Genomic DNA, 140903 nt, shown 5'->3' on the forward strand with positions numbered 1-140903 from the left:
GGTTAGGTGATTTTTTGAAATAATGAGGGCACTTCGGGCTCTTATTTGAAATTTTTTCTAAAACATTTATGGGCATATAAATAGAATATCACCAATAACAAAATTATATTTTATGGACTCGTTTATTCTAAACAGCAAAAGCTATTAAAATTGAGAAAATATTTTCCAATTTATTGGTGTCTCCACAAAATAAATGGAACCTCTTTCAATGCACCGCGAGAGAGGATCTCCTTTTATGTAGTTTGCCAATTGGAGAGAATTCCTCTTCGATCTTGCCATTCCATGAAATTCGCAAGGACGATGATGCTGTACAGTCCATAGTTAGCCAAATCGTAGATTCTTCTTGTTTAGTAGAATAAGATAAGATACAACCAGATCAAAAAAAAAAAAAAAAAAAACTGCCTAACATACAATTACTTTATCGATGATATCATGATTATCGATGATCGAGGTATATAATTGTTGACATATGATAGTGATTGATTAACGTCTTAATGGATTTGGCTAAGCGCTGGGCGCGGGGAAAAAAGACGAAAAGAAGTAAAGTGAAGATATGGACTAAAGATAAATATGACGATCAACGGTTGAGCATGAGCATTGCGGCATTCAATGAGTTATAGTCATTAACACAATTCTATGCATTTTCTCAATCTATCGATGATTTCAAATTTCCAATACTCGCAATTCTTTTACATTTTTTTTTTCTGGTCGAACCATTTCTTTTACTTCAAATTTAGTTGTTCTTGATCACATCCAAGCGAATCGATTCCCGTCCGAATCGCCGCCGAACCCTTCGAACAAAAAAAAAAAAAATCATATAACAACCTTTGTCAAAAGGTATTTCATTTATCAAGACCGATCCCAATTTCTAGCGAAACACACGGTAACGACGACATCGAAATTCATTAACTCTCGGATGCTATGTATTTAACAAAAAAACAAAAACGCGATTTAAATGGATAATCGTTAAAGTTGAGCAATAAAAGAAAGTCAGAACTAAAAACCAAAATCATGAAGAGTTGCTCACATGGATTTGAAATTAAATATTAGCGCGCGAGTAATTAGACCAGTATAGCCGCCAATGCCAAGGCTGACAGCGACAGCAGGGACGCACGAGTTTGGTGCTTCCCAGTTCCCGCGTCAAATGCCTTTCCTGTTCTTTCACATTGACCCCCACGTCCGAACAATTCTCTCAATTTCACCCCCCTACCCCCCCAAGAAAAAGGTCTTTTAATCCTCTTTTTTTTTTTATAACAATTACTTACCCGCATTTCAATTATTATTTTTTTGTTTCAAATTTCTTGCAAGATTCCCATTCAGCCCTATCCACCTTATTTGATCACCCGATTCCAGTGTGTCCCTTTTTTGATCTTCTCCGATCTTAAAAGCGTGTAGCATTTTCAAAAGACTCTCGATTTGATTATCATTTAACGTGGAGTATCTCGAAGGTTTCGGAATATATAAACATCGGCATGTCAACTCATGCTTTTGAGAATTTAATGCATTTTTTTCCTTTTTTGTACTCGATATTTTATGGGAAATTAACAAGAAAGTCGTAAACTTATTGCAATTGCCTCAATTAAGTCAATTTGGCTAATTTTAGCCGAAAATTGCTCACGTGATGCGGCTGGCGTTGAAGTGGATAATTTTTAATAATTTAAATTTTTATTTATTTCTTTTCCTCCAACGATCGCCGAGGAAGAAGGAAGAGAAGGAAAATAAAAATAAAAATATCGAAAAAAAAAACATTGAGATATTATTAAAAAGGATTTCCTGTGTGAATGCTTTTCCACGGCATACCGACAAAGTGACCACGTACACCGATCGTAGTAGGTTTTCCGCCGATTTACCCGCTGTTGGATTTGAGCTAATAATGTAAACGGTGATTAAATCACCGTTAAGCGATCTCCTAATCGTTGAGAAACAGTCTTAATGAAATAATTAGACATGCTTCTTCCAACTTCCAAGTGATGGATGGGGGGGCATATGTGCTGATTCTCTTCTATCTTTTAACGACCGCTCTATCCTTCGCCTTTTGGTCAAAAGACATGCTTTTTATTATTTATGATAAAATCGTGACCGAGCCTTAAAAACAAAGTAGATCCCATAAAGCTTGCGGAGGGCGGGCCACTTTATACTTATTATTATTATTATTATCATTTTTAAATTGTGACAAATCGATGACATATCGACACGCAGTGTCAACCCGTTTATTAATAGAAACTACAATGAATTTTTCGCCCGTGACAACACTCACTTAAATGTAATAAAAGGACAGAAGAGTACGAAGATGTCGCTAACACGTGGAAGGGGCCCGCCCTCGCTTTGGGATTAAAAAGGCAAGGATCAAATTAGGGGGAATTAATAAGTTTCTGCTTAGTGCATTATGCCTAATATCCCGTTGACACGGTGGACAGGAACAAAATAGTTTATTTCGTTGAAATATCCATAATTTTAAAGTAATTCTAATTCTGATCGTTTATAATCACCCCCCTCATAAGAAAAGTTTTCCAATCACCCCCCTCCCTCAACAATTTCTTAGCCACATTTTTTATTTTTTCTTGCAAGGTTCCCATTCAGCTCTTCTATCCACGTCTTGTTGGAGCGCCCGATTCCAGTTTGCCCCTTTTTTGACCTTCTCATATTCAAACGTGTAGCATTTTTAAAAGTCTCTCAATTTGATTATCCTTCAATGCGGAGCATCTCGAAATTTATGGAACATGTATATATATATATATATATATATATATATATATACATACATTGGTCTTTAAATAATACCTGAAGTAATCTTGTTTTAAATAAGAAATTGAAGTGGTCATGATTGTTTCAAATAAGGGCATGTCCTCATTTGGCCGGCCAAATATCGTGATCGATCAAGGGATTTTTCGTCCAAAGACAATTTTAACCTAAAATTTAGTTAAATTATGTTAAAATTTAAAAAAAAATTGAAAAAGGAACAAAAGAAAAAGAAGAACGGTGTGGGGCGGCAACCATAGAGGAAGAGGCTTCCCCCCCCCAAACCTCCCATTTTAAATTAACTTTAAAAATAGAAAAAGGAAAAAATAATGAAAAATAAAAAAATAAAAAGAAGAAAATGCCATTGGCCAACTCGTGATGTCAGACCCTTTTTTTGAAATTAGCATAGACACTTCGGATCTTTATTTGGGATAATGAGAGTAATTCATGTTTTTATTTGAAATAAAATCCATTGTAAGCCCTTATTTGAGAAAATAATGGCGATTCGGACCCTTATTTGGAATTTTCTCAACTTTTTTTTTTTTTAATGTTTTCTCTTCATAGCTTTCGAAAATTTAATACATTCTTCTTTTTGTATTGTATGGATTTTCGAGAGAGAGAGAGAGAGAGGAGCCGTGGGGGTTCACGTGGATCGCCCAGAAGATCTCGGACCTATGAATGGGTATTCCCGAAACTCACAAAAAAGAATAAAAAAAAAAAGAGAAAGGAAGTGAGACAAATAGTTTACAATTCGAACTTTTATGGCGGAGTAAATACTTTTGCAGATAAGGCACACCCTATGAAGACCCTTCCCCTAAATTGGCTAACTTCACCCGGGCCTTTATGGAATATATGTCTTGTTCTATTAGTACTTGTTATTATGAATGAATGAAAGAACCGTTTCAACAAAAATAATAAAATAAAATAATTTTGCAGATGTTCAATGGCGGATCAAAAATTTGGTTGGAAGGCAGGGCCGTAATTTTCAAAATAACAACCGAGGCAGCTTGTGAACCTAGGCCGACCGGTGATCCTAGGGTGGTCGGTGGAGGAAGTCTTTTCATGCAACTTTTGAAATGAGTTATAACCAACGTAACAAATCAATGAAAAAAATAAATGATTTCGAAATTAAGCGACTTGTCGCGTGCCTAGGATACATAATAGGGTTTTTTCATTGTTGCAATTGCAAGTGGTCCCGTGCTTACGTACGAGAGTCCATTGTATGTTCGAAATTGATAATACGCATGCTAAGGACGGACTACGAATCTCCAGCATTAAATTGTTAAATCTCCCCAGAGGAAGGCGATTTATCTCTTTGACCCACCATTGATGAGGACACTGATCTCGTTTTCAGAATCCCAAGTCGAGTTTCACGCGGGCAAAGAGGCCGCTATTCTCGTGCCATAGGCCAACCGTCCCATAAAAACTCTCCCGCGAATTTCCAAATCTGCCCCCCCCGCCCGTTGAAATGACTGGAATACCCTCCACCGTCATGAAAAAGGAATAATTACGCGTCCCGCTTCCCATCCCCGTCGAGCCGAAAATACGCGAGGCATCGCAAGCGGCGAGAGAGCGAGAAACCTATATATACTCCCTCCCCGCTAGTTCGGCCCTCTCTTCCTCCGACACTATCCATCTCGATCTTACTCATGGATCCACCGTCTCGCTCCTCCGTGGTCATCGTCGGCGCTGGCGTCTCCGGTACGTGCCAAAACGCGTGTCCGCGCCGCGGCCCGCGGCGTGCCCGCACTTCGGTCTTTTGCTCGTTCTGATAATGTTTCGTACATGCGCGTCGTGCGGCCTTTCTTCAGGTATTTCTGCGGCCAAGATTCTGGCGGAGAACGGCGTGGAGAACATCGTCATACTGGAGGCGACGGACCGAATCGGAGGCAGGATCCGTAAGGAAGTTTTCGGAGGCGTGTCGGTGGAGCTCGGCGCCGGCTGGATCGTCGGCGTCGGCGGCGAGGTGCCGAATCCTGTTTGGGAGCTTGCCGCCAAATCTTCGCTTCGGACGTGCTTCTCCGATTACAGTAATGCTCGCTATAACATCTACGATCGCAGGTCTGATATTCTCTCTCTTCCTTTAGCTTCCTTTTTCTTTTTCTTTTGGAGTTTTTTCTCTTGTCGCGTTAAATTCACATTTGAGCCGGTGTATGAATTGCAAATTAACTGGAAGGACTTGTTGGAGATTTCCACCATTTTGGTTTGGCGATGAATTTTAGTGGCTTGCCGCTTGTCGCGTTGCCCTTTTCGTTTCGATTTTAAGCTCATCTTTGTTCGGCATCTGTGGCGTTCGAGCGTGAATCTTGCAAAAGCGAAGTAAATGAGACACGGACGATTAGTTCTGCAATTCGTGTTCACCGCCCCGCAAATTGGCGCGGTTCTAGTAGAGTTCGGCTTTGATGCTGACGGAGTTTTGTTTGTTTCAGTGGGAAGATATTCCCGAGTGGACTTGCCGCTGACTCGTACAAAAAGGCAGTGGACTCGGCTATTGAGAAGTTGAGAAACCAGCAGGAAACGGATCGTGGTGGCGACTTCTGCAGAGATACAGAACCTCCTTCGTAATTCCCTCTCCTGCGCAATTTTATGCCTTCAGATTTTGTCTCTTTTTTTTTCTTTTTGGGTCGAGACAGATTTTGTTTTTCACTGTGCGTGATTTGCTGTCTCTTATTTTTTTTTTTTTGTGTGCATGTTTAGGACGCCGAAGACGCCTATTGATCTCGCCATCGACTTCATTCTTCACGACTTCGAGATGCCAGGTCAGTCGCCTTATGAGTCGAGTTGAAACTTCTCATTTGGCAGCAAAGCGGCTCTTTTCTATAGGAGTGAAACTTGAAAGTGGAAGAACGTGTTCTTTGTCATCTTCTTCTTCTTCTTCTTCTTCATCTGCTTCTGTATTTTTGTTTCATATATAGTTTGGTTTCTTCCCGAAAGAAGCTAAAAGCCTAAAACCTCTCCAATCTCACTGAGTCAACTGCGTCAGTTGGGATTTGTGAGGTCGTCCTTGGTGAAAGTTTGTCTCGTCTGCCCTTCTTTCGTTTCGGTCGATGTCTCACCTGCTTTCTGACACACCCAATTCTTTAGTTAATTTGCCCTCTATACATGCCGATGAGTTATTTCCTTTCGTTTTTCTTCGGCAGAGGTCCAGCCTATATCGACTTTTCTTGATTATGGGGAACGAGAGTTTTTAGTGGCGGACGAGAGGGGATATGAGGATTTGCTATACAAAATGGCGCAAGATTTTCTTTTTACGTCAGAGGGCAAGATTTTGGACAGTCGTCTTCAACTCAATAAGGTAAACAAGTCTCTCTTTCATCCTTTTGTTTTATCTTTGTTGTTTATTTATGAGATGATGTGTGCTTTTTTGTCTTTCTAACCATCTAATCACCAGACGAAAACAAAATGACGGAGAATAGTTCATGGTATTAATAAAAAGGTGCACAAAGTATGCGGAAAAATCCGAAGTTCTGTTTTGTATGGATGCACTGCTTTCTCACTTTGGCGTTAGTGATTGATTGGCCCATCCTTGGAGTTTGTCGATAACGACGTTCCATGAAAGCTGTTATGGCCCTTTTTTTTTTATTGTTGCCATGTTACATTCGTTGGGGATACTATAGTCCCAGTTCTACCTCATTTGGGCGTGGGACATGTTTTTTTTTTCCCCCTCCTACTGGGATCTATTTAATATCGACATTGCTTTTGAGTCACTGCGATATTAGTGCTTGCACATGAAGTAGCAAGCCGAGTGCATGAATGGAATTCATATGGTCTAACAGATTGTATGCACCGAGCCTCAACGTGCCAAGTGTAAATAATAATTTTCCCATCCAAGTGGTTCTAGTATGAGAAGCAAAGCAACCTTTTTACGTCTACGCCATGTTATCAACATTTCATTTTGAAAAAGAAGACTGTATGCCACTCACTAAGCAACAGTTTGGGCCACCTGGCCACTGTCTATTAGCAATTTAGCATATACAGTGAACTTGATGACCTCATGTAGAAGTAAATAGGTGGAGAGGAGGTCAAATCTGCTCAAATAGAAGAACATGAACCCATGAAGTGTTGTCATTTTCTCCATTTAATGTGGTGTTTCCTTGCCTATTCAAATTTCAAATGCAAGAAGGATAAAGAAAATTGACGACTAGTGCCCAGTAGGTGAAATTTAATGGGACCTATTTCAACTCCGTATCTGCTCAATTAAAATATTTCTATAATGTCAGATTGTGAGTGAACGAACTCCAATAGGGTAACGAGTCTTCGTTTGATCACTGCACAGTTCTCATTCAAATATGTCGATAAACTTTTTCCATCTTTATTGGATGCCTATGCCATGCATCTGATTCTTGGGGCCTTCAATTTGATTTTTAACCTTTGCCTGTTCCATCTGTGCATGGATTTGGGTCAGGTTGTCCGGGAAATACAAAACTCGAGAAGTGGAGTCACTCTTACTACGGAAGACGGTTGTGTCTACGATGCCAATTACGCAATTTTGTCCGTTAGCATTGGAGTTCTCCAGAGCGACCTCATCTCGTTCAGGCCATCAATGCCCGTAATACATCTTCCTTCATTCTTCTTTTTCTGGCTCTCTTCCCTTTCTATTTCCGTAATTGAAAATTCCATAGAGTGCAATAAAATCACATCAATAATATGAAAAACTAGTACAATCGGAAATATTGTGCCTTACACTTAATATGTGATAGTTCCTAACTAGATTCTAATAACTATTGTGGAACACTTTCTGCGCGAAATGCTGCTTTTGATTGATTGAATGAATCCGTAAACACACTGAAAGAGATCTCTTGGTTAATATGTTGTCCTTGATTTCCCTTGCATTTACCGGAATATCTCAACCATTTAATATGTCCAATTGCTTAATATTTGGGACTCCCTATGATGAGTGCCCCTATAAGCGAGTTTTCTGGGTTGCGTTCTTGATATTCAAGCTATGGCCCACATATTTATTTCAATCATCAAGTTGGATGTGTCAGTATTGAAAGCCTCGGAAGCTATTTTACATATTAAATTGACCTCACTCGTAGTCGTTGTCCCCGGTAGTAAGACGCGGATTTTCGAGGTGGCCTTTACTTTGAACAAGGCAAATGCCACGGCTGCATGACCACAGGTTACTGCTACCAACCATGGTTTCCAAATGGTTGCTGTGCTTTGGTGGCTGTGGACTTTCCTCTTTCGCACACCTCGATTGTGGAGGTGTCGAAATTCCCGGAATCCTTTGACCCAAAAAAAGTAAAAAAAATTCCCGGAATCCATTTGCATGTGGTGACAGCTGGTTGCAATATCCGCCAATTGGAAGATTCGGTATTTAAATAGATATTGTAGAATTCTCTGTTTCTTAGAGGTTTTTTCTTTTTGGTCTGGAAACTATAGTATCCGTGAACTAACTCCAAGAGTTTAAGTACAAACAATTTGAATTAGAGCATAATAAGGCCTAAAGGTTTCCCGGGGATTAGAGGTTAGAAGGCTAGCAATATCAACCAGATAGTAACCGGAACCCACTGCACAACTGTCATCGATTCCACTAGAATCGTTTCCTCGTGGAGGAATTCAGGACCTATGAATCCTTGGATGTTATCCAGTGCCAAAACACTTGATGTTCTTTGGAATAAAACATAAGAATTACAACTACCAATATCCATTTGAAAAATTACATCTTAAATAACGTCTAGAGGATTTTTTCTTTTTTGGTCGGAAAATAACGTCTAGAGGATTAAACAACAATTATGATTATGGATCTTTATTGGTGGTCCTCAAAAGAAGCTGAGTGGTGTTTGATCTATTGTCCATTTTACTCGGTTCGATGAATTAGCCCTAATTTGTGAAATAATGCCCAACAGAGATGGAAGATGGAGGCGATAGAGAAGCTTGACGTGATGGTTTACACGAAAATCTTCCTAAAGTTTCCGTATAAGTTCTGGCCTTGCGGACCCGAGAGAGAGTTCTTCATATATGCACACGAACGGAGAGGTTATTACACATTTTGGCAGGTTTGTTAACAAAACTTTTGTAGCCAGCTAATGGTTTTTCTTTCTTTTCCTTCCAGTTTTGTTGGCACTAAAAGTTCTCCCTCATGGGGAATTGAGTGCTTATTGACGTCATCCTCTTGGGGTTTTAGAAAGTGCGACAAAACTGTGTGCCCACTATTATGAAGTTAACATGTTTGCTCTTATTAACAAGTAGCATACACGGCTACTTCTCAAGCATCAATAAGGTGAATTTTTTTAAAAATAAACCCTCTTTTAATGGCAAGGAGTCAGTTATGCTATTTTCTAATTGTCGTTCTGCTGGAGCTCATGCCACTGCATTTTTTTTCGGTCGAACCATGCCACTGTATTTTTTTTTTTTTGGTTGAAAAACCATGCCACTGTATTCACAAGCTGCGCTTTTTTGCATAAGAAAGAGCGATATTATTGTCTACAGTAATATTTGATGGTTGTGATCTCTTTGTCAAATTACGTTCCTACCAGTGCGCAGACCGCACTCTTTTCAAGGTCATACCATCTTATTGTCTAATTTACGGTTGGGTGGAAAAATATGCTGTCTTTTTATTTATTGGGACTCGTTGGGTAAAAGCCGAAACTACTTCATTTTGATAATACTGAATACATGTGCATTTGCTTTTTTGCTATTCGTGTAGTTAGTTTTCTGTATTAAGACTCATGATTTCATATCCAGCCTTTATGTTTTTTAAATATTAAAAGTGGCTTATATATTTGATACAAATTTATTTCTCTTAAAATGTGTAGTGGATTCCGTCATATGCGTTGCATTATATCTATTAATCATTACACCTTGCTGTGATGCCGATTCCTTTTATATAATATAGCAGCCATCTACAATCATTAAATAATCAAGAGCCTATTATAAGTTGCGTATAGTCGTTGGCTGGAGGGGGGATGTGCATGATGTTTTTGTCAATTTCTGAAAGCTGGCAGTATTAGCTGCACTCTGGGCTTAAGTTACAATTGCTGCCAATTTGTTTAATTGTGAGTTATTTATACTAAGTACGGCAATCAGTTTTCAACTCATAAGAATGTAATTAACACTCGAAAATGTTTTCTGCCACACGGGGCCTATGATGGAAGATTTGGGATCTCACTGTCGTTATTACGTTTCGATTCTTTACTTTGCTTTGATGTGGAATCTCGAGCAATAATGTAATTGGCCGTATATTAGGGAAACTCATCTGATAAAGATGATTATTTTTGTTTATCTCTTGGCATGTCATCAGCACATGGAGAATGCATACCCTGGTTCCAATATTCTGGTTGTAACATTGACAAATGGGGAGTCAAAGCGTGTGGAGAATCAATCTGATGAAGAAACACTGAAAGAGTCTATGGAGGTGCTCAGGGACATGTTTGGGCCCAATATACCTAATGCCACTGATATACTCGTGCCCCGCTGGTGGAATAACAGGTTCCAGCGGGGCAGCTACAGCAACTACCCCGCCATCGTTAATCATCAGGTCGTTCAAAGCATTAAGGTAGGTGCTTATCTTACTATCGTCTATGATGGATCCCGGATGTTCCTGTTTTCATGTTTATATTTCGATTAGTATAATTCTTACTGCTGGATAGCCAAGCTTAGACAAGTTTTTAATTATGGCTTGACAAAAGATGTAGGTCTTTCTGAATCAATCCCCGTAGGGGTTAATTTCTATGTGAAATCTCTAGCAGCTTAAGATTCTTTTTACCTTTACGACGTCCTAAGTGAAGCAACTAGAACAAGCTTTATTTTTTCTGGTGTTGTTCCAAGGTAACTAGAGATTTGGTAGCGCTAACACTTCTTCCTGAATTAGCTTTTAGTTGTACCTGTAATTGAAACACGTTTCTGTATGTTCTCAGGCACCAGTAGGACGCATCTTTTTCACTGGTGAGCACACAAGTGAGAGATTCAACGGTTATGTACATGGTGGATACCTTGCAGGTAATATATGAACTTCATTCTGGAATTGAGTGGATATCCTGACAGAGACAATTAAGACGTGGCTTATGACGCGTTGTCTCTGATGATGAAACAGGCATAGACACGAGTAAAGCTTTGTTGGAGGAGATGAGGAAGGAGAAGGAAAGGAATAGCCAGAATCAGTCGTTTTTGTTAGAGCCCTTGTTAGCATTGACTTTAGCACAGACGGATTCATCAGTCTCTGGAAGCGTACAACATAAATCTGATATCCCTAAACATTTGCATCTCAGTGGCAAGCTTAGCATTCCAAGACCCATCTTATGACTCTATGGGCCCGCTGAGACTAGCACTGTTATTGGCGGTGGCAGTATCTCCTCAATCGACAATCATGAGGATGCGATCGATGGCAGAGAAGGCCAAGGAGGTATTGACAGCGATGGAAGCACCCCACCCCCCCAAATAGCATAGAAGTAGCTGCCAGAAGATGCACAAGATAGAGCGAATTTTATACATATAATCAAATGGAATTGGTTTGAGGGGGTATACAAGAGAATTGTTTTTGGGTTTTTTGGGGGGGGAGTCGGTGGTGTCATTGGGTGAAAAATGTCAAGTAACAAGATAGGTAAATGGTTCATTTTATCAACAGTGGCCATATCATTAGTCTATTGATGTTCAACAATGAGGAAGGCCGATGCCTTAACATGACTATATAACAACCTCTTAATTTTGCGCTATCAATCGATTCTCAGTAGTTTCCAAAGTCGCTCACAACTGTTGGTAATCTTGTAAGGCAGCTACTGACGGCTTCAACATGCTAGCAGAAAAGGACGGCTTTGACAGCTTCTTGATCAGATGCCTCCCGTGTCTGCAGAGAAACTACCCACCACTAATGACCAAAATCTCCTTCAACTCAAAAGACCAAGGGACAGTACCTGGTACTGGACATACTAAGTGTCCCACAAATAGCACAAAGCGGCGGGGGATGGCTTTGGACATTCACCTGAAATGTAGTGTTGTGATTGCAAGGTTTTCAAGTTGCAGTAACGACTGATGAATGCAACATCATTGCCTTTTAGAGCAAAACCGTCCACTTGTACTTGTTATGACCAAACAATATAAGAACAGACAATAGACCGGGACATCATATGAGCATATCAATCACCGAATCACACTCTCCGTTGCTAAAAGGACAAATGTCTTTTATTAGAATTCAGAAAATCAAGTCAACTGTACAAGACAAGGATTTCTGCTCATGCCTCTCTTCTTCCTTCCCCTGATGCGCACTACCGGAAAGCTTCTCCGCAGGCTGACGCAGCAAGTTACAGTGAAATGGTAAATCAGACGAGCAATAATAGGAAGAGGAGAGGATAGGCTGGACCCTGGATTGCTAACCGAAATAGTTCTTGAATAAGGTTTTGGCAATTTCAAGGGCATCTCCTTTTGCCTTCACAGCGTAAATTTGTGTTTCTGATTGCCATTTGTTTGAGTATGATATCCACTCTTTTCTCCACTCCTCTAACTCGAATTTCTCATTCTCTCTCAAGCTTTTGTTTAAATAGGAAAAGAAGCATGATGCCCGTGGCAGGTAATAGTCTTCCAGGAGGCCACTCCAGAACTTGTTAGCTGATCAAAGACAGGAGACGCTCTTATCAAGTAACAAAGGCACACAAATCCAAAAGTTTGTATAAACACAAGCATGCAAGCATATGGGAACAAGCATACAGATATACAGACAGGAGCAGGTACAGGACATACCATAATCATGGAGCTTGCTCTGAACTGTTTGAGTGTTATCATACCACATAGTGACTTGGGTCCTTGCATTCCATTCGTACTGAGATGAGAAATCAAAGATACAGTTAGACACCCATCTCCCCTGTCAGGTGAAAATGCTTGTTCTGAAAATTACCATGCCCTTTATGGGTGTTAATTGAAAGAAGCTTTTTGCTGAGAGATCTAAAAGAGAGAAGAGTGGGCAAATGACAACTCAGTTTTTGATCGAAGGGAACTTCGGAAGTGTGTACATTATCCACGTCAATACAGATCCACACTGTGCATAATCGCTTCAATCATATTGGACGGCTCAGCCACTGACGACAATTATCAAGACTAACCTGCCTCATCTCACTTGGAGTCGCTGCTAATGCTTTGGCACTTTCAAGCCATGTCCCAAGAAGAAAATTATCATCGCAAGCAAGCAGCAAATCAATATCCTTTATAAGTTGGAGAAATTTTTTGCTGTGAACATGTAGAGCTTTAACATCCTCCTGCTGAAAAGCAGTCACAGCATCCACGTATACCTTATTTGCTAGCTTTGACAGTACTTGCCGTGTTAAGTCGACCAAGTCATACCTGTTAACATAGTACACGCCATGAGAAAATCATTCTCACCTAGTTTATGGAAGAAGAATGACCTACAATTGTTTCAGCAATATGATTAATTGAATCATAACGAGCATTAGATCATTAAGTGCTAATATTTTTACCACAATGGATACGAAGAAATGTAGACACATTTGATTAGAAGACTCTCATAGTGGACTTGCCCGTCAATCATATGATTCCCATTCTAATAACTGAGAATAAGATATATGAACTTTCTAAATTAGCATGAACCGGCCAAAAGCAAAGATTAAATCCAGTTGGCTTTGCCTTTCTTTTTTAAGCTCATACACATGTACTTGCGAATTTAGTTCATCAAATTAATTCTACCTAGCAAAAAGGCATTGTGATTTCCTGGGTACTTCTGCTGGGTCATCCCCTTGTTTTATGTAGAAAGGTGAGAAAATTTTAAAAAGCAAAGCTTAACAAGGTCAGAGATTCTACCTAAATGGTAGACTTTCCTTGAGATGATTCCCAGATTCAAGGAAAAGCTCCAAAGCATCAACCACGTAATGAGTAGAATACCACAAATGTGCCTGAGGAAAGGTCGAGCCTGTCACTTGAAATAAAAATCTTCTACTAGGACGCAGATTAAAGGGCAATAGCACTTTCTCTTGTTTTCCAGAGCTAGATGCCGCGATTGTTGATGGATCCCAGTCTGGAAACTTGACTATGAAATCTGTATTATGGTCCTGAAGGAAAGAAACAATATATATATTTTGCCAGAAATGATCTTAGAGACAAAATTGCTCATTAATCTGGGAAAAATGATGCTAGGCTGTACAGAAAACCATGTCAAAATCATAAGTAGGAAACATTGGAAACCCTAGCTGCAGATAAAAGCTGGCATCAGAAGATGCTAGTGCAACCCAGTTCCGTTTTCCAAGTGACCAATCTTACTTATCTCTGAGTAGCCAGTCAAAGAGCATGTCATGCATTGTAAGGAACATTTGGAAAAGCACAAGTTTTTCTTTATAGCTAGCACACATCAGATACGTCATATCTTTGACGTTGAGATATATTGTCAACTGTATTTCTTGACAATCCTCTTCTAAGAAGTAAAACAGAATAATATGCGGCCTGAGCTAGCAAGCACCGACACTCTCCGGGTGCCTACATGTCTTGTCGGACACTCTCCGACACTTTCCAAAATTCTCTGGTCACTCTCGGACATGCGACTGACACGTGGTCAGCGCTTCAGACGCGCCAGTGACACGCTAGTCCACCATCCCGACGCGCCATTTTGACACGCATGGGTCAATATTAAGTATTTTCTAAAAATTAGAGGTCAAAATGTAAATCTATCAAGAATATATATACTTAAATCATACACCCACACCCAGCCACGCCAAAACTAATATACCTGGCCAGCCCAAAAAAGTCTAATCGTGAATCCCTAATAAAAGAAGAAGAAGAAGAACTCCCCGCTGATATTGTTATTTATCCATGATAATTTATCATGCACATATAAAAATGTATATTTCATATACCACGTGTCCCAACGTGTTGGATTTATCTATTTTTTGAGAAGTGACGCGTCGGCATGTCTCTTCGCGTCGTGTCGCGTGTCGGTGGTACTTAGACCTGAGTGATGAAGCATTTCAAAAGCAAAATCTGGAAAACTGAATAAGACATATACTTTACATGATGATTGATGGAAGTTTTATGATACATACAGCAATTCCATCTGTACAATTGTAGATAGTGTGATAAAGTATTTCCCAAGCTGCCTCAACTTGACGGACTGTCTTACCATAGCGTCTCCGAGAGTAAGCCTTCAACCACTCCTGAAAAAGAAATGACGTCAGAGGGGGCACATAGCCAAGCTATCCAAAATTAGTAGGCTTCCCAGGCCTGCACTTGGCCCACATAGCCCTGCATTACCCTAGATCTTCTAGCAGCCATGTCAGCATGCAAAGCATAAGTTGGAGGAAACTAAAAAAACAAGGCTTTTGCATAAGACTTCCTTTCTCAAGGTTATAAGTTCAGCAAATAAAGAAATCATTATAGAAAGATGTAGACACGTTCCTTCTTTCAAGAAAAAGACAATATGTCATTCTACTTCAGAAAACAACCAAGAAGCTAAAGATAGAAAGGCACATTTACCGCTGCAAGAACTTTTTCACTCCGAAATGCCATTTCCGACATCAACTCATAAACAACGGGATTTTGTTCAATGCCCTCCATACACATGCCAACACCTACCTGCAATGTCTTGATGATAAGTGAGTCTGATTTAGGAAGAACGAAATTGTCACACACACACATATATATTCAAGCATCTATGCATATATATGAAAGTTGAACACTACATAGGAGGCAAAAACTTGTACGACATACCATAGTTGAATTATCACTGATGCGAGCATCAACTGGGCCAGATGATATGGCATCCAAAACGCCATACATTTCAATATTTCCGCCAAAATTATGCAAAAGACACCTGATACACATTAATGGTTGAGGATCTAAATTGATGAATTGTTGCTAAATTTAGGGAGAAGGAAAAAGTTATGAACAAGTAGTCAGTTTCCTATCCAGTCTTGAATGCTCAGAAGTTTACCAGACATATGGAGTGCTTAAATAGGAGAGCTAATTACCAGACATAAGGAGTACCATAGAACTGAGCAGAAGTTTCCCATATTGGTTTGACATCAGCAAACAGGTCAAGAACTATCATTTTACCAATTGGAACAGAATGCAGAAGTGCCTGCACATATCACAAATTTCATTGTTATCATATTAGTCACTACCTGTGTGCCCAGCAAAAGCACAGTGAGACTGACAGAACTCAAGCACCAAAAGTCAACTGATATTCAGGTTTGATTTTGATTTATCCACTGCTGAACCAAACCCAACTTACAACGCTAAATGTTGATCAATAGGACATCGCATACTTTGAAGAATCCCGGCTGCTACTGTATTTCTCAGGACTTGGTCTTTTATTTACATGTCATCTAGATATAGGTAAACTGTGTATTTCATGGTAGCGTAGACTCTAGGTGCTTGAAGACTTTTAAATTTACCATATCCCTCATACAATCAAGGAAGAAGCAATACTCGCTCAAATAATCATTTAGAAAGGTACATTCACAAGATCATTATTGTACGAAGGGCATTTCTTGTAGACTAAGTACCCAGATAAACTAATTCCCAAAAATTTCACTATGTATGAAAAAAGGGGAGATGTTATGAGACGACCTAAACTCTTTGGCTTCATTTAGTCACAGATCTATGAAGTAATTAGTCAGTCATCAAAATTTTTTCTTCAACAGCCATTTCTGTTAACAACCAAGCAAAGCGAAAAGGACTGACTTTATGTTCTCACACCCATTGTCTTGACAAAGAAAGCCAACACAAACAGAACGCAACTCCGTAAATGTTATAGGGCACTCCATCAGCAATTATTTTTTTGTTTTACTGATTATCATTAGGCAACCCAGACATAACAAATAAGATTCAACCATAGTCATATACCAAGGAAGAACATTAAAATAAAGTACATTAGCACTATCAATCATAATAGAGCACAAGGTCAATGCTCATATGCTTACAGTTGTTCTATTTGTACCAATAAGACTAATCTAGTCATGCAGTCAGAAAGTACAGGAAACACATAATGTACTTCAAGGACGTACTTTCATCTGAGGTGGTTTCCAAAAGGCAGAGTCTGAATAAAAGAGCCAACCCTGCACACATATTATAATTTCAGTATATTACCGCATGACCATTAGAAACTCAGAGAAGTTTGTTTGCATATAGTAAAATTAGACCTAAAGAAGAACTTGTAAAAGAATCGAAACTTGCAAGAAAAAGACATGAAATCAGAGGTCTTGGGAAGGAGCTGAAGATTTGTAACTAGAGTTTTAAAGTTCATTTGACTCAAGTGAATGCCTTTTCAATATTGGAGTTTATCTCTATTTGTTTCATGGTGCCACAAGAAATAATCATGAGTTTTAACAAAAACTTATGTACATCTTAAGAAGTCCTGCTAGAACCATCAGTCAAACCAATAATAGCTTAGCCATGTTAACATCACTTTCAAGGGACAATGCAATCGGATGTCTAAATACCGAAGGATGGATCAGGTGAGAGATTGAGGACCATACTTGCATTAACCACACTGCATCTTTGTCACCTTGTGACATAGCTCTATAGACTGCAGCACCAAGCATTGAGATGTATGCTGGATCATTTGAAGGCGGGGAGTTCTCATTAAATGTATCACTACATAGAGAATAATGTGTTACCAGACATTCCAGAAAACAGAATATTGTCGATAGAAACTACAGGGTGTCCACAGACTGCATGTTTCCAAAGCATTATATATCTGAGGTTCTAATAAACAATCATCCCCAGAATGCACCTAGCAGACAGCATATCACGGCATTAACAAGTCAATCTAAAGCCTGTCATCATAGTTAGTGCTACAAGCCTACGATACTATTCATCCTCAGCATTACTTAAGTATCTAGACTCATCTAAACAAGGCACCACAGGGAAAAAAAAGAAAGAATAGTTCCACTATTATGTACCTACTCAACTAGAAATGGGAACAAATATATGTTGGAGCATACAGATACTTCATGTTTTAAATGTTAAATAAAAGCCAAAGGTGAGACATTACCAGTTATATATGTCTGTCACATCCCCATACTCTGTGGTGAAAAATAATAGAAGTCAGAACACCACATGCATTTCTGGTGAGAAATTAAGAATGCAGACTACTCTGGATACAGTTTTCCATGAACAACACAATGATCCAGCATGCCAGTGAAATTGTTGAAAAGATATCAGATTTGTCAAGTGGTTCCCCTCTTTAAAGCAAAACTCCACAGTTGACACAACATAATTTAACTAAAAAGCCCAAGATACAGAGAAAGAGGTCCTCTTTTAAGTATGCATCACCTAGACACAGAAGAGAAACTGCAAAACTAGTTTCTTTTAAAGAAAAGTTAACAGACAAAATATAATTAATGATAAAATGAGGCACACTTAATTTTATCAAACAACGTATTTCCCCAACACATTAATCTAGCATGAGAAACGATATGAAATGCTCAAATCAAGATTAGAGTAGTCATGTCAGCTGACAATAAACTAAAAAGAGTTCATATAGCCCTGGCTGAAAACTTTTAGCGTTTGCCTTGAAGAATCTGAAAGTGTAAGAAAATAAACATAACAGGTGATGTTCCCCGTGTCTCTATTTCACACCCTATACTAAGGGATGTGCTTTATGGCTTACTACGTAATCCCACAGCCTCCATGTATAATTCTATGCAATCAGAGGCACAAAGTAGCCATTACTCACAAAATGTTTCCAATTTGTCACCATGACATGATCATCGGATTCCAGGATGAGAAGTGAACAAATAAAAATTGCACGAAGCTGATACTGCAAACAAAATCTGGATATTTTGAACCGCACCTTTGATTTGTTTGCTGACAAAAGCCTCCCCAATTTCAACAAATAAAGGATCAGAAGGATCAAGAAGGTAGGTACAACACCACTTTGGATTACCATCAACAGTATTCCTGAATAAGCAAAAGGCCTCTTAACACGTGTAAACGCAAGTGCAGGTTTCTTATTTCTTCAAGAGAGTTTAAATTGAAACAAAAAATAATCAGAAATGCCAAATGTAGCGTCTTCATAAAAACTATATCTAAATGAAGAACTTACCCAACCCAAGTTGGAAGCCAAAAGGGATGCATGGGAGGACAATATTAGAGTGAAAAGGTCATCAAACTCAGCACTTGAGAAATTACAAACAGAAAAAGAGACATACCAGTCCCCAAGTCTAGTTATATTAGCTAAAGGATGTATCTTCTTCAATGCTTCTGGAACAGTCCCAGAGAAGGATGGAAGAACTGAAAGCACAACAATACATATCACGATTCTCGTGACCAGCATCATCAGACAGATAGACAATGCCCTTTGCAGGCAATTTTCTGTCTTTTTCTGATACAACTCTATCATAGATAATCCCACTGAAAGATCCCCGAATTATCAAGAATCCTACGCAGAAAAGAGTTCTTCCATACCTGGAACCATGCCTAGCTCTGACATCCGAGACAATATCTGTTTCTGCAAGTTTAGCTGATGATCCAACCAGTTTTGTGATAATGGGCCACCCCACCTAAGATGAAATAACTATGACACCTTAGAAGCCAATTGCTTGTGATGACGAAAACAAAGCCTTGAAAGTTAGAAAAAAACTGCATTACATTGCACATCCAGGCGCAGCAATGAGTTAGCTAGCAGAATCATATTATTAAACGTAGTCTGAAGAACCATTTAATATAAAATACTCCTAAATTTGTTCAACTAGTTCCCCTATCCTTTTCCTGTTGTCAACTTATCATCACCCAAGAAAGAGAGAAGAAGGAGAAATCACAACTCCTCTACCTACCCATGCAAATTTCCCATGCGAGCCCATGCAAGAAACGCAGGCCCACCAAAGAAATCGTTTAGTTCATCCTTGCTGATATTGAAATCCTACAATAAAGAGGACAAATCAGCAAGATAAGCCTATCATAGTCAGGCATGACTGTAACTGGACAAAAGCTGAAGCAAACAACTGCTAGACCTCAGATCGCAATTCTAAACACGGAAAGTTGATTAATTGAAGATACAGACAATAGCACCAGCTCAGTTACATATTCATAAGTCAACAACTGAAATATGTATTCGAAAAGTGGGTATAAACAGGCATCGCTAAATTTCAAATATGTACTCCACAAGCAATAGCAACAGACAAACAAATTACATCAATTTGCTGTAAAGAAACAGTAGAAACATTTCAAGACCATCTCATGGCAACTTCTATTATTATTTTCCTTTTCGATGATGGATGTCAGATAGGTAATGGAAATGGCCATCAGATCACGCGGTCATGTGTTAGTAAATTCAACAGTTTATTTATCAATCATTATGAGTCCTCACGGTGAAATCAACAGTAAGAACTGCTTTGACTTTTGTCACCAATTTCATACAGGATCATCTGAAATGTTACCATGAAAACTTTTTGCCAAATGGCTTCTTGTCCAGTAAAGGCCAATGGTAGGTTAACTCCTTGCAAAGCCATCCAGTCTATCTCTTTTTCCCATCGACTCCAATTCCACCAGACATACGAATCTACATTGAATAATGTGACATCAAGTCATTAGCTACTTGAAGCACAAAAACTGTCACAAAGATTTCTGCTTCACTTGTTTCAGGTATAACGAACTAGATACTTGACTTGCTATTAGTAAAACCATCAAAGCCTTGATGTTTAATGGTGAAGAAAACTTACAACTTGATGTAACGACATTTTGGTAATAGTTCCATGGGACGGGTCGCTGAATCATCACACCCTTGCCTTTCAACCTAGGCAGGGATCCTGCCCTAGGAACAGAAGCTACCTGTATGCCACCAGTCTTGTCCCACGAAACATGCGCATCACACCAATACTTCAAGTACCAATGCAAGCCAGATGCTAATTCAACTGCTGTGGTACCTTTAATCCTGTGGTGAAATAGACAAATAGAGGGCTTCAACAATGCACAACTCACAAACTACCAAGAAGGTACGCTGCTCCACTTGACAAGAACAATAACGACATACATTATCTCAGGCCCATCATTCTCCCCGTAATTTTCAATCAAGAAGCAGTTCTTTCCGCCACAAACATCCTGATAGGCAAAGCTGAAAGAAAGTGAGCACAAACCACTGACAATTACATTCATATGTCCACCATGTATCAGAAAGACATTGAGCAAATAAGTTCGCAAATGGACAGTTTCTTAACCTGATCATATGCTATATCCTTCAGGTGAGCACAAAGCATGCATCTTCACTGTTCAATTAAGTGTTACTGCTAGTAGATAGCTTATGAAAACAACTACTCAAACCACTCTTTTTGGCTACAGAAGCTAGAGATATATCCTTAAACTGAAAAATCTAAGACAGTTCAATGCCAACATCGTAAGTAAGTAAATTTTACGGAGACCATCAATGCACTACAATGAATTGTACTCTGAGGTATACATGGAAATTTGGACGCCATCATTGAAGGGAACATATTCATTTCATCAACACCTAAAAGAACGTCCTGTTGTCAAGACACAATAAACTGGGTCCCCCTAACTCACTATTGCCTTAAAGCTTTAATTTTCGCTAAATTGGAAATGAGAAAGTGCAGTGATATGATAAGGGTCACCAAAAGACTGAACTTTTTCACATTTCCTCAGTTCATTAGCTGTGGGTTGACAGTGACTCGAGAGAGCACAGGCTCAGCTTGAGGACTTGAGGCAATAAAATGGATAAGCATCATATGTAAAGCAAAGGGAGACTACAGGCTCAGCTTGAGGACTTGCGATAAAATGGATAAGCATCGTATGTAATGCAAAAGGAGACCTTGGGTACGATCTTGAATAGGAAGCTGTGTGAATGGAAAGGAAGCAATCTGTTAAGAACGCCTTCAGCCGCCGTTTCTTGAACCGATGAAGATGCCCTTTTGGACTCCAGTCGGGTGAGCAGAGAGTCAATGACATCTGGCGACGATGCTGATGAAGTTATTGTTATCACACTGAGGAGCAATATCAGCGCTGAAATCTTCATGTTAGTTTAAAGAACAGAAAAACAAATGGGGTTTGTCAAGTGTTTCTTCTGTAGAGAGGAGAAGAATTGTTCCGACGAAAAAGAGAGGACAGAGAATCATCGGATCATCACCATCCGGGTCGTCCACCGAGAAGGGAGTTGACTGGTGCTGCTTGGTTGTCTGGTCCTACTTCTTATTATTGTTATTATTATTATTTTTTGTTTTACAAGTTTTATATTTGCCAGTTGGGTTACTTCATCAGACACCGTCCCCACTCCCCACCATAGCACGGTGAACCAACACGTACCGCATCAGGTAGTTATCTAAAGCCCGCCTAAAACCCTAGAACCTCCCCAACTTCACTTCCTTCTTCACTGTCACAGACCCTGCGTTACTGTCTATTTATCTACGCACTCCCGGTATCATCAATCGGTTAAAGCTTCGATTTTTATCGGAGATTAGAAGAGAGAAGATTCAGATTTGTTGTTGTTGTGGGAAAGATGGAGGTGGAAGCAGAGAAGAGAGATGTTAACAGCGTGATGAGCCAGTTGGTGGATCCAGAAGGAGCAACATTAGGTCCTCCCATGTACCTTCCTCAGGATGTTGGCCCTCAACAACTTCAACAGATGGTCAATAAGCTCCTCAATAACGTAAGATTTGAATTTGATCTTCAAGTTTGCTTGTGTCGATGTACTGTTTAAGTCAATGCGAATGTGTACGTGAGCGCAGACCTAGAATTTCATGCGGGACTGGACCTGTTTCTAACTGAAGTTTGTTTTCACGGTCTCATGCGGTTCTTGGTGAGAAGTGGACAACTTTCCTTCAATTTACTTTGTTTGCTCCTTATGTGAACATGTTTTTAACTGAAAACGTGTCTTTTTCGCTCGTGTGAAGCGAAACACTGAGATCCCAATTTACAGATTGTTGTTTTATTTCCAGGCCTCTAGTTTTCAGTTCTTAACTTATTTTGAAGAATTTTATGTTGATTGATTTGCATATTAACGTTTTTGTTCACTAAATTTCATTGATGGCAGAGATTTTCATTTTCTTCCTCTTCCTCTAATGGATTTCATATTTTGGATATATATCAGGAGGAGAAATTGCCGTATACGTTTTACATATCGGACCAGGAGCTCGTTGTGCCTCTTGAATCTTACTTACAGAAGAACAAAGGTCAGTAAAGAAGCCAAGGCATCATTCTTTTAGGAGATTCCTCAGGTCTCTAACTGCATATCGGTTATTCATTGTCAATTTGGGTTCATATTGCAGTTTCTGTGGAGAAGGTCTTGTCCATTGTCTATCAGCCACAAGCCATTTTCCGAATTCGTCCTGTAAATCGTTGTTCAGCAACAATTGCTGGTATGAGGTTCAGCTTTCTTATCCATCGGAATTCTTAGTTCTGGTTGCTGTCGGACACTATCCATCTTTCCAGGATACCTGATTCAGTTAGACTGACATTAGAGATAACATACTATTTGGTATCAAGGAGAGCAATGTTGTTCCAAGGATATTGATCATGGAGAATACAGTTTCGATCCTTATGGAGTGCTGGAGGACCTTTGTTTGACATGCTCAAATTAATTTGCTCTTATTAAGCAACACATATTTTATGCCTTGTAGCCTGATGTGCATAGATAAAATGCCCTTTAAAGGCTCATTTCTCTGTCATTGCAGGTCATTCAGAAGCTGTTCTTTCTGTGGCCTTTAGTCCTGACGGTAAACAACTGGCTAGTGGTTCAGGAGATACGTCAGTCCGATTGTGGGACCTAAATACCCAGACTCCAATGTTTACTTGCCAAGGTTGACTCTCTGAATCTCTTATTGCCTTATGTCCTCCAATCTTCTAATGTTATGCCTCCTTCCCCATCGTGGCGGCATCTGAATACACACATGCCTCCTTGTTCTATAGTTGCTGTCTATTTCCTTTGCTGGAGGACAGTAGGAGTTTGTTATATTTCTTTATTTTTCATATTGGGAATTGGGGAAGGTGCGACGGGTTGGATTTTCCTAGAGGCATAAGCTGCACTTTGCACCATTGAAATGGATTGTGGGTGGAAAAAATGCTAGCAAGCGGTTTGTTGGCAATGTATGATTACTTGGTTGCCCTTTTGTCTTTCAATTAATGAAAATTTCTTCTTACTCAGGGCACAAGAACTGGGTCCTCAGTATTGCATGGTCACCTGATGGTAAGCATCTTGTAAGTGGAAGCAAGGCAGGGGAACTCCAATGTTGGGATCCATTGACAGGGCAGCCATCAGGCAATCCGCTTGTTGTATGATCCTTATTGCATTGTAATCTAGATAGTATCCTATTCAGTTGATTGTATTTTGCTGCATTGACCGATTTTGTGTAACTTGGAGCTAAATTTGTTTTATGGAAAGTTATTATATACTTTTGTACTTTTGGTGCTACACTTCAATGTTTAAGAATCCTTCCTGCAAGGATTCCGTGGAACTCCAACTCCTATCAATGTTTCTTTATTTATAACTCTTCATATTGACTAGGAAATGATGGATAAAAGTACAAATTTGTTGCTTCTAGTTTTATATTTCTTGTGGCAAAATAAGTGGGAGCAGTGTTGGCCTAAGTGTGGGTGATTACTTCGTAAGTTTAGCGTAGTAAGAACAATTTATTGTGCAGTTTCACGCCTGTGGGAAGAGATAAACGGTGTAACATCTTTGCTGAGAAAAACTTTCTAGCATCCTTTGCTTGTCCTTAGTTGTTGTTTGCTGTACTTTTGGGCAAGTTGCGTTTTTGTCATTGCAAATTTGTGAGGTGTTGAAGTGTCTTGACTTGTTATCGTGGCTTATGCATAAGCAAGAATAACCTCTGTACCACTAAGACATCAAAACTGCTTTTTGTCAGGGCCATAAGAAATGGATCACAGGTATATCTTGGGAACCGGTGCATCTGAGTTCACCGTGCCGTCGCTTTGTGAGTTCTAGTAAAGATGGTGATGCACGTGTATGGGACATAACGCTAAGAAGATGTGTTATATGTCTGAGCGGTCACACTCTAGCTGTTACATGTGTAAAGTGGGGAGGAGATGGTGTCATATACACTGGGTATGCAACTTCTTTAATTTAGCAATTGTGGGTGAAACTGCCTTTTGCTTGGTAATGGTATCAATCTTTGTCATGAACTCTATCTCTCTCCCACTTCTCAATAGCTATTCCACTGACAAGTTGGACACAAGAGAGGCTACTTCACTCTGACATAAGTGTTTAATCACTTTGTGATGTATTAATGTCCATATGCTAGTGCCATGATACATGAACAACAAAGAACAATGTCAAGAAGTTTTTTTTTTATAAAAACTAAATCATACTTCTAATGGGCCTAAGATTACGTGGTGACTTGTAATTCTGCTTTCAAGCAACTAAGTATCCTTGGATTTTGCAGAAGTGCTGCTGCTACTGTTACTTGTTACCTGATAAAGTAATTACCTTTAATTCCTTGCAGCTCCCAAGACTGTACAATCAAAGTCTGGGAAACTTCCCAGGGGAAGCTGATTAGGGAATTGAAGGTAATGCCTTTTATAAAGTTTATAACACGGATTGCTGTGTCATTGCATGCCTGTTTTCTTCTCCATGAGGGCTTCAGTTTTATTTGCGTCTTTGAGGTAGCAGCATTCACTTCATCTCTTTGGTGCCAGGAGGGAGTTTGGCACCTAGTGACCTACCCAATACTTATTGGGCATATTTTCTAGCCCAGCTATTTGGTGATACAGGTCCTTGAACATTTTCATTTTTTACTTCTGAGTAGATAACAACGTTAATGCTATTGTTTGGAAGGGAAATACCACCACCTTTTTCTATGTGATTGAGATATGAACTGCATATTAGGTTAGAGTTTAGTTTCCGTGACTCAGGGGTTTTGTCTTTTCTTGGTTTCTACTGCAAAAAGCTGTTATTGGAAGTCTTCATTCTCTTTCTAAGTTGCTGCTAGATCCTTTTCTTCTTTTCTTCATGATCATCTACATCTATGTAAATTTTTTGTTGTAGGGTCATGGACACTGGGTTAACTCCCTTGCTCTGAGCACAGAGTATGTTCTTCGGACTGGAGCTTTTGATCACACTGGAAAACAGTATTCATCTTCTGAAGAAATGAAGCAAGTGGGTAACTGTTATTATGTTGAATCAGCTTCATATCACGAAGCAATAGGCGCGCAGTTATTACTTTCTGTACATTTATTATCTTATACAACCAAGTAATGGATTAAGCAGTCCTCTGTCTATTTTTGCCGGGTGTTTTTTCTCTGTGCATGTTCTCTCCCCCTGTGGTGATTCTGTCCCCTCGGGTCTATGGACATTTGTAGTTCCACTTTCTGGTAATTGTTATATGAACTTCTGTATTTTGTTGATAAACACAGGTTGCTTTAGAAAGGTACAAAAAAATGAAAGCCAATGCCCCTGAAAGATTGGTCTCTGGATCTGATGATTTTACCATGTTTTTATGGGAACCGTCTGTCAGCAAGCACCCAAAAACACGAATGACCGGTCATCAACAGGTAAGACTGTGCAAATTTAACTCTTTCCCTTGCATGCGTGCGTGTGAGGGAGGGAGGGAGTTCTGGCTGCTTTTTTCTGGTAAAACCAGACATCTTTTCCCTTGTGTACTTAGAAGACAGACAGTTTTCCACTATAAACTAATAATTGCCAAAACGATGTTACATAAGGAATATTCCACATTGTGGTACTGGTGGCACTGGTTCAATGGATTAAATATCCTCAACTTGAGGCTAGTTCATTAGATCCTCATTGAACTGTCTTGTGTAATTTGACTTATTAAATGCTGGAAATTATGCTTTTTGTTTGCAGCTTGTGAATCATGTCTATTTTTCACCTGATGGGCAATGGGTGGCTAGTGCTTCGTTTGATAAATCTGTGAAGTTGTGGAATGGTATTACTGGGAAGTTTGTTGCTGCATTCAGGGGACATGTCGGGCCTGTTTATCAGATAAGGTTTGAGATATTTTCAAACTTAGCTTGTCTTATTTATGCAAGAACGATCTCTAATCAAGTTTTCATAATATACAGTTGGTCCGCAGACAGTAGACTTCTTTTAAGTGGGAGCAAAGACTCTACTCTGAAGGTTAGTTGCACAAAGTATATAGCTTATGAAGGTTTTCCATAAAGTAGTCAGAAATAAATTTAATATCCAAATAAACTTGTGTCGTGCTGGCAAAAGAGACCATATGTGGTCACCTAGTATTGCATCTGGAGATGAAAATGATATTTATGTGGATCATATGTAATAATGGTGGAAGTTGGTTAATTTATGATGCATGCAATTAGGATTTTTATCCCCCGGTTTTTGCTAAATTCTGGTGCAACTTGTTTTTATTGGGAGATTTCCGCTCAAATAATTTATCACTCTCATCTTGCTCAACTTTCGGAACATATTAGGTTTGCTGCTTTTGCTAGATATGGTGATGATGATATGGTAAACCAGAGTAAGTACCTTTATTAGATTAGATTGTTTTGCACGGATCTGTATTTTTATAATGTATGGAAGTTTTAGTGTTGTACTCTTGCCTGTCGTTTTGATTCTGATTGAACTATTTGTAATTGACAATAGCATGTGGAGTTTACTTTTTTCAAAGGTTGTAAGTTTTATGAATTTTGGCCTGGTTTGAATGCTTGAATGTTCCATTGTGTTTGGCTTACTTTTAGATCTGGGATATTCGCACGAAGAAGTTGAAACAAGACCTTCCAGGTCATGCCGATGAGGTTTGTTCACTTAACATTGTCATCATGCAATTTTTAAGTAGCAACCGTGGACCGCTGCTTTGCTTATTTTTGGCATCTGTTCTCATGAGAAGGTTTTTGCGGTCGATTGGAGTCCAGATGGTGAGAAAGTAGCTTCTGGTGGTAAAGATAAGGTGTTGAAGCTATGGATGGGGTAATATGCATGGGAGTTATACAAAGGCGTATCAGACCATTACATATGCAGATGAAACAATTCACATGTTTTCATCTGAAGTGAAGAATTAATTGTATGATAACACTTTCATGGCCAAGAACAGTGCACAATCAAGTATCAGGTAATGCAAAGTTGGATGTAATACAGTTGTTGAAACTCTCTTGCGTCGACCATGGCAGTTGCAGCCAGGAGGCATCATCTTCTTATGATCCAGCTTATATTCTCAAGGTTGAAAAGCAATTCAATGCAGTGTTAATTGAGAGAATCATGAGTTATCACTATTGGCCAATCAGTCTTTTGATATCTATGTCCAAGTTATAACGAGCCCTTCAATGTTCCTATTTGCCTTATGCATGGTGGCAGTCAAGTATGTTGGCCAGAAAGGAGCTTTCTTTGGATTGATCGCTAGCTCGTGCCATTAACACATCATCTGACAAGTTTTCAACAGTGCTTGCAAAGGTTTCAAGATTGTTTGCGATGTTCTGATACTATCATTTCAATGTCGGAACACTCAATTATACCGATATTGTTATTGAATATTTAATCAAGAAAGAAGAAAATTAATTAGCTTAAAAGAATCTAAATTTGCTAGAACAAGAAATGGAAATTAGAAATTTATTCTATCCTCTGGTCATTTGCCCGCTTCTGGACATATAGCTTCACCCTAACTCGAGAACTTATACTGCTGAAGACATTGGCAAGTTGAGCTAGACAATAAAAATCTTTGGATAGACAATCAGCGTTGCATCATCTGTCGAGTTTCTAAATGGAAAGCTCTGTTCATCAAGTGAGCGAGACACCATACACGGCCTTATGGTAACTAGAATAGCTCAAACAGAGAGGCTCTGCCTTCGCCTGTAAGGTTCCCAATGACGTCGCTTAGGCCGACCTCTAAAGAAAAAGCTCAAGCAGAGAGGAAACCTCTCTCTTTGAGGCTTTCAACAGTGTCTCTTAGGCTAACCTCCAGAGGTGTGAAATTCACACCCAACACCTTCTACTCTTTGCCTTGATATCCTATGAGCTGACACAGCAGGTTTGTCGTCCTCGCATCGTCGTTCAAAATGCATGATTCATGCAGCATCGGCTAATTTTCCACTATAAACCATCAATCGGCAAATGATATTGAATAATAATACTCCACATTGTAGTACTGCTGGCACTGGTTCAATAGATGAAACATCCTCTTAATATTTTTCTTGAGGCTAGTACATTTGATCCTCGTCAAACTGTCTTATGTGTTAATTTCCTGCTCAAATAATGGATCACTCTTATCTTGCTCAACTTTCGGACCATGTTAGGTTTGCTTCTTTTGCTATATATGGTGACGTGGATATGGTAAACCAGACTACCTACCTTCATTTGCATGTATCTGTATTTTATCTTGTATGGAAGTTTGAGTGTTTAACTCTTGCCTGTCGTTCTGATTCTGAATTGAACTATTTGCGAAATCAATAGCATGTGGAGCTTACCTTTTTCACTGGTGGTGAGTTTTATGAATTTTGGCCTGGTTTAAATGCTTGAATGTTCCATTATGCTTGGCTAACTTTTAGATTGGGGATATTCGCACCTTCCAGGTCATGCCGATGAGGTTTGTTTACTTTACATTGTTGTCATACAATTTTTAAAAAGCATGTCTACCGTGGACTGCTGTTTTGCTTATTTTTGGCATTTATTCTCATGAGAAGGTTTTTGCGGTCAATTGGAGTCCGGATGGTGAGAAAGTTGCTCGTGTCATTAACTCATATCGTCTCACAAGTTTTCTTCTACATTGCTTGCAAAGTTATCAAGATTATATGAGATGTTCTGATGAGTCGTTTTGGTAGGCAAATCACATTGCGAAAATAGATGTTAATCACTCCAAGGTTAGATGGGAAAAGCTGGTAAAATTATCTCTGAAAGTGGAAAAATCATACATTATTCAGACCAATTGTGTGATTTAGGAGCTAGAAGGCTCAGGACAGACCACAGGTCCAAAAGTCAATATCAACAAGCTTGTGTTGTGCTATTTTAAGCAACTGCCTAGACGGAGACGTATCCCTTCTCCTTTAGGCATTCGATGGTGTCTCTCAGACTCGCTGCCAGCGGAGTGAAGTTGACACCTAGAGCTTCTGCCTTCTTTCTTGATATCTCATACTTCGATGAAAAAGGCTTCTCATCTTCACATCTGCACCATTAATGAAACAACTCTAATCTCTTGGATGCACAGTAGTTCAACACTAGATGAGTTGAGAATTAAGGAAGAGTGATAACTTACTTCTCAGGGAGGTGCAATGCAGGGTAGAGATCGCGCAAAAACTTCAGAGCGTCGTGACGGTGTACAACTTCTCCTTCCACGCAATACCTTCTGCCAGCTGAAGGATTTTCAAAAGCAAGAATATGTGCAAGAGCAATATCTCTGACATCAATAAATCTGTAGGATAAGCCTCAATTACTCCCATGCAAACGTCAAGACAACTTTATACTGGGTGATTCTGCCAGTAGTTGAAAACTATGTCGCATGGGGAAATCTGCCGTAACTGCTTATAATAGCATGTCTGTGCAGCCAATTAAGCAGAACCTTCATATCTAGGCCAGATTCAGGACATAGAATTTATGGGCCTCAGGATCTCATGTTGCCGAATTCAGTTTACTAGCAAAGAAGGGCAGCTATACCATGGACTAATGCAGAACTACACTTTGAGACACATGCTATCATACGTAGATTTGAAAGCACACAACTTCACTGAGATCGTCTTCAATAGAACAGATGGTTCTATAGTTACTCCTTGAGATTGTTTTGTGTTGTAATGAGGAGGATGCACAAATGTTTGGCGAAGTCACTCCGAAATAAAATGGCGAAGCTCTAATAACAAATATGTTTTATTGCTAGATGATAGTGATACTATTAACGAAGTTCAGTATTGTCTCCACGGTGAGATTAACAGTGGGCTGCAAGAAAGGGCCGATCACAAATAGGTCAATTCCATTCTCTTTGGCGAATTCCCAAGCTGCCTTCTCTGCTAAGGTTTTTGAAAGCATATGCCAGAGCTGAAGATTAGATAAACCAAAGATAGACTGTTAGTATCTTCAGCCTCACTTAACACATGATAACCATTGACAGAACATGGATTCCATTCGATGTCACCCAAGGCTTTCGAAGATTACCAATTAAAAGAAACGACAGATAAGTAATTCTCCTCCAGGAATCGAAGTATATAGAAACTGTTATATTGTGCAAGCATATGCAGGATCTAACATGGTGCCAGACCAAATGAATAACACCAAACAACTGTCAAGTATAAGACTGGCGCTCCTTGGTTTGGGCATCCGTAAAAGTCTAGTGCAACCTATGTGATTTAAGAAAGAAATGTTCCCTGATGTCCCAACTCCACTCAGAATCAGCATTTTACCAGTTTCACCGTGTAACAGGAACTCTGAATGCAATCCAACAGCAAAATTTCAGAGGTGAAAGGAATGGGCAGCGATATTGTCAGGATTACACAAACCTTAGATTTCTCGCAAAATTCTGGATCTGAGTACCAAGTCTCATCAACGACAACGCCCGAAGTCAGAGGCTTTCCAATGGACGAAACTGCGGCCATGGAGGGCGTCACAACCACTCTCCTGATAGAAGAGGCTTTGGCGCATGATCAGAACATTAAGGGTGCCTTATAGGGCAGGATCAATTATTTCAGCCTGAGAGTTATGCAATGGAAGGAATCATTCAGAAAAATTCTCATAAAAAGCATCAGAAAAACGAATCTCGATTTGTTTGAGTGATACAATGACTGATGCGGATGAACAAAGGTGAGTTCCAATGGCTATGCTCAGTTCTATTTATAATACAAAGAGTCAGCAGCTCGTGCGACTCTTGAGCTCCTCTCGATTTGTCTCGTAATGCTTGTCTCGATGCACTTGGCTACCAGCGCATGAGTCTTGGCATTGGCGCTAGCTGTTAGGGTTCCCCATGCCGCTTGAATTTGAATGGAGTGGCGGCCAGTTCATGGGCGTTCTAGAAGGCTCGTGGACGGGTGACTCTTCGGCTGCCTACTCGCTCAGTTGGTCGCTCGCTGGGTTGTCCGTGGCATGATGCGCGGCTTGATTCTGCATGAGTCTTGCATCGTGCGGTGAGTCAAGTTGTATGAGTCGTGCATCATTCACGGGTTGATCCTGATTGATGTTTGCATCATGCAGGAACTGATGCGTGTATGATCCGTCTGATCCGTCTGCTTGACCACCTTGGCTGATGCTTGGTCGAGTGGGATTGATGTTGGGTGATTCACACGACCAACCATGAGTTGAATTGCGGGATTGATCATGGAATGATCGGCTAGTTGAATCACGGTCGATCCTTGAGTGAGGATTTTGCCGGACCGTGATACATGCGATGCTGCTGTTTCTGAACGATAATTCCAACTTGTTTGATTTTTCTTTGAAAAGTTTAGATTTTTACCGTTTCATTCAAAGGTTCATATGGCTTTCCAATATCCTGGGGCGTGCCCAAGTTCAAGAGGAACTCTTATTAACTCCTCATAAGCAGCTTTATTTCAAGCTTTAAGATGTTAATTTGGAACTTCCTTTTATATTACCATTCAACATAAAAAAGTATCGAGTAGTTGTACTTATCTAATTTTATATTCGAGATAAATCATACACGATCCCTTAATTTATGCTTCTTTTTATTTTCGTAATCAAGACCTCAAGCTTTTTCTCGGATATATCTAGAGGTGTCAAATGGGTGGGTTGGGTCGGGTTTAGATCGGGTCGAATATGGTCCGACCCATATTGACCCATTTAACCCGTTTTGATTTGTATTCATCCAATGCAAATTCAATGACCCATACCCGATCCGACCCGTACTTGACCTGTATTTTTTAAACATTCTATATTTAATCAAATCATACAATACTTGTTTTTTTTTTATAATTTTATAAAAAATGAGATTTAATCAAATCATACAATACAAATTTTAGGAATTTTTTCATTTTTTATTTCCTTTTTTATTTTTATTTTTCCTCCTTCCTCCTCTCTCCCGCAACTTCCCTCCTCCATCCGCGACTCTGCAACTCCGCTGCAACCTCCCTCCTTCTGTTGGTATTTAGGGTTTCAACGAAGGTGGGAAGGCCAACAAACAAGCGCATCCGGGTGAGCCCCAACTCGAGCGATCTAGGCAAGCTCGAGGTTGCCCAATCTCGACCGGAGATCTCGAGCCAAGATCCGGGTGAGTCCCGTGCTCACCCGAGGCCGGCGAGCTCGAGGATCCCCCTATCTCGACCGGTGAACTCGAGGCTAGATCCCGACGAGCCCCGAGCTCGCCTAGGCTAGGCGAGCTTGGGCTCGCTTGGATCGGCCGAGCCTCGAGGCTCGCCAGAGCTCGCCCGGTCTCGAGACTTACTAGATCTTGGTGAGCCGAGCTCGCCCTAGGCTAGTCGGCGGCCGTCCCCGACCGGTGTCGGCCAAGGCAGGAGAAAAAAGAAATAGAAAGAAAAGAAAGGAAAAAGAAAAGAAAAGAAAAAATTAATGTTATAATAAAATATTAAAAAAATTGAATTTCAAATAAAAAATTATTTATGACTCTATAGTTATCTTATCTAACTCATTTATGCCTAACCCATTTATGACCCATTTAAAACCCATTTAGAACCTATTAGATTTTTAAGTAACTCATTTATGACCCATTTAAGCATATAAGCTAACCCATTTTTGACCCACCATCATCAAATATGGGTTAAATATGGGTTCTAGACCCATTTTGCCACTTCTAGATATATCGAGCCCTTTAACTCACTTGATTTTTTCAATAAAATCCTCTCAATGTCAGCACACTCAATTATCCCGATATTGCTAAACAAGAGAAAGGGAATTAATTGGCTTAAAAGAATTTAAAACTGCTAGAAAAAGAACCGGAAATAGAATTTCCTCCCTTTCAACAAATGTTTTTAATTTGCATTCAATCACCAGACAATAAAACTCATAGGATAGACATTGAGCGTTGCATCATCTTTTAAGTTTTAGAGATGGAAATTTTATATATACACACACCAGTCTGATTCGGGTGGGCGATTTCTCGTCCGGAATGGGAAACCGGGCCGGTACTCACTGGTTCTAGTAAATTGGAACAGGAAACCACTGATTCTGGATCAGTCCGGTCTGGTTCCGGGCGGTGCAAGCGGTTCCCGGTTCCTGTGCATTCCCCTACTACGGATCTATCCGAACTACCAACGAATTGGACTGCACCACTGGGAATAGAAGCCCAAAGCAACAATTCTACTCTACATAGGCAGTCGGTTGGAATCCCTCTACAGCCATTATGTCGCATAGGGGTTACATGAGGATGCCGGCTTTTCGCCACCTGGCATTGTCGTATGTTCTAGCAGGCCCAATTTCGTGATAAATGACCAGTCAGATTCTTCGATGCACCCAACCAAGACATATCTTTGAGCCATAGTCGGTTCAGACAAGTAGGCCGCCTTTGAGTCAGGCATGACGCGAGTGATCAAATAGTTTGGTGAGGAGTAGGCGTTCAAGTTGAATAGTATCTGAAAGCAATCGTAGATAATTTGGTTTCTTATTCATATAGATTGCAATTGCTATATATCATCCAAAGGCCCAGTAGATGATTCAGCTCCAAGGATAGGAGAGAAGAGAGGGAAAATGAGCACAACAGAGAAGGAGGTTTGTGTAACCGGAGGGGCCGGTTACGTAGCATCCTGGCTCATCAAGTTGTTGCTTCAGAGTGGCTATAGAGTCAAAGCGACCTTGCGTGATACCAGTAAGTTCATCGTTTTATCTTCATGTTTCGTTCTTAGCAATTTCTTGTTTTTAGTTTAATCATTCTGCTGCAAACACCTCGTACCCGACTCCGTTTTCATCAGGGACTGTGCTTTTCTAATCATCTCTTACTCGCATATGCATGCATGTATTTGGAAGAGCATAAGTGCATGTGAACGCAAATACTTATTTGTCCAGGTGCTTTTGGAGCCGCTGGCAGTATATCTGAATCCATTTCTTCTTAATCCTGGTTTTTATAGAAAAGGATATGTTGCACCTCAAGTCAAGATCAAGTACATAGCATGTGTCATGATTCAATAATATGATGTCATCCTATATGAAGGGACTTAGGTTGTGATCTGTCAAATCTAACACTGCATTCTTGTACGTGCACTCAAGCAGATAATTCACGGAAGACGCAACATCTTCTGGCACTTGAAGGGGCAAAGGAGAGACTCCATTTGTTTAAGGCAGAATTGCTAGAAGAAGGATCCTTTGACTCGATAGTCGACGGGTGCGGAGCTGTTTTCCATACAGCATCACCTGTGGTTTTCTCAGCTTCCGATCCCCAGGTGCCTGCATATTTAAGTTCGTTTCACTTTGTACTAGTGTAGATTCATATGATAGATGGTCTGATATTGCTTGGGTGGTTCGGCAAAATCGTATCGATGATCGCCTTCACATTTCAGGCTGAAATAGTGGATCCACCAGTGAGAGGCACCTTAAACGTTCTGAAATCATGTGCGAAAGTCGCTTCTGTCAAGCGAGTGGTCGTGACCTCCTCCATGGCTTCAGTAGTGTGCAATGGAAAACCTCTGACCTCTGATGTGGTAGTTGATGAAACATGGTTCTCTGATCCGGCTTTCTGCGTGGAATCAAAGGTAAGATGCTTTTCTTGATATTGTTGGTCTCTTTTGCTCGGTCCGTTTTTCCTGAGCTCGTTCATCGCGTTGATGGGGCTCTGCTATTTTCAGCTTTGGTATGTGCTCTCCAAAACCATTGCGGAGAAGGCTGCTTGGCAATTTGCAAAAGAGAACAAGATTGACTTGGTTATGATGAACCCAGGACATGTGATCGGCCCTCTTTTGCAGCCTACCGTCAATCTCTCAGTGGAACTGATATTGAACTTTGTCAATGGTATTACATGATGGTCTCTAGATCACATGAGCTATTTTCCATGAGATGATTCATATTACATGTAGTCCATTTCCATGTGCAAAGAGAAACACAGTTGCACAAGGAAATTGATCTTCCTCTAAAAATGGTATCTGCAGTGGGAATAATCGAGGTGTGTATGATGTAGGAACTGAAGAATTCCCCAATGCGTCCTACGGATTTGTCGATGTCCGAGACGTTGCACAAGCACATATCCAAGCTCTTGAAAACCCTTCAGCTAGCGGCAGGTATTGCGTAGTTGCAGGAGTAATGCACCGTCACGACGCCTTGAACATCTTGCGCCATCTCTATCCGACATCGCACCTCCCAGAAAAGTAAGTTCCCACTTTTGTTCAACTCCATAGATTAAAAGCTAACTTTTTTCTCCAATGAGCAAGTCGAAAACCGGTCTTAATGTCGATCATGTGCATCAACGCTAGCTGATGCTGCACGAATCATGCATTTTGAACTCAGATGTGAAGACGACAAACCTGCTGCATCGGCTCATCGGATATCAAGGGAAAAAGTAGAAGGTTTGGGTGTGAATTTCACACCTCTGGAGGTTAGCCTAAGAGAGACTGTTGAGAGCCTCATGGAGAAAGGTTTCCTCTCTCTTTGAGCTTTTTCTTCGGAGGCCAGGCCGGCCTCAGCAACACCATTGGGAACCTTAGGGGTGGAGGCGGAGCCTCTCTGTTTGAGCTTTTCTGTCATACTTGAAAGGTTTTCGGTAATGTATTGCATTTTTCGTCTAGTTACCGGGGGAGGCATCTCCTTCACTTGTTGAAGGAGGCTTTCCATCTCTAAAATTTGAAAGATGATGCAACTCTCAATGTCTATCCATTGAGTTTTACAGTATGGTGATTGAATGCAAATAAAAACCACTTGTTGAAAGAGAGGAAATTCTATTTCCGATTCCTTTTCTGGCAGTTTTAAATTCTTTTAAGCTAATTAATTCCCTTTCTCTTGTTTTAATATTCAATAACAATATCGGGATTGGAAGGATTTTATTGGAAAAATCGAACAAGTTAAAGGGCTCGATATATCGGAGAGGAAAATCAAGCGAGTCAAAGGGCTTGATATATCCGAGAAAAAGTTTGAGGTCAATAATAACAATATTAGGATTGGAATGATTTTATTGAAAACATCAAGCGAGTTAAAGGGCTCGATATATCCGAGAGGAAAAATCAAGTGTGTCAAAGGGCTCGATATATCCTAGAAAAAGTTTGAGGTCCCGATTAGGAAAATAAAAAGAAGCATTGGATTATCCAAAAAAACAGTTCAGTAAATCGGTTCCCATTCAAACCGGTTCGAAAATCGGTTCTAAATTTTGGGAACAGATCGGAATCGGGCCGGTTCTCGATTACAAGTATCTAGGAACCGAATCGATTTTGGAACCGATTTTTAGCTACTGTTAAAAAAAAGAGTCTCATTTGCCTCACCTTCTTTGTTTTTGATGGATTATAATTTTTATTGCTCATATTAGGGATTGTTGCTTTTGGTGGATAGTGATTTTTATTATTCAACTTTTATTTTAAATCGTCTCATTGCTATTCATATTATTTTACTAAAAAAATGAAATAAAAAAAGAAAAATAGGTTCTTGGGCAGATCCTAGAGCCAGACGTAAAAAATAGGGTAGATTCCAGATTCTAAAAATTTAGAACCGCTTATAATAAGGTCGATTTGAGAATTTAAGTCCAAAACCTATCTGTCCGGCCATGCTCACCTCTTCTGCTTACGAGGAGTCCATAAGAGTTCCTCTTGAACTTAGGGGGCGCGCCCCAGGACAATGGAAAGCCACGTGAACCTTTGAATGAAATGGAAAAAACTAAACTTTTCAAAGAAAAATCAAACGAGTTGTAATTATCGTTCAGAAACAGCAGAGGCGCATGCGTAATGGCTTACGAGTTGCAAGAAGCCATCTTTCGTCAGCCAAAAAGCGACAAAAATGGGTTTAGATGGGTTTCAACGATTTCAACGATTGAGCTGAACAGCGAGCTCTTTATAACTCGATCTGCTCCGTCTCCGACTCTCCGGTATCTTTTGTTCACTCTCTCACTGAACCACAGAGACGAGACCCGTGCGTGCGTGCTCCACGATTCAGGTGCCAATAACGGAGGAGATGAGCAGAGCAGAGAAGGTAGTGGGCGTGATCGGAGGGTCGGGTTACATAGCTTCTTGGCTGGTCAAGCTCTTGCTCCACCGTGGCTACACTGTTCGCGCCACTGTCCGAGACCCAAGTATGAAAAGAAACTCCCTTTCTTTACTCTCTCTCTGTCTCTGTACTCTTCCAACCTTCTTGGGCATTGTCAAGCTGTCGGAAGACATGAAGTTGTGTCGGACACCCTTTATTAGTGTGAAACCATCAAGTTATTGCTTTTTTTGAGAGAGAGAAGAATTTTGGTAGCTTCATTAGTGTTGTGTTGTGGATTGCCACATATCTGCCCTATAAAGTTCAAAACTTTCGCATCCTGTTCGACTTCGCTTAAGATGTGGCACGCTCAAACCATCGTTTAGATTCCCGATTCTTGATTTACTTATTGGCGTATCAGTTTTGCACAAGTTCATCCAGGAACAACGCCACGCTTCTTGTTCCGCCTATGCCTTTCTGTCGGCGAGGGTGCTTGCAAGTTTTTGAATTTCAATCAGTTGAGTACATATTTCTCATTCTTGTGCCCATGCAACAGCCGACCCAAAGAAGACGGGGCACCTTCTGGCACTCGAGGGTGCTGAGGAGAGGCTGCATTTATTCAAAGCGGAATTGCTGGAAGAAGGATCCTTTGATTCCGTAGTCGATGGATGCGAATGTGTTTTTCACACTGCATCCCCTGTTTTGCTCTCAGCTGCCGACCCCCAGGTGCTTGAATCTTGCCATGTCAATAGTCTTTAACGATTTGTTATGTTCTTAGATTCCAACATTGTCCTTGTTTTCCTAAATTAGTAGATAGATCATGGACAAACGATTCCATTCCATGTGCAAGGGGATTTGCGTTTCTTCTGCCACGATGAGTTTAGATTCGTTTTTCTGATGCTTTTTATGAGAATTTTTCTGAATGATTTCTTCAACTGCATAACTCTCAGGCTGAAATAATTGATCCTGCCCTAAAAGGCACCCTTAATGTTCTACGATCATGCGCCAAGGCCTCTTCTATCAAGAGAGTGGTCGTGACGTCCTCTATGGCTGCAGTTTTGTTCAGTGGAAAGCCTCTGACTTCGGGTGTTGTCATTGATGAGACTTGGTACTCAGATCCTGAATTTTGTGAGAAATCTAAGGTTTGTGTAATCCTGACAATATCGCTGTCCATTCCTTTCGCCTCTGAAATTTTGCTGTTGGATTGCATTCAGAGTTCCTGTTACACGGTGAAACTGGTAAAATGCTGATTCTGAGAGGAGTTGGGACATCAGGGAACATTTCTTTCTTAAATCACATAGGTTGCACTAGACTTTTACGGATGCCCAAACCAAGGAGCGCCAGTCTTATACTTGACAGTTGTTTGGTGCCATTCATTTGGTCTGGCGCCATGTTAGATCCTGCATATGCTTGCACAATATAACAGTTTCTGTATACTTCGATTCCTGGAGGAGAATTACTTATCTTTCGTTTCTTTTAATTGGTAATCTTCGAAAGCCTTGGATGACATCAAATGAAATCTATGTCATTTCAATGGTTATCATGTGTTAAATCAGGCCGAAGATACTAACAGTCTATCTTTGGTTTATCTAATCTTCAGCTCTGGTATATGCTTTCAAAAACCTTAGCAGAGAAGGCAGCTTGGGAATTCGCCAAAGAGAATGGAATTGACCTGGTCACAATAAACCCAGGATATGTGATCGGCCCTTTCTTGCAGCCCACTGTTAATCTCACCGTGGAGACAATACTGAACTTCGTTAATGGTATCGTTATCATCTAGCAATAAAACATATTTGTTATTAGAGCTTTGCCATTCTATTTCAGAGTGACTTCGCCAAACATTTGTGCATCCTCCTCATTACAACACGAAACAATCTCAAGGAGTGACTATAGAACTATCTGTTCTATTGAAGACGATCTCAGTGAAGTTGTATGCTTTCAAATCTAACTTATGATAGCATGTGTCTCAACGTGTAGTTCTGCATTAGTCCATGGTATAGCTGCCCTTTTTTGCTAGTAAACTGAATTCGGCAACATGAGATCCTGAGGCCCATAAATTCTATGTCCTGAATCTGGTCTAGATATGAAGGTTCTGCTTAGTTGGCTGCACGGACATGCTATTATTATCAGTTATGGCAGATTTCCACATGTGACATAGTTTTCAACTACTGGCAGAATCATCCAGTATAAAGTTGTCTTGACGTTTGCATGGGAGTAATTGAGGCTTATCCTGCAGGAGCTCAAACATTTCCAAATACATGCTACAGATTTGTTGATGTCAGAGATATTGCGCTTGCACATATTCTTGCTTTTGAAAATCCTTCAGCTGGCGGAAGGTATTGTATGGTAGGAGAAGTCATACACTGTCACGACGCTCTGAAGATTTTGCGCGATCTCTACCCCACACTGCACCTCCCTGAGAAGTAAGTTATCACTCTTCCTTAATTCTCGGCTCATCTTGTGTTGAACTACTGTGCATCCAAGAGATTAGAGTTGTTTCATTAATGGTGCAGATGTGAAGATGAGAAGCCTTTCTCATCGAAGTATGAGATATCAAGAAATAAGGCAGAAGCTCTAGGTGTCAACTTCACTCCACTGGCGGTGAGTCTGAGAGACACCATTGAATGCCTGAAGGAGAAGGGATACATCTCCATCTAGGCAGTTGCTTAAAACAGCATAACACAAACTTGCTGATAATGACTTTTGGACCCGTGGTCTGTCCTGAGCCTTCTAGCTCCTAAATCACACAATTGGTCTGAATAATGTGTGATATTTCCACTTTCAGAGATAATTTTACCAGCTTTTCCCAGCTAACCTTGCAGTGATTAATGTCTATTTTCGTAATGTGATTTGCCTACCAAAACGACGCATCAGAATATCACATATAATCTTGAGAACTTTGGAAGCAATGTAGAAAACTTGTGAGAAGATATGAGTTAATGATGCGAGCTACTTTCTCACCATCCGGAGTCCAATCGACCGTAAAAGCCTTCCCATGAGAACAAATACCAAAAATAAGCAAAATGGCAGTCCACGGTAGACATGCTACTTAAAAATTGTATGACGACAATGTAAGGGAAACAAACCTCGTCGGCATGACCTGGAAGGTCTTGTTTCAACTTCTTCGTGCGAATATCCCCGGTCTAAAAGTAAGCCAAACATGATGGAACATTCAAGCATTCAAACCAGGCCAAAATTCATAAAACTCACAGCCAGCGAAAAAAGCACGCTATTGATATTTACAAATAGTTCAATTCAGCATCAGAACGTCAGGCAAGAGTACAACACTCAAACTTCCATACAAGATAAAATGCAGATCCATGCAAACATCTAATCTAATGAAGGTAGGTAGTCTGGCTTACCACATCCACGTCACCATATATAGCAAAAGAAGCAAACCTAACATGGTCCGAAAGTTGAGCAAGATAAGAGAGATCCATTATTTGAGCAGGAAATTAACACATAAGATAGTTTGACGTGGATCTAATGTACTAGCCTCAAGAAAAATATTGAGAGCATGTTTCATCTATTGAACCAGTGCCAGCAGTACCACAATGTGGAGTATCCTTATTCGACATCGTTTGGCAATTGATGGTTTATAGTGGAAAATTAGCCGATGCTGCACGAATCATGCATTTTGAACAAGCCTGTGAGGACGACAAACCTGCTGTGTCGGCTCATAGGATATCAAGGGAAAGAGAAGAAGGTTTGGGTGTGAATTTCATACCTCTGGATGTTAGCCTAGGAGACACTGTGGAAAGCCTCAAGGAGAAAGGTTTCCTCTCTTCTTGAGCTTTCTCTTTGTAGGTCGGCCTATGCGACGTCATTGGGAACCTCAAAGGACATACAAAGGACAAGTTGAAACGAACTAGAATTTGTAAGATACAACACTGAAAGATGTAGAAAAATGATGGACAACAGCAATATACAGACATCTTGGGGCCGCTGAGAAAATCACTGGTGATGCTTTATGGGAAACAGCCTCACACCCGTCAACTGCCGAGTCAAATTACCTTTCTTCCAGCAATTCTGCTTTCAATAAACGTACTGTCTCCTTAGAGGGTTAGAAGTTGTCGTGTCTTCTTTGAATCTCAGTTTGAATGCGCATGCAAGAAAAAATTAGATTTTGCTTATCAAAATTGCTATAACACTCAGTCACTAGACTGCAATTAACAAGTTACGATGCTGGGTATGTATTTGATTCGCTTGAGTGGTCACATATGATTGTACTGCAAGAGATCTAATTTTCAGGCAATTAATGTCATAGGCAACCTGAAGACCCAAATAATACATGCCCTGAGTTAATAATCCAAAAGGTAAGAGATGATTAGAAAAGAACAGATTCATGTTATGACAGATTTTGTTCCCTTTTTGTATCGTCTAAAATGTTTCAACTAAGAAATTGTAGACCGTACTAATACTAAAATGTACACACCAAGAATTCAAAAGGTTAAAGATTCTGAAGAATAGAGAATGAACATAACGTTGTATAAATTTCTTGGGATCACATAGAGTTGCTTTGACAAGCCAGGGTGCTGTGTAACCGGACCCTCCAGTTACGCATCCCACCTTCTTTGTTGTACTCATCTATCCTCTACTCTCCTCTTGTTGGCATTGAATCTTGAACAGGGTCTTTGGAGAGAGTATGCTGAGAGCAATTCATATTAAAGGCGAAAAAGATTCTCTTTACTTAGTTTAGAAAGTATTTAAGTTCTGCAAGTGTTTCAGATTCGTTTGTCTAACCATCTTGTATGAGGCCTTGAATTTCTCTCCTTTTATTTTTCCACGAAAGTTGGACGAGGAAACTTGGAGAGACCACCAACTCAGGTTCATGTCACGCTATGAATGGCTCAAGGCAAGTCAATTTCATGCGGAGGTTTTCTTCTCTCACCAAAGGAAAAGATGAGCTCTATAAGATTGCTTTTCAGGGGCCAAAAAAGACAAAAAAGAAAGCTAAGTCCTGCATCAAGTCAATAAATACTTCACAATCAGAGCAACTTTTTCATCTTGAATGGCAGTGATCAACAGATTTTCTCTGGTTTGCACTGGTCTTCTGTTTGCATTTGGTGAGAGTGAGGATCAGTCTGTATGTATTGGGCAAAGTTCTAGATGGAAAGTTCTGTTCAACTCAATTCAAGAAGTAGCAAGGTGATTATGGAAACTTCAGAAAAAAGAAAGAGACAGATGAGCTGCAATTCAGTATACTTAGTAGCCTTGTGCACTGGGACGCCCTTCATATTAAATTTATAATGTTAAACCAAATTTCCCGAATCCTGGTGTCGGTGCCTTTAATAAAATTAAATTCGATCACCGTGCATCATGGAAGAAACTAAAGTGAAGCTTTATAGTGACTGATAAAGGAGGAGCACCAACCAGAAATTAGTATGAAGAATAGTGGCCCTAGTACTAGTCATTCATCATTTGATCCGTTGTGGGAGTAGATTAATGAAAAGCCTTTCAAACAGAATAGAAGAATGATCCGCTGTTAACTTTCCCAGCCATTCTTTTGGCTTTTGTCCAACCATGAATTGTCCTTAGGATTCCCCTTCATCCATGTTAGAGGTTGCCTTTTCTGTCCCAGAACAAACTCAGGGCATAGCTTCACCTCAACTGACATACAAAACCTGAAGAAGTTGCACATGAAGCTAGAAATAGAAATCACTGGCAAACGCAGAGAATTGCTTCAACAAACAACGTTCATCATCAACTTTCAAGTTTAGAGTCTGCAAACTTACACTGAGCAAGTGATAATAAGACCTTATGCATGCTTCGATGGAGTCTCATACAAGGGAAGCATTAAATTTTATCCAGAAACTTATTAGGACTGTAAGTATAGGGTTTTCCTCGTCGCTTATCAGGAAGCTCCAACAGAGAGGAAACCTTTCTCCTTGAGGCTTTCCACAGTGTCTCTTAGACTGACCTCCAAAGGAATGAACTTCACACCCAGACCTTCAATCTTTTCCCTTGACACCCGAGGAGCTAACTCGAATGGTTCGTCATTTTCACATCTGTGTTGACAATGATTCATGCACCATTAATAATGTTGATGTGCATTGGATAGGACATCTCCTAGGGATGCTCATAAAATGTAACTCTCTGTTTAGAAATTGAAGAAATATGGGGGTTTACTTTTCAGGGAGGTGCAGTGTAGGATAAAAGTTGTGCAGGATCTTCAAAACGCCATGACAATGTATAGCTTCCCCTACCATGCAATATCTTCCTCTAGCTGAAGGATTTTCAAGAGCTAGAATATGTGCATGTGCCACATCTCTGACATCAACAAATTTGTAAGAGATGTTGGGAAATGTTTGAGCTCCTGCATTGTAGAAGCCTCAAATTATACTCTATGTCGCCACAACAGCAAAGTGCACTTTGGTAGGCAAATGAGTTTCCATGTTCAGTTGGGTCTCTATCTCGCAGAGAAAATTTGGTGACAAGCCCTTGTTCATTTGCAGACGATGAACGGTTGACATCAGACAACAGACGAGAACCATTGCAATGATAATAGTACGTGTTGAAAGGTTTTTCCATTAATGGAAAATGACATGGTAGACATGTCAAGCATTAATTTTTAAGTAATACCATTGATGACCTTCAGTATCATCTCCACAGAGAGATTGATGGTAGGCTGCAATAGAGGACCAATCACATGTCCAGGGTTTATCACGATCAGGTCCATCCTATTGTCTCTTGCAAAACCCCAAGCTGCGTGCTCAGCTAAGGTTTTAGATAGCACATACCAACGCTGAAAATAACTAAACCAAAGTTAGGCAGTGAAAGGGCTTGCACCACTGATGGATGCAATTTACATCAACATAACACTGACTTTGCTCTGCCATGCTTGACATGTCAAAGGCAATGGTTGAGAAGGACTAGAGAAATCATTCTTCAAAAGGTGTCTATCACATAAATCTAATGGGCATATATAGAGTTATGCAATGAGGTGAAGCACCCAACTTGTGTATCTTCATTGGTTAAATATGGGCAAAACAAACGAGCATGCTTGATGGACGAGGAATAAATCAGATAGGTGGATGTAAAACCATTAAGGCAAGGAAGACCGTGTGTCTTGACTGCTTGGCCACTAATATTAAGCCAGGACTGAACATGTTCAGCCTCAACTATTCGATTAAATTAACATGAATCATGCTCCACTACCAGTCAAAATCAAATCTATTGAGGATTTTTCATTGGAAAATAATACATCCAGTTGACAGGGCATCACAGAACAAGCAAAAGAGATCCGACTGTCAAAAGCCAGCTTACTTACAGACCTTTGATTCCTTACAGAATGCCGGATCGGAGAACCATGTCTCATCAACTACCACATCAGAGGTCAGAGGCTTCCCATTGCACACAACCGCAGCCATGGAGGATGTCAGAACCACTCTCTTGACAGAAGGGCACTTTGCACATGATCTGAGAACGTTTAGGGTACCTTTAACTGCAGGATTGACTATTTCAGCCTGCAATTTATAAGGAATGGAATATGATTAGTGTTGTCCAATCATTCAGGAAATGTTAGATCATCTGCCATCTGATAAATTGCATAAAAGGACTAGTGAAAAAGAACTAGAATTTGGAAACGTGGCACTTCACATTTTACAAACACACAAAATCATGATGGACAACTGCAATAAGCAGATACCTCAGGGTTGGAAGCTGTGAAAAAAACGGGTGATGCTGTATGAAAAACAGCTTCGCACCCGTCAACTATTGAGTCAAAAGACCCTTCTTCCTGCAATTCTCCTTTGAACATATATAGTCTCTCCTTAGCCCCTTCAAGTTCCAGAAGGTGCTGTGTCTTCTTTGGATCATCTGTTTTATGCATTCAAGAAAGGAGAACTTGATATGATAGATTCGAACTCTGGGAGCTTTCAGTCACATAACATGAAATGTTAGAAATAGATAAGAAGACCACAAATATATATTTACAATGTAAGCTACACATTGGATCTAACTATAGAGGTAGCATATGATTGTGTATTAAACCAAACCTGAATAGTAAGCCAATGGAATCGGATATTACAAGAGCTTCATATCTTGAGCTAATGGTCTCTGGATGCTATTGTATCACACGCGCACACACACACACACACACACACACACACAAGTTTACTGCAAAGGTAAGAGATTATGAGAGAATAGTTTTTCATCATTACTGAGTAACAGATTTTGGTAGCACTTGCGTATTATCTAGAATGTTTCAAGCGTCAGATAAGAAAGAGTAAAGCATTCTACTACTAGAATGGACAAACCAAAGACTACAAAATTCAATATTGTGAACAACGGAGCATGAACAAAGATACAAACTTACTGGGGTTGCGAACAGTTGCTTTGACCGTGTAGCCACTCTGAAGCAACAACTTGACAAGCCAGGAGGCTATGTAACCAGCCGCTCCGGTTACACACACTACCTTCTCTGCTGTACTCATCTCAGCCCCTCTCTTCTCCTTGGAACTGGGGATAAGAGGGATACTGAGTGCCATACATTCATAAGTGGGAATTCTCTTTTATTAGGTTCAGGAGATATTCAACATGTGCACTTTGTCAAGATCAGATCGTTTATTTGACCGGCTTGTGTGAGGCATGACTTTGACTCTTTGTATAAATTTGTTTCTAGAAAAGTTGAATGGGACGATGACGACCTGCTCTTCTTGACCATAAGTGATAGTTTACTAATTAGAAATGGATCGTCTGTCATGCATTACGCAAGGCAAGTCTCTTTCATGGAGTGGCTTTTCTCTCTGTAACAAGGGACAAGATGAAAGCTACCATTAGTTCACATCCAAACCCACGGAATTTTGCCTCGCGTACCTGTTCAATAAAACAAATCACTGACAAATTACCTCGCAGTTTGAACAAGAAGAAAACATCTCGATTTTGGACGTAAGATTCTCTTTGCACCAATCAACGTGATCTAATGATGTTCGTTCGCGGCTTGAAAGGAGTAACTGAAGGAAACCCACAAGTACTGCTCTGAGCAGTATCAACCAATACACATGAACACCTTTATTGCCCGGCTAATGCAAATCTGCATTTTCCCGATCATGACAGTTTCATCTTCTCTTTTGCAAAAGAAAATTTCCTGAAGATCTTGCTGAAATCATCAAAGCTCCCTTTCGCGATCTCGTGAAAATTTCCTGTAAATGCTTACAAGTTCGTGCTTGAGAATTCTGAATCTGTACGAGGATACAAAACTCACAGTGCCAATCCATCTCTTGCCCCTGAAATTCAACTTTATGCAGAATATTCTGATTTTGTGCTTGAGAATTCATGAGGCACGACTTTTCTGGCTATCCTAAAACGGTATGGTTTTTCTCTTCTCATCTGATCATTCCGCGTATGTACCGCGTCGTGAAGAAGGTACGTACGGTACTCTCGTCTCTCATTACGCGCACAAAAAGGCATCAACACAATCACGATTTCAAGGAAGAGAAACCTTGAATGAATGCAAGGAGACTCTCGAGAAGATGACATCGAAGGATGGGTCAATGTGCGAAATGAGGGTGTCCTGGTACTGGTAGGGCATGCTGATGATGAGGCTGTCCTAACAGAGTTGAAAGAAAGGCTCAAGAAAGGAGCCGAAAGGGAGGAGCAAAAGAAGGAAAAGGCTATAGCGCTTGTGCTTGTCATTGAGAGGCTACGAGCCTATGAAGAGCCCTGAGGAGATCTCCCTGCTCGCTGTGTTCTTGAGTGTATGCGGTGTCGCCGGTTGCTCAATTGGATTGACATTTAGCCCTGGGATAGCAGGCCAGAACATCTTCCTGTCCACTTGAATTGATTGCATCACTTGCACCTTCATGCGCGTAGAATATTGGTTATTAAACCCATTGTCTTTATCGCCATTTTGTCTTTTATCCCTTTCGACAAAGGAGGCTTGAGTTTCACTGCCATGCAAAGGGGAATTCCTTGGATTGCTGCTGGATTTCAAGCTACTCAATACAGATAACAGTCAAACATTTGTCTGACAATGACAATAGCTGCATCTGTAAGCTTCAGGCGGCATCGTAGATGTTATGGAGCAATTAGAAAACTTCAGATCGCCTGAAGGAAACTCTGTTATAAGAGTGTTGCGGCAGAAAGTGCCCATCTAATCGCCCTTAGCATAGTTTTTATCCGTTTAGTCGCCTGTTGTAGCATCAGTCCTTGAAGAAACCCTTCTCTTTCAAGCTCTCCACAGTGTCCTTAAAACTCACCTCCAAAGGAGTGAAGCTGATGCCCAGACTTCTTGCTTTCTCATTTGATACCTTATAGGTTGGCCCCGCAGGCTTTTCATCTTCACATCTGCTTTTAGCAAAGCCAAATGTGAGTCGTCTTGTTACAGTCTTTTGCACAAAATACAGAAAACACAAAACGGTTTTTGAGACTATCATTTGGCATTCTGTGCAAAGATCTCTACGCACTACTCCTCAAATTTTCATACTTGATGCTGCAAAAATTTGAGACAGTTGAAATTGAATTTGTCGACATCATTCAGATCATGAGGCGATGATGAGGAAGATGGCCAGGAATCATTTAGCAGACAAGTTTAGTTCACTATAAGAATGTTATAACTGGACATTTAATGAGCGTATCTTACTTCTCAAGAAGGTGTAGAGAAGGATAGAGCTCTTGCAAAATCTTCAAAGCGTCATGAGAATGCACGACTTTGTGAACAAGACAGTATCTGCCATTAGCGGAAGGAGACTCGATAGCTTGAATGTGTGCATGTGCAACGTCTCTTACATCAACAAATCTGTAGCTCGTGTCAGGAAGAGTTTTAGTTCCTGCGGCAAATACTCAGCATCAGATGGGAACAACTTCACTTGTATGTCTCCTAGTGTTAGAGAAATGGTTCCAATAAATTTGTGTATTTTATCGAATCAAATTCCATCACATACATCGCCGCTTGTATCAGTTTAACAAGTTCCATCACAGGTATTTTTTGTCCATTACAATATCAATCAACATATATTTCCTCTTGACATTTGCTTGTTGTGGACAAATTAATGAGGACAAATGTGTAACAAGTACCATTTATGGAAACAACATTTCTTGTAGGAATCCTAATCTCATCAGTATAAACAATGTGACAATTTGTTAGCTACTTTTACTTGTGAGTCTGTGACTACCATTTATGAGGTTGAGAAACAATTCCGCGCTGAGATTAAGTGACGACTGCAGTAGGGGACCGATGACGAACCCAGGATGCATTGTGACCAAATCGATCCCCTTCTCTCTTGCAAATCTCCATGCTGCCTCTTCTGCTAAGGTTTTTGAAACTGGATACCAAAGCTGAAACAGAAAGGCAAGAAGTGCGCAATGAAACCAATTTGAGTGGTTGATGCATGCTAGCTCCTCTATGATGGTTCAAAGTTACTAGGAAGAACTTGCAACAGATCGAAGGTATAGTACTGGGTAGAATTTCTTTTATGCAGTTCATCCAAGGATAAACAAAAATGAAGAATGTTCTGCATTTGTGACATTTTCTAGATTTATTTGATGATGCAAGAAAGGTGAAAAACAGCATGTTCTGATGATTCAGTTGAATTTAGAATATCATGTATGGTTTACCTTTGATTTCTCACAGAAGACTGGATCAGAAAACCAAGTCTCATCTACTGTCACATCGGAAGTCAAAGACTTTCCATTGAATGCAACTGAAACTATAGAAGATGTTATCACCACTCTCTTGATTGTAGGGACTTTGGCACAAGAAGAAAGAACATTAATTGTTCCCATCACTGCAGGATCTATCAACTCCATCTGAGACATGGAAAGACAAGTATGAACTACTGAACTTGCTGAAGTTGAGCATATATAGTGATGAGAAACTGCGATATGGATAAATGCATTGTGCTAAAGAGTTAGATCTGTTGCCCTGGCAGAAATCTTGAGTTGAAGCTTTCTTTTCTTTTTTGCCCTTGATTTCATGCTGATAGTTTGAAATTGGCTCCTACTTTGTCCTGTATACCTAGACTATTACTACTCTTGCATTTAATTGCTATGCACATAACAATATACAATCTACATAATCACTGCAAAGGCGACACAATTTTTAAGCCCGAATTTCTACTTTGTGTTTCCAAAGAAACAAAGGAAAAAAGAACATTTGAGAGACCATGACACAATCCTTTGAGAGAGCAAAAGAACCTTGGGGTCTTTGGGGGTGAGAAGCACAGGTGATGCAGTGTGGAAGACACCATCACATCCATCAACAACGGACTCGAAAGATCCTTCTTCCTGTAAGTCTGCCTTGTAAAGATGAAGTCTCTCCTTGGCTCCATCTAGAGCAAGCAGATGCCCGGTCTTCTTTGTATCACCTGGTACATGTAAATTATAACTTCTTGTAATGATTTGGAATGGTAAAGCCATTAAAACGATGTCACGTATGAATGTAATCAAGGGTCTTGAACCGACTCGGGTCACGAACAGTTGCTTTGACGGTGTAGCCACTTTGTAGCAGGAGTTTCACCAACCATGAGGCTATATATCCTGATGCTCCTGTCACACACACCACCTTCATCTCTCTTACTCTCTCTGAGCTATGGCACTGGTCTCTGCCCTCGCCAGAAAGCTTCACAGAATGGCACACTTAAGCAGACTTTCTTGGTAGCTGGACTGTGATGTAGATGCACCAGAAAAGCTAAGTAACTTATTGCTTCTTGTCTTTCCTAGATGACTAGCCTTGGCCAGACATGGAGCATGTTTTGCTCTTGGAGCATCTTTTGCTGAAGAAAGCCGCCCAAAGGTATTTTCTAATGTCTGGTTCTGGACATTAGTCGTCGGAACTATATGCGCACTTTCAAGCGGTTATACATCTGGGCTCCTCTGTCAAACCACAGGCCCAAGAAGGGCTACATAAATCAGACCCAAGAAGCAGATTTCTGGTGTTCCGTGTATGAAAATGGGGAGATTCCTCTGGAGCTTTGGTAAATTTCAAACCTGTCGGTAACAAAATTTTGATTGAAAACCTATTTAACCTATAACTTTTTAAGAAGTTGACAACAATTTTATTAAAGTACAACAGTAATTAGCCTTTAATAATTAACAATTTTTGGGAAAGTACGATCAATTATTTGACTGTTTTAAACTACAATCTATTATGTAAATTAGTTATATTATTTGCATGGCTTATTAACATATTAAAATTAAATAAAACTATATAAGTTTGCAAACTTTCAATTATCAACTTTTTTATTGTTCTAAGAACTCACCAATATTTTTTTATAAGAATTTACTGTCGAATTAAGATGACTCTGTGACCGCAAATTACCAATATTAATGCGAATGATTTACCGCATTTTCATGGATGAGGTTACCATCTACTTTTAGCCTCACTAACGCTTATTTAATTGAACTATCAACACTATCGATATTTATCTGTGGATATCTGCATAGATACCATCTCCTATAAAAAATCACCTAATTCCAACAATTTAACCACACTTATTTGGGAGATTATCAATGTTAAGTTCGGAACATTTATAACAAATTACGACCACGTATGGATTACTAATTATTTCACTAATTTACTAACATTATCCGTGAATTTAAGCTATCAAATTTTACATGAAAGCACTCACTTTATTTGAGTTCGTTACCAATTTTGACTGGATTATTTTGTAATTACCAACCGTTTAAATAATTTTTTGTAAGATATTAAGCTTTAAGTCTTATACGATAGTACCGACTCATGTTTGGTAAGTTTAACACGTCGGTAACATGCTTTTGTTTTAATTTGAATGCCATTATTAAGTATGGCACTTGCCTTGCTTAATCGTAGATGTGTAAAATGGGTGGGTCGGGGTCGGGTTTGGGTTATGTCAAATATGGTCCGACCCATATTGACCCGTCTAACCCATTTTAACCCATATTCAATGACCCATACCCCACCTAACCCGCAACCGACCCATACTACCAAATCTCACTAATATTCTAAGAAAATCTATATAACTCATTAAATCTATTTTAGATGAAAACTTCACATCAAATAAAAAAACAAATTAAACAATAAAAAATTAGTAAATAAAATAAAAAATGATATTACTGAGATACTTTCATGCAATAAAAAATCTAGTGAATTTTTTTCCTAATTTTTTAATTCTTTTAAATTTTTCGGATTTTTTCAATTTTTTTATGTTTTTTAATTTTTTAAAAAGTATTTTTTATTTTATTTTTCTCTAGTGACCGGTGGACAGTGGCAATCGACGGCGGTTGGTCGACGGAGGCAGATGGCTGCAATATCTAGGGACGGCGGTCGACCAACAATTTTTATATTTATTAATTATATTTTTCTTTTCTAATTTATTTCATTCACTTATAAAAAAAAAAATAATAACTATGTTGGGCCTTTGAGGCCCCGAGCCCATTTGCAACTTGTGGGAGCTGCCCTTATCAGTCAAAACTGGGTCTAATATGGGTCGAAAATGGGTTTAAGTGTGTGACCCATTTTTTAACCATGTGTTTCAACTTAAATATTTTTTACTTATTTTCATTCGATCCTTTAAAAACTTAGAACCTATATACAACTCATTGTATAGGATATGGGTAAATAATGGGTCATTGACCCATATTGACGGCTCTACTTGATAGCGACCACTCTCTAGCAATTTGATTTTGAAATGAGTTCAAGGGTCTGTTTGTTTCGAGAAAAATTCACAATTTGGTAAATAATTTCCTAAAATCGATTACTTATATCGCTTATTCACAAAAATATTTAGACATAAATTATTGTAGATGACGAATATATTTTTTATTGGCTAACTATTCCAAACGATAAGACCAACCATCGTTAAGAAACAAGAATTGTTAGAAATATGCTGAAAAGGATGAGAATTTCTAGGACGTGCAAGCAATATTCTTAACGATAATTCCACTTTCGGAGTACGAAATTCGATGTGATAAGCTCTGGTGGCTATGCTCCCAAGATACAACATACCTTTTTCTTTATTCCAAACGGAATAATAGAAGGAACATAAAAAAAACATTATATGTATAATCCTGTTAAGAAAGGAAATATAAGTGGAACAAGAGTGAAAAAAGAATTTCTCTTTTAATTCGTATATCTTCAAAGATTGTGATCTGAAGTTCAATTTTATACTCAAACAAAAAAGAGAATCGTTAAGAAACCGTTATAAATCAAATGGTAATTATTAAAATGATGACGTTATAAAGATGTGATAGAATAAAAGAGGATCTATGGAGATATAAATCAAAAGTTACAAAGCCGTAATAGATTAATAACGGACAAGAACCGTCACAAATCGATGACGGTAAAAAACCGTTACAAAAACAATAGCTTCTCATCATTTCTATGAAAGCAGATACTTTAGAATATTTCAAAACCATTGAAATATCCACACACACGAAAATAAAAAAATGAAAAAAACGTCGCCGTCGTCCAAAGACTAAGACTTGTTGAATGTTTTATTGTGCTTGAAAGATGATTGAGAGATAGAGAAAGATGGGAACAAAATGGGACAATGTCCCACTAATTTCTAAACCCCTTTCTTTTCTTTCCATCAACTTAAACCTTCAAAAGGTACATAGCAACTTGACAACCCTCTTCTTTCCAAGTCTCCAAGTCCTGTGTTCATGGTTGGCATCAAGGAAGGTACTGGGTGGGTTCAAGATGAAATTTTTTCTTACAGGAAGTGTGCTAGTCGAGAATTTTGTTTTTATTTTATTTTGTGAGTGAAAAAGGAGGAACTTTAAAATCCGACTTGATGTAGTGCTTGAAAAATGAGGTCAGCATATGCGATGGCACAATATCATAAGAGATCTGATCTTGATACAAGAATGGGATAATCGAAAAAGTGTAAAAAAAAAAAATACAAAACCTATTATATTGGTGCCAATTTAGCCCTAAACCTTTTACTTGTGTAAATTTATTCCTGAACATTTTAACCTAGAATCAATTTAGTCATTCCGACTAATTTTCGCCAGTTATTGCTGATGTGGACGCAAGCTGGCCCACGGGGCACGGCCATTACTAACGTGAATATCTTTTAATTATATTTTTCGATCCTTTTTATGTTTTATTTCTTCTTTTTTCTCCTCTTTCCGATTGTGCCCGGCATGGCCATGGCCACCAAGGGCGAATGCCGGGCGGGCCAAGCGTTGCTTAGGCTAAGGTGATGCCTAGCGAGGCCAGCCTTAGAGTAGGCAACAGGTGACGAGGTCGTCCTCCCCTTGGCAATGCTTGGCCTTGCCAGCGTTCGCCCTCGCAAGCCACCAGAGGAAAGAGGAGAAAAAGAAAGAAAAGAGAAAGCAAGAAAAATAAAAAAATTTGAAAATTAGTAAAATAATGTAAAAAAAAAAATCCACATCAACGATATCCGGCTAAAATTAGGCGGAAGGACTGAATTGGCTCTAGGTCAAAATGTTTAGGATTGAATTTGCATAATTAAAATATTTACAACTAAATTGGTACCAATGTAATAGGTTTAGGACTTTTCCGACACTTTTCCCTTGGGATGACCAGATCATGTGAATCCATAAAAGCCTGACTTTGACTCTAAAACCTCACAATGGATAAAATATAATACATGGCGTTTGTTTTCAACTCATTGAACTTTTTTAAATTCCATGCCTGAGTACTGTACTCGCAAAGAAGTTATTAAGCCAAAGCTCTTTGACTTATTCTCAGGACATTTCATGTTTATCCCACTGATTCTTTTACTCCAAACAATTTATATATAATCTAGTCCCAGTTTATTAGTACTTGTACTGAACACCTACAGTTTTACATCTTATGATCCAGATGGAAAGAGATTCATCACTTTGGATTTTGCTATTCTCTATCTCCATTTTAGCATGGCTATCGCCTTGTGATGGCAATACCCCTCCTGGGAATTGCTCAGAGTCTGATAGAAAAGCTCTAAGTGACTTCAAAGATGGCCTTCAAGATCCTGAGAATCACCTCTCTTCATGGCAAGGAAGCAATTGTTGCCGGTGGCGAGGAATAGGCTGCGATGAGAGGACCGGAGGAGTAATAAGCATTGATCTTCAGGGCTCATATGGACCAAACTCTGGTACGCACGGTTATTGGAACCTAAGCGGAGAAATTAGACCTTCATTAGCGCAACTCAAGTCTTTGAGATACTTGGACTTGAGCTCAAATAAATTTGATGGTATTCCACTTCCTGAATTTGTTGGTTCTTTGGGGAACCTGCGGTACCTAAACCTGTCAAATGCCGGGTTTAGTGGTGCAATTCCTCCAGATCTAGGAAATTTGTCGAACTTGCAGTATCTTGACCTTTCTTCTCACTTTTCTGGTTTAAGTGCTAATGATCTTGGGTGGATAACTGCGCTTGGTTCTCTGAAATATCTTGCGCTTGATGGAGTGGACCTCTCAATGGTCAGTTCAAAGTGGATCAGCATGCTAAACGGGTTTCCGTCGTTGTCCGGGTTGCATCTGTCCAATTGTGGCCTATCTGGTTCGATATCATCACCTGGTTTGGTGAACTTTACTTCACTTGCTGTTATAGACCTCAGCTTCAACAGTTTCAATTCAGAGTTCCCTCGATGGCTTGTGAATATAAGCACCCTTGTTAGTGTTGACATGAGTTATAGCAGTCTATATGGAAGGGTCCTTCCTGGTCTAGGCGAGCTACCGAATATGCAAGTCCTAATTCTATCTGGGAACAATAACCTCTCAGCCAGTTGCACTCAGTTGTTCCAAGGATCATGGGAAAAGTTGGAAGTTATGAATTTGGCTGCTAACAAAATACACGGAAGACTTCCCAGTTCTATTGGAAACATGACCACTCTTACTGATTTTGACCTTTCTGACAATATGGTCAGGGGAGGAATACCGAGCTCCATCGGTTCACTTTGCGGTTTAGTTAATTTTGATTTGTCCGGCAATAACTTGACAGGTAGTTTGCCAGAAATCCTCCAGAGGGGATCCGAAACTTGTGCTTCCAAGAGTTCTCTGCCTAGTTTGAGGTTCTTGAGATTGAGCAACAACCGGCTAAGTGGTTATCTTCCAAGCTGGTTGGGCCAACTTAAAAACCTTGAGGAACTTACTCTCGACTATAACTTTCTTGAAGGGCCGATTCCTTCTTCTCTTGGGACGCTGAAAAACCTCACTAATCTGGGGCTTGGTGGGAACCAATTGAATGGGGCTCTTCCCGTTGATCTGGGACAGCTTTCAGAGCTGGACACTTTCGACGTATCTTTCAATCATTTGTCAGGTGAACTGTCCGAAGAACATTTTGCAAGTCTAGGAAAATTGAAGATCTTAGAACTCTCATCCAACTCTTTCACTTTAAATGTCAGTGCAGATTGGATGCCTCCGTTCCAAGCTCGGAATCTTGGCATGGGGTCGTGCCGAATTGGTCCGTCTTTCCCTGCCTGGCTCAGATATCAAAATGAGATAATGTATCTTGGTTTTTCAAATGCGAGCATTTCGGGGCCTGTGCCAAGCTGGTTTTGGGATATTTCTTCCAATCTCTCTCTCCTAAACATGTCTCTAAATCAGCTGCAGGGCCAATTACCTAATCCATTGCCAATAGCTCCTTTTGCAGATGTTGATCTCAGCTTTAACCTTTTTCAGGGACCGTTACCTCTTCCCATTTCTGAAATTGAATTATTAGACCTCTCTTACAACCAATTTTCCGGTGGTATCCCACAAAATTTAAGCAAACACATGCCGAACTTGATCTTCCTCTCCCTTTCATCTAACAAAATAACAGGTCAGCTCCCAGAATCTATAGGAGAAATGCAATTGCTTCAGGTCATCGACCTGGCAAACAACAATTTGAGTGGAAACATTCCTCCAAGCACAGGGAACTGCTCACTCCTGAAGGTACTAGACCTGAAAAATAATTCTTTATCGGGGTTGATACCTGCGTCTTTGGGCCAATTACAACAGCTTCAGTCACTCCACCTGAGCGACAATAAGTTTTCAGGAAACCTTCCATCTTCATTCAAGAATCTGTCGAGCTTAGAAACACTAGATCTTGGCAACAACCAAATGAACGGCACCATACCTGCATGGATGGCGGGGGGTTTCATCAAGTTAAGAATTTTGAGTTTGAGGTCCAATGCATTTTCTGGAGAAATTCCTCACGAGCTCTCAAGTTTGAGTTCGGTGCAAGTCCTGGATCTTGCAGAAAACAATTTGACTGGTAACATTCCTACAAGCTTTGGAGATCTTAAAGCAATGGTGGAAGGGCAAGCTAGAAACGAGTACCTCTTTTACGGGAAGTACAGAGGCATGTACTATGAAGAGAACTTCATTGTGAACATGAAAAACCGGCCCCAACTGTACACCAAGACTCTTTCCCTTGTCACTAGCATAGACATCTCTGGAAATAACTTGGATGGAGAATTCCCAGAAGAAATGATGAAACTGGCTGGTTTGATGGTTCTGAACTTATCAAGGAATGGCATTGGAGGTCAGATTCCTGAAAGCATTTCGGGCATGAGCCAATTAGCATCGCTTGATCTTTCAAGCAACAGGTTTTCTGGCACAATCCCTCAAAGCATGTCATCGCTGTCGTTTTTGAGTTATCTGAACTTATCTGACAATGACTTCTCGGGCAAGATTCCTTACACACAACAGATGACGACATTCGAACCTTCTTCATACTATGGGAACCCGGGACTTTGCGGTGCTCCCCTTAATGTCACGTGTCTAGCAGATGAACCTGACAAACAAGGGACAACCAAAGGTGGTGGCGACGATGAACTCATCGATAAGTGGTTTTGCTTGAGCGTTGGTCTTGGATTTGCTGCTGGCATCTTAGTTCTAGCTGCTGTACTGCACGTCAAAAGTTCTTGGGCCTGTGTATACTTTGATTTTATAGATAGAATTGCCGAGAGGTGGTTGCCGATTGGAAACGGGAGGGCAAAGCTTCGGAGAAATAGGCGACGAGGCCGGAGGTAAATGGTTTTTGATCCTTGTTCTGGAAAACTTGAACCCTTGATCAGGCCAAGCATGAAGCATCAACTGTCAGGGTCGTGCCAACAAATAATGAACTCTATATGTGCTGTAGTACTATATTTCTTTATCTGTCTATAGACTGCATCAAGGGGGCGATTCTGGTGTTCCTTATTTGTACATTAGAAATTGTCACTTATTTTAACAATCTGTGAACATTTATTTCTAAAGCTTATTATCAATGTCGCGGAATTACTAACTTTTATGCGGAATTATCAACTTTGATTTGACTGGCGTGCCAACATCTGTTGCAAAAATGATATTAACTAATTTCAGTCACTTGCTAGCATTTTTTTCTTTTATAGTTCCAAGATTTTTAAAGTCATCGACTTTGGATCAAAATTACCAACCTTAATTTGACTGATGGACCAACCTTCGTCCCATTAGATATCGACTAATTTTGGTTACTTACTAACTTTTAATATAAGGTACAGAAAAGTAGCAACATAAGATTGCCAACTACTTCAATAATCTACCAACATTTATTTTGTGGTTTACCTACGCCTTATTTAGTCACTACTAACTTTTTATCATGCTTGGCACATCAATCAAATGAAAGTTGGTAATTTCGAATAAAAGCCAGTAACTGTTTTTTTGGCCGAAAGAAAGTAACTTCAATACCTTGTTAAGGCGCAAAAGCAAATTTTGGTAGATTATTAAAATAGTTGGCAATTTTTGAAGTATAAACAAATGTGGTCAATATAAAAAAGTTGATAAGTGATTAAAGTAAGTTTGTATTGTAATGTGTTGACCGTTGGTATGTCAGCCAAATTACGGTGCGTGATCTCAAATAAAAGTTAATAATTCAAAAAAAAAAGTTAACAAAACGGCACCGTGTTGAGTAATTTGTTCACGTCAGATTGTTAGATGATAACTGGATACTGAGTCAGCAATTTCAGACGAGAGGATTTGACTACACTTTTAGAAAGGTTTAAGATTACGTTAAGACTTTTACCACAAGAAAGTGTTAGTCTTTAATTTCTTAAGTAAGAAATTTTTTTGCCCTAACGAGAAATGATTTTTAAAGGTACTTATTAAATTTTTAACTGTTAATGAGATTTAGTAATTTTAGTAGTGAAAAATTACTAAGAATAATATTGGTTAGTAAAATTTTGAATTAACTTTTTTTTTTGTCTTAAAATTTTGTATTAACTTGAATAAATTGATTTTGGTTTTGGTAGGCACGTATAAATATCTGCAGTTCGACCGGTACAAGCGCAGTGCGCATCCTGATGCGATCTCCACCGTTGATAAATTAACGGTCACCCGCCACAATAATTGAAAGAAAAATCTCCACCTTCCCTCTGTCTGTCTGTGCGCTCGTTTGTCTCTGTGTCCGATGGCTCTCTTCTCCTCGGTCTCTGCATCACCTGTGTCTTTGTCCGTACGACCGCAAGCTCACCGCCACCAACCATGGAAACGGCGCTGCCTTTTCCATCCCGTCGCCTCTACCACGCCATCGGCGTCTCCCGATTCGTCGCCGCTGCCTTCGCCGTCCGCCGCCTCGAACCCGATCGGAGCCACCTTGTCTTCCGCGAGAGCACCGGACAAGAGCTTCCAGTACGCACCCCCTATCCCCAAGAGCAGCTCCCTCTTCCGTTTCGTTCAGGCCGCTGAGTCGAACATCGAAAAAGTGAGTTCTTCAGCTTGTCCACTCACTCGATTGTTTGCTCTGTCTTTGATCAATTGTCGCTCCTTACTTGTACGAAGTTTGTTTATTTGCTCAGCTACGTAGAATTAGCAAGAGCTTCGGGGATTTGGGTTTGGTGGTTTTGAATGTTTGAGAACCTGCTTTACTTACTGAGCATGTGTGCTTAATTACTGAAGGTCTCGATGAATTGAAGGATGTATTATCGACTGCAAAAGCTATTGCAATTGGACTTATGATGACCTGTGCCTGATTTTAATGCTTTACTGGATATGGCTCTTTATTTCTGATTTCGTGACCAGTGGATTCTTTCCCATTGATTGCCTTTATTAGTGCATCTCTGTTCAAAGAGTATTTTTCCACTGCTGAGCAGGTAATCTTTGACTTCCGCTTCTTGGCACTCTTGGCTGTTGGAGGTTCATTGGCTGGTTCGATTTTGTGCTTCCTAAATGTAAGCCCTCTTGATACTCTCAATGCCCATGTTGGTTAAATGTTTTGAACCTTAAAATCAAACGCATTGCCCAATCCCGATACACTTTTCCAGCGATAGTTTTCGTATTATGCTGAGATGAATATCGCTGAGGCTGCAAGCTAGATACTTAATGGGAGAACTTCATCTGTCAACCCAATAATAGGGGTGAAGGGAATGATGCATTTCTTGATTTTGCTGAGTTGCAAGTGCTATTTGTATTCCAAGTGGTAACCAAGTTCTTGACTGATAGATATATAGCTACTTGCAGCTCATCATGGTTCCTCGTGTGACACACGTAACACTTTTTTTTTCGGGTCAGTGACACACACATAACACTTGAAGATGCTTTATCCTTCACAATTTCTATTGTTATTTTTGGGGATTTGGAACAAATTAATTTGATGCTTAACTGTTAGCACTGCATCTCTAGTTACATGCATTTCGTACTCTATTCCAACTTAGATTTATTTAATTCACTTCCTAACTCGTGTTTTGCTGATTAAATAGAAGCCTTATCGAGCCCCTTTCTGCACAATCTCTTGTTGTCTGAACCCGGAGGATGGGTTTTGATCCTTTTCTATACAAGTTTTTGTGGTTTTCTAGTCTCATATTGAGTTTTGTCTGATGAGAAGATCTCTTTTTATTTTTTCAAACCAAGTTCTCCTCGATGTGGTGCAGAATATGATTGCCTCTGATCTGTGTAGGGTAGTGTTTACATTATTGAAGCATATAAAGTGTACTGGACAAGCTGCGTGAAAGGAATTCACACTGGACAGATGGTTCTTAAACTGGTTGAAGCCATTGGTGAGGGCCTGATATATTGATTTATCTCCTGACTTTAACAAGCATCATCTTGAACATGCGAACTCATTGAACTTTTGGAATTTCTGATACTGAATTTTTCCGCTCGTTCCTCTCGACGTCAGAATGTATTTCTATGTTTCATCTCTTTGTATGTCTAATTCTGTTTAGTTGAATTCCTCCATACTAAATAAATCCTTGGATGGGATAAAAGCTACCAAATATAATATTGGCAATTTATGTTGGGTACTGTGTTCCAATCATCATGGCCTTGTACATAAATTCCCATCCAGCATGGAGAGTATGAAAAGAATTGGTTCCCACAATCATGCTGCAATGTCTTCAAAAATGAAGTTTCAAATACCGACATTGCACTTTTATGTCATCCTTGCAAAGCACGTGTTCTGTTTCTTGAACTGATTATTCTTCCCATCTCTTCCATTTTTCTTTTCCCCCCATTTCAAGCTGACGCCGATAATATATGTCTGATACAGATGTTTATCTAGCCGGAACTGTCATGCTAATATTTGGTATGGGCTTGTATGGATTATTTATCAGTAATGTATCTCCTGATGTACCATCTTCTGTTGATCGTGCTCTCAAGGGATCTTCTTTGTTTGGGATGTTTGCTCTAAAGGTAAGCTTCGAACTCATGTACTCCGGGGACATCGTTCTGCTATATCAGCATTGGCTTGTATCATACCCCACTAAGAAAATGTTTCATCATAGTGTTGAGCTGCTGCCACTAAGACAGACACTTCACATGCTCTTGCTGAGAGCATTAAACACTGAAAAAAATGTTCATCTAAGAGGTTTCAACACATCAACTTGTGGCAGGTAGTGCTTCTGTGGACGATCTTCCGTTGTTTTAGATAGCCTTGGTGGTTAATGACAAACTTCTTAATTGGGCTTTATGCTTTGCCATTTGTATCTCCAGCTTTTCCTAGGTTATCTCTAATAGTATCTCTGATTTTTCTTTCTTTTGGCATGAAGGAGCGGCCTAAGTGGATGAAAATCTGTTCACTCGATGAGCTGAAGACGAAAGTGGGACATGTTATAGTCATGATCCTTCTAGTGAAGATGTTTGAGAGGAGCAAGATGGTGACAATAGCGACTGGCTTGGATCTGCTAAGCTATTCCGTCTGCATTTTCCTGTCGTCCGCTTCGTTGTATATCCTCCATAATCTACACAAATCAGAGTGACAATGGCTCCATTGATTCCACTGCAGAGAGAATGTAATCCTAGTGAATACACATCTGAGAAAGATGTACATGTTGAACCAGCACCTTCTGTTAGTTTATAAAAGAAATACTATCCGCCAGTGCTTGGACAGAAGCACCCCCTCTCTTCAGCTTCTCCTCCATTTCCATCTACTTGCTACAGTTATCTACAGACAGATCATAATGATTGATCAGCTAGAACATTCAATCTTCCTTATGTTCTGCAAAGGACATCCAATTGATCACAAGGTTGGTTGTGCCTGGCTATTTTGGCTGTCGAAACATACCCTTCCTAGAAAATTTATATGATCGATCGGGTTTACTCTTGTGTTTGCAAATTAACTTTAGGATCACCTATAAGCATGCATTATGTTTGCTGAGAGAGACTTCAAAGAAGGAGAAGATACCTCTATCGGGGTTTGGGTCCTTTGCAAGACAGAATTCAACTTTTCGTCTGAACGTGGACGGAATATATTGAGTCAGAATCAGTAAACCAACGCGTGGCGTTTAACCGTGCAAGTTTCTGAAAAAAAAAAAAGTTACATTTTTGGTTTTCGTACTTTTAAGAATGTATTCCTTAAACTATTTCGATGAAGTTTGTATTTAAATTATTTCAATGAAAAGTTTAATTTCTTAACATCAAGTCGAAATAAACTATTAATTGATGATTCCTATGTTTACAAGAGTGCACAATCTCATTGATAACCCCGTTAACAATTCCAACGTATGCGACAATTTAACATTCACATTGTCAGTGTAGATCCATATACAAATAGTATCTACTATCTAGGACTACTTTAATAAAGATTATTTTTTCAAATAATGTAACCACAATTTTAAATCGCTATGCTAAAACTAAAATAGTTTAGAGATTCTATGAGAAATCACTATAGTATGGTACCATTGGTTATTCCATATTGATTGTAAAGACTTGCTTACAAGTTATAATGGCATTCTATCTTACTAAGACTTTTGATTACATCGGCAAAATTTGTAAATTGGAATTAATTCGACATTCTCGTAAGATCATGCGTTAAGATGATGGAAGACAACAGTTTTTCCTTGTAAAATAATAGGAAGGCTAGTTTTAAAACGAAAACAATGGTACATGGATTAAAATTGAACGTTCCTAAAAGCAAGTGGATCAAAAGTCTAATTTAAAAACAAAAAAAAACTTGTACATGAGGACTAGAGGTGTGAATGACTCATTTTTTAACTCACTTTTATATACTTAGATCATATATAAGTTCACTAAATTTGAAAAAAATTATTAATCCTATTCAGATATGGGTTTTAATGGATTTTAACTTAATCGATTTTTGACCCATTTTGACTTATGGAATATAGCTTTCCAAGCATCCCGCCACCGCCACCGCTCGCCTGCCACCACTGCTCACCCCCATCGCAGGCCCACCACAGCCTCCGCCCACCACCTGCCCCTGCCGCCTCTCTCTCTCTCTCTCTACCGAGACTCGGTCTTCGTCTCTGTTTCGGAGTTCAATAACATTGCCGCAACAATCTCGGGCCCTACTAAATCTCAGCACCGAACCCAACTGACCCCCCATATATCTGCCAAACAATCCTATTCTTCTCCCACCACCCCCACCCCCCCCGGGAATCATGCACCTTCGACGCTAGTCCTTCGATTCAATCGTCGGGATTCGTATATGTTGGTGAAGATGAAGAGAGAGAGAGAGGACTAACTCCTCAGTGACAAGAAACAGGGTCTTCGAAAATAAAGTTCCAAGAAGCCGTGACGAAGCTGACGAGTGACGACCCACAAGACCGACGAAAGAAACGGCAGCCCAAAGCTCCACAGGTGGACCATCATCTCGTTCCGCAAGTCGACCAAACCCAGCAAGGCCGGAAAGCCGCCTAAGGCCCTAAGTTGAATCGACAGTGCTTAGTGAACTCGATGGAGGAATTGGTAATCCGAAAGCGAGAGAGCTCGAGGAGATTCTTTTATGGTGAAATTGAGAATCATAGGCAAAATTCAATTGTTCTGTGAGAGAGAGACAGAGAGAGAGAGAGAGAGATATTTATCAAATGAAAAGCGAAGAGCCCAAAATTCTAAAAAGTTGAATCCTTGAAATACCCCCCAAAAAAAAGTATAGGAAATAGACGGACCTCTTCTTTCTTCTCTTGGGGCGATGGTGGGCGGACGGTAGCAGGCGACGACTGCAGGCAAGCAACCGATGACAAGGGGCAGATGGGTAGCAGCAGCTGGCAAAAGTACAGCGAAAAAGGACGGAAGATGTTAATATGAGTTGGGTCGAATATGAGTCAATCGTAAATCATATTAAGTATAAATTATTAAGTTTTTATTGTATAAATATCGATTAAAATATATTAAATGAATTAATATAGGTCGGATATATTCTATCCGACCCACTTATTTAATTCTTGAGGGCCAAAGGTCCGGGTGTAAGACCAGCCCGACTCACGTCACATCACTCCTTCAATGTTGTGCCGCACAAGAACGGCTACTCCCTCGACTGGCGCCAATTCTTGCTTCTCCGATCCCTGGGGATGCTTCGCCTCTCTCCGGGAAGCCCTTGCTTGCTAATCGCCATGGTTTGATCCGCATTCCCTAGGGTTTCACCGACGCCCCAGCCTCTCAAGTTCAAAGCCGTTCAACGAGTGCGAAGCGACTAATGGCCGAGCCTCCGGCAAAACGCCCCAAGATCGTCAGGTCCGCGTTCTTATCCCTCCCTTCTCTCTGTGGAGCTTTTTGTGCTTGTTCGTATTCGTTCCGTCGTCCTCCTAAATCCCGTCCTTCAAGAATTGCCGCCACAAGAACCAGGACTCGAGCCAATCTTTTTCTTTTCTTTTTTCCCTTTCTTTGTTGGTGATGGCCGGATCAACCAAATAAGCTGGTGCTAGATTCGCGCTACTTGAAGATGTTTTCTTGGAAATCATTATCATCTTATACAAATGCTTTTTGAAGGACGTCAAAAGCAGTCGACTAATATTTTCTAAGGAACAGAAATTGATAAGAGTAGATGATTTGATCTGTTGATTGGGTGGACAAGTAGGTAATTCTGTCGAAGATTAAGCTAGTGGATTGAATGGGTGACTTGCCCCGAAAAAGGAAAAGAAATGGATGGTAAGGATAGCCGACATCCAGCGTGGAGGTTTGTGAGCCAACATGGTGCTTAAGCTTGTGTAATAAAAAAATTAACTTAGGCATAGTGGGACGTAGGCAACCCTGAAGCGATGTCAGGTCTGTGCACAGAAGCTATGTGAAGTTCTTGTCAAACAGCCAATCCAAGTATCTCAGATAGCGCTAAGCTTTGTCTGCTGACTGGACGCATGATTGGAATTAGTTGTGGGAATGTAGTCTTCCTACTAATCATCATACTCTTTTACACACCAAGGATACCTTTTTTCTTCTTTGTCATTTTCCAAATTGATGGCACATTCTACAATTCCAGAGAGTTAAACCTGCTTTTGAACTTTTCTTTCAGGGGAGAAGATGATTACTTGCCCGGGAATATTGTTGAGATTGAACTTCGTAATTTTATGACTTTTGATTACTTGAAATGCAAACCATGCTCAAGATTGAACCTTGTGATTGGTCCAAACGGTTCTGGGAAGAGTTCTGTTGTATGTGCCATTGCTTTAGGTCTTGGAGGCGACCCTTCGGTTAGTTATCTTCGGAACTCGATCACTTTTTAGCTTGTTACATATGGTGTGGGTCCATGCGTGCTGGTGTCTGTTTGTGTATGCGAGCGTGTGTGCAGGTGCACCACGCACAAGTGCATCTATAATCTGTTCAGAATTATGTTACTTGCAGCTACTTGGAAGAGCAACGAGTGTTGGAGCATATGTGAAGCGCGGAGAGGACAATGGATACATTAAAATTTCCTTGAGAGGGGAGACGGTGGAGGAACATATTATCATCACACGTAAAATAAGTACTCAGAACAATTCCGAGTGGTTGTTTAATGGTAAGACATCTATTGATTGACATGCAATGGAACTTGGGTTTGTTCCACCGCATTCACCATTTAGCACTTTGTTTCCCCGATGATCGTGTTTAGTTGAGATATGGAGGCCTGTATGAAGTAGACTGCCACTATGGTTCCACATATGTGCATAATGCTGGTGGAGTTGTCTCTTGAGATATATGTTTTCTAGGTTTATTGGCGTGGCAAATTGACATTATGAGACTGACTGTTGTCACCCATTTTGGTTGTTATCAGACCATTTTTGTTGGCAATGCTTAGTAGATATGCTGTCTACTTGCTGATACATGCCATGTTTCAGGCAAAGCGGTTCCCAAGAAAGAGATACTTGCTGTTACTCAAAGATTCAATATTCAAGTCAACAATTTAACTCAAGTAAGTTTGGTTTCAGCATTAAGGGTGCTCTATATTCGGACTAACATTCTTTTGCTTATTCTTTACGTAATTAGATTGCTTTGTGGAATGGAGACAGAAGAAACCAAGTACACATGGTGTATGCATGGTGAATTCTAAGATGAATAGGGGAATTTTGTCAAATAAGGGAGACAAGTAATAACTAGGTAGTAGTCTCGCATCTATTATAAATTTCATAAGCATCTTAGGCTTAACCTGAGCCTTCAAATTCTTTCAAGCCAGTTGTGCCACAATAAGGCGATGAAAGAGAAGATTCAGGTTTGCCCCCTAAAATATTGGTACATAGCAAGCAGTCTTTTGGCACAATAAATCAAACTTGCTGTCTTGAAAACCAATTTTGATGCTTTCTGCAAATTGGTTGAAGCTAAACTTGTGGTCTAGCTTGATTCTGCGTAAATGTCCTGATTTTAGTCTTAAGATATCATAATGTGGCAAATCATATGTCTAACTCTTCTCATTCTTTGGCATGATGAATGAAATTCTTATATTGAACGATGTTAAGAAAGTCCAATTCAAAAGTTTAAGCTGATAGGTGGAGGTAGAACATAGAAATATAGGGTTTATTGAAACTCCATAGACAAGAGATGTGAGATGCCTTAACACTCCCTTTCACGTGCAAACCAGACTGTGAACTGCGCGTAAAATTGATGAACGGGGAGCCTTGCACACAAATAGTTGTGCTGCGAACTTGGCTCATGTACCATGTTACAAAATTCAACCCCTGAGCTTAAGTTGATACGTGGATGGAGGCCATATGAATAGAAGGCCTATTAAAACCCCATAGACAAGCAATGTGTGAGTCCGATGCTTACTATAATTTCTTTGAACTAGATTTGCCAATCTTGCTTGTTTCTTTGTGTAAAAATCCTTGAAGGCAACCTGCTTTTCCCTTTACATATTGTGATCATCAGCCTATCTCTTCACATTCTTTGTACAATGAAGGAAAATCCTTTCTCGAAAATGAATTCTGATGATTATATTAATTTCTTTGAAGCTAGAATTATGGGTATTGCTTTTCTTTCGGTATAGATATCCTAGAAGCCAACCTGCCCTTCCTTTATGATATCACCCTTGTTTGGCTCTGTTCTATTTTCGGAAAGACTGCTGCTTACGTGCTCCTGTAGAACTTGTACAGAAGATATTGTTGAAAATGCAAATTTATGTGTATTTTTATTGAGGTACCACTATTTTATCGTTCTCTTCTATAATGCATGCAGTCCTTCTTCTACATCTAATTTAGTTGATTGTTTGTATGAGTAATATGTAATGTTGGTTTGTGCTTTATTCTTTTAACTTCCTCCTTTTTATGGTTTTTGTCGATATGTTGCTCTTTTTATTGTCTTTTGCTGGTGAATTGCATATAGCTTGTTTACATATAATACAACAACGAATTATGAAACAGATTGTTATTCGGTAATCTGTCGCTTGCAACTTTCATAATCTAGTCATCTCTTTTCTCGGATGGTTTACTCCATCCTTTTTTCTTTGGTGCATGGCTGTTGGTTGTGTAGTTTCTACCGCAAGACAGGGTCTGTGAATTTGCCAAGTTGACTCCTGTGCAACTTCTGAAAGAGACGGAGAAGGCTGTTGGTGATCCTCAGCTTCCTATCCAGCATGACGCTCTTATTCAGAAGAGTAATGACTTGAAGATTATCGAGCGGGTCCGTCTTATACTTGTTCTCTTTCTCCCTCCTGTCAATGATGTGAGACGTTTCTGAAATAACTAAACTTCCCAATTTCTTCCACTTTGTTTTAGTCTCTTGAGAGAAATGGAGAAACACTGGATCAATTGAAGTCCCTTAATGCTGAACAAGAGAAAGATGTTAAGCGTGTACGACAAAGGGAAGCACTGCTAGAAAAGGTTTGTGTCCATTTTTTCTTGATATTGTTCCAATTTGCTATGTTTACATACTTCTGTTGATCATTTGCAGGCTAAGGTGATGAAGAAGAAGTTGCCATGGCTTAAGTATGACATGAAAAAAGCTGAATATATGAAGGCTAAAGAGCTGGAAAATGAGGCAAAGAACAAATTAAATGAAGCTGCTAGGACTTTAAATGATTTTAAAGAGCCCATTGAGTAAGTAACTTGATCTGTGAATGTGCTAATGCCTAACAGATGTGGAGGATATGTTATTTGTACTATTATTTGAACCTGTATATGTGTCTGTTTTTGCAGAATGGATGTATATTCACTATCCACATGAGCTTGTGATATATGTGTTTGTGTGTATTGGAAGGTTGCGTAATGAAATAGAGGATCCAAGTAACTAGTCCTACTTAGGTTGGAAAAGCCTTGGTTGTTGTTACATGTGTGTAGGAAGTTGCATATACTTGAACAACTAGCAAAAGAAGTATTATGTCATTAGGTGGAGTCGGTTACGTGGATCCTTTTGGGTCAATTCTGTGTATAGTCTTCTGAAAGTTTCAAGTGCTCTATTTATTTCCTTATTGTCGAATTCCACGTCTTTTTTCTTTTCTTTATGTCTCTTCTCCAAGCTCCATCCGATGATTATGTCATCAGTGGAGCATCAGGACGTCATCATTTCATCACCGAACCATCTAAAACGAGGTTCTCTTATCTTATTCTTAGTAGGTGGACACCAACTTTTCCTTGAAAAGTTTCATTTCTAATCCAGTCTTTTCTCTTTTCTCGAGTTTCAGAATGTCTAATTAGTCATTCTCATGTTTGCTACTCATTTTCTTCACCTGTTGGTGTTTCACCTCCCAATCATATAAAGTATCAATGGTTTATTGCTGTCCTGTATTATTTTCCCTTAAGCTTACGTAATGTCCTAGTATTTGTATATATTTCCAGCTTGGGCATTATCATGGTGATTGTGCGCTTTGAGGTTGCTTATTTACTAGGCAATTGTAGTAGCTGATTGTGCACTTTGAGGTGTCACTGGGCTTCTGCAACTTCATCCTTGTTATTTCTGGATATCTTCAGCAGTTGGTCTATCTATGAGATTTTTGCTCCAAAATGCTTGCCTGCAAGAGATGACCGTTGTCTCTCTCACGGCCCATGATCTATTTTTTTTAAAAACTTCTAGATCTTTATAATTGAGGAGGACTATATATAAGAAAAATATGCAAATTGTAGTGCTGATGACATTTCTTAAGGTAAGTATGCTAAAGTCACACTGCAGAAATCAGAATGAGATACGCTACGGTTAGCTGTCATAGATGCGTTATATCACGGAATGGTCTTGTGGTGGTATGCTTTCAAGCATTTTTTTTTTTTATAGTATTTCTAATGTTATGTGAATTGAGCTGATATCTCTGGTTATTGTGCTTGATCTTACCAACTGCAAGTTTGATTAAAATATAATGAAGTAGAAGATACTGGTGTATGTATGCATGTCACTTTCATTCTTATTTTGTACTTTGGTGGCTCATGTTGATTGCAAAATTTTGCATGATGATGGCTTTGGATTTTATCGAACGGTATGGATTTAGTCTTTCCAAGCTGAGGAAGCTTGACTTCCATTATGTGGCTGCTCTATTTATTAGGTCAATGAATTATTTTGATGTTCAAAGTGAGTATGGGCAAAATTTTTTTTTTTCTCTTTTAGGAAATAGAGAATTTAATCTAAGAGAGATACCAAGGGGGTACCACCCTTCTAGAAAAGTTAGATGGGGAGAGTCTACAAAGTCTAACAAAGTATTCGAATCGCTATCGTTTCTTTACATCAAAGAAATGAGACTCTAGACTGGAAAATAACCTCAAGTTTCTATTCCTTCAAATATAAAAATTGTTGGAGGGATAGCAGCTCGATGTCTTCTCTTTGTCGGCAGTTAGAGTTAAGTTAAAATTGTTCTTTGGGCAGAGATTTAAGCTTAAACTGAATTCCTGCTTTGTTGTGCTTTTTCCTCTTGTTTCGGAACCTTAATTATTGACTGATGTATTAACTGGTTGTAGGAAACAAAAGAGGGATAAAGTGGCACTGGAAGCTAAATGTAAAAAAGTTGGCAGTCTTATAAGTGACAACGCCAAGAGACGCTTGGAAATTATGGAGAAGGAAACCCAGTTGGTAAAGTGGCTATATTTGTATTTCTTATCGTGTAAGGAATTTATTGTGATTGTCACTTTCTTAGTTGAAAATTTTCTATTTTTGCCGAACATATTTTTATGCTTTTAGGAGGTGCAAGCACAGGGAAAGTACAAGGAAATCCAGGATCTGAGGAAGCAAGAGGCATCTCGGCAGCAAAGAATCTTAAGAGCAAAGGAGGAGCTTGCTGCTGCTGAATCAGAACTTAAAAATTTGACTGCATACGAGCCACCGACTGCTGAAATCGTATGGAGCTTGAATAAATAGCATATTGCAAAAACACCAGCAGTGCCTCTTGAAGGAAATCCAATTACACTCATGATATGGCGTCCTTATATGCCATAGTCACATAAATCATATTAAATAGCCAATCTTATTAAAAAAGTCAACAATTCGTAGTACTGTTGGAATTTTATTAACTTACCAGCTTTATTCATCGTCTATACTTTTTCTCTTGATACTTTGTTTGTTCTCTTGTCAGAGCAAGTTACGTGCTTCTATCCTAGAAATAGAAGATTCTGAGAGGAACATGAGGCAGCGGAAGTCAGACCAGGAAAGAACCTTGGGTCAACTTAAAATGTCGTTGCAGCATTGTTTAGACAGGTGTAATAGTCATGCACTTCAATCCTGTAAAAGATTGCTAATTTTCCCCCCTGTTTAAATTGGGATATATGTCGGTATTTCACATGCATCTTTTGTAGGTTGAAGGATATGGAGAGTACAAAGAGCAAACTTCTACATGCGCTAAAAAATTCTGGAACTGAGAAGATATATGAAGCTTATCAATGGTTGCAAGAACATCGATCTGCATTGAATAAGGAGGTGTATGGTCCTGTGCTACTTGAGGTACTCAAGTAATTCTGTTAATTCAATTTCGCTTCTAATGGTTATTGCCCTCATTTCACTGTTAACTCTATTACACTCTAAAATCAGGTTAATGTTTCGGACAGGGACCATGCTAGTTACTTAGAAGGCCACATCTCTTATTACATGTGGAAGGTACATGTGATCAATGTACCATTTGAAGTTATTTTGTGACATTTTGTTCCTTTCCACTCTGAGCTAGTCTTGATTATATTCTTGTCTAGTAGGTTTTCATTTCTAGGTCATCGTTCCCAGTGACAGTTTTTGCTTAGCAGAGTTTAGAAAGTTTAGGAGATTTATTGACTAGCTTCTGTTGCAAAAACAAATGCCTTCTGTTATCAAAGACTCATGGTGTCTCAAACTACTGCAAAGTTTGGCTGATGTGTTCCTTTATCTACTTGCATAGTGCCTGGTAGATGCTATCTTTCATTTGGCTGATTGACATGGCCCTCCTATGTCTGGCCTGTGTATAGTGGCCTATCTGAAGAACGTGACAGTGAGGCACTTGAAAGGGCTGGTGATTTTCCTTTCTCAAGAACCGAGCTGGCTTGAATATGAAATCCAGACTTTTTCAGCGGAATGCTTATTTCTAGTTCAGTTGTGGAGATGTATTTGGTGGGCCTGAGGTCTGTAGTTGTCAGATGATTTACTTGTGATATGAAAAATTTGATGAGCCAGATTGTGTCATTAACACATGAAAGGAAAGCAGCTATTAAGTTCTACTTGGAACTCTGATGAACATAATCGACACCTGGTAAATTGAGGTAGTAGCATAGCCGTGGAATTGTTATATTTTGCAGTCTCTGAGAGAGGTCAACTTCCGGAGTCCAGATGTTTTATCTACTTAGTGGACATGTGATCCTCATTTCTAACTTGTTCCCTCCCAATTTTGGCCTTCTTTGATCCTTTTATTTGACTAGAAAGTAACATTTAACTCTTTTGATGCATGAACTCCTATTATACGGGGTAGTTGCTCAAATATTGTGAAAATCTGCACGAGTAAATTAGTCAATTTTTCTTTGCACCATTTGATTGCATAGAAGTGAGGTGGATCTGGAGGACGTTTTTGATGATTTAAACAAAAGGTTTGTGCATAGAATTAGAGAGCATGAAGTTAAGGAGGCATTAAAGAAAATGAAGACTAGTAAACCCTTGGGACCCCGATGGTGTCCCTATTGAAGTGTGGAGATGCTTAGGGGATGTAGCAATAAGTTGGTTGACTAACCTCTTTAACAAGATTCTCCAAGTTAATAAGATGCCCGATGAATGGAGGAAGAGCATGCTTGTGCCTATCTACAAGGGAGATATCCAGAATTGTTCCAACTATAGAGGCATTAAGCTTATGAGCCATACAATGAAGTTGTGGGAGAGAGTTATTGAGCATCGTTTAAGAATAGGGACCAAGGTCTTTGTAAATCAAGTTGGATTTGTGCCAGGAAGATCTATCATGTGGGCTATCTTCTTGATATGACAGTTGATGGAGAGATATCGAGAAAAGAAGGAGGACCTACATATGGTGTTTATTGATCTCAAGAAGACGTATGATAAGGTTCCAATAAAGGTTCTGTGGTGGGTTCTTGAAAAGAAAAAAGTACCTTCAAAGTATGTAGAAGCAATAAGGATATGTATGATGGTGTTCCTATATGTGTGAAGGCTTGTAATGGCACATCAAGTTATTTTTCAATCACAGTAGGCTTGCACCAAGGTTCCGCTTTGAGCCCTTATCTTTTTGCCCTAGTTATGGATGAGCTAATAAAAGATATCCAAGATGAGGTGCCGTGATGTATGCTATTTGTCGATGATATTGTGCTTATTGATGAGACCGGGGCTGGGATTGGCGCTAAATTAGAATTATGGAGGAGCACATTAGAGTCTAAATGATTTATGTTAAGTCGAAGTAAGACCGAATACATGAAGTGTGAGTTCGACACGGCAAGAGGAGGAGATCAAGAATGCGTGAATATGCTTGGACAGGAGGTACCCATGAAAGATGCTTTTAGATATCCAAGATCAATATTGCAAAAGGGGAGAGAGATTGATGAGGATGTAAGCCATAAAATCGGAGCGGGTTGGATGAAATGGCTTAATGCATCGGGGTTTTTGTGTGATCACAAAATTCCTCTTAGGCTAAAAGAAACTTTTATAGAACAACAGTAAGACCCGCAATGCCATATGGAGTTGAATGTTGGCCAGCACAGAGACAACATGAGCTTAAAATGAGAGTAGCGGAAATGAGGATGTTAAGGTGGATGTGTGGTCATGCAAGGATGGATAAGATAAGAAATGAAGATATTCGATGAAAAGTTGGAGTAGTACCGGTGGCGTAAAAGATGAGAGAACATAGATTGAGATGGTTTGGGCATATTCTTCGAAGATCCCTAGATGCTTCGGTAAGGATAGAAGTTTGTTACCGAGAGCATGACATGAAAAAAGGAAGAGGTTAGTCGAAACTTACCTGGGGAAAAGTAGTAAAACAAGATTTAATGAATTGGGAAATAGATTGGTGTACGGTTTGTCGTAGGACGGAGTGGAGGAAAGCTATTAGCATTGTGGAGGGGCAGAATTCTTTTGTTCCGGATGTCCTTTTTAGTCTTTTTTCCTATATATATTTATATATTTTTATATAATTATTTCTTGTCCCTCAATTGGTCTTGCTTTTATTTTATTTATTTTTGGGTTCGTCGATTGTCGACCTCAACTAGTTTGGGATAAAGGTGACGTTGACGTTGACGTTGACGTTGATTTGATTGCATATGCTTGCCATGAGCCTATTGGCATCATGAAGCCTTTATTGAAGCTATTGCTTCATATCAACGCTAGATTTCTATTTTGACTTAAAAGCCAGCTGTTAGGTTGATGCATTCTCTCTATTTATAGGGTAGTCGAGAATCAGCAAGGGACATGATAAGGAAATGCTACATGGAATTCGAAGCATACTATTAAGAATTGCATTATGCCCTTGGGTAGCTAGCCTATATTTTCAGTACTCCGTGAATTTGGAAATCCTAGACTCGTTTATATTGGAGTGGAGATATGCCCAAGTCGTGTGGATTGTCTTGACATTTTTGCCCAATAGGTGGTGAGTTGCATTTTTCCTTGCAAGTTTCCAGCAGGAAGCATATTGGCACGTGCAAGAATTCCACAATTGTTTCCTTTTCTCAGATAATTTGGAGAATGGCTGCTGTAGAATGGCGCACAGTGTAGCTTTCCTAGGATAATTGTTGGAAGGAGAAAAAACTCACATATGTATTCATCATTCACAATAGTTACGATCGGTTTCTATCTATATACATCGGGAACATAATTAGAGAGGACCTATTTAATAGGTAATTGGTAACTAATAGCTAGATGATAACAAGATGACAATTAACACTAATTAATAGCTATGACATCTATCTCTAACTAACACTAATTAATCGCTATGACAGCTAACTCTACACATTCCAACACCAGCTAACTCTAGATATTCCAACACTCCTCCTCAAGCTGGCTTGAAGATATCTTCCATAGACAGCTTGCTCACTAGACGGTCAAATTGCCTTCTTTGCAGTCCTTTGGTCAGAATGTCAGCAGCCTGTTCATCACTTGAAATATACGGCATACAAATCAGCCCACTATCAAGTTTTTCTTTGATGAAATGTTTATCAACTTCCACATGCTTTGTCCGTTCATGTACCTTTCTCGGTCTATCATTTCTTTAGCCTTGGCTGGTTCAAGTTTCAGATTTGGCTCCACAGGTGTTTCCGCCGCTTTACATCCTAATAAACCTGTCTCTTTTAGCGGATCAAGCGCGTATTTGCGTTGATTTACAAATATGTCCTTCTTGGATCTCGCAAATTCTATTCCAAGGAAATACTTAAAGACACCCAAATCCTTAACCTCAAACTCCTTAGCCAGCTTTACTCGCAAGCTTTCCAACTCAACCGTGTCATCACCAGTTGGTATTATATCATCAACATTGACAATTAGAATGGCAAGCTTACCTTCCTTTGAGTGTTTATAGAATAGAGTGTGATCCCCTTGACTTTGGTGATAGCTGAACCTTTTAACCACCTTCCCGAACCGTTCAAACCACGCTCTTGGTGATTGTTTAAGTCCGTACAACGACTTTTTAAATCTACAGACTTTGCCTTCATTTTCTGCAAAACCCGCCGGCAAGCTCATAAGCACTTCCTCCTCTAAGGCACCATTCAAGAACGCAATCTTCACATCTAACTGGTGTAAGGGCCAATAAAAAACAGCAGCCAAAGATAGCAAAATCCGAACAAAATTTATCTTGGCAATCGGGACAAAAGTCTCCCGATAGTCAACTCCATAAGTCCGAGTGAACCCCTTCGCCACTAGCCTTGCTTTATATCGCTCAACACTCCTGGTTTACATTTTGCAGTAAATACCCATTTACGGCCAGCAATCTTTTTTTCTTCTGGTGCATTAATCAATTCCTAGGTGTTATTCTTCATAAGTGCTTGCATTTCATCCTCAATTGCCATCTTCCACTTTGGATCCTTCAAAGTCTCCTGGATATTTCTAGGAATATTTATGTGAGATAGGTTTGACACAAATGCTCTATGATGATGAGACAACTTATGATATGACACATGTTTTGATATAGGATCTTGAGTACATGATCTAACCCCTTTTCTAAGAGCTATAGGCATATCAAGATTAGAAGTATTAGTATTAGAATTTGGGATTGGAATGGAGGGAAAAAAAGTAATACTACTAGGATCACCCGATGACGAAGGCAAGGAATCATCTCCCGGGGCAATAGACAGATGAGGCTCTAAGATAAAGTTCTAATCTGCAACCTTTTGAAGAGTTTTTCTTCTAGTGTAAACCCGAAGCTCGGGCTTGTTGATCACATTGTGATCTTGAGCTTTTTCTCGCCCTGTCTTTGACACATCAAGATTCGGCAAAGGTGTTTCCGAAGACTCAAACAAAGGAGTAGGAAGGACGGGAGAGTTTGAGTGCCACAAATTCTCTTCACTAACTTCGGCATTCTCCCTTTGAAGAGATTTGTTGGAAAAAAACGGTTGTGACTCTATGAAGGTGACATCCATAGTGATATGAGTTTCCAGTATGTGGATTGTAACACTTGTAACCTCTTTGGTTAGGTGCATACCCAATAAACACACTTTTCAGCCCGAGGATCTAATTTGGATCGACACCGACTTGGGAGGTGGACAAATGCAGTGCAACCAAACACCCTTAGAGGAACATTAGAAAAAATTCGAGCTGTGAGGAACACTAGTTTGAAACAATCTAAGGGAGTAGTGTGGTTTAATACCCGAGTAGGCAGCCCATTGATTAGATAAGATGTCGTTAACACGACTTCCCCCCATAAGTGTTTAGGTACATGCATGGAAAAACCGAGGGCACGAGATACTTCAAGGAGATGGTGATTTTTCCGTTCAACAATGCCATTCTGTTGGGGTGTAACTCGGCAAGTTGACTGATGAAGAATGCCTTTTTCTCTAAAAAAACTCCCCAAATACTGGTTATAATATTTAGTACCATTATCGGTACGAAGGATATTAATAGTAGTGTGGAATTGGGTCACAACCATTTGATAAAATGTTTTGAACAGGGACTCGACTTCGGACTTGGCACTCATCAAGTATGTCCAACATAAACGGGTATGATCATCTATAAAGGTGACAAACCATCGTTCTCCGGTTTTTGTTGGCATGGGTGAAGGACCCCAAACATCACTATGGATTAAATAAAGTGGAGATGATGCACGATGCGGTTTTGGACTATAATGAGTACGTTGACTTTTAGAAAAAAGACAATTGTCACAGTGTAGTGAAGAAACATCCACACCTTTGAACAAACGAGGAAACAAATATTTCAAGTAGCCAAAGCTAGGATGGCCTAATCTATGGTGCCAAACCATAATCTTTTCTTGGACAGAGGAAGAACCGAAAGTTCCATACGCTTGAGCTTTTTTATCAAAGACAAACTCTTCAAAATAGTAGAGACCATTGCTCATCCTAGCACCGCCAATCGACTTCCCCGAGATCCGATCCCGAAACTCACAATGGGAAGCAAAAAAGACAACACGACAGTTGGACTCTTTAGAAAGTTTACTAACAGACAATAGGTTACAAGCTAACTTAGGAACATGCAGTACATTATGAAGGGTAATAGAATCGGAAAGTGGAACCGATCCTTTGCCTATAATAGACGAAAAACTCCCATCGGCAATCCGAACTTTTTGGTTGCCCGGACAAGGAACATAGGTTGTAAACAAATATGGAATATTACTCATATGGTCCGATGCCCCGAATCAATGATCCAAGGGATAGGTTGCCAACAACAAGAGAGGGCTTTGAGGTTTCTACTTTGGTGGGCAATCGAAGAAGTAGGATTACCCGACACGGACCCAACTTGAAGTAGCTGTAGAAGATGGTTTACTTGTTCTTTGTTGAAAGGAAATGCGGTGGCCTTATTAGCTGTAGGAGGCACATGCTGAGATGGCTTATTATCACGGCTGAACGAAGTTGGTCGGCCATGAATCCTCCAATAGGTATCCCATGTATGATGGGGTTTGTTGCAGACATCACACCAAATACGCGGTCTCCCATCCGATCTTTGCAAGTTAGAAGGAATTATGCTTACATTTGCCTTGGAGTCTATTGTTGCGGGCACACGGCTCTTCTTGTCTTCGGAGGCAGCCAAGGTTGAACCATCCAGTGATCCATTCTTTCTGCTGGTAGCTACCTTGCCCAACATTATTCTCCGTTTGCTTTCTTCTCTTCGAACCTCCGAGAAGACCTCTCCAATAGGTGGAAGAGGTTACTTCCCAAGTATTTTGCCGCGTACCTCATCAAACTCATCTTGAAGCCCAACCAAGAAAGCATAAATACGTTCTGCTTCTACAATTTTCCTATATCGATTACCAGCTTCGATTCACCTCCACTCATGGTCATTAAATAAATCCATCCCCCGCCACAAATGTTTCAAGGAATGAAAGTATTTTGTGACAGTTTTCTCTCCTTGTCGCATCTTCCCCAATTTCAAGGTTAACTCGTAGATTTGAAATTGATTACCCAAATCTGAATACATCTCACACACAACATCTCGTAGTTCCGTAGCAGTATGGTAGCCTAGATAGTTTGCACCAATATCTTCTTCCATGGAGTTGGTCGACCACGTTATAATCGTTGAATTCTCCGCATCCCGGACAACCCAAGCGGAGTCATTTATCGTAGGCTTTGTAATATCTCCGGTCGGATAGCCAATCTTTCCTCTGCCACATATATACATTCGAGCGGATTGAGACCATTGAAAAAAGTTATCTCCATTCAGCTTTATGGAAGAAATCTGAATAGGATGAGGTTCGCGAGACTTTCCGAGAAGTGATGGGGGATTAGACTGGGTGATTGATGATTCTTTCGACATAGTGATTGAACGATCAAGGGAAAGAACAGGTAAAAAAAAAATCACCCGAGGTAAATAGATAAAGGACCATCAGGCTCTAATACCATGTTGAAGGAGAAAAAACTCACGTATGTATTCATCATTCACAATAGTTACAATCAGTCTCTATCTATATACATCGGGAACATAATTAGAGATAAGACCTATTTAATAGGTGGTTGGTAGCTAACAAATAGATGATAACAAGATAACAATTAACACTAATTAATAGCTATGATAGCTAACTCTACACATTCCAACACTAGCTAACTCTACACATTCCAACAATAATAACTAAGAATTGGTAATTGGGGCATGGATTTGAGACTTTTGTTTATCTAATTTAACAACGTTTTAATATAGTTGGTTACCTTTTAGAATGTTAGATATACTGCTGTATTGCTCCTTCAGCACACATTCTTTTTTACAGTAATTATTCTGCACCCATTTATATTATTATTTCTTCTGCGCAAGTGCATATATTACTGAATGAATTTCTCTCCTCATTGGATAATGTACTTACTTGATTTCAGTCTTTCATAACTCAAGATTCTGGGGATCGAGACTTCCTTGTAAAAAATCTCCGGCCATTTGATGTTCCTGTATTGAATTTTGTGGGTAAAAGTGGTCATAAAGAACCTATTCATCTTCCTGAGAAGGTACGAACTGACAGGCCAGTTTAATGTTGAGAAATCTGAAATTGGTTTTTTTCTGGGTCGTTTTTTCAATTTTTTTTTTTTTTGGGGGGGTTTGAGGTAATTGACATTCCTATTATTCACGGTAGTTGTGAATGTGCGGCAGTTGCGTGCACTTGGCATCTATTCCCGGCTTGACCAAGTCTTTGATGCTCCTGATGCTGTGAAGGAGGTTATGATCAATCAATTTGGTCTGGAATACTCGGTATGCTTAAGCCTTCCACAGCAGTCTGTTTTGGAATATGAAGAAAAGAAACTCAATAGCAGGGAGTCAGTTAATTTTAAGTAACGGACAGAACCCTTTGATTCAGCCTAACTACTGTGTTCTTGGTTCATCAGTACATTGGAACAGCAGAAACTGATCAGAAGGCAGATGAGGTTTCAAAGTTGGGAGTTTTAGATTTTTGGACTCCAGATAATCACTACAGGTGGTCAAGGTCTAGATACGGTAATCATGTTTCAGGGAGTGTGGAGCCAGTTGGTCGTTCGCGTCTTCTCTTGTGTGGTATGTATCCTGGAGACCTTCATATATCTGTATCTTATCTTTGTTGGATTATGTTTGCTAAATTTTGTCTCCATACCATTTGCTTAGGTTCTGATGCTGGGGAAATAGAAAGGCTGCGTTCCAGGAAAAAGGACCTGGAAGATCGTATTAGTGATTTAGAGGAGAGTCTGAAACCACTCCAGTCTGACATAAGACAGATAGAGGATGAAGCTTCGAAGCTTCGCAAGCAGCGGGTATGCAGAAAGATATGATATGGAACTTCCATTTTATGTTTGTGTTTGTCATCGACACTTCTTAGTTTTATAATAAAGTGCCATTGTTTCCTTAATTGGAGTGGTTCTTGATATATGAGTGCCAATTTCATATAAACTTCATAGTGGACGATATTTGTGACCCAGTAGTGAAAGACTATTTGCTGTTAATATCTTGTAGGAGGACATAGTCAATACTATCAATCATCACAATAGAAAGAAGCAAGAAATGGTACATCGTGTTGGTAAGTTCAAATTAGCAAGTCCTTATTAAGAGGATATCTCGTTGTTATTTGTTTGGCTCATGATCTTGATGGTTGTTTCATTAACCAATTTCAGATCAAAGGAAAAAGAAGTTGGCTTCACTGCAAGAGGAGGATGACCTGGATACTATTGTGAAAAAGCTTGCTGATCAGGCTGCTGGATTTAATGCTGAGCGATATAAATGTGCTCTTCGTGTGAAGGTCTGGAGCGGCCTTTAAGCTCCAGCTCTGTGTTTCGTTTTCCTTTTTAATATTACCTCTGCAATATATTTTGTTGTTGTTTTGTGCCAGAATTCCCGCAAAACATTGACATCTAGCCTGTCTCATTTTTCTTAGGAATTTCAGATTCTTAGTTTGCTGTTTACACTTTGCAGGAATTACTTGGTGACGCCTTTTCTTACAAACGAAGCTTTGCTGATAAACATATGGCTTCTATTGAGTTTGATGCAAAGGTACTTACCATGCCATAGCTATATGATGTGTCGTTTCTTTTGTTTACCTAGGACAAGTCCATAATGTTTTCCTTTCACATTCTGTGAATTGAAGGGAAACAAAAACGGAAATGAAGCTAGAGAGACTGTAGTGAGGTCCTCTACGATGATTTAAGAATAGTAACGCCAATACATTTATCTGGAGCTTCATATCAATGGCCTTATTGCCATTCCTTTGTGTTTTCTACGCCTACTTTATCCATTGAATATTGTTGACTTACTGCCAAAGAAAATGCCAATAGTCTGTCCTATGGCATGTTTCAGTAGTTATTCTCAATAAGCTTAAGTGGATCCCACTTCTCTTGAGCATTAGCTATTTTTAGTTTCATTTGTTTCTATGATCTATATGCTCTTTAGCAGAGTTGTTCTTCATGGTGTATAAAATGTCACTAGGTATTGATCTTCATCAGTTGCAGGTTTTGTCTTATTAACCATTTGAAGATATCTCAAGTTGGAGGAAATATATTTCACTTGAATCTCATACGACTCAGAGAAGTTTATCGGAGAATATTTCCTTATTTTTCTAATATGTCAGACTACCATCCTTCTCAAATTATCTCTAAGGTAGCTCTAGCAGTCAAAGATAGTGAATTTTTCCCTTTTCGCCTTTTTGGGTTGGGTTTGCTGTCTTACGTCATATTTTATTCCCACCTTCATTGATCTTCTGTGTCTAAGTTCATTGAGAATTCTGAAAGTGTCTTGCCAATCTGGTCTTGGCATATGGAAACACATTGGAAAAGGCCGGGATACCATAGTCCATTAGTTCGATGTTGGTAATAGTTGTGGATTTTAATGCTCAATGATATTTCTCGTGTTGATTCCCCTCATGATTCTTGGTTCCCTTCTTGTTTGACCCTCCGTTAAATGGTGTCCTGTCTTAATCATTGGGCACATGATTCTGTTTGTTCTTTCTTTTTGTCCCTTTCTAATGCTATGATTAGAGGATATTTGGGGAGATAAGCTGAATCGCTCTTAAGAGTGAAGTTTTCCCTGTTAATTCTTGTTACCTAGCTATTGGAACTTCTTTGTTACCCCTCCAGCTTTTTTCTGCTTAAGCTGAACAGCTTTCGAATGTGCCACCTGAGATCTCCTTCTGCTGGAAGGACTTAGTAAAAATCTCCTCTTTGTCTCAAGTGGAAGTTTATCTCAGTAGACTAGTGTTGTTTGTGGAAAGCATGAATCCACTCATAAATTATTTCTCCACCGTGATTTGTCTCAACAATACTGGAGGTTCTTTCTCAACCTTGGCAATTTGTCTTGGGTATGCTGAGAACCATTATTCAATTGTTTCAGCATTGAAATTCTTCCATCGTTTCTCATCTTCCCAAGAATTTTTGGAGTTCGGCTCGCTTTGGAGTTCTTTAAACGATTGTTGAGTTCTTGCACTGATTTTTCCATCTCATAGTGGTGCATCCACTGATGCTTGTAACAAAAAGTAGTGTTGTACCAAGTTATGTTTTTTCAGTTTTTTTTTTTAACTGAGTATTGCTGTTGAATGTATCTCATTTAATAGTAACTTAGAAAAAGTTCCATGTCGGGAATACATTTTTGTTTATATATTAAAGGAGAGGATTGCTATTGCACGGTTCTGTTTAAATTCTTGTAGGAAAACTTAGCAGGTCACTAGTCAAGTTTTTATTTTTTCATGTGCATTTTCGCAGCAGTCATTTTGCATGCTCAGGGATGGGATAAAGGATGACTCAAAATGAAGTGATTCAATAGTGTTGGTTTTGCTTTTCATCTTTAGAAGACTCCTAGTATATTTCGAGCTCCCATAACTACTGTCTCTTCCATCTTTGGCTTTCAAGTCTCACCTCTCAAGGAGTTTCGTTTCCATTCTCTTTTTGGTTTGTACACTGTGGATCATTTGTTTGACTAGTATCATCTTTAATCTGTCATGGATATATATATATGTATATATATATATATATATATATATATTTTGGGCTAACATTATCTTAAATCTTACTTCTTGGTATTTCCTGTTCTATTTGTTTAGATCAGAGAAATGGAAATCAGTCTCAAGGAGCATGAGAAGTTTGCGCTGCAAGCATCACTGCACCTTGAGTATTGTGAGTGTTCTGTGATTTTATTCCTTTTGATTGAAGTGCTTTTTTCATGTATTTGCCCTCATCAAACTAGTAGTAGACCTGCACACTACCTGGGAGTTAAACATAGAAGGTGTATTGACAACATGTTGTCATGCTATCTTGAGAAATGTCAGAAACTAATTTAGCAGATTATAGACAGCATACAAAAGCCAAACTTGTAAAATTAAAAAGCAATTGCGGAAGGTTTATTACTATTTCAGTATCTTTTCAAGAATTCTTAACCTCATGTAGTTATGGACCCAAAACTGATGCACGATGGTTACACTGGTTTGCAAGTGGCTCTGTTTACCTCGACAAATCATTCTAATCCAGGCTTCCAGGATTTCAGCAGAAACTTTCATTTCCAAGGATTCTGCAGCTGTTTAATTGTTGGATGAGAATTTCAATCTCAGTTTAAATGTGTTTACTCTGGCAAACTTGCAATTTGCTATGTCATCAGGTAAGAAGGAGGTAGAAGATCATAGGCGACAGCTAGCTGCTGCGAAGGAGCAGGCAGAATCAGTCACGGTGATTACTCCAGAACTTGAAAAGGCATTCCTTGAGGTTGGTACTTGCTTTATTTTCTTTTGTAATTTCACCCAAATGCTTAGGTTGTCATTTTAGGTTTAGATTAACTAAGCAGTTCACTTGGCAAGATTGGTATACTTGCCTGAGTGTATGCGGATTTGTGTGCAGATGCCAACTACTGTTGAGGAACTTGAGGCTGCTATACAAGACAATATTTCTCAAGCAAATTCAATTCTCTTTCTAAACCCCAATATATTGGCAGAATACGAGGATCGTCAGCGCCAGGCAACTCTTGCTCTTTCTTGCTGTTTCATTAGTATCAAACATATGCTACTTGAGCCTTAACTTCACTTAATTTATAGATAGAGGCTATTGCGAGGAAACATGAAGCTGATAAAAGGGAACTGACGAGATGTTTAGCAGAAATAAATGCCCTTAAGGTGAGGGCTTTAGTTGTTGCTTGAAGTTGTTTCTGGATGAGTTAACTACTAGTCTCAAAGCTGAAATGCTAACTATGTAGCATGCCTGTATATCCATTTATCTTCACTATGTATGAATGGCCTCCACTGTTTTATCTGAACGTACAAGTTGGCATGTATGATCAGTAGATTTGTTTGCCAAATTTGAGCATGAGCTTGCTAGTAATTGCTGTTTTCCATTCCGTCATGCGTCTAGGAGGTTTCATGCAAAATAAGGTCCTGATACTGTTTGGTAACATTTACTATTAAGACAGTGTGGCTAAATTAATGCAATGATCTCTCTCATTAGTGCTAAAACTTGGCCCAATTGTCGTATATGTTACTATAAGATTGGCCATCTTAAATTTTTGCAATTACTCGCTTCGTTGTGTGTATTAACGAATGAAAGGCAAATGTTCGGCTATAGTAAGTCGTGATAGGGTAAATGGAAAGCCTGGACCAAATTGACTTAGTTATACTTAGTGTATAATTCTACATATATACTGATGATGCTTATGCTTTTGAGTATGTTGTAAATTGTGCAATTACTGTTTGCAGTCTCCAATTAATGTAGTTTTGGGTGAAAACCTAGTTTACTTGAAAAGAGAAGCAATGGTGGGCCAATTCTTTCTTAGTTTCATGATCCAAGTAGAAATCATATAGAAGACAGTTTTGTTTGGTTCTATAAATTTTCCTTCGATGAATGAAATTCCAGCGAGGAGCTATTCACTGTCTGGTTCCTGTGATGCTGGTGAAGAAAAATATGGGTACAAAAAAAATGGACTAGAATATTAGTGTTGATCCTTCATGCTCTTCTGCAGTGTACAATGAAAAAAAAAAGAGAGCTCCATTTTCCCTGTGAAGTTTGTCTCCTGGTATTTTGTATGGTTATGTTCTATATTACCAATTTCAAAAAGTGCAACTACTAGGTGAAGGGCTTAAGTGTTTGGTGTTTTGCCATATAAGCCTATGTAAAATTTTGGCAATGGTCACAAGTGTTGAGAGCATTTTGTCATCAAGACTAGAGACAAATGCAACATTGTTTCATGCATTTAACTGTTGTTGTGATTATTTTTTCAATTGTATCGGTGTTGTTTTTCTTTCCTTTTCTTTTGTCATTATGGTAACTGTCGTTTGGTTATTAGAATTTTCTTTTCCTGTTTCCGCTGTCATCATTTGGGGTTTTCCCAAGATGCATTTGTTAACTACAGGATTGCTTCTACCAGCATCCTCATGAGTTCATTTTCTCTGTAGAAGTTCTGATGTGAAACTATCTGCAGGAATATTGGCTGCCTACCTTGAGAAATATTGTGAGTCAGATTAATGAAACTTTTGGTCGTAATTTCGAAGAGATGGCTGTTGCAGGGGAGGTTTCATTGGGTGTGTATGTGATTATAGTGATTGGTTTTTTTAATATGCTGGAATGATTATATACTCACTTATTTAGTGGTATTGTCCAGATGAGCATGGCTCGGACTTTGATCAATATGGAATACTTATAAAAGTGAAATTCAGGTAAATGGATTCAAGCTTGCCATAATTTCTGTGAAGTCTGTTCGACTTTGCTTCATGCTATATGACTTTTGATTGAACTTATTGCCTGCATACAAGAGGAATCTTTATTGAGGCAATAATCAAAATCAATGTGAAGAAGTGTGTGCCTGACTTGAAAACTATTTTGGCACTAGTTGCTTCTATGATCCATCGACGGCTTAAAATTTATTGCACTATTTCTCATTGTTTATCTACGGGATGAGCATTGTATGCATGTAGTCTCCCTCCATGTAATAGTTTATGGTTCCCTCCATGTAATAGTTTATGGTTTTGGATTGTACTTTCTATCATTTGTAACAAAGTCAAGTTCCGCCTCTGGTTTATTTTACTTGTGTGCCTCCTTTTTTCAATTGCATGTGTTGTTCGCCGTCTTGTTTGCATGTAAGAAGGGGTATTAAGTATCCAATATCACTTGTCTTCAGTGTATATATAAGCTTTATATGCATGTAATCTAACGTTATTTAATAGTTTATCCAAAATCATTCCTATTCAGTTAACTACTATTTCAGGTTCAGGGTTATCTAAAGAAAAGGAATTGATGTAACTATTAATGTGAGTTTTGTCAACTTGATCAGTTTATTCTAATGTCCTCAAACATCTCTATGGAAACCTCCGGGACTCTATGGGAGGATTGTTATAATCATGTTAATGAATTTGGAAGTTCAAAGGATGTTTGGTGTTCCGGCCATCAGTTGGTCAACAAATGGGAGCTAATTGCGCTCTTGGCTTTAAGGGGGATTCTAGAAACAGAGTAGTTATCATGAGATCAACGGATTTTGAAAGCAGAATTATTATCTTTTTGTTCATGGGTAATTTCTCAGGTTTTCACAAAAGGTTTGTGGAGTCAAAGTTCGTAAGGATACAATTGGACTCAGAAATAAAGCATTGGTTGCTCTTACATAATTTTTCGGTTATATTTAGTCCTTACATACTGTGGAAGATGTTCACAATCATGGGTTACTGAAGAAGAAACTGCTTCAGTTTAAGCACTTGTTTTGCAGTTTCTATACGGGATGCACTGTCATTCGTCTTGCCATAGAGCCGCTGTATCCCTCTGCCTTACATGTATCCCTCCACTGTATTCTTGTTCCATTGTTTGTTCTGATGTTAATCCTCTTGTGTGGTAAATCAGGCAAGCTGGACAACTTCAAGTTCTTAGCGCTCACCACCAATCTGGAGGGGTACTTGGTAGTCTAAAGATTTAAGTTTGAATTGCTTAAAGCATGACAGGAGTGGGTAACATATTTTTGAAATACAGGAACGCTCCGTATCAACTATTCTTTATCTTGTTTCGCTTCAAGACCTGACTAACTGCCCATTTAGGGTGGTTGATGAGATAAATCAAGGTTTTACCGCCACTTGGTACTTTTGAGCTGTTGACTTGACTAATACCTAGAAACATTTTCTCTGATATCTTTTGGTTCTTCCAGGAATGGACCCTATCAATGAAAGAAAGATGTTTCAGCAATTAGTCAGATCTGCCAGCCAACCCAATACACCTCAGTAAGCAAACCTACGAGTGATGCAGATAACTTCCGCATTTATTTATTAGGAAAGCCTAGACATACTGTGTTGATTCTGTTCTTCCCACAATGTCTGGAATGTATAGGTCCCAATTTTGAGCATGGTATGCAGCATACTAAGAATGCTTGAAATCTTTTATATACAGATTCTTTCTGTTCAAGATTAAATAGACAATGCTATTTGGTTTGATAGCCTGTACTTATGAAATATTAGATGATTTCCTTGCCAAGAAAGAAATCAATTCTATTTGGTTTTGTCCGAGAGAGAGAGATGAATAAAATAATTTGTTCGCACCACATGGTGCAGGTGTTTTCTTCTTACTCCAAAGTTGCTACCGGATTTGGAATACAGCGAAGCATGTAGCATCCTGAATATAATGAATGGGCCTTGGATAGAGCAGCCTTCGAAAGGTCGTGCACCACCATTCGTTTATCAAAATGTTTTAGTTTGCCCTTCATTTGATATTTGTGCTCTCTCATTCTCATTTTTACCTATAAAGTCACGTTGATTATGTCGTGTCGATGCAGTGTGGAGCAGCGGTGGCTGTTGGCGTTCGGTCACAGGCTTGGCTAGCACAAGTAGATGCTGATACCGATCTCTCTACAATATTTATTGCATGGATGCAATGACATTTGGTAGCGTGATGTGAAACATTGTCCTGCCTACATGTCAGTTTTGTCTTGAATGTGCCTCAAGTTTCGGTGCTGGGCATTAGAGAGTTCTCTTAGTTCTTGTGTAGAAAAAATAAGGTCGCATCTGGATTTACGAGCAACGCAGTATTTAACATGTCAGTTAGTAATGCCCTTGGTGCTCATGGGATGCCGTTACATTGCTGCTCGGTGACAAATTGCTGCGCTCTCTACTTTGTATAGATTGCATTTGAATGACTTGGCATTGTTATGTTAACTAATCTAAATAGTAAATGATTTTGGTTTGTCCTCCGCATTGAGCTCCGGATGAAGTGGTAAGACTTATGCTGATCATTGTATCAAATTTAAGGGACGAAAACCTTGCAATATTTTCTTCAAATTGTGCCTTGTTTTTTCTCCGTTGCTGATCTGATCAGCACCTTTTTGTAGAATGTTTCCTGCTCATATCACAATCCAAGCCCAAAATCTGATCCCGCACTATGATCAAAGATAAAAGCACATTGAGCTGGGTTTCGTGCAGCAGCTAAGTTGAGATGATGTTAAGTTTACCCTGGGGTACACTATGAATTTCAGACTGGATGGAAGTCTTCAAGGACCACAAAATCGTGAAGCTTTTAACTTCTTTTCTTCAAGAGGTTGTTAAAGTCATATTCTTTTTTGGTCGAAATGTAAGTCATTTTTAGTGGTTCGTCCATGTGCTTTACGGAGATTGGCTACCTTTTTCTGCACTATGGTTCCATGCAGTAGCTAATGATGTCCTGAGCCTACGTAAGATTAAATCCCTCCATGAGGTGATACTTACTCTGAAGATTGCCATATCTTGCTGGGCTGCCATGTTTGAAATTGCAAAGGCAGGCATTGGATTTCTTCACATAGTGTGCATGGATTTTTTCTCTACTCTCGGACGTCGCAGTCCAAAGTATCCAATAAGATTTTATATGCTGCTAATCCAGCCATTTGATGACTTTTCCATAAAGTAGATATGAAAACGCACATTTTACAACATGATGGTATATCCCCTTACCTTAAGGTGCAGGCACTGAGAGTAAGGTCCCCATTCATCGAGTATTCCGCTCATGCCCACAGCCATCAATAGAAGCAAATAGTTACTATGAGGCTATAAATGGAATGTACTTCGCGACATGCAATCCCTCATATGATTTCTCTCACCATCCTATACCTCTATGAACAATGTCATTCCTCGATACCCAAAGAGGTAAGAACACGAACCCAGGCAAGACAATTTACAGCCTTGTTTAGGCATTTGATTGGAGCTTGTAATCAAGCATCTCCCTTATGTTTAACCGAATAGATGGCCCCATTGAGGAGCATATGTGTGCACTTTTCCAATACACTCCTTTTGCACCAGATGGCTTGTTTGCTTCTATGGATTTCTGTCGAAGAGTCACAGCAGATATTTAGTATAGTGTCAGCATGGCAACGAAACAACTCATCTTATAGGAGCACGAGAACATACTACTGCAGCAAGGAAATTCACGACGAGGTCTTCTTTGGGAAAGTCGATTTTTCCAAAAGGTATGTGAACAATCCCAGTCTTGTCCGCTCTGTATTCAACTTTGCCCTGCTTAAATTCTTCAATAGCCTGAAATAACAATCGGGCAAAGTCATTCCTCCTGCCTACCACGAAGACTGTATAGTTACGTTTCAGCTAATTAAAAGAACCAACAGTACCACATATACTAGCCTTGCAGCTACTCTCTCAACTGCCATCCATAGATCATAGGATACACAAACCTATTGACTTTTTACATCTCATTAATAAATCAAGCAATTACATGTTTTATGGACTTCCTCTTGACAGAGTTTGAAGAATAACAAATGAAATGATTAGTGCATCTGATGCATTCACTGAAGAAGAAAAAAAAATGGAAATTTGCCTGTTCGACTATACCTGAGGTATGTTAGTTGTCACTGTGCCAGCTTTTGGATTCGGCATGAGTCCTCGTGGTCCCAGAAGCTTTCCTAAACTGGCAACCTGACACACAGTAAACACTTTACGAAAAAACAAACCAGAAATCTCACAGCACAGTTTATGAGCATAGATAGCAAGTTCCTGACAGAAGTTCAACAAGTAGCCTATGTGCAAAATCCCCAATTAAAAGATTAGCTAGATTAACCTTCAGCTTCCTTCTAAACAAATTGCACAATAATATTTTGCAGGCATGACGAACAAGACCGGCTAAAACACCATCAGAGAAGGGCAATTTCTACTTTAGCTTCCAAATCCTGAGAAACGTTAAACAACAACCCCCGCGTCTCCCCCCCCACCCACAAAACCAAATAATAATAAAAAAAAAAAAAACACAAAACCAAACAACCAACCATGAACATCATGTATAATATGAGATGAGCCACCAGTACCAACGCAACATTATATGCTCATCACTGATTTGTAACTCACCAGAACAACTTATCATAGGGAGAAGACACGGTTGATCACAGTTTTTCCTCAGACAAGATTTAGAAATTACTTCAAGCACACGGAAGCAGAATTTCGGATAAAGGTATAATCAGTACCTTGGGCATCATATCTGGGGAAGCAATTAATTTGTCAAAATCCATGAATCCTCCCTTGATCTGTTCTATCAAGTCCTCTCCTCCAACCAAATCTGCTCCTGCATTCTTCGCCTCATCGAACTTTTCACCTACAGATGATCAGCACCTCCCTGATGAGAAGTAAGCAACAATAACAGTTGCTGTCCCATAATAATTCATCAAGTGTGTTTACTTCCAAACCAATGCTTGATATGCGGTTTAGACGACAAGTGGATAAATATAATGACAGTTCTGAGTTCACCATCATTCATCAAAGCGTGAATCACCTTAATAAGAAAAACAATACTGAGGATTGAGCTACCACCTTGAGTAAGCACAGCCACTTTGACAGTCTGTCCAGTTCCTTTGGGTAAGTTCACCTAGAGAAGGAGATTATTAGACTATGAGGAATATCTATTTGACAGAAACATGAGTTCAAGGTATGAAGCAAGCAAGAGAAACTCACAGTTGCCCTCAGCTGTTGATCATTGTACTTAGGGTCGATGTTCAGCCGGAAATGGGCTTCAGCAGTTTCGACAAACCTGGTATTAGCCGTCTCTTTCAGCAAGGAAATTGCCGTATTCAGGTCATATTCCCTTTTGTTTTCTCTAAGTTTCTGAATTTCCAAGAATCTCTTCGACCTAGTCTGGCATTTAAAAGATGAAATTAACCAGGGAAAGCGAGATGAAGGAACAAGCACGGAATGCTTGTTAAAACTTTGATAAGAGCGACTATATGAACATGACTTGAGCTCCGCATTTTGGACTTATACCAGGTGCCAAGGTATAGATAGATCTTACTGTAAATCATGAGAAAAAGCCCTGAGGATTTCAAAAAAAAAGAGAAATTTAAAAAACCAAACTTAGAAGTAGTACTTCTCATAAAAATCAAGTCCAACTATCCAACGACAAAAATGAGAGATTAAAAAGGAAAAAAAGAAGCAAGACAAACGATGAAAACATCATAAACCATAAGCTCATGTAAAGTCCAACAAAAGCAACAAACCATGAAATGAGTTAAGAGGCTGTTTCTTCCAATCCTTTCACAACAAAATTTCCGGAGGGCATTTATCTAATAACTAGTAGGATAATTCTGCTAGGCTCAAATCACTTGCTTTGTCAGCCATGGAAGCGAACTTAGCTGTCCCTCTAATCAAGAGTCATCTTTCTTCCTTATAGGCAAAGCACTCGACTTGACCAGTTGAACTAAGACAATAACCTCACAATCCGACAGGAAGAAGTACTCGATAAAAAGCGAAAGAACTAGTGCCAACGCAAGAAACCTACTAATCAAGCGAGAAAGAAGAACACAAAAACAAGTGCGACACGCATAACGGATCGTTTCCACTCCCACACCACGTACTCTGTCCCTCTTGAGCGGCAAAGCGGCTTTCCCTTTCTTGGGTTTGGGTGGAGCAACGGTGGCTACGGCGGCGCCTTCTTTCGGTTCCTCCGCACCGTCCTCGGCCACCTCCGCGTCCGCGGCGTCGGCAGTGGCGACGGCGGCCAAAACAAGACCGAGGGAGGCGCCGCGACCCGAGTCGCCGAGGTGCCTGGGTCTGGAATCATCCAAGGAGCAGAAGTTGAGGGAGTTGAGAATCAAGGGAGAGAGGAAGGAGGAGCGGTGGTTCCTGAAGGAGAGGAGAGAGGGGGTGAGCTCCTGAGCCGCGGATAACGAGGAGGACGGCGAGCATGCTAGGGCTACCGACGACGGCGTGGCGCAAGACGCCATTTTTATCCTGTGCCGAGTAAAGCTTGGCTTTGAGAGATAGAGAGAGAGGGGGGGAGTGTCGATAAGAGGAGCTGTTATCCGAGTGTGTGTGTCTCTGTATAGGCAAAAATTCATTTTCTTTGTTTCTTCCTTTTATTTATTTCCTTTTATTATATTTTTTTTCTAGGCTATTTCATTGAATATTTTATTACCAAAAAGACTGTAATTATTTTTCAGTAAATATTACCTGATAATCAATTATATTCCCTTGATTTTATGCGAAAGAAATGGGATATAACAAGAACTCCCACTCGAATTTATTAGTCAAATCATTCATTCTTGCACCAAATTATTCTTTATCATTTGATAGAATTAGTGATTTTAGAACTCGAAATTTCACTCAGAAGGTCCAAAATTCTAAAATTTGGTTTGGGCGCGGGGGTGGGTGTGTGTGTGTGTGTGTGTGTTGGGGGAAGGAGCACTTGATTGGATGTCATTTACACATCTTCATTTTCGTCTTCCTGCCTCTTTGGCAAAGCTCGATCGACTGTTGGAGATCTTCCGAAGCTGAAAGATCCGTCTTCCTCTGGAGGGATTCAAAAACTTACCTCCCTTGAGCATGCGAATGTCCTTCAACTACATTATCTCCGGTTGTTGTCCGTTGTTGCAATGGCCATACAAGGAGAAGCAAGACGGAGAGCGCAGCAAGATCAACCTTGTCATGTTGAAATTGGTGGGAAGCCCGTCATTAGTCCAGAAGTAGAATCACCTGTGCCTGGTTCCGCAAGCACTGGATGGAGATGCCGGAGCACCTGGAACCAACATAGGAGAATGCAGTATCATGACGAGCTACATGGACAAATGGTTAGGGACCTATCTAACTTTCAGAAGACAAAATCTCTACTTTAATGTTTTTTTTCCAGCCTCATGTTCTTTCGACCAATAAAACAAAAGCCTAATGATGTTGTGTGCTTCTCGTATGATTTTTCCTCTTGATGTATTTTATTGATCAGGGAAACGGAATCTCGTCTTCCCTCAAAACCTTGTACAAATCTTAAAATTATTTGTCTTCCAATCGCCATAATTAGCATCATATTTTGGCGGCTGCTCTGTTCATCACCAATATCCCAAGCCCCGCTTTCTAACAATACCCGTATTTCTAGAGATGTACTTACATTAGTTACATAGTTCACCTAACCGCGTCTGTAAAAAAATTTGAACTTTTTCTTCCGGATTTGTTGTTTGCTTCCAAACTTTCTGAGTTTCTCTATTTTTGTTTTTTTTTTTGAGGGGGGTGTTGTGGGGGTGGTCGGGTACCATGAACTTTGGAGTGTGATTAAAGACCAGAATTTGCAGCCACTAATTCACCATCCGAAGGAGTGACAAGAGTCTGTGGATCGTCTTCTTCCTTGAAAAGTCATCAGACTTGGGACCACCGCTCCACAGACACAGATAGCCACCAATTTCGCTCTCCCTCTCTGTTTTTCGGCCTCTCATCAGTAAGACATCGACACTGTACAGCTCTCTCTCTCTCTCGTGGGTGTTTTGTCTTTGGTTTGGGTTTGTGCGATTCTTTCTCTCCGTCTCGCACAAACCCAGACTCATCGAGAAGCATGGCTTTCACCATTTTCTCGTTAAGCCTCTCCCCACACTCTCCCTCTCTCTCGTTGACGGCTCATCACCACCACCCCCACCACTCTCACGACTCTCCCTGCCACAGCTTCATGATCGTGACACGCCGTGTGAGCTCTGAGTCGTTGGTCTCTACTTCCCCTGCACGTCACTCTTCTGCCATCATCCGTGGCCGCCGCCGCCGCCTTCCGCCCCTTCTCTACTCTGGCGACGGGGGTGGCCCCAGTGGCGGAGGCGGAGGTGGGAAAGGAGGTGGCGATGGAAGAGGTGGTGGCGATGGCTCTGGGTCACGCAACAGGATCGAGGCTCTTCTTGCGTTAGCTGAGGTAGCCCCCACAAGCTGCATCCATCTATCACGGCAGTAATACCATGCGTGCACTGCACGTTCATGCCGAAAACGTTACATTAATGATGCTAGAGATGCTCAGATTAGTGACGTTCCTATTGGATGCTTGAATTGATTCGTCTAGCTTAATAAAGAGTTACATTTTTGTCATATTTTACTACATTAGCATAATAAAGAGTCACATTTTTATCAATTAGAAAAGTCTATAGACTAAGGCATGCGAAAAAGGTACATGGCAAAATAGAAATGTAAACTTGGCGCAGTTTGATTTTCTTGCAACGCGTAGAATAACTGCACTCCTTTGATCTTGGAGCTTATTTGTGCCCTGTTGCAGTTAAATCTGATTGTACTTGTGCAATTTCGATGTACGCAGTTCGTAGTATCTGTTACATTTTATTTGATTGTGGTCAATCAGGTTTCGAGGACGTTGGATAGCATTCCAAAGGACTTGGCCGTAGCAATACAGGCAGGTAAGGTGCCAGCTGCAGTGGTGGAGAGGTACTTGGACCTTGAGAAGTCGGCGGTGTTTCGGTGGTTGCTTCAGTTTGGAGGATTTAGGGAGAGGCTACTTGCTGATGATCTGTTCTTGACCAAGGTTGCCATCGAGTGCGGTGTTGGCATCTTCACCAAGGTCGCTCTCTCTTTCTCTGATTGTAGTACTTCTTATGCTACACCCATGCGCATGCTTTGTTGGGTCACGCCAGCTATGACTCGGTTCTCCTCCGAAAGCGATTCCTGAGACTATTCTCAACTTAAAACTCTTTCAGGGTAATTATTGAGCTGAGCCATCAAGGTTAGCAAATTTGTAACTTTAGAGTCTTGGAAATTAAATAAAAGACACCACAGAAATCTGAAAGGCGCTGCACAAATCTCTGAACAAATACTTGAAAATACGGTCTGTTCATTTCTGTCTTCTTTCTTTTCTTTCTTGTGGTAGAAAATAAATTACTTGGAGTTCTTAGTTGTGGTTCCCATTCATGTGTAAAGTTACCTGAAGTCTGATGTCTGAAGTCTGAACACTTGTTTTTCTACGTCTTCATGTGCCTTTCCGTTAATTCTACAGAGTGCTGCAGAGCTGGAGCGGCGGAGAGAGAAGTTCACAAAGGAGCTGGATTTTGTTTTTGCTGACGTGGTATGGATGCCTCTCTTGAATATTATGTATGTGGTTATCATCTCAGAACTTATGGACCGTTGTGTCGAGATTACACTGTGCTTTGTTTCAATATACACTCGTCAAGTTGCATAGATCGAGTGAGTCTGATGGAATTGGTTTGATGTAAAACTTGGCTTGGCCGCTAGTAATGGGAAAAGCGTCTGGTCCACACTGGAAAATCTGGTGTCACACCTAACTCATTTTGGTCTTCATTTTGATCTTCTTGATCTCTCATTCGGTGCATCCTAATAATCCTCACTCTATCAAGTGACAGGTGATGGCCATTATAGCAGATTTCATGCTGGTCTGGCTTCCAGCGCCCACCGTTTCTCTCCGGCCTCCCCTTGCTATCAATGCTGGAGCACTCTCTAAGTTCTTCTATGGCTGTCCTGATAATGCTTTTCAGGTCACTAACTTTGGCATTAGATAGTTCTCGGTGGTGTGTAACAATTTATTTCCACTGACAATCTACCCGCAGGTAGCTCTGGCTGGTAGCTCTTACTCACTGTTGCAGAGAATGGGTGCAGTCGTGGTATGTGTGTGCGCTTAATTCAACTTGACCAAATGGTTTCACTATAGGTCAGAACTTATAATGGTTTGTTCTGTAGTACAGCGTAACGGGGCCAAGCTTTTCGTTGTTGGAACTGGTGCATCTTTGGTAGGTCGCTTTAAATCAGCAATACTTCAAATTTTGGCAGCTATCATTGCATCAGAGTCTCCTCTATTTATCTCGTTCTGCTTATGTGTAGTTAATGCTTGTTCTGAGTCCTTTATGCTTGTTCTGAGCTCTTTACTCAAGTGACAGAAGAATGTTTTACTGTTATTTCTCTGTATATTTCACCATTGTTGCTTGCCATACCATTAAGAAGGCCCTGCCCAGATTTTTACATGACCAGAACCTCTTAAGAAGGTCTCATTTGGTTTGGGTCCTTCAGAGTTTAGATCGAAGGAATTTTCTAGTAATATTTGTGTGACTTCCTCTTGGTGTTGAACTCAAGGAAGAAAATGCTATTGAGGCTTGTTTTTAATTTCCCTTTAGATGCTAAATTGAAACAGTATTTTGGATGTAACATTATTAGTGTCTTATCCTGAATATTGTTCTTCAGATTGGTACAGGTTTGACAAATGTGTTGATAAACACACGGAAGTTTTTCGACAAAACCTTTGCGGTTGAGGCAGAGGATGTGCCTGTTCTGTCCACAAGCGTCGCATACGGAGTATACATGGCAGTTTCTAGCAATCTAAGGTTTGTGGCTGCGTGTTATCGCTTTTCTCAGCCTATGCTTTATATCTCAATAGTTGTTTTGGATACATATACAGTTCGAGAGGGACTGGAATAGACGCAAATAGTTTTTCTAATTGGGTCTGCATTCAGTCTACACTTAAACAATTAGCTGGGAAAAATCTCTCATTTTGGACGGCACAAGTGTCATTTAATCTGTATTTGTAGTTTTGATAGTCTGCTATTTATCTTTGGTGAACAGATATCAGGTGCTGGCTGGAGTTATTGAGCAAAGAATCCTAGAGCCCTTGCTACACCAGCACAAGATCATACTCGGTGCAATCTGCTTCGCCGTTCGAACTGGCAATACATTCTTGGGTTCATTGATGTAAGACTTTCCGCACTGAGTGTCCTTTCAATGACATGATTTTCCTTAACGCTCTCAGAAGTACAACTTGTTTTGTTCTCTCTCTCGTAACAGGTGGGTGGATTATGCGCGATGGACAGGAATTCAACAGATTCGAGAATAATACATTGCTACACATTTAGCTGACATTTCACCAGCAAATTGTAATTCTGGAATGTGCATTTGTAGGATTGCCTGTCCAAGAATAAACCTTTCTGTGTTTTGCTCTCTCTTAAGAAATTTTAGTGACCTAGCAGATCATATCAGGTACTACTTCAACACATGCACAACTGAGATCTATCTTCGTTCATACAGTTCCTGTTAAAAACTCCTACAATCTCCTACAAGAAAAGAAAAAAGGATAGAGACCCCAAATTTGGAAGTCATCTGTGATAAGGTTAATAAGGCTTAAGTACATTATAAGTGTCAAAATTTATGTACGGTACTCACTTTAGTGTCAAAATTTTCAAAACGATTACTTTAAGTGCCAAATTTTTTGAAAAACGATCACTTGATTGCTTGAACTTTCAAAACGATCATTGAAGTGCCAATTTTTTTTTTAAAACAATCATTTAAGTGTCAATTTTTTTTAAAAAAATGATCACTTTAGTGTTAATTCCACCGAGCCACGTCGGCTCAAATTGAAGTTGGCATCGAAGTGATCGTTTTTAAAAAAAGTTGGCACTTAAATGATCGTTTTTTAAAAAAGTTGACACTTTAATGATCGTTTTGAAAGTTTTGGTATTAAAGTGAATGCCATACACAAATTTTGACATTTTTAGTGTACTTTAGCTAGGTTAATAATATTAGTGAACCATCGGAAGGTGCAGTTATCAACAATTCAAGAAGAGGTTTTGGTTTCTCACAAGGTGAAGAGCAACATGGAGAGAAGATTATGGAAATCAAGGAAATCAAGATGGAATCATGGGAAGATTTTAGAAATCGAGGGAATCGTCGTGAGTGATATGTTGAGAGAAGATTTTGGAAATCAAGAGGAAATCGTGGGTAAATCGTGAGTGATATGTGGCATGGCTAATATAAATAGTAGTATGTATTGCAGGAAAAAAAAAGACGGTGTATTATGGCTATTAGTGAAGAACATTTTTCTCGGAAATTTACCTTTAAATCATTATCTTCGTAATTCCTTTGATTTTCTTCATGGTATCAAAGCTTGATGCTGAGAGCCGGTTTTATCATTTGTTTTCATCCTTTTCCTTGAGTTCGTCTCTTGTCCGTCTACACAATCATGGCGGAAAACCCAAATCCGAGATACCCATACCCTATACATGTAATCCTATCAAACTTTGTGACTATCAAACTTTCCCAAGAAAATTTCCTTCCATAGCAGACACAATTTCTTCGCTTCATTAGAAGTCAGGATCTCTTGGGTTTCGTCAGTGGTTAAATTCAACCTCCACCACTCAGAATCTCACGCACAAAAGGGGAAAATTCTGAAGATGTCCCTAATCCAGAGTATCAGCAATGGTATGGTACCGACCAACTTATGTCGTCGTGGATCCGTGGATCCGTGTCTGAGGATGTGCTGGGACTCATAATCAGCCTTGAATGGGCTTCTGAGGTATGGAATACATTGTGCAATCATTTTACTGAGAGATCTGTGGCCAAAGAATTTGAATTAAGGGGTAAGTTTCAATCCTGTCAAAAGCGTAATACGCCCTTAACCGAGTATTTGCGTGAGTTCAAATTGATTTGTGACCAGTTAAATGCGATCGGGAAACAGGTCGATGAAATCACATAGGTCTTTGTTGTTTTAGAGGGTCTTGGAAGTGACTATGAGACGTTTAAGATAACTATGTATTGTCTGAAACCCGAGCCGAGCTAGGCAGACGTTATTGCTCAGCTCGAGAGATATGAAGTGCGACATCAAAATTAAATCAAATAAAACCTAATTTGGCATTTACTAGTGAAGAGATTGATCAGTCTAAAATGAGGAATGAGGATGATTCGGGTTCATTTGATTCAACATTTGTTTTTGCTGGCCAAAGAAATTTTGAAAGAGGTTTTGAAGGAAGGAATAGCAGGTTTGACAATAGAGGAAGAGGCTGTGGCCTTTGTGGAAGAAGGTTCAGAAATTATACCAGATTCCAAAACTATGGATCCTCAGGAACGTTTGGTGATTCATCTAGTGGTTATCAGTCCGGTGGAAAATACAGACCAAATTCACCTTCTCAGAATCAAGGCTTCTCACCCTATACAAACACCCCGACTATGGTTGCCGACTCAAAGAGTTATCTGCCTGTGGGAGGCAATTCTGCTTCGGACAGACAGTTTTATGTGGATAATACGAAGCTTCAATGTCAGATATGCAAGAGGCCGGGACATGACGCTTTACGTTGCTGGTATCACTTTGATAATTCTTATCAAAGCGAACTGATACCAAATACCTTAGCTGCTCTTCACTTGGAGGATGATCAAGGAGGAGATTGGTTCCCGGATTCTGGGGCAACAGCCCATATCACATCATCGACTGGTAACCTCAATTCGTTCTCTCCTTACTATGGTTCAGACACGGTAATGGTGGGGAATGGAGTTTGTTTGCCCATTACCCATATTGGCTCAACATCCTTATCTACTAAACTGCATTCATTTCCTTTAAATGACGTTTTGGGTGTCCCAGAGATTAAGAAAAACTTGATTTCGGTGTCTAAGTTGACTGACGATTACCCTTGCTCACTAACCTTTGATGAACTTGGTGTATCTATTAAGGATCATCTGACGGATTCGGTAATCAATCTGGTAAAGAAATGTGGGGGTCTTTACAAAGTAAATCAAGCACAAACAGAGGCGTGATACTCTCAAAGACAGCGGACCGCCTGGCATCTTCAGCTTGGGCACTCAAAAGTTTCAAATAATAAAGTTTCTGGAGAACAACAATAAGATCAAATCTACAAAGGTGACGAAGAGAATATGTGGAAGGTGCCAGGTTGGGAAAAGCAACAAGCTGCCCTTCAATATCTCGGAATTCTTGGTTAGTAAACCACTTGAAAAAATCTATTGTGATGTGTGGGGGCTTGCCCCGGTAGAATCTTTTCGACGGTTTAAATTCTATGTAGTCTGTATAGACAGTTTTTCACGGTTCTCATGGGTGTATCCAATGAAGAGAAAGTCTGAGTTCTTTTCCATCTTTGTCGTGTTCCAAAATCTTGTTGAGAATCAATTTGACAGTCAAATTAAATCTTTCCAATGCGACGGTGGAGGAGAATTGAGTAGCAGCCAGTTTGTAAATCATTTGAATGAGAAAGGAATTAAAACGTTGGTCTCCTGTCCATATACGTCAGAACAGAATGGAAATGCTGAAAGGAAACATCGGCACATCGTTGAATTGGGTCTTTCTATGCTCTACCGTGCACGGGTACGGTTGATTTATTGGGTTGATGCGTTTCGGACTGCCACATTTCTCATCAATCTGCTGCCATCACCAGTGTTGGGAACGAGTAGTCCGTTTGGTAAGCTCTTTGGTAAAGAACCTGACTATGGGTTTCTTCGAGTCTTCAGGTGTGAGCGCTATCCACACCTTAGACCGTATGGGGCAGCAAAGTTTGATCCATGTTCATTACCTTAGGTACAGTCAGAGACATAAAGGTTTTCGATGTCTTTATCCGCCTACAGGAAGGGTGTATGCAAGTCGTCACGTGATATTTGATGAGATGAGATTCCCATTTTCTAATAAATTGGGAACTGCTTTTCCTGGGTATTCACAATTATATCAGACTTGGTTACAAGGGGTGGAATTCTTTACTAGACAATCTGAAACAACAGTGAGTGAAGGGCAAACATCACAACACACAAGCATGGGATTTCAATTTTATGATAACAGCTCTGGACAATAAAATTATGAGCTGACGAATGAGACAAATGTGCAGCAGTCGCAGCTGGGTTCCCAAGAACTATGCAGACTGTGAGACACATGAAGAAGCAAAGTCTCTGCCTCAAGTGATTTACTAGTTCCATCCACTCAACAACAGTCTACTCACCCAATGCAAACAAGGTTGAAATCGGGACTTAGGAAGCCCAATCCGAAGTATGTTCTCTCTACAGCCCGTGAAATCCCAAAAGAGCCGAAAACAGTAAAAGGAGCACTAAGTCACCCGGGTTGGAGGGAAGCTATGATAGAAGAATTAGAGGCTTTTGAATTAAATCAAACATGGGAGCTAGTACCAAGATCTTCAAAAATGAATATCGTCGGATGTAAGTGGGTGTTCAAAGCCAGGTTGGATGCGGAAGGAAGCCTTGATAAACTAAAAGCATGATTAGTAGCGAAAGGGTATCATCAAGAGGAAGGTGTGGATTTCGCCAAAATTTTCTGCTTAAAGCAGGCAACCGTGAGAATTGTCCTCTTCGTGGCAATTGTTAAAGGATGATTTATTCATCAACTGGATGCGAAGAACACGTTTCTTCACGGGTCATCGAATGAGATGGTGTTTATGGAACAACCGCCAGGTTTTGTGAGTTCTATGATGCCTAACTCGGTTTGTTTACTCAAGAAGGCGTCATATGGTTCAAAAGAAGCTCTGCGAGCTTGGTGCAAAAAATTCAGCAACTTTTTGCTGGAACGGGAATTTTATTGCAGCTCTATCGATCCATCATTGTTTGTTCTTCACACGGGTCAACACACCTTGGTATTAATAGTATACGTTGATGACATTATTTCGACGGGCAGCTCACCATCTCTACTTCGGGAATTAATAGAAGCTTTAAGCAGAAATTTTTCTATGAAAGATCTCGGATGACTTCACTATTTTCTCGGTATTGAAGCCAAGTTTACTGGTCTGCACCTATTTCTCACACAAATCCAAATATGCTGGTGATTTGTTGCAGAAAGCAGAAATGCATGACAGTAAGTCGATTGAGACCCCATTGCCTATCAAAACTCATCCAACGGTACAAGACGTGGAACCTTTTCATGATCCTCACTCCTTTCGAAGTCTTGCGGGTGGATTACAATATCTAAGGATCACAAAATCGGACATCTCTTATTTAGCAAATCAAATCTGTCAGAAAATGCATTCTCCAACGAATGGCGATTTCAAACTGTTAAAACGGGTGTTGCGGTATGTAAAAGGAACTCAGCAACTGGGCCTTTATCTTCACTCTAATAGCACACTGAATTTATACGGGTATGCGGACTTTGATTGGGCTGGCTGTTCTGAGACTCGGAGGTCAACGACCGGGTCTTTTCCCGGGATCGAATATCATTTCATGGTCCGCAAAACGGCAAGGGACAATGTCAAGGTCATCGACGGAGGCTGAATATAGAGCCTTAGCTTCTACCACTGCCGATCTTACATGGGTTTCTTTCGTATTGAGAGATTTGGGTATTCCGCTCACGGGTCCAACTTTGCTTTACAGTGACAACCACCGGGCCATTTCATTGACGGCGACTCCAGTCGTTCATGCGAGGACAAAGCACGTGGAGATCAATTTTCATTTCGATCAAGAGAAAGTTGCTCTCAAGTCACTTGAAGTCCACTATGTTCCTGCTACTCATCAAATTGCTGACATATTTACAAAAGCTTTACCGCAGTTTGATCATTGCAGGTTACTACACAAACTGGGACTAGGTTTTCCACCTAATCCCTATTTGAGGGAGGCTGATAAGGTTAATAATATTAGTGAACCACCGGAAGGTGCAGTTATCAGCAAATTCAAGAAGAGGTTTTGGTTTCTCACAAGGTGAAGAGCAACATGGAGAGAAGATTATGGAAATCAAGGAAATCAAGATGGAATCATGGGAAGATTTTAGAAATCAAGGGAATCATCGTGAGTGATATGTCGAGAGAAGATTTTGGAAATCAAGAGGAAATCGTGGGTAAATCGTGAGTGATATGTGGCATGGCTAATATAAATAGTAGTATGTATTGTAGAAGAAAAAGACGGTGTATTATGGCTTTTAGTGAAGAATATTTTTCTTGGAAATTTACCTTTGAATCATTATCTTCTTAATTCATTTGATTTTCTTCAACCTGATATATGAGTCATCTTTACCTGAAGCCTCATAAGGAGACTACTACTTTGCTTCGCAAGATATCAATTTTGGGCGAACTCTTAACGCATCTTGTCGATAATAGCCGATTCATCGTGTGTTCCTGCATTTGGCTCAAGCTCCCCAGAATTGTCTCCCATTGTTGTCATAAATGCTTCTCACCTCCAAATCATCTCCTTGGGAACACTTAAGCTTCCAGATTTCCCTCCTAGGACTATTTCCTTCTCAGACAAACAGAGGAAAGAAAAAAGGATACATGAGTCTATGTCGAAAGGCTATTAACTGTGTGGTTTATATAAGCTAATCATATATACTAAGGTTTTGCATACCTGTAATGATCTTAGCGTTGTTTGGTTTAGCATTTTGAAAGCCCCTTAGGAAAAATTTGGGATATTTAACAACCATTCTTACGGGGCTTTGGAGTTTGAAGAGAAAGTTAGCCTAGGGAAGATTAGAAGCTCAAGGCAAGTCCTCGCCAGCTTTGAGCTCGCAATATTTTGGGAATGCCGAAACATATAGGGATAACCGATTCTCGATCGGATATGGTCCCACTCAGGAATTAAGAACCAGACGGGAGGGATCGATTCCCAGTTTCTAGAACCGGGGACAGGATCGGAGGTGCCTGGACTGAATCGAGTTCACGACTGTCAAAATCACATGTTTGAAACCAAAATAGATTCCACAAAACATTAGAGTCACTTGTCAACCCCTATGATCTACTACTGCAATTCACTCCCAAGACGATATATTCGCCGATAGAACTCCAATAGACGACATTAATAATCAACATAAAGAGTTGGCAACATGTTGCAGTGATGTGGTACGTATGGGAGCTCGATCCAACCATAAATGTGGTTGGTTCGATTCAATCCAGGCGGTTCTAGTTCGTTCGGTCCATTATACTTAGTCCTAGAAACATGATTAAGAAAATTTGGTCAGTTTCTTTGTTTGCCCTCAAAAACTTAATAGAAGTCCAATTTTGCCCCTTTCGGAAAAAAGCAGACCCTACTCTCCAAACGACTTCATTCCCTCGCAATTGCTCACTCGCGACTTTTCTTTCCCCTTGTGACTGCTCCGCTCGACTTCTCAATCTCCCTCGCGACTGCTCCTCGCTTCCGGCAGTGTATCTCTCTTAACAAGGTACACCTCTCTCTCTTGCTCGCGGCTGTTCCATCTGGCTCGCCGACGAGCTTTCGCTCGAGATGAACTTGCTCGACCGGGGTTAAAGCTTGAACAGTCTGATCATTTGAATTCTGGTTGAAGATTTTTTGACCGATTCCCATGCGATTTTCTCTCTAGGACAGATTATTGTATTGAAGTTGTGCTGCCGAATGACTATGAGCTAGTAGAGTTTTGATGGAGTTGGGGTTATAATTGCAGCTGCTACAGTGGATTTTGGGACTCTCAGTGTTAGTATTGCAGTTTCTGAGATTTGCACCTTCGTTAGTTTTTCTTTTTCCCTTTACTGTGGTTGGTGGTCCACAGCTGCGTCGATGTTTGATCTTTTGCACGCTTGGTGCCATTGGGATCTGGAAAGTCTTCCAGCTTCATCCTATCCTCACGCTTTGAGATTTAGGGGTGTGGGTTGTCCGTTTAATTTGATGTAGTACAATATAAGATTTCCTTTGAGGCAGATTAATATGTGTGCTCTATTTAGCATAGTCCATACGGAAAATTGTAAGTCGCCTCATTGACTAGGGGTGAGCGGTTCCAGGTTCCGGGTAGGTTCCACCCGAAACCCGGAACCTACCCGCTAGTACGGGTTCCCGATTTTTTGGAACCTAGAACCTACCCTTTATACCCTGGAACCTGGAACCTACCCCGTTACGGGTTCCGGATCCGGTTCCAGGGTACCCTAGAACCTGTCAATACGATTCCTTTTGCATCAAAATAGAAGAAAGTCTGAATATTTGGACTGAAAACAAGCATAAAGTCTTCCCACAAAAGTTTTACAAGAATATTCTCAACAAGAGTCCTTTAACAGCAATGAACAAAGCTCACTTCAACAAAATACTTGAAAATATTGAGATGACAAACTATTACTATCACAAGAAAAGAGCTTAAACATAGTATGCTTTGAGACATAATTTCCACTCTCCTACTCGAAAGATGATCAACATTCAAACTTGCAAGACAAAAGTAAAACACCCCACTTGGATGCATTCTGTAATGGCCAAAGGAAACATTCTTTAAACGCACAAAAGAATGCGGCTCAATCTTCCATAGAGGAAACATAAGGTTTTCTTTCGGCCCAAAGGTTGTGAAACAAGTCAAGGAAAAATGGCCTAAGCATCCAAAACATCCACTCCGAAGGAAATTGCCAAAGCATCCAAAAGGCCCAAAACATCCATATGCAAATAGCTTATCACGAGCCTCCCTTTCGATCACATGAGACCCGAAATCTAACTACCCGAAACCAAACGAAACAACAAACTAATATTAGTTTTAAAGTAAAATTACTGTTAACTAAACCGAAACGATTAATAGGAAGCTTCACCACATATGGCAATTCCACTTCAACTCGTAAGCTTTAATTACCGAGGATAATGTCATCATTAAGACAATCCATATCTAAAAAAAGAAAAAGAGAGATTAAATAGAACATTCATTCGAAATATATATAAAGGAATTACAATATATAAACATATAAACGTCACTTACCCGACTCAAACATTTCAGCATTCTCAATGCACTCTTCAATGTTAATCGGCATACGAGCGGCTCTTAACCAATCTTGAGTGCAAAGCAAAGCTTCCACAACTTTTAGGAGTCAATGAACTCCGAAAGCCATCAAGCACACGACCCGATGTACTAAAAGTTGACTCCGAAGCAACGGTAGTGACGGGAATAGACAAAACATCTCGAGCCATAAAAGATAGAATTTTATATTTTGAGCCGGTAGTCTTCCACCACATTAAAAGATCAAGATCAAGAGTCTCTTCATCTTTATCTTGAAGATACTGGTCAAGCTCGGATTTGTTGCCATCGTGTGCTTTTTTCTTTGAGAGCATATAGGTTCTTCGCCAAACTTGGATGTCATACTTGCTACTAGCTTCAGGATCTATCCAATATTTGGTCGGGATAAACCTATGGTGGTAATGGATAGTGGATCCTGTGGATCAGAAATCGATGTCTTAAAGGCTTGGTTCCAAGAGCGAGATCTAGAGACTAACGGGCAGTCCCTTGAGTGGCCAGAGAGCCCGTGTGGGATAGCATAACTGTCTTAGATCAAGTTCTTGCTTCCGCTCCTTTTGGTATCAGAGCCGTATGCCATTGAAGATAGATTAGTATTGATATTTTAGTGTTTGAAGGTACGTGATGAAGAGAAACTTTTATACACCATGGAAACTCAGCAAGAAGACACCATGCTCGCTCCCATACAGCATCAATCTCCACTTTCCCTTGCATCACCTCCGGAGTTACGCAAATCAACCGCTTCCAAAATTGACTATCTCTACGAGGTAGCCTTTTCTCAAGACAGTAAGATCTCTGAAACACATCTTCCTCTCATCAACCCATATTCGGCCTTTGCCAAACCCACATCTTTTTCTCCAATCCGTTCCATCAAACACCTTATCCGACACACTCCCCGCTCCGTTAAAGAGTATGTTCGATCCTCAAAGTTTGACCAGCATCATATTCTAGCTACGCAACAAGAACAGTTTGTCACGCTCCAAATTCCTCCCGAATTTCCACTTGAGTGGATCCAACAAGGGTTCACCCATCTTCATTTCGGAGCCATCAGACTTGCCCTCTCATTCCATGGCCGAAAAGGCCTTCCAGTTGTAGCCAGAATTGCTCTATTGGACACACGGTTTTTAGACTACCAGCATGCCCGTATTGGCACAATCCAGACCACTTTAAATGTTGGGACGGTCTTTGTCACTCTGTTTCCAAATTTCAATATGGCACTTGCAGACCCGGGATTACCGTCGGCCTTGAAAGTACAATTGCAGATCACTGGAGCCCTCGGACTCCAAACTCTTTGGCTGCTACACTCCATTACCGGATGGTTTATCGGGTCCAGAATCATGCCATTGATCTTAACCATCCCACCTCGGATGATGCCCTTATCATCTCAATAGACCATGACCGGACATCTTGTGTTCATGTTCCCGGCAAATACCCAGAGAACAGCTCATCAAGCTCCTTCCCGATAGCTGGGTAACCAATTATGAAAAACTTCACCGTAACACAAGGCCGGTTCGGTCCACTGAACCCCGGTTCACAAAAAAGAAAGATGGTACTGTGACCATCAAGTTTGCAAAAGAAAAGGAGGACTCCTCGTCCCTTTTCCCTTCTTTCCCTACTATTCTCTGTTTCACCCCATGTCCATCCGAAACAGTTAGTATGGAAGACCCGGATCCAAAGAAATTCGTCCCGTCTTTTGGTTCTGATGGGCAACCGATTCATGCCTTTAAGGATTCGTCGGGACATTGCTTTTGGGATCCAGAATGTTCCTGTCCTTCTTGTACTTCTCGTGCTGAAGAAGATGACAGGCCCGCTTCAAAGAAAAAGAAGAAAGATCCCTTGTATCGCCGGTACCTTAACGGTGATCCCACCGTAGGTCCTCTTGGCGAAGACGGCGGAAATTGGCAATACCTTGTTCAGTATGGTGCCCCTCCCGTACCTCAAATTCCTTCTCTATCCTCTTGTAAACCAGACCCCCCAAAATATCCACCAACACCGCCTCAGAAACCCGTTACCGGTCCCTTTTATAAACCCATCCAAAAATGGATCAAGAAAAATCCAACTTGCTCCATTAATCTCCCAAAACCATACATATGTGCCCCTATCCCCGAACCACTTCCAAGCATTTGCATGTTCCAACCTGGTGATTTTCCTCCCCTTCACCCCCGAGATGAATCTCACTCATCCACTTTAAACTTTCCACCACTTAGAAAATTTTCCGACCCTCAGCAACAGTATTACCATGCTCCTAAAATACCTGCACTAACCGAGATCGACCCACACGGGAAAAAGAAAGGTCCAGCTCCATCTCGAAACTGTTCTCAATTGGCAAACGTAAAATGCCTTAGCCCTGAATGTCGCTCTTGAGAAAGTTTCCACTCAAGTAGATCGAGTTGATCAAGCTTCCACACACATCCGCAAGATGCTTGCAGATTTTCAAAAGAGAGTCTACATGATGGAAAATCAGCAGCTCCATCATCATTACCTAGAAGATCGGACTCCTCAAATAGAGAAGTCAAGCTGACGGATCCTCATTCTTGAAAATCAAAAAGCTCAACTTGAGTATCGACCACCTTTCCCCTCATTCACCCCTCCTGTTCCTTCATTTCCATCCTATATACGATCCGCTACTCGTTCGTCACAAGCCTCTAGCCAAACTTCTTCGTCCCCTTTCCAAGAAGTTCTTGAGACAGTACCTTCGGACTCAGGTCTAAATGTCCTTGCCCTTCGTGCTCGTCTCAAAGCAATCAAGAAGGCTGAAGGCGATGCCGAAAGAACAAAATTCTCGACACTTCATCATCGGTTCCTACTTTTCCAATTCCTCCCCAAACACCACCGTAACCTCCCGACTCACCTCCACATTCCCCTTCACAGAAGCTACCTTCATTCATGGTTTCCAATCCCATTGAAAGTTTTTTGAGGAAACAAATTCCATCCATTTCCACAATTCAAGCTATTGAGCAAGATGATTCCTCTTCGACATCATCCGTACCACCGTCAGAAACATCTCCTTCTTGGGAATCCGAAAATGATCCCGAACTTTCGGGCCAAATCCCAGCTATTATGATGGTCATGCGGCAAGTCCCAAAAGAAGAAGATGAAGAAGTGGAATTTGTCAATCTTAAAACCCCTTCAGATCCAAGCCCATCATCTCGTCCAGCCCATTCCTCATCAAGCACATACTTTACCTTTGATGATGTTCCTTACCATCGTTGGCCCATGAAAATCCAGGAGTTCCATACATGGCTCGTTGCCAGAAATCTAGCTGAACAAAGCACTTATGAGGTTCTCTTAGAATTCACTAGCAAGTTCATTGGAACCCCGAAAGACCGGTGGACCTCTATCTCGAAACAGGACCAAATTGCTTTTCTCCCGATGAACTTCAATCGCTATGCCAGCAGTCATCCACCCGTATTTTGTTGGTCAACCCACCAGTGAAAAAGAACTCAAGCGAAAGGAGTTCTTTGAAAGAAAATGCTGCTCCACTTCTCGAAAGGATCTTGACAGACATTTCAAAGAGATGATTCGACTCTTTTATCATCTCGGAGCAGACATCAATCTTAAACCAATCTTTTTAGCCTCCATCCCTAAAGAGATTGCAGATGAAGTTGATAAACATCTTCAAAGGCCTCTCCTCGAATCTACACTTGGAGAAATACAGCAAGTCGTTCATATTGCCATTGAAGAAAAATGCAGAAGAAAAAGACAGTTCGACCAGTTCTTGAAAGAAAACCGCAAATATGACAAGAACTGCGAAAGGCCGGAATGGAAGATCAAGTGCACCGTAGACCGCAATGATCCGTCTTGTGCGGGTCACAAGAAGAAAGTTCATTTCAAGAAGTTTTCATTTGCGAAGCCTCGCAGAAGCAAGTGGAAATTCCTCGGAAAGAAATCACGAAGTCGTTCTGCAAAGCACCGCAAAAAACCCAAGTCCGACGGATGTTATATTTGCAACAAGAAGGGTCACTTTGCAAAAAAATGCCCCCAAGCAAAGAAACAGGGCAGCTACATGATCCAGAAAATCTCTCAAAACACTGGGATCTCCTCGAGTGATGAAGACGTTGAATCCATCTTCTCCATTGAAGAAGAACCGTCTCCGGACACCTTGTGTGCCATTGAAACTTACTCTTCTGATTCGGACTCAGCCCCGGGAGATATTCTCTCCTTCTTTCCTCTTGCTGATTCTTTCGTAATCCACTCCCCTACATTCCATCCCCCACATTTTCCAGTCCAGCTCCACCTTCTAGAAAAATCCATCCAAGTCATTGCCCTCATTGATACTGGCGCAGTTGCATCCCCGCTAGATACCAAAATCCTTCCGGAAGAATACTGGACACCATATACCGGATATTTCCAGGCAGCCTCGGGAGAAACTTTTACTACCAAACTGCGTAGTAAACCTCTCACCATTCATATTCTCCCTGGTTGTGAAATCACCACCCAAATCCTTGGATGTCCATCTCATGACAAAGACCTCATCATTGGTTGGGATATTCTCTCTAAACTCCCACAGCTCAAGATTAACCCTAAGGGGTTAAAATTTCAAAAGAAGTTCCAGGAGTTTGTTGAAATCCGGAGACTCTTTCTCATCCAACCAGAAATCCTTGATCCTATCTACCAATCTCTTCTCTCTCTCATTGTTCGAGAATCTCATCAGTTTGCTCGGATTTGCTCCAACCCTCTTTGGCAAAATTCTGACTTTTTTGTCAACATTCCCTTTAAGAAAAATGGAGAAATCAATCCCACCAAAGCAAGTCATTCGGGCATGAACCCGGATCACCTCGCTCTAGCACAAGCAGAATGTGCTCGCCTTCTTTCTCAAGGACTCATTGAGCCCTCTGATTCCCCTTGGGCATGTGAAGCCTTCTATGTCAACAAAAGAGCAGAACAAAACCGTGGAAAGCTGCGGTTAGTCATAAATTACCAGCCTCTCAATCTATTCATCCAAGATGACAAATTCCCTTTGCCCCATAAGAACTCTTTGTTCTCTAGCCTCGCCTGTGCCAAGATCTATTCCAAATTCGATCTTAAGGCGGGCTTCTGGCAATTAGGAATTCATCCCTCAGACAGATTCAAGACTGGTTTCTGCATCCCTAACCAAGACTTCCAATGGAAAGTCCTCCCCTTTGGACTTAAAACTGCTCCGTCCTTATTTCAAAAGGCTATGTGCAAAATTTTCCAACCCATCCTTGCCAATGCCCGGATCTACATTGATGATATCCTCCCGTTTTCCCATGATGAACATTCTCATGCCAAGCTCCTTCAACAATTTGCTGAAATTGTGCATACTCATGGCATCATGCTATCACAGAAGAAGATGATCATAGCTCAACGAGAAATTGAATTTCTCGGCATGCGTTTGAAAAATGGAACCTATTGCCCTGGCCCACACATTGCAGAAGATCTCCAGAAATTCCCGGATGAAAACCTCTCCATTCACCAGATTCAATCCTTTTTAGGAATTGTCAATTATCTCAGAGATTTCATCCCAAAAATTTCTCGGATCCTTTCTCCTCTGCAAAAGATGTTGAAAAAGAATCCTCCCCCTTGGTCACAAAAACAAACCGCTTCCATTAAAACTTTGAAGGAAATACTGCAAAATTTGCCCCCTCTCCAAATTCCTTCCACTGGAACCGTAATCCTTGAGACGGATGCCAGTGACAAACATTGGGCAGCCATCCTCCTTGAAGAAAATCAAGGTAAGCGAAGAATTTGTGCATACAAAAGTGGAAAGTTTTCCAGCAAAGAAATGCACTATCACTCCACTTTCAAAGAAATTCTTGCAGTCAAAAATGGAATCAAAAAATTTGAATTTCATCTCATTGGTCATCATTTTCTAGTCGAAATGGATATGTCCTCTTTTCCCCGGATGCTCAAATTCAAGCAGAAGCAAGTTCCTCATCCTCAACTCTTGCGTTGGGCAGAATGGTTTTCTAAATACTCTTTCGATTCAAAACACATTTCTGGAAAGAAAAATATTTTGGCTGATTTCTTTTCCAGGCCAAAAGAACCTTTCGAGTCCATAAACATGTTCATTCGAAAAGAGTTTTCGGGATCCTTCAAAACCCGGAATATGCGTGAACACCAGTGGCCATCACACCAGTATCCACCTGATATTCCTCTACTCCTCAAACAGAATTCCCTCTCTGATAATTTTCACAGATTATTTTGGAATTATCACTATGTCATCTTTAAAGATTATGGTGGATTATTCCTCAAACCAGGTCTCAATTGTGATTATCCGTTCATACATCCACTAAGATGGTCTTCTACCATCCCTTTCCCTTCTGATTTAAAATGGATGTTTTGGTTCATGTTTCATCTCTACCAAGTTGCCATAGAATTCCCTTTAGACGAAATCATTAAGGTTTTGTCTGATTCTCTTTTCGGAAATTATCGGGACCATCCCCGGAAGTTCTTCCTTGATATTCTCACTTGGTTCCAACCCCTTCAAGCATGGAAACACTTGTTTATTCTTCAAAGACAAGTTGGTCGACTGAACCTTGCGAGACATACGCTTGTCCTTTTTCATCATCCCTGGTCATTCATCGGACCCTCGGGAGATAAAAGATCCAATGCTACAGAAAAAGGCACCACCGCCTTCAAGCCTGTACTCCAAGATCAAGTCTTCAAGATTCACAAGACATACTCCAGGATCGTATTTGATATTCCCCATGAATACAGAGAACTCCAGCGAATACTATGTCAAGAGAATAAGGTTATACCACTCGAGATATGGCCTTACGGCTCAGCAAGTTACTCTTGGGATACACCCAGGACCCATCCTCATGTATTCGAAGCCCTTCAAGAGTACAACAGCAATCAACCAAGCTCTTCCATGGACACAGATACTCGGTCCTTTGACCCATGGGGCGGACAGCTGTCACAAGATCCATACTGACTACCCACAACCCGTCATGCCGGATGTCCCGTCCTCATCCGGAAGCACTTCGGGCGTTCCACATGATCCGCACTTGGACCAGATCATCTCGGACTATGAAAAAGAGCGATTATTGCAAGCCTACGGAAGTCGGAAAGATGGCCCTTCCGACTATGACGGACCAGGCAGCTCTGACTCGGACGACGCCAATTATCATCCCGACCCGCACGGGAGACGATAATGCCACCTGCTCCATCGAGACATGGCCACCGCCCATCCATTTTCTCTGTCTGACACCACCTGCTCCATCAGACAAGGCCATGTGCTCCATCAGAAATCTAAGAAGAAGACGTCGTGTGTTTACCTACTCTCCTGCTCCACTTTGTAAGAATAGTCGTCGGCAGCAGTGAGTTTGTTTGTATGTGTGTTTGTCTGTAATAATGGCTTCCTCTGAAGTCAATGTTGGTTGCGCGTGCTTGTCGAACCTCAATTATAGAGGTTCCTTTGTGTGTTCGCCTATATAAGGTGTGTTTACCTCCGTAATGAGCAGAACTCAGCCTCCTTTGTAAAATCCAAGTAAAACCTTGCTTCATGAGTTTCTAAAAAATTCCTCTTTTCTCTTCGAGCAGATTCTTACGTGCTAAAATGTCTCTACTTCTCTATTATGATGGTTGGTTCAGTATGCTCTCCACTTGCCACGAATTCTGTAATCATCCGGAAAGTTTGTTAGATCCAATATTGGGTTAAAGCGCGCGTAGAGTCCGGCGGGGCCTCTCTCCACCGGTAACCGTTGGTATTGGAACTACTACTACTAGCACTTAGACTTTGGCCACCACAGTTTTGCTTGCTTGAAGTAAAAGATTGCTCATAAAATTCATACAACTGCTCCAATGCTTTTTGCACCTTATCATACATCTCATTGATTCTCGACTCATCATCATAAATTTGTTGATAACAGAAACTCACATAATTCAACTTATTTGTAGGATCCAACACAATAGCAATCAACACCAACATATTCACCTTATCTAAATTCCCATAATATTTGTCAAATTTCTCTTTCATTGTCTTTCCCATAGGTCCAAGCTTAGGATCCAAAGAATCCGATGCATCTTTCAAATATTTGTACAAAGCGGCTATCCCCTCGAAATAACCATTTGAAGTAACATATGAACTCCCCGACATCACTTTGGTGGCTTTATAAAATTGTTCTAGAAAATCGGAAAGAATAATGGCATTTTTCCAATCATCATCTTTAGGAAGATCATGGTTAAGCTCACCTACGAAAGACAAATCCTCTTCTTCCATCCTTTCAAAGGCTTTTCTGAATTTTATGGCGGTGTTTAACATGAGGTAAGTGGAGTTCCATCGAGTGGCGACGTCAAGACAAACCGAACCTTTATAAGTGATCCTTTCACTCTCAATGCAAGATTGAAATGATTTGGCTCTCATGGGAGAGCTCCTCACATATTTAATCACATTTCGGACACGTTCAATTGATGCAGCCACCTTAGACAAGCCATCTCTAACAATCAAATTCAATATATGAGCAGTGCACCTCATGTGCAAGACCTTGCCATCTAAGATCAATGACCCTTCTTTTGAAAGCTTATCCTTCAAATAACCAATTGCAACATCATTTGAACTTGCATTATCTACGGTGATTGTGGACACCTTTTTTTCTATTCCCCACTCGTAGATGCATTTCTCCACCATTTTCCCAATCTCCCTACCCCCGTGACTATGCATCACCACAAAATTGATGATCCTCTTATGCAACTTCCAATTTTCATCAATAAAATGTGCAGTGAGACACAAATAATTCATGTTTTGAATGGAAGTCCATGTATCAGTGGTGAGTGCGATCCTCGAATTATACTTACCAAAGTAAGTCTTCAAGCAAGTTCTTTCACTAAAATATAACTTCATGCAATCTCTAGCCACTGTAAATCGTGATATATGCTTGAAAAGAGGTTGTAACTCACCGATATACTCACGAAATGCAACACGCTCCACCAACGAAAAGGGTTGTTCATCAACTATGATGAACTGAGCAAGCTTTTGCCTACAACGATCTTGATCAAACGCCCAAGTCGATAAGACACTACCAGTACCGGGATCTCCCCCTACCTTGCCACCTACGTTGTCATCACGTGGTGCAAAGAATTTCTGCCTCTTATCTACATTGCGAGGAAACTTCTTGCATGTTACCAAATGCTTCCTCATCGAAGAAGTACCATTAGAAACACTGTACTTTAACCGAACCCCACAATGCATGCACCTCACGTTATTTGCTTTTCTAGTCTCCTCATTTATGATTTTCGCAAAATGATCCCGGACATCAGACGTATTTTTCTTATCACGAGGAGGAAGACCAGCACCAAGTACCTTGTTTGTTGCACTCGCACCCATGGTCGAGGATGGCTCTTCTCCACCTTCATTCGTTGACAATCCCAATTCGGTGTCCGGAGTCATCTCCTCAAGTCCATCCACTTCCATCGACAAGTTATCTTGATACATTAACTTCACACATAAAAGAATAAAACTAGTGAATTGGGATTTTCCATAAATGCAATGCCCAATTACAACCAATAAAATAGGAACACTAGAAAAATCATGATGTAAATGCAAAAATCTGCGCCTCACCACTTATTACTTCTCCGTCGGTTGGCAAGCCTGTGAGAAGTGCACGTGCAATCTCTGCATACGCTTCAAACCAAAATACAATATAGACTGCAGATTTTTCTTATAGGTTCCATGCATGCAAACTGCATGTGAGAGACGAAGAGACAAAGACACAGAGCAGTAAGCATCATTTAAATCACGCATTCACACGCACCGCAAAACTCAACTTAAATCACTAAGATGAAAATCAAGTGACATAACCCATGTCCTGTCTTTCCCAAATAAACTTCTATTCTTAATCACTAAAAGATGTTACTGTGCATCCACAACTCACGGCTTAAGAGAAAAGGCAACCCAAAAGCCATTCATTACATGCATCAATTCTTTGAAATATTAAAAGTACCGCCTTCTTTGGCTTGCAATGACTAAAATTTCCCTAAAATGCTTCAAAAAGAAGAAGAAAATAACCCTTCCTTGAATCCCCATGAAAACAAATTACTCTAGAATAATGTAGAAATATCCTTTCTCTTCTCTCCATCAACTCATGTTGCAGTAACCACACGGGAATATGATACATCGGTCTCATTCCCCATCATAAGCTAAACGGATATATCTTTCATTGACCTATTATATTTACATCTTTTGCTGGAAAGAGTCAACAGAAAGAGCAAAATTTTCAAATCTGATATAATGATTGACATAGTAACTCAAGAAAATCAATCTAAGAAATTGAATAAGTAAAGCAAATGACTGGTTTGCAGTCATGGGTTTCTTCAAAAGAAAGTCTTCGGATTGACAGTGGGAGTACACAGAAAGTCCGTACTCCTTATTCATACGATAAGTGCATACAATGCTAGTCACTAAAGAAATACACACTATGGACCAATTGGGAAAAAAAAATTTGTTTCATATCCAACAAGTGTACCTATAATAAAGTAGCAATTCAAAAAGAAATGGAAGAGATGTGTGAAAATTTCAATTTACTAACTTCTGCACATTAATTATTAAACAAGCCACTCAAACCCGTAGACGTAGGAAATGTCACGCCATCATGGTAAATGGCAATGAGATTAATTCTGGGAGAAGATAAGTACACTATCAATTGCAACCAAATTAAGTTTGGATGCATGGTTAATAACAACAACCATATTACATTTTGACAGAGCATGAGTGCGAACTTGTTCATGTCGGGGAAGAAACCGACTAGTGGAAGCTGAAATGAGTAATTACCCTACGTAAAGCAAAAATATATGCTATTCTATAAAGATGATAAATGGAATGTTACCTTAGCTGGAGAAGAAAGGCACCGAAGCATCCAAAGCATGTCCTTTTGATTTGGAAGTAAAACTTCTAAGGAGGAGATTGTCCATCATATTCCCCATTATTCTTTGACCAATAGTTTGACTACGTTGAATGCCTCCTTCCACCGATTTCTGAGATCTTCCCGATGGTGATGGAACACCTACAATGGACAGAGTTAGTGTGTTAAACTTTCACAATCTTTTATTATTGTTGGTCGAGTTTGGGATTCCTTAATCCAGTGAACGACAAAATGATTTGAAAAGTATTCACTTACTTTATCTTTCACAAAATTATAATTAAAGTGGAGTTCATTACCATCGGATGCAGCAACATGAAACATACTAAAACAATCGACCAATAAACTATATAACTTACCTTCACCGTCATAACCATCCAAGATAGAGATGCATATGTAGCATCTCTATCCGTCGAAATCGATATGAACGGAAGACAATTGAGTTGTGCATGTATTAGATCAGAAAAACAGGAGAAAATTGTGCCAATGAATTACGAAAGTCTAAAGCACCTAAACTTCGAAAAGTCAGAGGAGTAAAGGACAAAATTGAAGAACAAGCCACCGAGTTTGTTATCCATTCGGACTGAAGCACCCAAAAAAAGAAGATTGTTTAACAACCTTCTACAGCTTCCCCTATTCATCCAAGCTTTTTTTTTCCTCATTTCAAAAGAAGAATGCCCTTTGCATCGGTCATAAGGAAGGTATTTTATGCCTAGAAAGAGGTAGAAGCCGCATTCACTATGTGAAGAAAAATGTCGATCGTAGAAAAACATTGACCTAGAAAATGTAGACTGTAATTTCAGAAGTGTGGTACCGAGAAGATGCAATTGATGTTGAGGGAAGGGTCGTCGTCGACTCGTCAAAGGGATGGGGAGGGAGCCGAGCGCGAGCCCGGTAGACGATGAGCGATGGCCTCTCGAGGGATAGCGGGCGAAGGGTCGTCGTCCGGGGAAGGCGACGAGAGACCGTCGGAGGGAGGACGCCGTCGGAGGGGTGGGTGCCGAGGAATGATGAGGCGGTGGACAGAGAGGTCGTCGGCGTCGAGGACTCGACGAAAGGGCTGGGGAGTGAGAGGACGAAGTGAGAAAGAGGCGTGCGTCACTGCGTCGGGTCTCCACTCTCCAGGTCTCGTTCGTGCAATTCAAAGAAGAGGAATAGAAATTAGAAATAAGAAAGTAAAAAGCTAGGGTTTACCTTTTGTACATTTCGGTTCCGGTTCCGGTTCCGGTTCCGGTTCGGTCCCAGGGTAGAACCGGGAACCGGAACCGGAACCGGCGGTTCCTAGAAAGGCGGAACCGGGAACCGGATCCAGACATGTCAGAATCGGGAACCGGACCGGAACCGTCGGTTCGGTTTTCCGGTTCTCGGTTCTACCCCGGAACCATGCTCACCCCTATCATTGACATGTGATGCTGAGGTTGGAAAGTATATTCCATGTATGGCGAGTGGTATTGCCCAACCAGCCCCACGGAAAATTAGGTTATGTAACCTGGATTCGTCGCATCGCCCGATTACTAAGTAGCGATTGTCCTTGGCGAAAGACCAGTTGGTTAGGAGTGCCCAACTCGGTTTGTTCCGAATAGAAGCCTTGACGTGCTAATGCTGCTGATATCGTGATTCCGTGTCGGTTGTTTTGTCTTTTGGGGAAATGCTCTCCGTTCATGGTCCTTTAGAATCTGCTGAATTTTGTGGAGATGATGCTGGGAGTTTATTGTAGATTGCTAGAATTCACTGAAGTTTGCTTGAAGTTGCTGTAATTTGTGCAGAATTGTTGAAACTCATTAGAACATACTGGTTAGGTAGCATGGACACTAACACGCGACATGACACGATACGCCCACACGTCATTTCTAATAAATGGAGTTTTCCGACACGTCGTGTATTAAATATTTTATATATATAAATAATAAATGAAGTCGGACTAGGTTTCCTATGCAATGGCTGAACCACAACAAGTATTTAACTAGAAAGATTCCCATGAAAATTAATGTGCAATTTTAAGCGGAACATGAGAATAACATACAAGTTCTTGCCTTGGGTCGGGCCAACATTATTCACCTTTCGGAAGCACAAGAAAGTCCCAGTTTCAAACCAAAAAGAGATTGGATCTACAAATCCACCGAGAGTCCCATACTCCCATTAGCCTGAACAAGTTCAAAAAAAAAAAGGGGGCGGGGGGGGGAGTACAAAGTAAAAGGAATAAGCTGAATGTCTAATGAGTAATGACACTTTTTGACTTTCATCTTGCAATTCACAGTCCAGTAAGGTTACAAAAAAGAGGTCCCGAAAATCCCGAGAGCCATATGAATCGGAGGCTCACAAAGCTTCAAATCTTTACGCACGGTTTTGCTGCTTTCCGCATTTTTTACTCTGCAGAAATAAGGATGAGCCTGCACAAGAGAGAAGACAAGTTTTTTCACCAAATGATAAGACACAAGGAGTCTGCACACACATGGAGAGGCAGTAGGTGGGTGCATTATCCATCTCATATTCCAAGGCTTGCAAAATCAACTCAACCTAGAAAAATGGCACATGTTAGTTTACTTGAAGGAAACCATGCCATCAAGAACAGGATTTGATTTCAACAAGAAGCCCAACAAATTGAGAAGTCCTGAAAAATTGGCAACCAAATGCTTCTTATCCATAAATAAATAAAGGAACTCTTACTGTTATATATGAGTAATACGATAGACTTAGAAGCATAGATATATATATATATATATATATATATATATATATATCCTACAATCATGTGTTGGTGAAGGCAGAATATCTTGCTTCAGATTATGTACAAGGAAAATATCAACATCAAAGCATAGCTATGAAACGATGATCAACTAGCAAATAGCAAACAAGACCACAATAGAAATTTTAAAGAACAGAAGTCCAGCCCAAAAATGGTAGCTCAAGGAGAAAAAAAATCCTCCGAAGAATCCTGAGGACATCTCTTCTAGTAGACAAGATTAGCTATCACAAGAACAACATGAAAATCAAGGAGCCAACGCTAAATTACCAGTTCATTTGAGTGGCACCTCTGCTACATCGTGTGAAGAAATGCTCTCAAGAAGTCATTCATCTGCATCTACATTATCTACTTCTTCTGAAAAAAACAATAGACTTCATCTCCGGCTCATCAAGTGAAAGGCTCTCAATTTCAAGCACCCCAACATCTACAAACGTGTCAAATGCATCTCCGCCAATATCCCACATTTTGGTCTCTCCTCTTGCGTATTGTGGGCTTTTTCTTGATAAAAGACGAAGGTCGCTATGAATGAAAACCAAATCTTTTGCACTTTTTGGAGCCATCTTATTCCTTCTCACCGATTGCACAAATGAGTAAGTATTCCAATTTCTCTCGGCACATGATGAAGAAGAAGGTTGTGCAAGAATCTTTAATGCTATGCTTTGAAGCATAGGTGCACATGCACCATGATTAACCCACCAAGCCTTATGATCCATAGAATATCGATTTTGAATGAAATCAAATTCTCTAAAGCCTTCATTTTTGCATGCAAAATCTAAATACTCCAAATTCATCTTGTTGTGCTCATCCAAGTTAGGAAAGTATTTCCTAAGGCATTTTAGTCTTTCTTGGTTAATTTCCTTCTCTTTGTGTGGGGAAACCCTAATAGGATCTTCATTGAGCCATTGGTCACTATAGCTCCTATAAAATAAAAGTATGAAACCACAATAAATAAGAAGAGTATTATATTATCATGTCAAAGAAAAGATATTAATTAATATATCAATGAAGAATTTAAGATGATTGAATGAGTTAAAAGCAATAATGTGGCGTGTTTGGGAATTTAACTTGAGTTTTCTTATTCTGGAGTTCGTTGGGATTTTTGGGGGTACTAAAAGTCAACTTTCTGCTTTTGGTTTTATATATTTGATCAACATGGAAAACCCAATTCTCACTCTTATCTTTGATTGTCGACTACACATCTATGATTCCTTTTTGGTTAACACGCCACTCAGAATTCATTCATTTGGAACAAAAATATGGCTTGGTACGTCACCTATGAACCTTGGATGGTGATGAACACTAAGATAATCACATGGGGTGTTTTGGAATGGTGATGAACACAGAGATAATCGCATAGGGTGTTTTGGACTTTAACTTAATTTGCTTTTCAGATTGTTCACTTTAAAGTTTTTTTTGTCCAATTTGACTTTAGAGTTGTTCCATATTAAGATCACACTTTTTGTTTGGGCTCACGTTTTTTTCACTTCCCTTATAGCTTTGATACTCATTTTTTTTTTGTATTTTGACCATCTTATCCTTTGCGTGGCCCATCACTTTTAGTACAATTTTATAAGATTTCTTTTTTTTTTTTATGCCGACTCTTTTATTTCGTTTCTTTTTTTTTTCTTTGCGGGTCCCACTTTCTTCCTTTTCTTTTTCTTCCTTCTCATGCCTCCTCTGCTCTCTCTCACACGAGATTCCCTTCTACGCCTCTCGCTTCTTCTAAAAACCCTCCTAATGTTCTATATTTATTATCTATAATCCTAATTCCGTCCTCCTGCACGCTATTGTCGGGACCGACATTGAGCTCATCGGTGACGTCCTTAGTGCGAGCCCCTTTTCTTCTCCAAGCTTACCTTTCATGAACGGGCATTAATCATCTTCGATCTGAAGTAATTAATTGAACTTGCTATCAAGAAACTCTATACAAAGGGAGCCCTGATATGCGGGAGAGGCATAAAACATCTTCATCCTCAAGCCATGAATTGAACTTGGTACCAAGAAAACTCTAAGAGCCAATTGACGCTCGGTGCTCTCTGGACAAGAAGCAAAAAAATATTTCCCTATAAATTTCTCCATCAAAGCTGCAGGCGAAGAAGTAAGAAACACAGAAAGGGAAAAGAAAACAAATTCAAGAATCAACAACGGACAGTATTAGACACAATTGGGTGGTGGCAAATAAAACCCATGTGGATGCAGATGAAGAGCCCAGGAACGAAACGATTGAGAAAACCATAATTATGAAAGAAACAAGCAAAAAATCGGAACTTCTTCCACCATAAAAGGTAATATTGGAGGAGGAAAGTGGAACCGCAAGGGAAAAAAGAAAAAACGAAATAAAAGAATTGACAAAAACAGAGAATCATATAAACTTGTATTAAAAGTGGTGGGTCACACAAATGATAGAATGGTCAAAACATTCATAAAAGAGAGTGTCAAAAATGTATTATTGGCAAGTATTAGACTTAATTGATAATAATAGAGTTTGGTTGATAATGGACAAAATTACCGATAACTTGAGCGGAATTGTCGGCGACAACACAACTTGAAGTTGTTGACAAGGGCCTTAAAGTTTCCCGACAAAATCGTCCATACCACGGTGAGCAACAAGATAACCAATGGGTGGTTGTGTCCATATCTATAATGCTAGGATTTATGCAAGTTCTTTGGATAAGTGTTTGTAACCACCATTGGAAATTTATCTGTAATTTGAATTCTAAAGTTGTAACCCCTTGCAGGGGATTATAAATACCCCGATTATTCCTTTTGTGAGAGGATTTCCAATCAATGACAAAACTCACGTTATTTACATTTACTTTCACTTCTGCAATTATACATTCCCGCATCCTTCAATTTCCATAGTTTAGCGGTAGTGTCGGATACTTTGTCGGGGATTGAATTCCGGCGTCGTATCTATCTATCATCTCACTTTGTCATCGATTAAATTTCGGCGAAGTGTTTTGTGCCTCGTCATCAATTAAATTTCGACGAAGGATATCCATTCCTTGTGATCTATTGAACCTCATATCCTGAATCGCCACAGAGCCCATCTCTTCTCAATAAAAATTGAAGAAACGACATTTGGTGAGGGTATTTCATCAACGACTATTTTTGGCGAAATATCTTTTTGGCACACTTGGTCTAGGTTGGGTGCTCGAGGGATGTGGGCTTGGTTGACCCAGTACTGAAAGTATTTTTTAACAATAATAAAATTCATAAAATAATAAAATCATAAAAAAAATTCAAAAAAATTAAAAAAAAAATCAGAAAAAAAATTCTCAAAAATAAAAAAAAAAATGGAAAATGACCACATTCAACTGGTTTGACCCATTTTTGTTGATTTTGGCTCCCAATCCTTCTCTAAAATGACCTTTTTGCCCTCTGGACAATTCGTCCTAAATTTTTCCCAAGTCTTTTCCAAACCTTAATTGCATATTCTCTAAGTTTTTATGGCTTTACTAAGAGCACCATGTCATGATTTAATGTGATTTATTTGCCCGTCCCTCTTCCTCGATTTGTGCACTTATTTTTATTGATCGTGATTGATAAGCCATATACTCCCATTTGCATGAATTCTTAAATGTTAGAGTTTTCCTTATCCTCAGTCATCCGCATGAAAATCATAGTTAGGATTGTAGGTACCGAAAGGGCGTCAATGGAAACATTAGCATAACTAATTCCTCGAACCCAATTTCTCCGGTTTCATAGAACTGAACCGACCCTCACAACCGCTCAATAGGGTTCCCAATCTACCTTCAAAAACAGATTGGTGGCGATTCCATTGGCATATACACATTGCACATATCACCCAACCACACTAAAGTCGAATTCGATAAAAATAGAAATTCTCCTGTCACGATTTGATATGGAACCGGGAGGGCCTGTGCCCAATTCCTCATTTCTTTTAAAAAAAAGGGCTTGACAATCCATTAGCCTGCAGTAGCCACGATCGCTCCCGGATCTTGAGGGCGAGTCACGACGGGTGGGGAGTTCGAATCCCCACCTTCGGGAGGTGTTGGGATGGGATCGCATGAGGAGGGAATAGGGTTTCGCAATCTGCGCACACACATAGCATACGCGGTTGTAAAATACAATAGAATATGACAAGATAAAAAGAAAAAAGCAACACCCGCTAATAATAAAGAATAAATAAGATGAGAGAGAAATGAGGCTTTAGATAATGAGCCCTAGTCTCAAAATATCTATATCTACTGAGATCATAGAATGGTCAACAGCCAACTAATGTGGACAAGTTGGGGAATTTAACTTGATTTTCTTTCTTGGGCTTAGTTAACTTCTTTGGTATATTGCACTGAAAGCTAAAAAAACATGCAACAGGGAGATTCGCGCGTGATTATACAGCCTGGGCCTACAAATCAAATCATTATTACATATTTCACGGCAGCAAAGAATGCGAGAGCCGATATTCAAGAAAGAAATATAATTTCACTTATACAGATTTAAGTAACGTGATAAGCGATCATATCAAGTCAGCGTAGGTTTCGATTCCCTCACACGTGTTGTTAGTTACAAGGGGTCTTTGTTCCCTTGAAATAGAAAGTGATACCCTTTTTACAAACATGCGCGGCAATCTTCTACATTGGTAGCAGCAGCTGCCACGTGGACGGCAATGTCGTCTTTAACCGCGCCATGTTTCCTCTCGATCACACCCTCAAGCCAGCGCTGCCGGAAAACCACCCACCTAATTACCAAGTCAGCGAGCATTCATGGTGCAATAAACCTCGACAGCAATATTGGCTCGCTCGATACAAGCAAGCACCCATGTAACGACGTGGTCGCCTCCATCATCCAACCATCCCACTCCACCGTGGCCCTTGGCATCTCATAGGCCACCCTTGGTCGCCATGTAAGATGGTTGGTGTCCACATCAGCAATTTTCGATCAATGATTTTAATTGACAAAACGTAATAAGATTTATGACTCAGTATGATAAAATTAAAAGGCTAATGACTAAATTAGCAAAATTACAATATGTTTAGAAATTTTTTGAACAATTTTCTTTGATAAGAACTACTCTTTTGAATGATGAAATGTATATTGACCTAAAATTAGAAGATGCATGCATGTTGTTTTATTTGCTTAAATTAAACCTATCGACAAGACTTTATCCATGCTTATTAAAGACCGGAGAGTCGCAAATACCAATCGTTTTCGAGCTTCTTTGAAGAAACAATCGTCAATTCCAGCTCTTGGTAATTTGAGTGCGTCATCATCCGCGGACAATTGCCTTTGCAGAATATTTTTTCTTTTTGACTGGTCAAATGTAGAATCGGACCTTTTATATTTCAGTTTTCCAAATTGAGAAAAAGAAAAGATCAAAAGTTTCTTTTTTTGGTCGAAGAGATCTAAAGTTGGTCAACTATGTTTTTGAAACAAAAAATAATCTTGAAAGCCATCTATCAACTCTAGTACCAAAAAGAAAACAAAAGATCCAAACAATAAAAAAAGACACCAACCAACTCTTCCTTCAGAAAGGGAAAATTGAAGAAAAAGACATTAAGTACACCAACGTTTTATTATTCCCGCACCATTTATTTTAGGGTTAATATCACGAAAAATCCTAAATTGATACACCTATGATGAATTTATTCCAAACTATTATTTTGACCATCAAAAATTCCAAACTCGTACACTTGTGATAAATTTACCCAAACTGGTATAATTGCGATAAATTTACCCTTTGTTAGTTTTTCGTTAAATTTCATCATCAAATTATTGAGTTGAATGATACGTGGTAGTTGATGGTGTACTAGTTTGAGGTTTTTAATATCTTTTGGGATTTCTCATGATATTGACCTAATTTAAAAAAAAAAAAATGAAGGGTAAGTTTATAACATGTGTATCAATTTAGGATTTTTGGTAGTAACAAAATTTAGTTTGAGGTAAATTTGTCACGGATATACAATTTTGGGGTTTTTTGTGATAAAAAAAAATAGCTCAGGTAAATTTGTCACAAATGTACCAGTTTGGATATTTTCATGGTATTAATTCTTTGTTTTAATATATGGTGGATTTATCATGACTATGAGATGATAAGCAATTATATTCATGGTTTACTAATTTCGCCATTTTCCTTTTGTGCTCAGTGGAAAAGCTGGAACTCTTCTTATCACAGGCCTGCTCTGGGATTTGTTCCTCTCAGCCTAAAACATGTAATTTTACTATTCGTCCAGAATTTGAGAAGAGAACTAGATTTTATAAAATGATGAAAAAAATACTAAATTACTTCACACGTCTTCAAATGATCAATATTGCCAATGCTACAAACAAGTGAAAAAGCAAATGTTTGTGTTTTTCTCCATTTTCATTTGTAGGAATTTACTCCAACTAGCTTTCTAATTGCTAAAGGTGAGCTACAAATATGACCATCACTTTAAGGTCACCCACATATCTGTTGGTGATCTTCATATTTGCAAGCCATCAAGTAGAGATATGGTCAGGTGAAAGTTTCCTCCGATTAGAGATGGAAGAAAGCACGGGCGACAACACAATTTGTCAAAGATGGAGAACATATGAGAAATTTGAAGGCACGATAGAAGAAATAGTTGAAGGGACTTGAGAGATAAATGAAAGGCAACACGTTCATGATTTGATTAACTCGCTTGATATATTGTTTGTTTTGACCTATTCCAGCTATCCTTTTTAGGTTTGTCTTTTGGCATTCAGATAGACATTTTCAATCATTCACCCATCATGATTGTGCTTATATTGAGCACACTTAAGATTGAATTCGAGTGCTGGAATGTCGTATGTTAAAAGACGCATCTTCTAAGTTAATCCGATTTACATGTAATTCTGGAACGATCTTCTCAGTTCATTGTGCAAATCAGTCTGTCTATGCCCCCCTTCGCCATTCTCAAAGTTTGTAGGGGCCCCACTTTGTCCAAGTCCTCTTTGCCAACAATCATTCGGACAATTTGTACCGCAGTCTCATGCTCTAGCTACACTCAAGTTTACCGGAGCAAATTGGGTAGTGCAGTCAACATCTTCAATAACTTTGACCGAGACGGAACGATGGTGTAGCTCCATCCGGGTTGTTATGGAGTTAGGGATGAAGAAATCAATGTGCGGGACAGAGAATCATCGGCTTATAAATAGATGACAGTAAGCACCCCTTCTTGCCAAGCAAAAGCCACCAGCCCAAGAGCACTTCTCAAAGTCTCCCACAATGCTTCTTCTAATCCTTTCTTCTCTCCTCCTCCTCTTCGTGTTCATGCAATTCTCGAAGAGAAGTTCAAAGCTGAAGCATCTCCCACCGGGGCCCGAGAAGTTGCCCCTCATTGGGAATTTGCACCAGATGATTGGCTCACTGCCTCACCATCGTTTGAGAGACCTAGCCAAAACATACGGACCCGTTTTCCATCTCCAACTTGGTGAGATGTCGGTCGTAACTATTTCGAGTCCCGACTTAGCCAAGGAAGTTCTCAAGACCCAAGAGCTCGCCTTCGCTCAACGCCCGCTATTCTCATATGTAGAGATGAGCATTTTCCCTAGCCCGACCTTTCTACCTTATGGAGAAGAATGGAGACAGTTGCGTAAGATTTTCGTAATGGAACTCTTAGGTGGTCAGCGCGTTAGATCTTTTAAATCAATTAGAAAAGAGGAAACCAGTAGTCTCATCGACTACATACGTTCGTTGTCGGGATTGCCTTTCAATCTCAGCAAAAAGATCGATGCTTACACAAATAGCATAGTCTCCAAGGCAGCCGTTGGCCATAAGAACAAACAAGAGGAATTCATTTCGGCGGTCCGAGAGATGGTAACGTTTACTGGAGGCTTTAGCGTGGTGGACGTTTTCCCTTCACTCAAAGTTCCTGCCAACATAGTTGGGCTTTATTCGAAGTTCAAGATGTTGCAAAGAAAGAATGATAGGATTCTTGATAGCATCCTCAATGACCATCCGACAAGAAGAGATCAGTCCTTAAGAAACAAGGAAAGCACATCTGGAAGAGAAGATATACTTGATGCGCTTTTGGGACTTCGCACGACCAATGAGTTCGGCTTGAACCTGACAGACAGGGAGATTAAAGGCATTATTGTGGTATATGTGCTTCAATCAATGTTAGCTAGTTTTTCTAATATCTCCAGCATCAATGTTGATTTTGAATGGCTCGTCGTTGTCGCAGGACTTATTTGTTGCCGGGAGCATCACTACGTCAACACTTCTTGAATGGGCGATGGCAGAATTAATCCGAAATCCCAAAGTGATGGCCAAGGCACAAGCCGAGGTGAGAGAGGTCCTTAAAGGAAATGGTCATATAGAAGAATCAGACCTCAATAAACTCAAGTACTTGAAAGCAATAACTAAAGAATCATTTAGGCTGCATCCTCCAGTTGCTTTAATTCCTAGAGAAGCCACTAAAGAATGTAAGATCCATGGATACAAAATACCAGTGAATTCCAGAATCCTTATCAATGCCATGGCGATTGGAAGAGATCCAAATTGTTGGGCAGATCCAGAGAAGTTTGAACCGGATAGGTTTCTCGAATCTCCAGTCGATTTTCTAGGGATGAATTTCGAGCTTCTTCCATTTGGATCCGGCAAGCGGTCATGTCCTGGCATTGCATTTGCCACTGCAAGCATCGAATTCGTACTAGCATCATTGCTATATCATTTTGATTGGCAATTGCCAGAGGGAGAAGCCATGGAAGAACTTGACATGACCGAAGCTTTTGCCGCAACAGTCACGAGGATGAACAATTTGAATGTGATTGCCATTCCCTTTATCCCCGCAGTCGCAGCATGACAAGAATATGCTGTACTTGTGAAGCCATTTGAATTTGCTTCTGGTTATTTCTCCGTGTATCTGTTCATGTTGTACTACATATAAAACCAACTTTCAAATAATTAAGGTGTCCACCTCTAAGTTGCTGTCACATTCTCAAATGTAAAATCGCCTCTAATTCAATGAAGTAGTCGAAGGGGTACCGATCACTTTTGTAATTCGATTACAGCCATTTTCTCAGTACATTTCTCAGGAGAGATGCTAATAATCTGGGCGTCAAATTAATCTTCAATGTATGCGCAAATCCGTCCAAACCATCACACTGTATTATTAATGGAGAAAGATGCACTAATTTGATAGTTCAAACTCCAAGTCTTGAACAGATTGCTCATAAGTAGAGGGGGCCATTTGGGCCCGTGGGCCCGGAACCGGCCCGTTGACTGGGCCCACGGTTCCGAACTGCCAAAAAAAAAAAAAAAAAAAGTGGGCCCGGGGCAGAGAGCCGTTGGGCTCTCTCGCCCCGGGCCCCCTCCCCCCCGCGGCTTTGGGCCGTTGCTTTCCATTTTAAAAAAAAAAAAAAATGATTCTTGCCTATAAATGCATATGCTTCCCCTTTCATTTTTGTCACAAATTCTCTGAACAATCTCTCGAATTCTCTCCGAAATCCTCTCAAATCGCTCAAATTCTCCCAATTCTCTCAATCCCGACTCAATTCTCTCAATCGGATTTCCGATCAATTCTCTCAAAAATGGCAAGTGGAAGCAGAAATGCTGACAAGGGCAAGATGGCTATGGGAGATTCCGAGTATCCCTTTCATGAATACGATCCTCGTGAGTATGCAAGTTGGGAAGACGACGACGATAATATCAACTATGTCCCGATTCCGAACGTCGAGCACATCCCAACACAAGAAAGTCTTCATCCTCCCACTGGTGTCGAAGAAACGTCAACGGCAAATGAGCCGGAACGGAAGGGCCGAGATAATACATCGGACTTGTGGCTACACTTCGACAAGGTACGTGATGAAGTCGAAGGTAAGTATAATGTAAAATGTAAATATTGTTCGCAAACTTATAAATTCACGAAAGGAGACGGCTACGGAACATTCCGTCGGCATTTGACGAAAAAACATCCAACGCAAGCGGGGATCGACAATACGCAACAACAAATTTCCGGGTACGCCACTTCTAAGCCTCATGCTTTATTTCGTTTCACTGAAGCACTTTATAAACAAACATTAGGTGAATATGTTGCCCTTGATCATGCTCCGTTTAATACTGGTGAAAATTTTAATATGAAATATTTGATAAATACTGCGTTGGTTCCGCAAGCGCCAACTATTCCAAAAAATACTCTTAAACGCGAAGTTTTTCATCTTTATAAAAAAGGAAAAAAATCTTTAGCAAAATTTTTTGCGGAATTCAATGGACGTGTGCATATAGGTAGCGATATTTGGAGTGATCCTTGGCAAATTCATTCTTATATGGGTGTCACGTGTCATTGGATAGATGACAATTGGATGATTCAAAAAAGACTTATTGCATTCCGAGTTTTTGATGAAAGCCATTCGGCTCATAATATTTATAGAATAATTAGGCAAGTTTTAGAAGAATATAATTTAATAAATAAAGTATTTTCAATTGGTTTTGATAATGCCACCGCAAATACCGCTTCTATTCCCGAATTAGAAAATATTTGCAAACTCACTTTTGGCGGACAATTTTTTCACATTAGATGTGCTTGTCATGTTTTAAATTTATGTGTACAAAATGGTTTACGAACTCTTGACACTTCTCTCGCCCCAATAAAAAGTGCAATTAAATTTTTATGGAGTCGTCCCCAATGTATGAAATGTATGAAATCATGGGGAAAATTTTGTAAACAAAATGGGAGAAGGCCAAGAAGATTTCCAAAAGATATTCCGACTCGTTGGAATTCTACGTACGAGTTGCTTCGGCAAACTTTTGAATATAAAGATTTATTATGTATGTTTATTTCACAAAATATTCCCGAAATTACTTTACTTCCTCAACATTGGGACGTTTGCAAGAAAATTTTAGATATTTTGAAAATTTTTAATGATGCTACTAAGACTTTATCTGGTATTTATTATCCTACAACGCATTTATTTTTAATAGAGTGTGTTAATATTAGTAGTGTTTTTAGTGAATATGAAAAAGATACCGAATTAGGTCAAACTATTTTAGTAATGCGAGAAAAATGGTTGCATTATTATTTGCAAATTCCTCTTGTCTATTTAGTTGGTATTGTTTTTGATCCACGTATTAAATTAGACGGTTTACAAGATTATTTGAATGTGTATTATCATGATTGTTTACATTTGGATGATTCAATAGATATTTTAAATATATTAGGACATGTTAAAGAATCTATAGTAGCATTATATGGAGCATTTTGTAGTAGATATGGTTTAAGTGATTCTGGATCTTTACAATCTACTTGCCTCACGTAGCGAAGGTGGTAGTTCACTTAGTAGAGGGTATAATATGCTTAAGAGTAGGCAAAAAAAACAAAAAGGGGCAACAGGTAATATTTCTGAATTAGAAAAATATTTAACCACTCAATTTGAGTTTCGTGATGCGAACATAGTACAGATTTGAAATCCTGAAGTGGTGGAAGAGTCACCAAATCGAGTATCCAGTTCTCGCCCTCATCGCTCGTCAAATATTAGCAACCCCTTCTTCAACGGTTGCAGTTGAACAAGCATTTAGTTCTCGGAGGATTAATTTTGGACTCTCGCCGTTCAAGATTAAGCCCGGACTCGTGGAAGCTCAAGCTTGTGTCGGCGATTGGACGAGGGCGAAATATCGACACCAAGAGTTAGATCGTGAACACGAATTTTTTAGCGATGATGTTGGAGATACCACCGCCACGGGTACCACAACGGGTAGCGACGATTGACGATGAGGTAAGTTGGGGTTCTCAAAGGTAAAAAGAACTACATGGGCTTTGATTCTTCTATCCCCAAGAAGATATGTAGGTCGCTTAATGATAATTCATTAAGTTCAAGCCCATTCCTTCTTTTTTTTTTTCCCATATTTTATTACAATGTACAATTTAATTGTATTTTATAATTTATAATTTATTATATTTATTTTATTATTTATTATTTTAAAAATTATTATTAAAAATGAATCGGAATGAACCGGAACCGGAACCGGCCCGGAACCGCCATTTTTCACGGCCGGTTCCGGTTCCACCTTTTCGTGGAACCGGAACCGCCGGTTCCTGAACCGGAACCGGCGGTTCCACCGAACCGGCCGTGACTACTCATGAGCAACCCAGTGGGATTATCTACCTAGTGCTATTACCGGAGTAAGGCCGGATGGTTTCAAGGCTATTCAATTGAACTGCTAGATGCACACGAAACAAATTTTCCATTTTGCGTTTGGTTGGGTCATATATTCCTAGAGAAGTTCGTTATTCTTAATTTATAATCTCATGCTTTTAATTAGAAAAGCTATATAAAATTTTAGAAATTTATAATTATAACGGCTTATAAACACACAATTAACTGTCTATTTTTTATGAAATAGTTTGAGAGAAACTTTATTTCAAAGTTGAAATTTAAAATCCAATATAATTATCAAGCAGATTTTTATATTGTGGGTAATTTTCAAATAGGCTTTTAGGTTTCTAAAGTTACAAATCACTTATTTATGCTTTTTTTTTAGCTTTTCACATTTTAATATTAATTGCAAGGTGGGGTTGAAAATTTGTTTACACATTCTTCACTTTCAAACTCATTTATGTTAATCCCACTTGCTATGAGATTGAATTTACAACAGATATTAATTCCTTTCTTTATATCAAAAGTTGTTTCGTTTATGTGTTTATCCTTTGTTAATACATACCTAAATGCAAATATGTTCGACATTTTATTATGCTTTTAAAAATTTAATCTTTTCCATTTTGTAATCACTTTTACTTTTCTATTTCTATCAAGATCGACTAAAAATAAAGGTAGATTTGTGGATTAGCGTGATAAAAAAAGAAACATTTAATTGAAGAAAGAGAAATGTATTTTGGTAAGTTAACTAGCATAAAGGAGTATTTTAGCCAAAATGGGGGTGGAAATAGCGCCGCTCTTATTTTATTGCGAGAAGTGGAAGTCCATTTATGAATTCAATAAAGCAAAAAGATATGTCAATTACTGAAATCATGAGCTCAAACATGCGGGAACTGCTAGATTTGATAAGGGTGAGTAAGCCGATCTCAAATCATATAAAATCCTTGCGAAGAAAATGAAGATTTGGTTTCTTACTGGGAGGAGAAGTATCAGAAAGGATCGATGAATACGCGTTATTCGTATCTTCAGTCTTCACGTGTCCTTCTATGCTGAGCTTATGCGTGAAGTGTTTTTTTCCTATGGAAGACCCGCCCGCCACCACCGAGTATTTTATGTTTGATATGAACGACGACGGCAATGTATAATAAATAAAGGGTAAAATGACATTTTAAGTGCCAATATTTGTCTACGGCACTTATTTTAGTACCAATTTTTTTTTAATAACTTGAGTGTCAGTTTTTTTAAAAATGATTATTGAAGTGCCAACTCTAGTGAGATCACTTGAATTGATACTAAAGTGATTTTTTTTCCTTCGATTTGGCACTTAAGTGATCCCAAAAAAAAATATTGGCATCAAAATAAGCGCCGTACAAAAATATCGACACTTGAGGCATCCGTATGCCATAAATAAAGAGTTGTCAAGTTGATGTTGGGTGGGCAAATTGATCGTTATCTTAGCTTAGATCAGATCGAGTGTATGAATTGAATAATGACAAACCCGCTTACGTACATATAGGCAATATGCAAGTTGCCAATGGGTTTGAAACCTCTGCACAGAATGATAAATTTTGTGCTGTTTCATAACCGTCTAATCAAAAGATTCATTCCAAGCGAATGAATTGGTAGTGTGCAGTGCCGACAAAAGGGATCATAGATGTGGAGTTGATTGTTTTAATAATGAGGTTGGATGTAACATTTGCAAGCAACGAAAGAGTGAGCATCGGTTTTTTGACATTGACCAAGTATATAAAATCAGTAGTGGAAAGTTGAAGTTTAGGACCTGAATAATTCCAACCAACTCCAATACAAAGAAAATTAAATCTTACATTCCAACCAACAGTAGTGTAAGCATAGCCTACATCATTGTTTTAATATTGATCACTCAATTTATCTTAGATTCTTCACCAGATAGAGACGTGCCCAAATTCATGTGAGAACTCTAAAGGCTAAAATGCCCTTTATCTCTCATTTGAAAAGCATCGTTTTCTCTAGGAAAAGAACACTACCTCCTTTCTATTACTAAAAATATGCTGATGTAATAACACTTCACAAAATACAAGCACAAGGCTCTCATACCAAATGTTAGTGCTAGAGTTATCACCTAGAGAGGGATGAATAGGTGATTTTAAAAGATTTTAGAAATCAACGTGGTCCAAACAGATAAGCTCAAAACTTCATTCATAAGATGATTGCTAAATAAGATCCGAGGTGTTCTCGGATGCAACAACGTACACAATACTATTATCACAGAATAGTAGAGAGTTTAAGAGATACGGAATGCACATAGAAAGTATATAGTGGATCGGTTTTGTTCAAGCCTACGTCCAATTCTACTCTGATAGCCAATCAGCTGGATTTCACAAGTAAATAGCTCGGAGGTTACAACTCAATGATAGCTCTTGAGTTGAAAAACTTTGTCACGCCCCGACTCTTAAACTCGCGACATCCCTACCAATTCGCCACAAGTCACAAAAAATAGTGTCCCAAGTAAGCTATCAACCTACGTACTTACGATGCACGCGGAAACGTGAACTCTCTCAAACAATTAACAACGGGGATAGAAAAGCAGGAAATCACTCAATCATTCAAATAAAAGACAATTTCATTTCATTAACCAAAAGTGTATGAGTTTTAACCCTACGTAGCTACACACAGTCATACACAACCTCATACTTCGGGACGGCTCTATAAGACCTTAAAAAGACACACGGTCAGATAAGGTTAAACTCTCATATACTTCCAAAATCCTATAGCGACCCTCGCCTTAAACGTCCACAGGCTTCATCACTCGGGACTTGAAAAAGGGTTAACAACGACGGGGTGAGAATAATCTCGGTGAGTCAACGCCTAAACTTGGCTATGACATTGATTCGCTCAGAAAATCCTACCAGGCAACCATAAAAGTATCATACGTATAACGGTCAACCACATGCAAACTCACCAGTCTTCAGCCATAAATAATGCAATGCTCCACTCAACTCAACAGTCACATCAGACAATCAACGGGCCCGGCATCATATCAATTTGCATGCGTAGGACACCATACGAAGTCCAATTATTAACCGGTGATCCACACGACTAGCGTGGTCGGCGCACACGACCGGTGTGGCCCCTACACTACGACCGGCAGGACCGGACATTATCCCTTACTTCCGGCGACGGCGATTGAAAGCTATGTATCCAGTGCGACCGGCACAACATAGCAAATAGGCATTCCAAAAAAGAGCGCTTGTCCATCACAAGCTGCAACTAGCATCCGAAAATTCGTGTGATCCATATGACTAGCACGGGCACGAATTGATGTGCTTCTAACAAGTCGTGTGGTACCACACGACCGGCACCGTACGAACTTGTGAGGTTCCGTACGACCGGCACGATTTAATCTCATTATATAACCACTCGTGCACATCCGACAACCAACCAATTTTTATCTTTAACTTTTAGTCGAATGCTCATGTAAACGTGCTCAAAGACTCGACCCATGGTCATTTTCATGCTAAAATATGCAATTTATTTTCGTACGTGATCATATAAATGCACAACATTATCCATAAGACTTTATATCTGATACGGGGTGTCTGACACCCATAATCGTTCACGCAACAACCAACAAATAACACCGAGCATCCGGTCAAACATTTAATCATCGTGGATTAATTAAACACATTTAATAATCCGAACGATAATTATTAATCCAATTTCATACAATTAATAGTCGTACGCTCGGCTCTAGTATATCGTTCGCTCGCGATCAAACACTGGCAATCACTACCCAAACAATCGGTCTAGTCTAATCATCAATTAGCCACAGATGATCTAACTAGTCAGACTATCTTAAATAATTGTGGACATTTATCTTAAACCCAAATTTCTATTTAACCCGACCACAATTAAATTACGTAAACACTCTAAATTGCTAACTACACTAATTAACTCATATTAAGCGCAATTAGTGCTCTAATCGGGGTTTAGGGGTTTAACTCACTTCGAAAAAAGCGGCCGGTGTCGGGTCGGGTACGAGACTTTCGGATCGGGTCGGATACTGTTCACGAGGTCGGTATTGTTCACCAAGACTGTTCACGATACTATTCACCAAATAGTAACTCCGGCGGCACACGCTCCGGACGACGACGCTGTCTCGGCAGTTCACGGTAGGGGTACAATAGCTTGGGCTCACTGCGAAAATAAGGGAGGCTGGGGCTTGGGTTCGGGTGGCTACCGGTGGCTCTACGGGCGGTACGGCTTCGGAATGACGGCGGGACTACGATTCCGACGGCTAGAACACCCGGATCTCGTGGATCTCGGGTTATGGATCAGCGGAGGTGGTGTCGGGTTCGAAGGGTGGAGCAGTTGTCCACGAGTCCACGGCGTGCCGAGCTGGGTTCGGGTTTTGGAGGGGTTGGGGTCGTAGGTTCCGGATCTAGAGTTCTCGGGCGTGAGTACGGGAAGGACTTGGCTCACGGCCGAGCCGAGCTCGGTGATCGGGTGATGGGCCGGACAGCAACAACGGAGGAGGTGTCTAGCCAATGAAGCTCGGATTGAGAGGGACGAGAGAGATGGAGGAAGATGTCGTGGCGCTCGTGTCCCGCGAGGCCAACAATGACAATGGTGACTGGAGGTGGAAGGGCGACGAGCTAGCAGCGGCGGCGGCGCGAGGTGGGGCTGCGATGGCGGACCGGCGAGGTAGCAACAAAAGGATGCGTTGGGGGGGTTATCGCAAAACTAGAGGAGGAAGATGGAGTGATGTGGATGGGATGGGTTGGTGAAAAGATGATGGGAAGAGAGGGGGGGAAAAGAGAGCACGTTGGGATTGGGGAAGAAAAGGAAGAGAGAGAGAAAAAAGAAAGTGTGGGGAAAAGGGGAAGTGACGTAAAGAAAGGGGGAAAAAGATGGTGGGTGGTCATTTTGACTTGTGGGGCCCACCACTTGGGGTTCAAAAAATTTTGTATTCTTGTGTATTATTGAAGGGTAAAATGGTCTTTCAATAATCGAGACTGATTATATATTTGGCGCCTCGAAATGAGGACATTTTGGTATTTTTACAGGCTAGGCTCGGTCAAGAAAGGCCCGGGCGCAAGGAAATTAAATCCTACTTCGCGACAACTAAGATTATCGGAACCTAATCTAAACCGAGTAACGTTCTGAGTGTCGTCCAAAAATCGTCCCTTACATCTTTACGATCCAAAATTTTGCACCAACTAAAATCCAATAATAATCTTTTTTTATTGAATTCGGTCTCTTACGGACTACTGATTTCCAGGGCGTCACAACTCTCCCTACCTTGGGAAATTTCATCCCTGAAATTACTGTTGAGAAAAATCCCTAGACAGTTTTGAAGTTGACAAAACAATCAAAGTATTCTTGTGTTTTGAGATAATACCGTGATTTACTTGTTTTGCAGATTATCCTTTTGTGCGGAGATACACGGGATTTAATTTGGCAAAAAAATTTGGCTCGGATATTGTTTCCGAGAGTCTCAGACGCTGGTTCGAGCTCGGACATTGAGCGGGGATAGCTCGGATGTTGGAATAACGCTCAAGCTCTGAGAGCAATACTTCACGAGCAGTAATCAGAACCTCAAGACAAATGCAAATTGAGCTTAATTGATGTATATCAACGGACGCCATCGAGCTGGATCATTCTTGAAGATTCTCGGTGACTGAGATCAATTAAGGATGCGGAACCAAGAGGACAAAAAAAGACTTTCCAAAGGGAAGAAACCATCTATGGAAACCCGGGATCATAATTGTATGGGCGATTTGATTCAAGCGGGGAAGACTTTCCTTTGGCGATCCCCAACGACTAAGAGATCTTCTTTTGGCAAATATCTCGTCCAAAAGGGTAGATTTGGAGAGATCTCTTCCGGATGCCTTGCAACGACTAGATTGGAGGCGGAAGAGTATAAAAGACATCTCGAAAACGAAGGGAAAAAAGAGAGATCGGTGAAAAGAGGGAAAAATGTTCACAATTCCTAGATAGAGTGTACTCCATTTCAAACACACTTTTTGTTCCATCCATTGTAATTGTGAGGAGGTGTACACACGAGTGTTGAAGGCTAGGTGTGAAGTCTTGCGTGTCAAAGAGATCACCGATCCGTAACCTTCGAGCAGATTACTAGTGGAATCTAGCCGATTGGCTGTCAGCCGAAGAAGTGAACGTAGGCTTAACCAAAGCCGAACCACTATAATCCATATGTATAGTTTTTCTTATCTCTTGCTCTGATCACTTTAAATATTTTGTGATAGCTAAACCGCACACGAACAGCGCACATCGATCCCATTACATATCCCGCATCAATTGAATTGCTTGATCATCTGAGATCTCTATTTTACGCTGTGTGATCTAAATTCCGTAATAAAATATTAAAATCACACTTTATCACCTATTCACCCCCCCTCTAGGTGAATTCACTAGCCATCAATAGATGTCCATCATTTGTCACTCCAGCTAGCACTTTCCCTTGTGGTACTTGAGTGGCAGCGGGCGTATTCTGGCTCCTTACTTGCTGCCCCATTAGATTCTCAATGGTTGCAAGTGCCTCGAGATTCCCATCAATCCTTGGATCCTGTCTAACGGTTCTGGCGGCACGGGATGCTCTAACTTCTTCCTCCAAGATCTCATCAATCCGCTTGACAGGTCTACCCTAGGGTGCTCTTCCACCACGTCCGCTCATCTTGCGGGTAAATTACGAAGTCCCGCCCACTCTATAGCAAACGCGATAAGAAGACAGCCCCAACAACTAGAACACATATAACAATCACATGCACAGCGCTTATAGGCCTACTAACTATCCCAATTCCTAACGCACCTTATTACTCTAGGCCAATGACCGGATGGATCAGACCGACCTTGGTCCGATACCACCTTAGGCGAGGATGTCACGCCCTGACTCTCGAGCTCGCGACATCCCTACCAATTCGCCATATGTCACAAAAGATAGCGTCCCAAGTAGGCCATCGACCTACGTATTTATGACGCACGCGGAAACGTGAACTCTCTCAAACAATTAACAACGGGGATAGAAAAGCGGGAAATCACTCAATCATTCAAATAAAAGACAATTTCATTTCATTAACCAAAAGTGTATGAGTTTTAACCCTACGTAGCTACACACAGTCATACACAACCTCATACTTCGGGACGGCTCTATAAGACCTTAAAAAGACACACGGTCGGATAAGGTTAAACTCTCATATACTATCAAAATCCTACAGCAACCCTCGCCTTAAACACCCACGGGCTTCATCACTTGGGACCCGAAAAAGGTTAACAAAGACGGGGTGAGAATAATCTCGGTGAGTCAACGCCTAAGCCCGACTAGGACGTTGATTCGTTCAGAAAATCCTACCAGGCAACCATAAAAACATCATACGTATAATGGTCAACCACATGCAAACTTACCAGTCTTTAGCCATGCACAATGCAATGCTCCACTCAACTCAACAAATACATCGGACAATCAACGGGCACAACATCATATCAATTTGCATGCGTAGGACACCACACGAAGTTCAATTATTAATCGATGACCCACGCGACTAGCGTGGTTGGCGCACACGACCGGTGTGGCCTCTACACTATGACTAGCGGTGTCTATTGGCATGACCGGGCATCGTCCCTTACTTCCGGCGACGGCGACCGAAAGCTATGTATCTAGTGCGATTGGCATGACATAGCAAACATGCATTCCAAAATGGAACGTGGAATTGTCACAAGCCGCAACCGGTATCCGACAATTCGTGTGATCTGTACGACCGGCACGGGCATGAATTGACATGCTTCCGACAAGTCGTGTGGTTTCGCACGACTTGCACGGTACGAACTTGTGAGGTTCCCGTACAAATGGCACGGTTTAATCTCATCATATGATCACTTAGGCACATCCGACAACCAACCAATTTTTTTTTTTACTTTTAGCCGAATGCTCATGCGGACGTGCTTAAAGACTCAGCCCACGGTCATTTTCATGCTAAAATATGCAATTTAATTTCGCACGTGATCATATGAATGCACAACATTATCCACAAGACTTTATAATCGATACAGGGTGTTTAACACCCATAATCGTTCACACAACAACCAACAATCAACACCGAGCATCCAATCAAACATTCAATCATCGCGGATTAATTAAACATATTTAATAATCCCAACGATAATTATTAATCCAATTTCATACAATTAACAGTCATGCGCTCGGCTCTAGCTTATCGCTCGCTCGCGATCAAACATCGACAATCACCGCCCAAACAATCGGTCCAATCTAATCACTAATTAGCCACAGATGATCTAACTAGTCAGACTATCTCAAATAATTGTGGCCATTTATCTTAAACCCAAATTTCTATCTAATCCGACCACAATTAAATTACGTAAACACTCTAAATTGCTAACTACGCTAATAAACTAATATTAAACGCAATTAGTCCCTTAATCGACGTTTAGGGGTTTAACTCATTGAAAAGCCAGCAGACGGTGTCGAGTCGGGTACGAGACTTTTGGATCGGGTCGGATACGGTTCGCGAGGATACTGTTCACCGATACAGTACACAAGCACTGTTCACCGAACAAGAACTTTAGCGACACGCACTCGGGACAACGACGGGGTCTCGGTGGCTCACGGTAGGGGTACGGTGGCTTGGGCTCGCTACAAAAATAAGGGAGGCTGGGGCTCGGGGTTCGGGAGGCTACTGGTGGCTCTATGGGCGACACGGCTTCGGAGCGACGGCGGGGCTGCGATTCTGGCGGTCGGAACATCCAAATCTCGTGGGTCTTGAGTTATGGATCGGCGAAGGTGGCGTCGGGTTAAGAGGGTGGAGTAGCCATCCACGAGTCCACGGCGTAGCCGAGCTGGGTTTGGGTCTTGGAGGGGTCGGGGTTGTAGATTCCAGATCTGGAGTTCTCGGGCACGAGTACGGGAAGGACTTGGCTCACGGCTGAGTGGAGCTCGGCGGTCGGGCGATGGGCTGGACGGCAACAGCGGAAGAGGTGGTTGGCCAGTGTAGCTCGGACCGAAAGTGTCACAACCCCAACCCCGCGAGCCGTTGACATCCCACCCGGCCACGCTTATGTACAGTTCTCTAGGATCCAAATACCAAAGAAATAAAACAATACATGCGGAAGCATAAACGAATCCCCATACGTAAACCAACTTACGCTATTATAACTTGGGATGGTAAAAACAAACTTATGTATACATATACATAATTGTTACAACTCTCTAACCCAGGGCTTCGGAGGCTACTGTACAAGCCCGTGACCACCTATAACAAAAGGATTATGTGGTCGAAGCCCACTACACTTCCAAAATAAAACGCTTTACAAAAGTCGGGAGGCCAACTACCCTAGGCCTCGTCCTCGCTATCAGCTACCATCTCATCCTAAGCTGCCAACAAATCCTTGTCCACTTTCGGTAGTTGCTCCACATCCGAAGGCTGCACAACTTCCCTATCTTCTTCAGGCGCCACGACCTTTGGTCTGGGCTCCACATCATCAGGTCCCGCGTCGGGGTGCAGTACTACGCCATTTGGAGGTAGAGTGCTAGTGGGGTCCCATTCCCCAACACCATCATAAGGAATATCGAAGCCAGTCGGCGGTCCCACTGTTAAATCCCCGTAGCGGTACGTCCACGCCACGTAAGTGTGGGTCTTCCAAAAGAGCTCTTCGGTGTCCACCCAAATAGTTGTCGTGTGCCCGTAGTACACCTTATCCTCCCCCACCGGGTACTCTATCATTCTTGTTTCCATATCCCGTGGAATGCCGAACCTCCGAGGTAGGTCATTCATTATTGTGGCGGAGGGTCCGAAAGAAAAGACGAGCCCATGACGGGGTGAGAATAAATCTCAGTAAGCCAATCCCTAATCCTAGGTTAGGGCGCTAGTGCCTCCAGACACATTCTAGGTGAGCAATTTCCAACAATTCTTCCTTGAATAAAAAATTCCACAAATAAATTCCCGAATAGTCCATTTTTTTTCCAAAAATTGCAACACTTTCACAAATATTCCACGTTACTCTCATATCGGCGTTCCACGCATCGATCTGTAAATAAAATATTCCACATTGCTCCAAAGCTCGCGTTTAATGCCTCAGGCTATAATATAAATATTCCACGTGGATCCAAAACCCGCGTTTAACGCATCAGGCTGTCATATAAAATTTCACGTTGGTCCAG

At 40.2% G+C, this 140903-nt stretch overlaps 10 protein-coding genes, 1 long non-coding RNA gene and 2 pseudogenes across 18 annotated transcripts; 8 read left to right on the forward strand and 5 right to left on the reverse strand.

Moving 5' to 3' along the window:
- The first annotated feature begins 4284 nt into the window (after positions 1-4284).
- Positions 4285-11400, forward strand: LOC115753098 (polyamine oxidase 1). The gene is made up of 10 exons (XM_030691600.2): positions 4285-4440; positions 4551-4800; positions 5169-5300; positions 5437-5498; positions 5880-6034; positions 7145-7288; positions 8592-8741; positions 9986-10240; positions 10602-10683; positions 10778-11400. Exons 1-10 carry the CDS (start codon positions 4389-4391, stop codon positions 10984-10986), a joined length of 1491 nt encoding a protein of 496 aa, XP_030547460.1. The 5' UTR covers positions 4285-4388; the 3' UTR covers positions 10987-11400.
- Positions 11401-11737: 337 nt separating this feature from the next.
- Positions 11738-21815, reverse strand: LOC115753097 (alpha-N-acetylglucosaminidase). 3 transcript variants are annotated; one of them, XM_048278623.1, is made up of 19 exons: positions 21443-21815; positions 20651-20731; positions 20340-20551; positions 20058-20179; positions 19455-19540; positions 19087-19181; positions 18831-18912; positions 18473-18579; positions 17672-17702; positions 17154-17271; positions 16683-16733; positions 15645-15754; positions 15385-15487; positions 15151-15249; positions 14721-14831; positions 13489-13736; positions 12777-13014; positions 12418-12496; positions 11738-12285 (listed from the first exon to the last, which is right to left on the reverse strand). In XM_048278623.1, exons 1-19 carry the CDS (start codon positions 21577-21579, stop codon positions 12050-12052), a joined length of 2346 nt encoding a protein of 781 aa, XP_048134580.1. In that variant the 5' UTR covers positions 21580-21815; the 3' UTR covers positions 11738-12049. The 3 variants fall into 3 exon arrangements, with proteins under 3 accessions (XP_048134580.1, XP_030547458.1, XP_048134579.1); XM_030691598.2 differs by having other exon boundaries at positions 20651-20718; positions 21443-21814; XM_048278622.1 differs by lacking the exon at positions 16683-16733 and having other exon boundaries at positions 20651-20718.
- Positions 21816-21953: 138 nt separating this feature from the next.
- Positions 21954-27874, forward strand: LOC115753100 (notchless protein homolog). Its single transcript, XM_030691602.2, has 13 exons — positions 21954-22276; positions 22718-22799; positions 22896-22985; positions 23301-23426; positions 23771-23898; positions 24492-24691; positions 25089-25152; positions 25631-25741; positions 25999-26136; positions 26447-26589; positions 26665-26719; positions 27301-27357; positions 27450-27874. The coding sequence occupies exons 1-13, from the start codon at positions 22127-22129 to the stop codon at positions 27531-27533; spliced, it is 1428 nt and encodes a 475-aa protein (XP_030547462.1). The 5' UTR covers positions 21954-22126; the 3' UTR covers positions 27534-27874.
- On the reverse strand, positions 23555-23895 carry LOC125314981. Its single transcript, XR_007198332.1, has 2 exons — positions 23767-23895; positions 23555-23689 (listed from the first exon to the last, which is right to left on the reverse strand). It is a non-coding gene; the product is annotated as an uncharacterized LOC125314981 (long non-coding RNA).
- A 1525-nt stretch (positions 27875-29399) lies between the features above and the next one.
- LOC115753071 lies at positions 29400-41878 on the reverse strand (annotated as a pseudogene).
- LOC115753104 (phenylacetaldehyde reductase-like) lies at positions 34058-41418 on the forward strand. 2 transcript variants are annotated; one of them, XM_048278627.1, is made up of 6 exons: positions 34058-34301; positions 34703-34872; positions 34990-35181; positions 35275-35437; positions 35604-35790; positions 41233-41418. In XM_048278627.1, the coding sequence occupies exons 1-6, from the start codon at positions 34184-34186 to the stop codon at positions 41375-41377; spliced, it is 975 nt and encodes a 324-aa protein (XP_048134584.1). In that variant the 5' UTR covers positions 34058-34183; the 3' UTR covers positions 41378-41418. The 2 variants fall into 2 exon arrangements, with proteins under 2 accessions (XP_048134584.1, XP_030547469.1); XM_030691609.2 differs by lacking the exon at positions 41233-41418 and adding an exon at positions 35930-36348.
- Positions 37351-40545, forward strand: LOC115753103 (annotated as a pseudogene).
- Positions 41879-43263: 1385 nt separating the features above from the next.
- On the reverse strand, positions 43264-50205 carry LOC115753070. Its single transcript, XM_048278949.1, has 14 exons — positions 49988-50205; positions 49721-49890; positions 49142-49333; positions 48700-48862; positions 48168-48354; positions 47729-47872; positions 47233-47520; positions 47028-47130; positions 45903-46095; positions 45234-45403; positions 44860-45051; positions 44168-44330; positions 43715-43901; positions 43264-43593 (listed from the first exon to the last, which is right to left on the reverse strand). Exons 1-14 carry the CDS (start codon positions 50091-50093, stop codon positions 43440-43442), a joined length of 2412 nt encoding a protein of 803 aa, XP_048134906.1. The 5' UTR covers positions 50094-50205; the 3' UTR covers positions 43264-43439.
- Positions 50206-54332: 4127 nt separating this feature from the next.
- On the forward strand, positions 54333-87760 carry LOC115753095 (structural maintenance of chromosomes protein 5). Of its 4 annotated transcripts, XM_048278620.1 has the most exons (31): positions 64077-64352; positions 65128-65305; positions 65457-65610; positions 65930-66003; positions 67554-67703; positions 67799-67903; positions 67974-68119; positions 69962-70073; positions 70182-70337; positions 70573-70694; positions 70793-70937; positions 71025-71090; positions 78911-79036; positions 79179-79277; positions 79412-79577; positions 79665-79810; positions 80010-80073; positions 80168-80292; positions 80466-80543; positions 82582-82654; positions 83133-83236; positions 83369-83485; positions 83563-83640; positions 84939-85038; positions 85119-85173; positions 86345-86393; positions 86471-86558; positions 86643-86715; positions 87043-87146; positions 87264-87667; positions 87699-87760. In XM_048278620.1, exons 1-30 carry the CDS (start codon positions 64315-64317, stop codon positions 87323-87325), a joined length of 3153 nt encoding a protein of 1050 aa, XP_048134577.1. In that variant the 5' UTR covers positions 64077-64314; the 3' UTR covers positions 87326-87667; positions 87699-87760. The 4 variants fall into 4 exon arrangements, with proteins under 4 accessions (XP_048134575.1, XP_048134576.1, XP_048134577.1 ...); XM_048278621.1 differs by lacking the exons at positions 64077-64352; positions 65128-65305 and adding an exon at positions 67084-67220 and having other exon boundaries at positions 65564-65610; XM_048278618.1 differs by lacking the exons at positions 64077-64352; positions 65128-65305; positions 65457-65610; positions 65930-66003 and adding an exon at positions 54333-56864 and having other exon boundaries at positions 67656-67703.
- On the forward strand, positions 58805-61757 carry LOC115753105. Its single transcript, XM_030691611.2, has 5 exons — positions 58805-59151; positions 59540-59617; positions 60343-60442; positions 60934-61076; positions 61433-61757. Exons 1-5 carry the CDS (start codon positions 58858-58860, stop codon positions 61640-61642), a joined length of 825 nt encoding a protein of 274 aa, XP_030547471.1. The 5' UTR covers positions 58805-58857; the 3' UTR covers positions 61643-61757.
- Positions 87761-88479: 719 nt separating the features above from the next.
- Positions 88480-91732, reverse strand: LOC115753102 (50S ribosomal protein L1, chloroplastic). Of its 2 annotated transcripts, XM_030691607.2 has the most exons (7): positions 91305-91727; positions 90409-90588; positions 90268-90322; positions 89925-90052; positions 89299-89382; positions 88864-88989; positions 88480-88780 (listed from the first exon to the last, which is right to left on the reverse strand). In XM_030691607.2, the coding sequence occupies exons 1-7, from the start codon at positions 91671-91673 to the stop codon at positions 88643-88645; spliced, it is 1080 nt and encodes a 359-aa protein (XP_030547467.1). In that variant the 5' UTR covers positions 91674-91727; the 3' UTR covers positions 88480-88642. The 2 variants fall into 2 exon arrangements, with proteins under 2 accessions (XP_030547467.1, XP_048135219.1); XM_048279262.1 differs by lacking the exon at positions 88480-88780 and having other exon boundaries at positions 88869-88979; positions 91305-91732.
- Positions 91733-93130: 1398 nt separating this feature from the next.
- Positions 93131-96638, forward strand: LOC115753101 (protein RETICULATA-RELATED 4, chloroplastic-like). Its single transcript, XM_030691606.2, has 9 exons — positions 93131-93610; positions 94046-94261; positions 94694-94762; positions 95058-95189; positions 95262-95315; positions 95397-95441; positions 95890-96029; positions 96268-96393; positions 96487-96638. The coding sequence occupies exons 1-9, from the start codon at positions 93266-93268 to the stop codon at positions 96533-96535; spliced, it is 1176 nt and encodes a 391-aa protein (XP_030547466.1). The 5' UTR covers positions 93131-93265; the 3' UTR covers positions 96536-96638.
- A 29199-nt stretch (positions 96639-125837) lies between these two features.
- On the forward strand, positions 125838-127551 carry LOC115753067 (premnaspirodiene oxygenase-like). The gene is made up of 2 exons (XM_030691558.1): positions 125838-126737; positions 126823-127551. The coding sequence occupies exons 1-2, from the start codon at positions 125865-125867 to the stop codon at positions 127441-127443; spliced, it is 1494 nt and encodes a 497-aa protein (XP_030547418.1). The 5' UTR covers positions 125838-125864; the 3' UTR covers positions 127444-127551.
- Positions 127552-140903: the final 13352 nt, after the last annotated feature.

The sequence above is a fragment of the Rhodamnia argentea genome, chromosome 5 (genome assembly GCF_020921035.1).
Source record: "Rhodamnia argentea isolate NSW1041297 chromosome 5, ASM2092103v1, whole genome shotgun sequence".
Classification (NCBI taxonomy): Eukaryota; Viridiplantae; Streptophyta; class Magnoliopsida; order Myrtales; family Myrtaceae; genus Rhodamnia; species Rhodamnia argentea.

What these genes read in the sequence shown, in the direction of transcription:
- LOC115753098 (XM_030691600.2), top strand. Translation starts at nt 4,389, where the DNA reads ATGGATCCACCGTCTCGCTCCTCCGTGGTCATCGTCGGCGCTGGCGTC. An exon ending in TCACGACTTCGAGATGCCAG is followed by an intron (nt 5,499 to 5,879) that starts GTCAGTCGCCTT and finishes TTTCTTCGGCAG; the next exon opens with AGGTCCAGCCTATATCGACT. An exon ending in AGGTCGTTCAAAGCATTAAG is followed by an intron (nt 10,241 to 10,601) that starts GTAGGTGCTTAT and finishes GTATGTTCTCAG; the next exon opens with GCACCAGTAGGACGCATCTT.
- LOC115753097 (XM_030691598.2), bottom strand. Translation starts at nt 21,646, where the DNA reads ATGAAGATTTCAGCGCTGATATTGCTCCTCAGTGTGATAACAATAACT. An exon ending in GTGACAGACATATATAACTG is followed by an intron (nt 17,272 to 17,671) that starts GTAATGTCTCAC and finishes TTCTCTATGTAG; the next exon opens with TGATACATTTAATGAGAACT. An exon ending in GGAAACCACCTCAGATGAAA is followed by an intron (nt 15,755 to 16,682) that starts GTACGTCCTTGA and finishes TGATATGTGCAG; the next exon opens with GCACTTCTGCATTCTGTTCC.
- LOC115753100 (XM_030691602.2), top strand. Translation starts at nt 22,127, where the DNA reads ATGGAGGTGGAAGCAGAGAAGAGAGATGTTAACAGCGTGATGAGCCAG. An exon ending in CATCAGGCAATCCGCTTGTT is followed by an intron (nt 23,899 to 24,491) that starts GTATGATCCTTA and finishes GCTTTTTGTCAG; the next exon opens with GGCCATAAGAAATGGATCAC. An exon ending in GCAAAGACTCTACTCTGAAG is followed by an intron (nt 26,720 to 27,300) that starts GTTAGTTGCACA and finishes GCTTACTTTTAG; the next exon opens with ATCTGGGATATTCGCACGAA.
- LOC115753104 (XM_048278627.1), top strand. Translation starts at nt 34,184, where the DNA reads ATGAGCACAACAGAGAAGGAGGTTTGTGTAACCGGAGGGGCCGGTTAC. An exon ending in TCTCAGCTTCCGATCCCCAG is followed by an intron (nt 34,873 to 34,989) that starts GTGCCTGCATAT and finishes TTCACATTTCAG; the next exon opens with GCTGAAATAGTGGATCCACC. An exon ending in GATATTGAACTTTGTCAATG is followed by an intron (nt 35,438 to 35,603) that starts GTATTACATGAT and finishes TGTATGATGTAG; the next exon opens with GAACTGAAGAATTCCCCAAT.
- LOC115753070 (XM_048278949.1), bottom strand. Translation starts at nt 50,093, where the DNA reads ATGAAGGTGGTGTGTGTGACAGGAGCATCAGGATATATAGCCTCATGG. An exon ending in AGCAACTGTTCGTGACCCGA is followed by an intron (nt 49,891 to 49,987) that starts GTCGGTTCAAGA and finishes TACATGTACCAG; the next exon opens with GTGATACAAAGAAGACCGGG. An exon ending in CATTCTGTAAGGAATCAAAG is followed by an intron (nt 44,331 to 44,859) that starts GTCTGTAAGTAA and finishes AGTTATTTTCAG; the next exon opens with CGTTGGTATGTGCTATCTAA.
- LOC115753095 (XM_048278618.1), top strand. Translation starts at nt 54,333, where the DNA reads ATGGAAAGAGATTCATCACTTTGGATTTTGCTATTCTCTATCTCCATT. An exon ending in TCTCTTATTACATGTGGAAG is followed by an intron (nt 71,091 to 78,910) that starts GTACATGTGATC and finishes ACTTGATTTCAG; the next exon opens with TCTTTCATAACTCAAGATTC. An exon ending in CGAAGCTTCGCAAGCAGCGG is followed by an intron (nt 79,811 to 80,009) that starts GTATGCAGAAAG and finishes AATATCTTGTAG; the next exon opens with GAGGACATAGTCAATACTAT.
- LOC115753105 (XM_030691611.2), top strand. Translation starts at nt 58,858, where the DNA reads ATGGCTCTCTTCTCCTCGGTCTCTGCATCACCTGTGTCTTTGTCCGTA. An exon ending in TAAACTGGTTGAAGCCATTG is followed by an intron (nt 60,443 to 60,933) that starts GTGAGGGCCTGA and finishes TGTCTGATACAG; the next exon opens with ATGTTTATCTAGCCGGAACT. An exon ending in TTGGGATGTTTGCTCTAAAG is followed by an intron (nt 61,077 to 61,432) that starts GTAAGCTTCGAA and finishes TTTGGCATGAAG; the next exon opens with GAGCGGCCTAAGTGGATGAA.
- LOC115753102 (XM_030691607.2), bottom strand. Translation starts at nt 91,673, where the DNA reads ATGGCGTCTTGCGCCACGCCGTCGTCGGTAGCCCTAGCATGCTCGCCG. An exon ending in TGCCGCTCAAGAGGGACAGA is followed by an intron (nt 90,589 to 91,304) that starts GTACGTGGTGTG and finishes TTTAAATGCCAG; the next exon opens with ACTAGGTCGAAGAGATTCTT. An exon ending in TGACAACTAACATACCTCAG is followed by an intron (nt 88,990 to 89,298) that starts GTATAGTCGAAC and finishes TTGTTATTTCAG; the next exon opens with GCTATTGAAGAATTTAAGCA.
- LOC115753101 (XM_030691606.2), top strand. Translation starts at nt 93,266, where the DNA reads ATGGCTTTCACCATTTTCTCGTTAAGCCTCTCCCCACACTCTCCCTCT. An exon ending in TTGGAACTGGTGCATCTTTG is followed by an intron (nt 95,442 to 95,889) that starts GTAGGTCGCTTT and finishes ATTGTTCTTCAG; the next exon opens with ATTGGTACAGGTTTGACAAA. An exon ending in ACATTCTTGGGTTCATTGAT is followed by an intron (nt 96,394 to 96,486) that starts GTAAGACTTTCC and finishes CTCTCGTAACAG; the next exon opens with GTGGGTGGATTATGCGCGAT.
- LOC115753067 (XM_030691558.1), top strand. Translation starts at nt 125,865, where the DNA reads ATGCTTCTTCTAATCCTTTCTTCTCTCCTCCTCCTCTTCGTGTTCATG. An exon ending in AGATTAAAGGCATTATTGTG is followed by an intron (nt 126,738 to 126,822) that starts GTATATGTGCTT and finishes TCGTTGTCGCAG; the next exon opens with GACTTATTTGTTGCCGGGAG.